The 140,332-nt window shown below is 47.0% G+C and overlaps 1 protein-coding gene, 1 long non-coding RNA gene and 1 pseudogene across 2 annotated transcripts; 2 read left to right on the top strand and 1 right to left on the bottom strand.

Annotated features, from left to right (window-relative positions):
- The first annotated feature begins 20,772 nt into the window (after positions 1-20,772).
- Positions 20,773-86,700, top strand: CDHR3 (cadherin related family member 3). Its single transcript, XM_019451199.2, has 19 exons — positions 20,773-20,908; positions 30,226-30,428; positions 36,168-36,333; positions 39,382-39,479; positions 51,641-51,735; positions 52,535-52,639; positions 57,729-57,877; positions 60,104-60,293; positions 66,590-66,761; positions 68,286-68,388; positions 69,284-69,382; positions 71,304-71,530; positions 73,471-73,642; positions 75,181-75,431; positions 77,585-77,766; positions 80,494-80,507; positions 82,145-82,176; positions 84,538-84,586; positions 86,033-86,700. The coding sequence occupies exons 1-19, from the start codon at positions 20,863-20,865 to the stop codon at positions 86,332-86,334; spliced, it is 2,655 nt and encodes an 884-aa protein (XP_019306744.2). The 5' UTR covers positions 20,773-20,862; the 3' UTR covers positions 86,335-86,700.
- On the top strand, positions 41,960-44,303 carry LOC109268091 (cathepsin Z-like; annotated as a pseudogene).
- On the bottom strand, positions 73,595-78,519 carry LOC109268092 (uncharacterized). Its single transcript, XR_002080464.2, has 4 exons — positions 78,405-78,519; positions 77,979-78,091; positions 77,562-77,825; positions 73,595-73,684 (listed from the first exon to the last, which is right to left on the bottom strand). It is a non-coding gene; the product is annotated as an uncharacterized LOC109268092 (long non-coding RNA).
- Positions 86,701-140,332: the final 53,632 nt, after the last annotated feature.

The raw sequence follows: 140,332 nt of genomic DNA, 5'->3' as shown, positions 1-140,332 counted from the left end.
TACTGCAGAAAGCCAAGAGGATGAACTTGAGAGAATAGACTGGGGCTTTAGGGGGGCAAGGATGGGAAGGTTTAGAGCTTGGTGGGCCCAAAGGGATATGAGGGATTCAGAAAGGAGGTGATCCAGAGTGCAAGAGAACTCCATGCGAAGACTCCCTTCCTGTAGTTCACTGTAGTGTCTAGAACTCTCGATGTCTTTTCCCCATTCCTCACTGAGTTTAATATGCTATGCGCAATAAGTGTTGACTCGTGACTACATCTTAATTCTATTACTGTTCTTTCTCTATCTAGCTCTTTCTCTTTATGCATTTTGTAAAGAGAAAAGGGATTAAAAAAATTTCTGGAGACATTTCCACGGTTCCTACTGTAGGTAAGGGGGCAGTGCTCACCAGTACTGGCCTGTGATGTGTCTGACCTCTGGTCTAGGAGAGGAGCAGCCAAGCGGGGGGAGTGGGGCATGGGGGGAGGCTGGTTTCTCATCTGAAAGAGTGAAGGCTCCTGTGGGGCACTAGATGGCAACATTTCTCCAAATCTAAGCTCAGCAAAGGCAAGGACCTGTTGACAGAAGGTCAACCCTGCACAACTGCCAGTCCCAATGCGTTCTGTGAAACCTGAACTTCTGGAGATGAGAGGTCTGAAGCCAGATCTGGTGGAAGGGGGGTCCCCAACAGCGCATCTCTCAGGCACGGTCCATACAGGGGTTCAGAGGTGCTAGCTATTATTTCTCCTACCGTTTTGCACCCACCATCTCCTCCACCATCACCACCACTACTTAGTCACACAAGCTGCTATTAAATCTGTAGGTGCTGAAAATTAAAACTTCACGTCAACCGATTCTAGGAGAGATCTACCGAGAGATGCATTTCTTTTCGTTTCCTTTTTTGCGTCTACATGCTACAAGTATATTAACAAACTGGTACCCGGCTTAGAAACGTAGGAGAGTTGCTTTAACGAAGAACAATTTGTATTTGACATACTAGTTTTTTGGTAGATAAGTAGTTGCTTCTTATCTACTTAACCGATTTTGAAAACAGGGCGTCCTTCTATGTGGACTTAAGGTACCCTCTGGAGTTTCATTTGCTGTATCAGTTTCTTTAGCACACTCTTTCTGCTTAGCGGCCCTGCCCCCACTCCCTAGGTCTTGTCCTGGCAACCTGTCACTGTATTTCAGTGTTTGTGTTGATAAACACCAGCTGACCCATGAAGAGTCAAAACAGACCACCCGACATAGAACAACATTTACTAAAGTTCTCATGCAATGGGCTGGTCAGATGAACCGTTCCTTGGGGACCGGAAATTGAACCTAGGTGAGCTTATGTGGAAGACCGGGAATCAAGGTGTTCAAGAGGATGAGGATGGCAAGGGGAAAGGGTGGCAATCCAGAGTTACAGAACCAAAAGTTGACGGTGGACCACTTGGTTTAAAGCACATCTTTTGTGCCGTCAAGCCCCAGTGCATCATAGCTACAACCTGACAGGTGCAGATTTTCCGCATAGGTCCGTTCATGGGTTCAATCAATACGTAACGATTAACTTCTAACATATGCCCAGTCTGGTTCCATGTTCCAGGGAGAGAGTTATGAGCAGGGCATGTGCCTTAAGGACACTCACACACTGGCAGAGGAGAAAAACAAAACAAATAAATTGCTAAATATAGTTCAGGTTTGATAAGTGCCGATTTCTTTTTGGCAAGTTCAGGAAGAAGGAAGCAAGATTTGCACAGAGTGACAGATAATGGCATATGTGTGTACAGCTGTGTGCACATGTCCAATGGCTATTGTAGTTAGATTCATCAAGGAAGGCTGCTCAGAAAGGGTGACATGTGAACAGTAAGACCTGAAAGAAATGAGAAGGTAAGTCATGTGAGAGTCTCTGAGCTAACGTGAAGCTACACATTATTGTCATTATGAGCTATTATTATGAGCTCACTTTATTGTTATTGTAAGTCAGTTTGGTCACGATGCTCTTAGGTTCCTGGTGGTGATGATAGCTATTGAAAGAGATTGACGTAAATAAGGGTGAACTGCTACCCTACAACTTTGCTCCCAGTTTGTTTTTTGTTTTATTTTTAATATTTTATTTATTTATTTTGAGAGAGAGAGAGAGAGAGAGAGAGAGCGCAGGGGACAGGCAGAGAAAGAGAGAGAGAATACTAAGCAGGCTCCACACCAGCAGCGCTGAGGCTGACACAGGGCTTGAACTCATGAACTGTGAAATCATGACCTGAGTTGAAACCAAGAGTCAGACACTTAACGGACTAAGCTACCCAGGCACCCCTCACTTTGCTCCCAATTTGTAAAGAGACCAATCTTCTACCAGATTTGGTAATGTATTACAGAAATTTATTAATAGGTGTTTGTTTGTTTTTTATTAATGGGTTCAAATAGTTTACATGAACTTTTGGTAAGCTCAATGGAGACTCAGATTTCTATTCTTTCAGGAGCTCTTACTACTGCCTTGCATGAGAGGGTCACTTGAAGTGGGGCAACAGCACCCCAGAGGCAGGATTCTGTTATACTGGGACTCAGCAACAGGTGGCCAGAGCTCCCCCTAACTAATGCACAGACACTGGACTGTACAGGACCAAGCCTCAGGGGCCATCCCTAAGCGTGCATATTTGTAATGGTTAATTTTGTGTCCACTTGGCTAGGCTATGGTGCCCAGCTGCTTGGGCAAACACCAGTCTAGATGTTACTGTGAAGGCATGTTTGAGATGTGACTAACACTTAGATTAGTAAACTCTGAGTAAAGTAGATTACCCTCCATAATGTAGGTGGGCCTCGTCCAATCAGTTGAAGGACCTAACAGCGAAGACTGAGATACCCCAAAGAGGAAGAAATTCTGACTCCAGATGGCAAATAGAGATTCTGTCTGAGTTTCCAGCCTTCAGACTCATCAGTTGACTCCAGAGTTACAACAATAACTCATTTCAATCGCCAGTCTCCCAGCCTGCCCTTTGAATTTTAGATTTACTACTCTCCACAATCATGAGAGCCAGTTTCTTAAAATAAATCTCAATCTACCTATATCTATATCTTCATCTCGTATTGGTTCTATTTCTTTGGAGAACACTGACTAATACAGATTCTGGTATTGGGGAAGTGGAATGCAGGTGTGACAGATGCCTTAAAATGTGAAAGTAGGGCACCTGGGTGGCTCAGTCAGTTGAGCATTCGACTCTTGATTTTGGCTCAGGTCATGATCCCAGGATCGTGGATCATGCCCTTTATTGGGCTCCATGCTGAGCGTGGAGCCTGCTTAATATTTTCTCTCTCTCTCTCTCTCTCTCTCTCTCTCTCTCTGCCCTCTCCCCCGCTCATATGAGCACTCTCCCTCTCTCAAATAAAAAATAATACATAAATAAATAAATAAAATGTGAAAGTGGCTTTAGAATGGGTAAGGGTAGGGGGTGGACAAATTTAAAGCACAGGACAGAAAAAGCCTAGATCGCCTTGAGGAGGTTGTTGGTGGCGATGCGAATGTTAAAGGGGTTCTGGTGGGAGCTCAGGAAGAAAAGGGCCAGAGAGCCAGTTTCTATCATCCTAGAGAACACGCATATCATTGTGAGCAGAATGCTGCTAGAAATAGGATTGTTAATGGTGCTTCTGCTGAGATCTCAGACAGAATTTTGGACACAGACGCAGACACGCATAGAGGGAAGATGTCATGGAGACATGGAGAGGAGACAGCCATCGACAAGCCAAGGAGAGAGGCCGGGGACAGATGCTTTCCCTGCAGTCCTTAGAAGGAAACTACTCTGCCAACATGTTGATTTGGTATGAACCGAATGACAGTGAATATGTGCACACTAATACAGGGCTGTAAGCCTCAGGGGCTCCCTATGCCATTTGTCACCAGTCTGGGTCTCTGGGAACAGGTGCTGAGACAGAGGTGGGGGTGGAAAATGTTTGTCATGGACCAAACCCTGTAAAAGCAGGGGAGGGAGCCAGCATCAGAAACAAACGCAAATGACATGAAACCAGTGAACAAATATGGCCAGTTAGTTCTGCTTCTTAAAAAAAGCTCAAAATCAAATATCAAAGAGTATAGATGATCTTTAAACATCATTTATACTTACTGTTTTAATGTTTATTTATATCTGAGAGAGAGTGCACGCACACACGCAAGTGGGGGAGGGGCAAGAGGGGGGGAAAAAGCAGGTTCTGCGCTGACAGCAGAGAGCCCAATGTGGGGCTTGAACCCACAGACTGTGACACCAGGACCTGAGCTGAAGTTGGATGCTCAACTGACTGAGCCACCCAGGCACCCCTTCATTTATACTTATTATACTTGTTTCCCCTTACTAGTTTATCAAGAGTATGATGTCATTTGGTGTTTATCTACGTTCATATTAATGGAGCTCTATAGTCCACAAATTGAAGAGAATTATTAATGCTAATAACTTCATGTATTATTATGAATGCTAATTATTATGCTAATAATTCATAAATTATTATGAATGCTAATCAAATAATAGTTATTATTAACTAATTAATAATAACTGCTTTATTTGAATCTTCTTCAGTTAGAAGGATTTCAATTCAGTACAATTTAAGGTAAATTCTTTAGAAAGGTGGGGGGAAGGAATCGAGACTGGGCAGAGGGAAAATATGCATGATGATGTATATCCAAGGAGGCATCAGGCATCCCAATGTTGAGCGCTGGACTGAATGCTGCCTTCAGGGTTGTCTTGCATTGTGTCTAAATGGCTGGGACTTTATCCCTACTGGGCTCAGTCACTGGGTAAGGGCTGCTCCCAGTAGAGTGGCCGTGGGCAAGGAGTTTCTCTACAGCTGAAGTTGACCCTGGAGGAGTGGGCGGCTGGAGATGCCCTCTGACCACACTCCTTACAGTGAGCCCTTCCTGGAAGGGGGACCTGGGCTACACATCTCCATGTCTCTACCATGCCGCTCATGGAACAGTGAAGGATGGTACAAGACCCAAATGTTATAGACAATCCACAGGTATCTTGAATACCTTTAATTTCACCAACAAGAATCCATTTCTTTTTTGTTTTTAAGTTTATTTACTTATTTTGAGAGAGAGAGAGCGTGCACCTACAAGCACAAGTGGGGGAGGGGTAGAGAGAGAGGGGAGAGAAAGAATCCCAACCAGGCTCTGTCTGCACTATCAATGCAGAGTCCCATGCAGGGCTTGAACTCACAAACCGTGGGGTCATGACCTGAACCGAAATCAACAGTCGGACGCTTAACTGAGCCACCCTGGTGCCCAGAGAGTCCACTTCTAATATTCATTGTACCTCTTACCAATGCACTAATTTAAACAATAAAGTTCCATTTCTGACATTCACTATGCTAATTAACAAAGCCTCAGGTATTCAGTGAGACATCGATCACAAAAGCACTTGAGGTGACTATTTCTGGAGTGTGACTTTTCTGATAAAATATTAGCTGACTGCCCTAGAGTGGAATTTTCCATTAGAGCAACTGACGGCCCTTAGAGTAAAAGCTCAAACTTAAATGAACCGGCACACACATCACATGACCGACTCTACCCTGTCAAAATCACAGACATCCTAACAATTCCCCCTTTCAATACGCTTGTCTTCGTGGTCTTGGACACCGACCCATTTTGTCCAATCATACTGCTTTAGGGATTACTTTCTTACAAGAAACAGAAACACCTCAAACTGGTTTGAGTATAATGGGGGTTAAAGGATTGGACACTGAGATTCGCAGGGAAGTCTCTTTGGGTCACTCCGAGCGGAACTGGGGTGTTGGGATCTCAAGCTTTCCCTGCCTCTCTCATGGGTGCACAGACTCTTCTCTCTGCTTTCATCTGAGTGTCTGCCTCTGTCTCCTGCTTCTCTTTCCCTTTCTACTTACTGATCAGCACACTTCCCCAATCCTTTTTAAAAAAGATTTTTATTTTTAAGGAATCTCTACACCCAACGTGGGGCTCGAACTTACAACCTTGAGATCAAGAGTCGCGTGCTCTACCGACAGAGTCAGCCAGGTGCCTCACACTTCCCCCATCTTGATTCTATGTAACCACCATCACCTGACCATCTCCACGTCTCTTAGGTCAATGCCTTGAAAGGAAAGAGAAAATATAACTGGCACAGTCCTGTCTATGGCCTGGGGGCCTGTTCCAGACATCTGTGGCCAGGGGTGCTACGAGAGGGGGAAATGAAACTTCTCCTTCCAGGGATCCTGGGAGGATGAATTCCTCCAAGAAGAGGATGAAGGTGCAAAGGCTCTGACCTTGGGGTGTCTCTGCCAAGCCCACCAACTGGTAGTGCAGTATCTTGCCAAAAAATCCCCTTATCTGCATGCTGTGTGTACACACGCACATGTGCACATGTACGCACACAGGTACGTGCATGCATACCACATACATACACGTAATTGACTAAGCCAATCCACCAGTTACTGCCAAAGGCCATACATTCAAATGGTAATATTCGAACGCACACAGAATATGTCTCCATGATTAGGTCAATGAAGCAATGTCTTGTTCTCACTCTCTAAAACCTCACCTGCTGCAAATACCACCTTCTCCGTTGTAATCCACATTCTGAGTCGAAACTTCCTCAGTCATGGCCACTTCCACCACCTCTGGGCACCGCCCTGTCTGGAATGGTGGTGTCTCTCCCTCCTCACAGACCACCCATTGTCAAGGCTGTGAGTCATAGAACCCCGTTCTAGGTGGACTCTCCAGGGACACGTTGGCCTCCATCCCGGCTGTAACAATTAAACGTCAGCATAAGCTATCAACCCAGGGATTTGATTCATGAAAGCAGAGCTGTCCTTCAGCCTGAGTACATAGAAACCTCAGACTGTTCTCAGTGTTTCCTTTCGTGCTTGTTTGCATCGCCTGGGGTTTCCCAGGGACACTGGTGTGTCAACCAACGTTATCAGCCAGGCACTCTTAAGCAGGCACAGTGATGAGGCGAAGAGAGTCCTGTGTCCAGCCTCCCGGAGCTGCTTACTTCTGCCGAGGGCAGAGATGGGCAGCCCCTGCCCAGGCCCGACAGACGCTCTCATTCCCCATGCCCTTTCCCCCTCTCCCTGTACCCCTTTAACAGGGGTAGAGAAAATGCAGAAAAAAGTGGAGACATCTCAGGCAGAAAGGACCTTGCCAAATCGAAGACCTCAGAAACGCCAAAGAGAAAAGGCCTATTGTTCCTTCACAGACTCTCCCTTGTCAGGGTAGGAAGAGGGGAGATCTGAGTGAAAACCTATATTTACCTGACACTCTCCTCCCCACCTCCCCTCTCAAGTTCACATGCCTAGAGAACTTATAGACTGCCATGAATAATTAGTTAAGTGTTTGCTAGAATATTCTCTCATGAAAGCCTGTTGGAGAGTGTCCCTAATGGAGGACACTGAATAAAAAATTTCTTCTTTTCAGTTTTGCCTCAATCCACCTGCTCTGGTGAATACCATGAAGTGCCAAGGGGTCCAGGCCTCTGTGATTAGGCTGGTAAGACTGCCCTTCCCACACAGCCAGGAGCCCTCCACCTATGGTAGGGCAGGGCCAGAGGGCTCTCTGGCTGCTGCCCTTTGCTGTCCCCAGGTGTCTGTCTAGGTTTCTGGGTGATTCCACTGCCAACTTGGCCATAGAGCCCACACCCTTAAGAAGGGGCCCCGTGGCCCTCAGATCAGCCATTGCCCTTTAAGGGTCCCCTCGCTCGCTGCAGTGGCACCGGTCTGGCTGACCCCACGTCTGCTTTCACAGCCCCCTTTCTGAGCCTTTGTCCTGGGAACCACCAGGGCTTGGGGCTCTTCTAATGTCCCCAGACAAAACCCACAGCAAGCATTCATTTATCTTGCCTCTTTTCCCCAGGGTCAAGCTGGTAAGTGCCAGGTGGTCCATTCAGGAGATCCTTGAGCTTAAGACACTAAGCAGCCTGTCTCCTCACCCTTTGAGTCAGGAGCACCCAGACCCCAGAAACCTCTTCCATGCATTCCTTCTTGGTGATGGAACCCCAGCTGCTCAGTGATTGGCAGGGGGACTTCCTGTCAGAGCAGCAAACAACAAACAGAAAAAAAACAAACCAAACAAAACCAGATTTAATATCCATTCTCTTCCCCTACACCCCTCCCCACCACAAACACTGTTTGCAGTCACTTTTCTTTCCAGTGAATCTAGCGGGGAGGGTTGTGGGAGAGGTGGTAGGAGAGGGAGACACTGTTTTATCTGAGAGGCCCCATGTGTTATTTACGTATGTGGTTTATCCTTGGAGTTCAATACTTAGGAGACACGGGCTGTTCGTGCAGTGATTTGAAACCCAGGCTGTAAGCCCAAACTGCTCCCGTTTGAATCCTGGCTCCATCACTTTCTAGATTTGTATCCTTGGACTAGTTCCTGAACTTCCCCGCGGCCTGCTTTTCCCCAACTAGCAAAGTACGACAGCATAGCATTCGTACGACAGTCTTATAGTGTTGATGTGAGGACTAAGTGACTTAATATATATTAAGCACGTAGGACAGGGTCTGGTACACAGAAGACACTGTATAAATGCTTGCTTTTCTTATTATAGATCACGTGATATAATATTTCTGTTTCCATCACTATGAACTCGGTTATCACGGCTTATGAGTGTGGAGCAAATTTAACATATAACTTATTTATAATAAATACCTAACTACTTCCAGAAAAGATTTAAAGTGTCTGAACAGGGGCGCCTGGGTGGCTCAGTCGGTTAAGTGTCCGACTTCAGCTCAGGTCACGATCTCGCGGTCCGCGGGTTCGAGCCCCGTGTTGGGCTCTGGGCTGATGGCTCAGAGCCTGGAGCCTGCTTCCGATTCTGTGCCTCCCTCTCTCTCTGCCCCTCCCCTGTTCATGCTCTGTCTCTCTCTGTCTCAAAAATAAATAAACGTTAAAAAAAAATTAAAAAAAATAAAGTGTCTGAACAATGACAGTAACTAGAAAATCCATCCATGAGGGTCTTGTTTGTAGTTCTTTTGTAAAGGTTAAATAATTTTTTTAAGTTTATTTATTTTGAGAGAGAGAGAGAGCATGTGCACATGCATGACCACAAATAGGAGAGGGGCAGAGAATGAGGGAGAGCGAGAATCCCAAGCACGCTGTCAGTGCAGAGCCCAATGCGGGGCGCGAACTCATGAACTGTGAGATCATGACCTGAGCCCAAACCAAGAGCCAGACACTTAACTGACTGATCCACCCAGGTGCCCCAAGGTTAAATAATTTTTCATCTGAGGGGGAAAGTGCCTTCTTTTTTGTTTATTTATGATTGCGGGGTGTGTGACGAAAAGCATCCCAACCCATGAAGCAGGAGATCTTAAGAAAGCTAATGGGAGCCGGGTGGTGCTCTGTGACTCGCTGTGGAAGACAGGAATACCCTTTCTAAGTGGCTACGACTGCCAGGACTAGTCCCTTTCCATGGATGGTTCCTTTGATTCTCACACTCAGCTCTGCAAAGGGGAAGGCACTGTTGCCCCCACTGTGCAGACGAGGAAGCAGGGTCAGGGGGGCTTAAGTCACCTGCCCAATCACACAGCAAGTAAGTGGGGGAGCAGGGTTCAAAGCCAGTTCCAATGCCAAAGCCGCTGGGCTGCCGGCTCTGCCCCCACCTACTTTGTGATTGAACAAGACACAGCTTCTTCAGGTTCTACTGAGGGAAAATGAGAGGAACTGTTACTGCCTGTCCCTTCACATCCGGTGAGGAAGGTAGGCCCCTTGCCTGGGCATCGAGCAGTTTAAGCTTGTGGAATTCATATCAACTTTTGACGTGCAATAGAGGCTGTAAACAGAGAACCTGACTTTAATTCAAACATTCATTAAGTGATTATTAACATTAAATTTAACAAATAAATGTAAACAGGGCTTTAATTGATTCCTGTGCTTATAATTGGTGGTTCATTTAGAACTGTCTTCTGCGTGAGAACCTCTGTCTGGGATCTAGGGATGACAGGTTTACACAGTCTCACCCCTGGTTTGAGCTCAGGTCCATCGTTTCTCTGCAGACACTCTCATTTGGTTAAGAAGTTAATGGTGCCGTGACACACACTGGCTCCAGTCGTGAACCAAGCAGATGTGGGCCCTGCTTCATGGCACTTGTGGTCTAATGGGCTGTCAGCAAATGACATCATGAAGAAATACACAGTGAAGTGTAGTAAGAACCATCAGTATAAGGACTCAAGGTGCTTGGAGGGAGGGTGACTAAGGAAGCTCTCTCTGAAGAGAGGCACTTAATTGGAGATCTGTAATTTTAAAGTGGACAGAAAAGTTCCAAACAGAGGAAACAGCATATGCAAAGGCCCTGGGCCAGGAAGTGCTTGGTATTCTTGAAGAGATACAAAGCCAGTGTGGCTGGAGGGAATAGAGGGAGGGGTTGTGTTGCTTGAGATGGGGGAGATAACAGGAAATATAGGGATGATGGAAATATTTGAAACAATACATGTGAATATAATCATTAAAATAGAGACTGAGGGAATACCGACAGGAAAAAAAACGGTCTAGTTTGGCAAATAACAAATAATTTCCAAGGGAAAAAATGGTAGAAGGGCACCTATGGATTAAGAGAGTTAAAAGACATACCAAGGATATGGAGAAACTGAACACTCACACATTGCTGGTGGGACTGGAAAATGGTGCTGTTGACAGTGACAGCATTCCTGGAGGGTGGGACATGCATGGCATTAGGGAAATGCTTGCCCCCATTCTCACACACATCATTCACTTGCACCCTGAATGGTTTCTGTTATGGGTTGAATTTCCCCAAAATACATATTGAAGTCCTAACCTCCCATACTTTAGAATACAATTACATTAGTAGTAGTCAGGGTTCTTTAGAGAAACGGAACCAACAGAATATCTTTCTATCGGTACCTCTCTCTCTTTCTCTATGAAATTGATTGATTTTGAAGAATTGGCTCAGGTCATTGTGCAGGTGTGGCAAGTCCAAAATCTGCAAAGAAGGCTGGCAAGCTGGGGACCCAAGGAGGAGTTGCAGTTTGAGTCCAAAGGCAGGGTGCTGCTCTAATTTCTTCTTGCCTGGGGGAGGTCAGCCTTCTTTTTTTTTAATTAAAAAAAATTTTTTTTAATGTTTATTTTTGAGAGAGAGGTAGACAGACAGAGTGTGAGCTGCGGAAGGGCAGAGAGAGAGGGTGGCAGAATCCAAAGCAGGCTCCAGGCTCCGAGCTGTCAGCACAGAGCCCGGTGCGGGGCTCGAACCCACAAACCGTGAGATGATGACCTAAGCTAAAGTAGGACGCTCAACTGACTGAGCCACCCAGGCACCCTAGGAGGTCAGTCTTCTGTGAAGGCTTTCAAATGATTGGATTTACCCCCTACACACATTATGGAGAGGAGTCTGCCTTACTCAAAGCCTACTGATTTAAATATTAATCTCAAGTAAAAAATACCTTCAGAGAAACATCTAGACTAATGTTTGACCAAATATTTGGATGCCATGGTCTAGTTCAGTCGGCACATAAAATTAACTATCACGGTGACCTTATCTGCAGATGTAATTAAGCTAAAGAGCAGTCTAGCATAGGCCCTGATCCAATATGATTGGTGTCCTTATAAGAGGGGAAATCTGGACACAAGGACAGACATGCACACAGGGTGAATGCGATGTGAGGATGAAGGCACCAATGGGGGTGATGCCAGTAAACCCCCAGAAGCTAGGAGGGAAGCACAGAACAGATTTTTCCTCACTGCCTTCAAGAGGACCCAATCCAGCTGATAACCTTGATCTCAGACTTCCAGCCTCCAGAACGGTAGGATAATAAATTTCTGTTGTTGAAGCCCCCTAGTCTGTGGTTCGTGGTGGCATCAGCCTTAGCTTCCCATAAAGTATTCTTTGACCATAGGCAGAAGAATCTGAAAGAAGATGTGAGCAAGCAGCACCCATTTTTCCCTGTCTTATCTCCACCCACACACCCCCCTACTTCTGGGCTAACAGATGAAACCCTTACCCTGAGTGGAGAGAGGAGAGCTGAAGGGGAAATGAGGCTATTGGATGCAGTGTGGAAGCTGTGCCTCTTACCAGTGCCTCCACACTAGCCACTTCAGAGATGTGGGTGTCTGTTGGAGGCACACAGGAGCTCCTGTTGAGTTTGGAGATCTGAGAATGGAGAGGACCTGTTCCCCGGATGAAGTCCAGGGAGACCATAAGGGGCTTCATTGTTGTGTAGCAACAGTAGGGTAGAAACGGCAGCATGACATACAGGTCTAGAAGCTAGCCTGAGCTTCCTGTATGTCTGACAGGGTGTGGATGGCCATCTGAATACACCCAGGGCTCCTGAGTGAGACACAAAAAATATCTAGAAAGGAGCAAGCCCATGGGGCCTTGAGCCCAGAAGGAGGGAACACTATGTCAGAAGGCTACAGCCCATGGACAGGAGTGCAGGAAACCTGGGAAGAGGTCTCGGAGACCAGGCAGGATGGGGGTACATCTGAAGCAGCAGGGCAGCAAAGCACCAAGAAGTAGGTGCCCAGCCACCACCCTGATCCCAAGCCTTCGCCGCCATGTTGGCAAATGTGAAAGGAGCTGGATATAAGTGTTAGTCTCAGGGATAAAGAGAAAGAGAAGGGACAAGGAGACAGAGGGGGAATAAAATGTTGATTGTGACTTAGCTATGAAATCAGAATGGCTAGGAAGTCACTGAAGCTGGTTAGGTTTAACTGAAAATAGTTGGGTGAGGTTTTCTATATCAGTTCAAATGAGAATTCAAGATGAAAAGTCTCATTTCATGGCGACACCTCCACACGTGCAGATTCATGCATATATACATTTGAAGGGCCCTTTAAGCACATATTGGCAGAACTTTCTCTTCCTTCTTGACCACTACCTTCTCAGTCAGAGCTCCCCAAAGCTGGAGACCTCAGGTGTGCTGGCCCCAGCAAATTCTGTGATGACAGTGATAATCATGTCCAAATAGCCAGTGACTGACCATCCATTCCTGCTCTTCAGGCCCTTCCTCAGAACCGTGTCCAGCCACGGTTCTTTGCTTATTAGGCAGCCACTGTTCTGCAAGCCCGACTTCTGTGGCAGAATGTCTATATTCTCACATTATATGTTGAGGGAGAGAGGCAGCAGCTTGGAACACTTAACTGGCACGTTCTAAGCATTGGTCAATGAAGTAGTCACAGCAGAAGGCATTATCTGCGCATGAAAGTGTTTTCTATGAAGTAACACACACATCAGTCACTTACTGCTGCTGGTGTTCTCTTCCTACTATTATTAACAACATTTTTAGAGTGGGAGAAAGGCAGCAGGACTCAGAACGCAGAGGCTTGGCATCCGTCCATTCCTGGTCCTCTGCTAACAGCTCATGAGCTAGGGCAAACCATTTGAACTGTTTTCTTACCTAGAAAATGCAAGGCTTGTATAGTACTCAACTAGAAGATCTCTGTGGCTCTTTCAGCCTCTAAAATTCTATAGTTCTAACACAGTTTTTACATTTTCTAGTTGTTTGAGGCAAATATTGGAAAAAGATGTTCAACCTCACTCATGAGACGGGAAATGCAAATTGAAATAGCACACTGTTTTTTTTACTTAACAGAACGGCAAAAAATAAAATGTCTGATAACACTGTGCAGGCAAGGGTTTGGGGGAACTCTCCCACATGCTCCCATGTTATTAATAGGAGCACAAAATGAAACAGCCCTTTTGAGGAATATTTTGGTAATATCCATCAAGAGGTTAAAATCACATTTCCTTCAATTCAGCAATTCCATTTTTTGGAATTTAATCTACCGACATACCTTCACAGGTGTGATGTTAGGTATGTTCAAGGATATTTATTGCAGCATTATTTGTAGTAGAAAAGGATCGGAAACAAAGCAAACAACCATCAAAAGGGACATCCAGGGGCGCCTGGGTGGCTCAGTCGGCTAAGCGTCCGACTTCGGCTCAGGTCACGATCTCACTGTCCGTGGGTTCGAGCCCCGCGTCGGGCTCTGTGCTGACGGCTCAGAGCCTGGAGCCTGTTTCAGATTCTGTGTCTCCCTCTCTCTTACCCTCCCCCATTCATGCTCTGTCTCTCTCTGTCGCAAAAATAAATAAAAGTTAAAAAAAAAATTAAAAAAAAAAAGGGACATCCATATAACAGACAAGTATGCGGTTATTAAAAAGAATGAGGCTGCTCTACATGTACTGATATGTTAGAATTTCCACGATGTAGGGGCGCCTGGGTGCCTCAGTCAGTTAAGTGTCCAACTTCAGCTCAGGTCATGATCTTGTGGTTCACGAGTTCAAGCCCCGCGTCAGGCTCTGTGCTGACAGCTCAGAGCCTGGAACCTGCTTTGGATTCTGTGTCTCCCTCTCTCTCTGCCTCTCCCCAACTCATCCTCTGTCTCTCTCTCTCAAAAATAAATAAACATTTAAAAAAATGTTAGAATTTCCACAATACAGTAAGATAAAAAAAACTAGGCCAAGTCCAGAGTATGTCATATGCTTTAATTTGTACTAAAGCATAGAGTACATAGATGAGTATATGTTTGCATATGCACAGACTGCCTCTAGAAAGATCACAAGATTCTGACAATAATGATTGCCTCTGAGGAGAGAAACAGTTTCTGGGGAACAGGAGTGGTCAGGAAGATTTACTTTTCATTAATTACTTTTACTTTTTTGAGCACTTGGAGTAACTAAGTAAGAGGAGGACTATAGCTTGGGAAAGGGACTCTAAGAAGGCCAACAAAGGACAGTGGAGAAGGAGCTGGCTTCAAGGCAAAATTAGCTATTTGTCCACAAGAATGATCTGGCAGGCCAAGATGGCCGCTAGATGCACAGCCTTCTTCAAGAATGTCTGGGCCAAGAGCCAGCGTGGGTCATGTCCTTCACCATCAGGGGCCTTGCTATAATTCTTCCCCGTTTCAGCTCCCACAATAATCACACCATCATGATCAACCAAGCCACCTAGTGCTCCTCTGAAATGATGGGCATGAACCCCATGTGCCAGACATCCCAGGATCCCCTGGGTCCAAGCTTAGAGTGGCTGAAGAAACTGTTGAGTGTCTCTGTTGCTAGGGAAGAGGCCCCCTTACCTGGGGCCCCCAGTAAAAACTGGTTGGTTTTTTCCCAACCACAGGAGAAAAAAAAAGAGAAAGATCTGGCAGAGTTACCATATGACCCACCAATGATATACTCCTGGGTATTTATCTAAGAGCAATGAAAACATATGTCCCTGCAAAAATTTATACGAGTGTTCATAACAGCATTATTCATAATAGCCAAAAAGTAGAAAAAAACCCAAATGTCCACCACTGATGAATGGACAAAGTAAATGTGGGATGTCCATACCATGGAATATTATTCAGCAATAAGACAAAATGAAGTAAAGGATTCATGCTACAGTAGGGATGAATCTTGAAAACATTTTGCAAGGTGAAAGAAGCCTGTCAAAAAGGCCACATAGCATGTGATTCCATTCATATGAAATGTCCAGAATAGGAAAGTCTAGAGGCAGAGTCTATAGAGGTCACTGGAGCTGTGGGAGGGAGCTGGTGGGTCATGGGGAGTGGGTGCTACGGGGGTTGGGGTGATGGAAACGCTCTCAAGTTTATTATGGTGATAGCCACGCAACTCTGTGAATATACTTAAAAACCACTAAATTGTACATTTTATTTTATTTTTAAAGTTTATTTATTTTGAAAGAGAAAGAGCACACGTGTGTTCATGCACACGCACAAGCCAGTAAGGGGCAGAGAGAGGGAGAGAGAGAGAATCCCAAGCAGGCTCCCCACTGTTAGCACAGAGCCAGATGTGGGGCTCAATCCCATGAACCATGAGGTCATGACCTGAGCTGAGATCAAGAGTTGGACACTTAACTGACTGAGCCACCCAGGTGCCCCTGAATTGTACATTTGTAATGAGTTCACTGTGTGGTATATGAATTGTATCTCAGTAAAGCTATTATAGAAAATAAGAATGATCTGGAGTTTCCTGGAAGTGAGAGCCGAGCCCAGGCCCATGGTGACCAGAGTTCTGTTCCCTAGAGTCAGCTGGGCTAAGCTAAGGGAAGTCATGCTCATTCACTCCTCTACCCCAGGGCCAGGGCAGAGGCCCCACCAGTGGGCCCTGAGGGCTTCAGGGTGGCAGAATATGTCACCCCAACATATGACTGTAGGATTTCAGGACACACCATCCCTGGAAATGCAGCTTCGGCATATTGATCATTTTGATCTGAGGGCACTTTGAAAAACAACAAATGCAGGGCAAGGATTTCTTTGAATTCTCCTCATCTGTCTAAAGACAGATCCTCTAAAGCATCCCAAATGTCATAAATCACCTCCATGGGAGTCCCATCAACTCCATCAAGTTCGACTCTTATCACAGGGGAGGAGACTAGAAGTCAACACTATACCACACAAAGTCGGTCACCAACTATCATACCTCTCATTCATTCTTCTAAGGAAGGGCCCATTCATCTTTCTGAAAAATCTATTTCTCTTCCCTACGATCACGTACATCCCCCTTCCTCTTTCCTTATTAAGATGGTATTTAATCCTGAATTCTAAGCACCCTTGGGGACTTACCCATTTCCGCCTGGTTATCTCCCATGTATCCAGGAGGTATATACATTAATAAACTTCTGTTTGTTTTTCTCTTGTCAATCTTTTATTACAGGGGTCTCAGCCAACGGCTCACAAGGGTCGAGGGAAATTATTCTTCCTTTTCTGCAGGGCCTCGGCCTCAGATGAGCCCCTCCCATGCTGTTCAGGGCCGGGAGGGAGTGTTCCGGGGCTTCTGGAATGAGGAGGGCTGTGGCACTTCTTTGTTGCCTCCTCCGAAGGCTGAGGGGCTCTCACGCGTCTGGGGTGGGGGAGTGAAGGGCACAGCGCAAGGGAATAGAAAGCAAATCCAGTAATTTCACCATTTCTGAGCACATCTGGCACAGTGCTACATGCAAAGCAGTTGGGAAGCAATGAGACTGAAGACCTTCTCTGGCCCCGGAAAGCTTGCCAGGGCCGACTGGACAGCGATGGTGAGAGCACTGGGGAGCGTGGTGTAAAAGAGAGGTGCCCGTCGCCATGGTGGCCCCGCACGGAAGACACGGGAGGGCTGGTGTCCACACCTACAAGGAGCCGCAGGCCATCGGCATGGCCACCGTCGCTGCAAATGTGTACTCGGCCTCGAAGGCTCTCTTCCTAAGGGGGACCTGCCATTCAGGGGTGCTTCAGTGGGGGAGCCTGGGTGCCATGTCCCTGAACCTGGCTCCCAGAAGCCAACAGTTCCAGTCCTGGATGAACATGAGTCATGGACAGAAACCCCCCCTCCAGTGATAGAAAGGTGACCAGTGGTCACTGGCTGCCTCCCGCCCCGCCCCGTGCCCATGGAACTGCTGAGGGAGCTCATCTGTTAAAAATGCCTCTCTGCCTCACCTCGTCTATGTTTCAATGGCTGATGTAAGGGTTTCTGGGCTGTGAACAATTAATCTGTGGGAAAGCATGCTCCAAATTCTAAGTCAACAAATCTTTGGAACACAACTTCCTTGCCGGCAAATTAGACTCTCGCAGTAACTGGGTCCCAGAAGAGTTGCTTTAAATACCTGAAGGGCCCAAACCACTGCTAGGCCAGACACAACGTGGGAGAAGGCTCTGAAGGTCTTTCATGCAGGGGAGCCTGCCCCAAGTGTTCCAGACCCGTCCAGGAACTTCTTTCACATCACCTGACTCAGACCCTGGTGGGACAGGCACAGGAGAGCAAGGGGACTCGGGGTCCTGCCTCCAGGGGATTCTAGCCCAGCTGCGTCCCTGGGACCAGACCTCGTGCTTCCAGAAGAAGACATGAGCTTACAAACAGATCACAGAACACCCTAGTGGCAGAAACAACCTCAGGACTGAAAACAGAAGCTGTGATCACAGAACAAACCCACAACAAGTTCCAAAATCCGAGGGGTGCCTGGGTGACTCAGACAGTTAGGTGTCCAACTCTTGATCTCGGCTCAGGTCACCATCTCATGGTTTGTGAGCTCGAGCTCTGTGCCGGGCTCTGTGCTGAAAGGCCTGCTTGGGATTCTTCCCCTCCTACCCACCCCCCCGCCCCTCCCCTGCGCTCTCTCTCTCTCTCTCTCTCTCTTAAAATAAATAAATAAACTTAAATTTTTTTTCCCCAAAACCTGACCCTTATGATCCCTGGACCAGGAAGGAAGTGGAGATTCTCCATATCCTGGTGAGAACGGCAACATGAGGAACGCTGTGCAGTCAGGCTGAAAATTAAACAGATGTGAGTTTCTTTAATTCAAAGGCTTAATTATTCTGACGTTTTCCATAACTTCATCTGAGCCATCACTTCAGCTTTAATTATGCATAATGAAATGGATTATTTACAGTAACTAATATGACAGGAAAAACTGAGAGGTGAGAATTGGTAACTTGGCAACTACTAACTCATATGTTTTCCACCCGTGTTTATTGAGTACCTACTATGTTTTAGCCTTTGCCGCTGTCCTGGAGATGTCCTATTAGGAAAAAAATAGTATAGCTGGAGCACATCCACGGGCCAGTGTCTTTCCCTTCATTATCTCACGTGTGGCTTGCAAGAATGCTGCACGGCAGGGATTATTCTCCCTGATTTATACGGGTGCAACTGAGATTCTGGAAGGAAGGTAATTTGCCTAAGGTCACACAGAAAAACCTATGGTGTTATTTTGTTTTTTGCCATCTACCTATTTCAGACGGGAACTTACATGCTGACATTCTGAATCTTACTGCCTTGTACAGGAAAAGTCAACTTTTCCTAAGGGAAAAGTTACTTGTTGTGTTAAGCAGGACAGCGGGAGCAGGGGTACTTCTGGGAAATTAACCTGACAGTTTCCTATAGGACGCACTGGCTGCTATTGAGATGGTCCAGGTCAGAGGCCAGGACCTTAAACCAAAGCAGTGGCAGCAAAATTGGGAAAAGAGTCTGCAGGCGGCACTGTGGGGGCTGGAAGGGGCTTGACGAAGGCTTGCATATGGTGGAAAGGAAGGATGCCAGCCTCGCTGCCCTGGGTTTGGGAAGCAGGAGAGGCGAATGCCAGCCTGACCACTGACTGGCAGCTTGACCAGGGGCAGGTCACTTAGCCTTATGAGTCCTCGTCTCCTTGTGCCCAGAAGAGGCTGCAAGCAGTTCATAGAGCAACCTCAGTTCAGAGGCGTATGAACTAACACGTCTACCGGCCTCCATTAAATCTCCCTTTAAGGTCTTGCTTCCAGGTCACTTCTAATTATTCCCAGTCCATCATAGATTTTACTTCCATCTCAAACTTGACTTAAGTTTCTTTTTTTTTTTTAAATGTCTATTTATTTGACAGAGAGAAAGAGGGAGACAATGTGAGTGGGGGAGGGGCAAAGAGAGCGAGGGAAACACAGACTCCGAAGCTGGCTCCAGGCTCTGAGTTGTCAGCACAGAGCCCCATGTGGGGCTCAAACCCATGAGCTGAGATCCTGACCTGAGCTGAAGTCGGACGCTTAACTGACTGAGCGCCCCAGGAGCCCCAACTTGACTCAAGTTTCATTTCAAGGTTGTTGAAGCCGGAGCTGGGATTCTGAGAGTTTGGGGCCTGGACGTGAGGTGTGGTCAGGCCTCCTCCCTTTGTGCTGGGGCAGGATTCCGAGGAGGTGGAGGGAAAGGGATGTGTGAGTCCCCCTAGCTGGTCTCGTTCTGTCTCTCTCGATTGGTTGTGGCCTTCCTCGGGCTCATACTGACTAAATGGCCAGGGGTGACCTCCGAGTAGCCAGATGCTGGTTCACTTGTAGGGAATGCCCCCCCTACTGGGGCCACCAACCTTGGGCTGCTGGGCCCCCTCCTGCCACAGGCAGTTCTCGGGTGTGAGTAGCAGGAGAGAGGGTCTAAGTCTGGCTTCCTTTTACTATGTCAACTACTGTTCTCACTGCACCACACCGAGAGGTCGGGCCGCGCCAGCCCTACCCTTGTCCTGCCACTGCTCCTTCTCTGAACTTCTCTGGACTCCAGCCCGACTGTGCTTCGCTCACCACACCGTGGAGCCTAGCATGGGGCCACATGGGGCATGAAAGCACCATATAGGGCAGCACCTGGCCCCAAGGGATGGGCCACATCACTCCCAGTGGGCAGAAGTCTGCCTCACTACTCCAGTAATCTTCGTCCACAAACCACATTGAGGGCTAGAGGGACGGTGGTTATGGATGCAGTCAAAGGGCCAGGTCTGTTGCAGCCAGTCTGCCTTGAGAAGGGTCTGGTCCCAACTCAGAGCCCTACTCATCAATTCAGGGCAGCAGAAAAAGTCCCACTTCACTACCCTGCCTCCAAGGATGACAAGATGCCTGGGGAGCCTGGGTGGCTCAATTAAGTGTCTGACTTTGGCTCAGGTCGTGATCTCGTGGTTTGTGAATTTGATGAGTTGGAGCCCCATGTCGGGCTCTGCACTGACAGCAAGGAGCCTGTTTGGGATTCTCTCTTCCTCTCTCTCTCTGTCCCTCCCCTGCTTGCCCTCTCTCTCAAAATAAAAAGAAAAATTTAAAAATTTTTTAAATTAAAAAAGAAAAAGAATAAGACATCTGGTTATAGGGCGGCTGAGACTATCATGGATGTCTATGCTTATGCCCAGCTTTTAGCATCATCTCTACGTCTCTGCTTTCTTTGCTCTTTCCACTTCTCTTTTGGGCTCTCTGTCAAGACACACGGTGGGTGTAGAATTTTAAGAGGGACTCTGAGCTCACCAGGGCCGGCTGGTTGGCCTCTTAGGTAACCATGCGGTCACAGAAGCAGGTAATCAAAGAACAAACAGTCCTGTGGTGTTTAGTCTCCCCAAGCTACCACCAAAGCCTGTTTGCTTTCTCACATGGCAACAAAGCCAGGAAGGGAAGATGAGTGGCATTTGGAATAAATGTTGGGTCTCGGGCGGGATTCAGCTACTGGGTAATATCCTGGAAGTGCATACAGAAGTGAACTATCCAGTATGCAGGGGGCAGTTTTTCTCCTGGTTCTCCTGGATGCCATGTCAGGTAGGAACTCCATTTTGTCCCTTGTTTGGGCTGCTCTCTGTTTGCATGATACCACTGAGTGATAACGTCCCTGAGGAGGAAATTGCATCTGGGAGGTCTTGCTCAATGGTGGGCTCATTGGCACTGGCGAACGAGATAATGCAATGACGGGGAGCCCGAGGAGGCTGGGCAGGTGCTCTGGGAAGGGGGCGCACCAAAAGAAGCTACAGTCTAGTCTCCAGTCTAAAGTCTAGTCTCTGTGCAGACTTCATTTTCTCCCCTTGGTAACTGGCCTGTGCCTGTCCTTCCAGGGTGTAAGGTTGGAAGAATGGTTTTCACTACAGAGCTTTGTGCGTATGTCAAGTCAGTCTTTGTGGAGACTCTGGCCTTTCTCTGGAGTCTTGTGGGGGCAACTTGAAGTTGGCAGATCATCCTATGGGAAAACTGAGGTATCAAGGGGCCATTGTCTTAGTCTTGAGCAAAGACAATGTCTTCGGATGAAGCACAAAGGATTGAACCTACTGCTTCTTGTAGTCCCTCTTCCTTATTCAAGAGCTTCAAGAATCCCGGGTGATCTCTTTAATGTTGTCAGCTTGGATTATGGAAATTGAGCTTTTTAAATTAAATCTTATTTTTGAATAGGTAGTATATGCAGAATGTGTGGAATTCAATCATGTGAAATTTGCAGATTAATTTAGGGATAATTTACATATTTGATGAGTCATGCAGGAACACACTGAGAGGAGTGGCAAATGCTTAGTAAATGGTAGTGCTTATTACATATGACGTGAGCCTTCCTGTTCAACTGTTCTAGACACTTGTTTAAGTCTTTGTTTTCCTCCAGATTATTTTAAGATTTCCTTCACAGGGATCTTGCACATTCTGATTATGATTATGTTTCCTTCTAGTTCTTCTTTTCCTTCTCCTTTTTCTGTATTTGTGGAAGGAATCTTATCTTCCCTTGTATGTTTTAACTGATTGTTGTACAATGGATCGAACCCTACTAATGACGTATCTCATTATTTGTAATGGTTTTCCAGGTGACTCTCACGCATTTTCTAGGTGTTGAAAATAATCAACAGTTATATTCTTCCTTGCCTATTTTTCTATTTTGTATTTATTTCTCTTATCTAATTACCAGGCCTGTACCTTCAGGCTGTTGTTAAACAATGATAAGTGGCGTGCTTGGGTGGTTCAGTCAGTTAAGTGTCTGACTCTTGATTTCAGCTCAGGTCATGATCTCTTGACACTGGACACCACATCAGGCTCTGCACCGACAGCTCGGGGCCTACTTGGGATTCTCTCTCTCTCTCTCTCTCTCTCTCTCTCTCTCTCCCTCTTTCTCTGCCCTTCCCTGCTTGTGCTCTCTCTCTATCTCAAAATAAATAAACTTAAAAAAAAAGAGTGTACATTCTTGTCTTATTCCCCATTAAGGATGATGTTAACTTTCGGCGTGAAACAGAAATGTTTTACATGTTAAGGAGATAACTTTTATTCTTTTTTCAGGTATTTATTTCTAAATCAAAATAGTTTTTAAATCAAATGCTTTTTCCAGATTTATGGAAATGACCATTTACCTTTCCTTTTTGGTCTTTTAATAACATAAATAAATGACTGGGTTTCCTCTAATTGAACCCTCTTGAATCTTGGGCTTTTCTACTTGGTAGAGGGACTGCGAGACTGGGTCTTGAGCAGCTCAGACTCTCACTTGAAGTAAACATTTGAGATTTTCCCAGAAATATAGGCTTCTAGGACCACAATCATTTGAGTTAAGAGGTGACATTGCCATTGAGGAAAGAGTGAATTTAGTAAGAACCCAATGTCTCATAGTGGATATGATCATTTGGAACCTTATTATTGGACGTGTGAAAGGGACAGATCACAAAGGTTTGCAATAAATACTTGAAATTTCTTATCAAAACCACACTCAACCCCCACCCCACCCCCATCTCCAAAAGACCATGCACTGTATCACGCTTTTGCTTCCAAAGGGAAAATCATGGTTTTTGGAAGGTCTGCTGTGATGCAGACTATTTCCCTCTCACCTTCTTTTGTGAGTCTGAGAACCCGATTCTTATCCTCCCTCTCAAACACTAGAGTCACATGGGGGGGGGGGGCAGCCACACTGGCACCTGCTTTCAGGGTGTTGGAAGCAGGCATCACCATAATAATCTCAAACAATATCCTCTTTCCTCTCATTTGGTCTAACTTCTCTGCATCCTCTAACACCCAAGTCAAGCTCCACCTCCTCCAGAGAGCCCACCTGGATTACCCCGACTCCTGGTGGGTACTCTTCCCACTGTACCGTGGAGCTCCTCTTGCCCACACGTGGGATGTATGCCAAGGTTTGAACACAGTGCCCCACACGAAATGAGTGCTTAACAAAAGGTAGTATGAGTTATTCTAGAATTCATCCGTTATGTTTCTGTCGTGTTTCCTCAAGGGGAATGTCAGCCCTGCAATAACAGGTTTTGTATCTTACTGCTCTGTGGTCCCCGCATGTCACATACATATATAAGGGATCCAATAAATATTTGTTGTTTTCATGGATCATCATCTCTTTCTGGGTCTTCCCCCCCCCCCCACCCCACACACACATTTACTGATACCTTCCCCTACAACACAGAAATTTAGATCAGATGCCTGCTTGTACTGTCATTTAAATTAGCTTCTGTCCTTCCCACCCCCTGTTAAGATGAGAGAAATCAAACAGTTTCTCTTCAGGATGCTACAGATGTTACAGTGTCACACTCCCGCAATGGCTTACAGAGGAAAGCCCCACGAGAACATAAAGCAGACAAACCTCCCAAGCACGCCGGTGGAAAAGAGTTGAGATGAAACCGTCTTCGGGTTCTATCGGTACCAAAGGACCACACGCCATTCCTGAAGCTGGAGGACTTAGCAAGGGTTCCTCTGTGTATTCAAATCCACTGCCTGCTGAAAGTTGTCTACATTTGAGAAAGTTCTTCAAGGGAAGTAATATTTGTATTACTCTCTTGGGGATTAAAAATTCCAGGGTGTTTAATGAAAGAAGGGTTCCTTGGTAGCTGGAAGATCCACATGAACATGAAAAAGGTAACAGTGCCATTGACTTGATTCTTCTCTGCAGAGCACCAGGCATGAGGCTAGCTCATGTCTCTCTAGGAAGACCCCCCAGGCTGGCCATTGCTCCTGATCTTGTGCTAGGCAGTGCTGGGAAGTCAAAAAGAGGACCAAGGCTCACTGTCTCAGGATCCTTGAGGAACTGGGTGCAACCTTTCGTTATTAATGCTCTCATCATTTCAAAAGGCAGGAACATGGAGCCCATCCCCTGAAAGTCTTTCTGTTGGCTGATCAATCTGATATATGGGAACCAACAAACATTGTAAAAGGCTTCTACTTCTTCTGTAACATCACTTTCCTGTGTAGAGTCAACCTCAGAGGAACAAAAGGTGTTCCTCCTCTCGGCACTCCCCCTACCTCCTTCCCATGGCAATCTGGTTGTCTTCATCTCTCAAGTTCAAGAACTTAGTCTCTGGAATCCATCTGTATTTCCACCCCCATGGAATTGGAAGAGGTTTGCCAGAAACCAGCCCTTCTCGGGCCAGCACCAGAGGGTTGCTCTGAGACACACACATCTTTCTCCTGCTACTTATGGCCCAGTGTAATTTCCAGAATCGCGAGTAGAGTCACCATCTTTTCTTCTGTGTCTTATTCAGGGCTCCCTGCTATTATTAGCCTTGCTTGGCATGGATCAGCTCCCCAAAGAAGACAGGTGAGAATCCCACCTAGGGAGGTATACATCTTGGAAATTAAAGGCACAGGAAGACATTGCATATACTGAAAGAATATTCTATAATGCTTGATGGTTTGGCGAGTATATGCATTTTCAGTGTATGATATCTTTGCTGTGAGAGTGAAATCTAGTAGGCCTGGAATTATCCTGAGTTGCTTCACTGAAGTTCCTGCACAAAACTGACCTCTGCTCAAGGCAAGAAGCACACTGATTAATGGTGCCGCTCCCACAGGTCCTGGGAGTTTCCGAATTATTTGTATGGGCCTGCAAGCATTGTTTATTGACAACAGTAAGATTGATGATTTGCACCTGGCTTGGAAGGCCCTGTTGTGGAAGCTGGTTATATAACAAGATGGTGCCTACATGACCAACAGAATAGAAAAATGTCCAGTGGAGACTCTATTTGGGGTTCCCAGGTTGTGAGGTATCATTAGATACGTCAGTGGTCTCTGATCTGAGCAAGTGCATTCTGTTATGACCCTTAGGGAAAACAGGATGAAAAAAACTGGTGCCTGGCCTCTCTGATCCTCAAGACATGAGGCCACCTTTAGTCCTGGTGCAGATATTCACTTAATGTTGTTGCTATACTGCCTCTTTTTTCTGTAATCAACTGTAGATTTGCAAGTGTTCTCTCTCGGGTTCTATGAGTCTTGTTTAGCAATTGAACTCTGTTTAATGGCTACCATTAGTGCAGCACCATAGCCCTGAGAGATAGAAGCGGACAGAGGGCCCCAGAGAAGTTAAGGGACCAGCCCAAGGTCACACGTTAAGTAGTGGCAAAGCTCAAACTTGAAGCAAGAGCTCCGATTCCAAATCTCATTCTTTTTTCACAACATTCCTTGATCTCTCTCCCTACCATTTTGATTAGCTAGTGGAGAGAAAGAAAAGGTACTTACTGAGTGACGGTCTCAGGCAAGGACTGCCCTGTATTGAAATCACACTGTGAGAGCAGCTGCGTTCCTGGAGGGAGAAGATGGCATCACCCATGCTTCCTGAACCACACGGTTACTTTGGTGTCGGAGGCCCAGGGTGGCCAGCTTCTTCCCCCACAACTGAGGCTGCAGAGGCCTTAATTATTCCAACACGGCTTCCAGGAGGAGGCCTTGTTGGTCCATATCTGGCAAGGCAGCGCTTTCGCTCATTTCGAAACAAGTGAGCACATCATCCATCCAGATCCCAACCCCAAGCAAGATGTTTCAGTGGGCTCGGTGACTGATAATAAATCTTCTGCGTGTTCTTTCTTTTTCAAAGTGTACGCTTCAAGCAATTCTAATTTGATCCTTAATTAAGATGCATGTGTAAGTCAAATTCCATTAAAGCCTCTTTCTTGCTCAGACCGCCAGAGAAAGTTTGGAAGACCAGTTTCAGAAGGCAAGCGCGTGGTGTCTTAGGGAGAGCCTTTCCTTGGCTTCTAACCTTCCCTCTGTCCTTCCCCCTTCAAAATATCTCCCTCACTACCTTGTAAAATATGACCATTCACGGAGGAGTATGAAAGCTCTACAAATAGGAGGGGGCAGTGTGCGGCTGTGCAAAGAGCCTTGTGCTTGGAGTCAGGTGCCTGGGATTAGAAGGCTGGTTCTTTCATGGAATTAGTTTCCAGAACCCAGGGCTTATCAAAGTTAAAATGAACACAACAAGATCAGTGGAAACACTCTCTGCAAAGCAAACTAAATGATATCAGTGGGAGATATTTGAAGAGCACGGCTTGACCGGCCTTCTCAGTTCATCAAAGGAGTCGCGCCAAGGTTGGTGGCCATGGTAAGCTGCCTGTTCAGGGCAAGGCTGTGGAAAGCCCTGAGTGGCACCTAGCAAGCCTCTCACACCCTGAGCCCATGTCAAGCTAATACCCCAGCACGATTCCTTATGCTGTTCCCCCAAACAGCCTCTTACAGATTGCATCGCCACATCTAACATATGGGTGGAGGGGCCAATTTCTTACCAGGCCCCAGCACCATCATGATGCATGGTGCCTTATGTGCATGGTCACCCGATGGGCACGTGACAGACGGTCTGTAGTTGGTATGTACCATCTGTCATCTAGAAGATCCAGAGGCAGTGATCCAGGCCTGCCACAGCCCCTTACTGAGTGCGATCACAGATGTGCAGAATGGTGATGGTAATACCTACATGGCAGGATTGTGTTTAGAACAGCTGAGATCAGGCAGGAAAGCCTACACAATGCCTGATGAGTAGGAGCTTAGAAAAAGCAAGTGGTTACTTGTTTTCAGTCTATTCATTTGGGCACACCCTAACTGCAGGCTGCTCTGGAGAAAAACCGAGGGAGTTCTAGCTTTGCTTAAATACGAGCAGAAGCTTCCTTCCTCTTGACTGGAGAGGCCCAGGTTACTGGGGTGAGTGGGAAGGAGCAGGCGAAGGTGGGGGGTGGGGTCCCTTGAAATTGGCAACCTTTCATTTTACTTATTAGGACTACCCTTGTCTTGCTGAACAGAGGAAACACTGGTGAACAGCTGGGGATGGGGAGTGGGGCCCTGGTGATTTTCCACTGTGGGAAAAGAGAGCAAGAGGGAATTATGCCTAAAATAACTTAAGCACCAAAGCAATTGATTAATTTGCTCATTTAAAAAAACTATTTTTGGGGGCGCCTGGGTGGCTCAGTCGGTTAAGCGTCCGACTTCAGCTCAGGTCATGATCTCGCGGTTCATGAGTTCAAGCCCCGCATCAGGCATCTGTGCTGATGGCTCAGAGCCTGGAGCCTGTTTCAGATTCTGTGTCTCCCCCTCTCTCTCTGACCCTCCCCCGTTCATACTCTGTCTCTCTCTGTCTCAAAAATAAATAAACGTTAAAAAAAAATTTTTTTTTAAATAAAAAAACTATTTTTGGGAACTCTTTGCCTCTAAATATTCCAAGCTTACTATTTTGCTCTCCATTTTTAAGAGGAGGGGAGGGGCAGAGAGAGAGAGAGAGAGAGAGAGAATCTCAAGCAGGCTCCATGACCTGACCCTGACCCCTGACCCCTGGGGTCATGACCTGAGCCTAAATCAAGAGTTGGGAAGCTCAAAGAACTGAGCCATTTAGGTACTCCTTGCTCCGAATTTTTATTACAAGAATGCTATAATATTAAAGTCATTTTGACAGATTTTAAAAAAATCTATCCATAACCATGTTACCCTAAACCTCAGCTGTTTTTTCTGAGCCTTTGCACAGTCCTTGTCCATAAAACTGGCTAATCCTGCAATCAAAAATAACTTGTGTACAATGTATTTTAGTCTCTAAACTAAGATGATTTTAGATTTATTTTTTAATTTTTTTAATGTTTATTTATTTTTGAGAGAGAGAGAGAGAGAGAGAGAGAGAGAGAGAGAGAGAATCTCAAGCAGGCTCCATGACCTGACCCTGAGCCCTGACCCCTGGGGTCATGACCTGAGCCTAAATCAAGAGTTGGGAAGCTCAAGGAACTGAGCCATTTAGGTACTCCTTGCTCCGAATTTTTATTACAAGAATGCTATAATATTAAAGTCATTTTGACAGATTTTAAAAAAATCTATCCATAACCATGTTACCCTAAACCTCAGCTGTTTTTTCTGAGCCTTTGCACAGTCCTTGTCCATAAAACTGGCTAATCCTGCAATCAAAAATAACTTGTGTACAATGTATTTTAGTCTCTAAACTAAGATGATTTTAGATTTATTTTTTAATTTTTTTAATGTTTATTTATTTTTGAGGGAGAGAGAGAGAGAGAGAGAGAGAAAGAGAGAGAGAGACAGTGTGAGTGGGGAAGAAAGAGAGAGGGAGACACAGAATCCAAAGCAGGCTCCAGGCTCTGAGCTGTCAGCACAGAGTCTGACACGGGGCTCGAACTCACAAACCGTGAGATCATGACCTGAGCCAAAGTCGGACACTTAACCGACTGAGCCACCCAGGCACCCCAATGATTTTAGATTTATGAAAGCTTGTATCAGTATGTTTATATTTCCATTTTTCCTACATTTGCATCTACTTCTCTGAAGCCCAGCCCCCAATTTTGAAATTAAAACATTCTCTTACAAAAGCCAGCATTTTTGATGGCTGGTTTGTTTCTAGAACTTGTACACCTTTTGGTAGGACTGATCCTCTTACTGCCCCCTGTACTTCTTCCCAGAATTCCAGGTGGTTCGTCTCCCAGGGCTAAAGGTGGCCACGATCAGGAAGCTGGCTAACAAGTAGGGCTTCAGCATAAAGTTTGGTTCTGTTACTTGTTATTATTCAGCTCAGTTTCCTCATCTGTAAAATGGTGACATTAATGCCTATGCGAGAGGATTGTTTCGAGGAGTAAATGAGAGAAAGGATTTTACCTTATGCACTTATTTGGCAACTGGAGAAGTGTACTGAGTTCCTAGAGCTGTCACAGTAAACTACCACACAGTGGATGGCTTAGAACAACAGGAACTGAAATGCCGATGGTTCAGGAGGTCAGAGGTCTGAGGTCAAGGTGGGGACAGGGTTGGTTCCTTCTAGAAACTCTGAAGAAGATCTGTTCCATGTGTGCTTCCTAGCTTTTGGTGCTTGCTTGCTTCTCCTTGGCTTGTAGATGCATTAGTTCAATTCCTGCCTCTAGCATAACATGCTTTTCTTCCTCCTGTGTCTCTGTGTTCTGTCCTCTTCTTATAAGGACATCATTTGGTGGGTCAGGGCCCTCCCTAATCTGGAATGATCTCCTCTTAACCAGTTAATCTGCAAAGACTCTATTTCCAAATCAGGTACATCCTGAGGTTCTGAGTGAACGTGGGTTTTTTTGGGGCAGGACAATTTTCACCTCCCCCCCCCCCCCCCCCACCTCACACACACACCCTGAGTAAGCATCACCATGGAAGCATGAAAGAGCAGGAGCTGCTGGTCTCCTCTATATTGGCAAGATCTTGCAGAGTATCGAGGAGACCTAAGAATGTCCCAGGATTTTCCTGGAAGAAGCATACTTTCTCTTAAATTGTCAAAGTCCCTGTCTGACGTGCAGTCCAAGGCAATGCACGCGCCTTCACTGAGTCTCATGTTTTCTTGTCTGTGAAATGGGAGTTAATGTATCAATCAAGATGTACTCATTGACCCTCTCTGCATGATGCCCCCAGCATCCAACAATAACAAACAATTGTCCTGGAGATTACTTACAGATGTAAGGAGATCTAACATGATTTTGGGGCTTGCCAATCATGATCGCCCCATTTTTGATGACCTCTGAATCAAACACTGACACAGACGAGGCAAATAAACTCTTATAAACTACCTGAGTCATGATGGGACTAGGTCCTTCAAGTGAATGTCCGTCTCCAAAGGCATCATGTTTCTGTTTCTCTAGCCCTTCACAAAGAAAAGAGAAGGGGTGTGGGGAGACAAGAGAAATGCGGCAGCTTTATTTACAGAATGACAAAAGCAGATTTCATGGTTGTTTTGTGGTGGTTTTCTTGGCTCCCAGAAGATCTCACATTTCCATTTCCAGTCCTGGCAAGAGTGACCAGGTTCCATCGTTGCCCCGAGCTACGAGTTGAAACCATAGAGCTAGCTGTTAAGTCCTTTTTCCCAGCACAAGGCTTTATGTTCATGTTGTTTTGCATCCTTCTTAAACCCACAGGGAGGGAAGCACTACGCCTAATCCATTTGCCTGCTACAAGCAACGTGGCTGAGAATTCTCCACCTGAGACTTCAGTACACAAGTTTTCTGTGAATTTATCAGCATCGCTGGCACCTGTGACCCCAGGGTTTCCCCTGATCATCAACTCAAGCCCCCTCACTGATGCCTTCAAAGTGAACTGGCTGTCAGGCACCGACTTTGAGGCAAGCACATCTCACTCCCAGGGGGAGTTGTCCACAAAGAGGGGTCCTGAAGCTGAGAGTGGATGGGATTCCAGATCAGTGATCATTTCCTCCTCTTTCCCTGGTTCAATCTCTCCTCTAGTAAGATCCACAAGGGCTGTTTGGGGCACCGTAAAGCCCTCTGTGCTAGATGCCCCAGAGCACTTGGGACCTTCTTTCTTCACTCAATCCAGTGCAGTGACCAAATGCCCAATTTATTACAAATAAAAGTCTTGTTTCTTATTGCCAACCGCCCTTACTTGATATCAGGTGTTAGAAGTGTACTGACAGTAACTAAATTCTTTGGGTGGCATAGTTTGGGTATTCGTCTCCTCAAAAGCCAGGCGTTGATGAACTTGTGTCCGGTGATGCTGCTTTTCTCGAATTCTGTGATTTTTCAGAAGGAAATCTATGAGGAGACTTATTTAATATGGAAGAACACACCCTTCATAGAAATCCAAGTCTAAATGGGCAGCTGTGCTATGTGACTGTTTCCTTGTGGATAATTTAGACTCAGTAATTCACATTCAAGAGCCATGACTTGAGGGCCAGAGTGCAGGAATACGGTATTCTCAGCACCCCATTCAGGAAGTTTTCACCTCAGTATCCAGTATACATTCCCGGGCCCCAGATGCTGGTTCTGTGACTCACCTGCCCTGTCTACCTGGCCCTTGACATCTGGTTCATCTTCCACAGCTGCTGTTCATCTGTTCCTATAAGCCCTGCCAATTGCTTGCACTTACACAGCATGCGGTATTGGCTGGACACTGTGGAACCTGTTCTACATGTGTTTACTCTTGTAATCTTCCAACAACCCAATGATTTTATTTATATTACTAGCCCTTTTTACAGATGCAGGAAACCGAAGCAAAATTTAACAGAGATATGAGATACCTTGCCCTGGGTTGCACAGCTTTCAGGTAGCTGAGCCAAAGCTAGAACCCAGGTAGCCTGACTTCATATCTCTGACTAGTCTTATAAACAGCTTCATTGAGATATAATGTGTACATCATAGAAGTCACCCATTTAAAATGTACAATTCAGGGGGTACCTGGGTGGCTCAGTGAGTTAAGTGTCTGACTTCGGCTCAGGTTATGATTTCATGGTTCGTGAGATCGAGCCCCACATTAGGCTCTGTGCTGACAGCTCGGAGCCTGGAGCCTGCTTTGGATTCTGTGTCTCCCTCTCTCTCTGCCCCTCCCCCGCTCTGTCTGTCTCTCAAAAATAAATGTTTAAAAAAATAAAAATAAAAAATAAAATGTACAATTCGGTGGTTTTTAGCATTTCACAGACCACCACCACAATCTAATTTCAGAACATCCCATCACGCCCAATTGAACCCCTAGTCTATCGGCAGTCACTCCCCTTTTCCTATTTCCCCCAGTCGCTGGCACCCACTAATCCCTTTCTGTCTTAACGGATTTGCCTATTCTGCACATTGTCTCTGAATAGATTTGCATTGTACGTGGTCTTTAATGACCAGCCAGTTTCCCTGAAGCAAAAAAGTTTCATGGGTCACCCATGTTGTATCGTGTGTCAGTACTTCATTCCTTTTCATGACTGAATCATATTCTACCATCTGGACAGACCACATTTTGCCCATCTGTTCATCAACTGACAGACATCTGGGTTGTTCCCACTAAGAGCTCCCTCCCTTAGCCTCGATAGTCTATTGCCTTTAATGATGATGGTGACTGTGCTGCTTCAGATATGCATCCTGATCTCTTGATGTTACTACTCACACTGATATTATCACTGTTTAAAGTGCTTTATTGCTGGGGCACTTGGGTGACTCAGTTGGTTGAACATCAAACTCTTAATTTCAGCTCAGGACATGATCTGAGGGTGGTGGGATCGAGCCCTGCATTGGGCTCTCTGCTGAGTGTGGAGCCTTAAATCCCCCCTGCTTGCATTCTCTCTTTAAAAAAAAAAAATCAAACAAATAAAAGTAAAATGTTTTATTCCAGTTCAGAACTAAGATCATAAAGAGACGGCAAGTTTAACTGAATTGTCTGAGATGACATAGCCATTAAAGATGAAATAAGCACTTAACTCAGGTCACCTGACCACCAATCTTAGGCTTTTTTTCTTACATTGCCATGCACATTGTTGCTGTTTTGGCAAGCCCCCAAATCAGGTGGAAATACCTACCTTTTCCATGTTTGATGGGATTCACACAGGGCTACCAGTCAAGGAAGAATTCCATCCTATTCCTGAACTCTAGAAATGGCAATTTTATTAGCACCTCAACTGATGTGGGCTCCAGTGTTCAGGGGACTGCCCCAGCACTGGTGCCCTCCTGGACTCTGTGCCAGCACTAGGACCGGCCACGCATTCATAAGTCCTGAAGCTATTCTTAAGAATTGGTTGCTTCTCCCCAGAAACCACCCAATGGCATCAACTATCCCCTCCAAAAAGATCTTATTCTCGGGGTGCCTGGGTGGCTCCGTCAGTTAAGTGTCTGACTCTTGACTTTGACTCAGGTCATGATCTCACGGCTCATGAGATCCAGCCCTGTGTCGGGCTCTGTGCTGACAGTATGGAGCCTGCTTGGGATTCTTTTCCTCCCCATCTCTCTGCCTTTCCCCCATGCATGCTCTCTTTCTCTCAAAATAAATAAACATTAAAAAAAATCCTTTTCTCCTACCCCAAATGTTCATAAGAGCTACCACCACAGTAGAACCTGACTCCTCCTTGGGCTGACTGGACAGTCTGCAGGAGAAGTCCAATGGTGAGGTTTTTGGGTCTCTGGTCCAGAGGTCTGGTTACCGTTGGCCTTGGGACTTCATTGTACAGGGCTTTCGGAGGGTGACCTCTGAATCACACCAGAGCTCAGGCCTCTCTACTTTCAAACACAGCTGCTGAGACTTCTGGGGACAGGGGACAGGCAAGGAGGATTTGTGACAATGATCTAATGATAACAACTCATGTGTATGGTGCATTTATCATATACCAGGAATCCCCCTAAATTTTTTGTGAATTCATTGCTGTAATACTCACAATAGGACCATAAGTGCTGTACTACCATTATTTGCATGTTAGAGGTGGGGCACGGAGGCATGGAGAGGCCAAGCAGTGTGCCCAGGTTCACTTAGCTAGTTGGTGGCCAACTTGAGACTTGGGATCTGGCAAGCTGGCCCAAGAACCCTAGCTCGCAGTCCCTACTCTGCGCTGGCCCACTATTGCCCAGCAAGAGAGATGTCAGAGCCCCATTTGGCCACATGTGGCCAATTGTTAGTCATGGAGTTTTCTCCCATAACAGCAGCAAGAAGGATAACTCTGAGAGGCGCCTGGGTGGCTCAGTTAGTTAAGAGTCCGACTTCGGCTCAAGTCATCATCTCACGGTTCATGAGTTCGAGCTCCACGTTGGGGTCTGTGCTGATGGCTCAGAGCCTGGAGCCTGCTTTGGATTCTGTGTCTCCCTCTCTTTCTACTCTTTCCCCACTTGTTCTCTCTCTCTGTCTCTCTCTCACCTCTCTCTCAAAAATAAATAAACATTAAAAAGAAGAAGAAGAAGGATAGTTCTGAGAAGCCGGGCAGGCATGCAAGCATTGTTCTGAGGTCGTGTGGAGGCCTGCACCTGCCCCTCTTTCTCTCTCAGCCAGACTCTCCTATTTCCTCACCCACTGTCACCAGCAAATTTGTTGAGCTTTGACCAGAATGACCTCAGACTTAACATACCTGAGACCAAACATTGTCTTTCATCCTAACTCGGCAGCCAGATTGTCTGCAACCAAATGGAGGCTCCACTGCTCCCAGCAATGACCTTTGGAGCACCTTCCCCTCCCTGGCCTAGTCTCCTTACCCGTGAAACACGGGGAACCTTCACCAACCTGCGGTTGTTGCCACGACTTAATAAGATACTCGGCAAAATGGCTTGGCAAGAGCCCGGCATGTAAACACTTAATAAATGCTGGTAGCAACAGCAAAAACAACTCCCCTATTTGTGTTGGTAGCAACCCAGTTCCTCTGACTCCAAAATGTAGTATTTTGGACTCTTTCTTTGACTGTATTGTTTCCTTCCTCTGGGGAATCAGAGCTAGTTCCCAAGGACACGGAGCTGTCAGTAGGTAATATTGTGGTAAAGGATCTGCTCAAGCTTGGGGTTCAGGAGAGGCCTCCGGGCTTAGCAGGAAGCTCGGGTCTAAATCAAGGAAACAGAATGGGTCATGACAGAGGGAGCTGCTCTGGGGGACAAATGCTCACTGCACGGTTTCTGGCTCTCATTTGCTGGGTGCTTGCTCAGTGTTAAACAGTGATCTAAGTGTTCCGTGGCTTCACTCATTTCATCCTTACAACAACCCTCTAAAGTAGATGCTCTTAATGTCCCCATTTTACAGATCGGGAAATGGAGGCACAGATGGGTTAAGGAATGGGAAGACTGGGCTTTAAAGCCAGTCAGCCTGGCTCCAGAGTCTATGCTCTGGACGCCTCGCTTATGCTGCCTCTCTCCTTACAGGCATCAGATGCAGAGACAGGTCATCTCTACATACGTGGGCACCAGGCTGACCCCTGCTCACAGTAGTGACAAGACTACATCTTTGTCTCTCTCAGCCCTCCTCCACACTTTCTCCCTCCACTGCATGTACTCATTCCCATCTGTGGCTGTCTTCACTCAACCAGCCCAGATCTGCAGCCCAGATCTTGCAAAGTCAAACATGAAACCCATAGCCGCCTTCATGAAGCCTTCCCTGGCTAAACACGGCTCACAATGAACTCTGCCCCCTATTCTTTGTTATAATATCCTGTCTTATACCTCACCTGTTTAACTAGGGTGAGGATTATTTACCTACTTATAATCATGTGGAAGCAAAATCAGGGAAAGGTACAGGACTTCCCCAAGGTCACACCAAAGTTCAGCCATGAAAGCGAGATTGGAACTAAGTGCTCTCCTCACGACAGGATACTGAATGCCTGCCTGGCCCCATTCGTATTAACAACCAAAAGGTTCCATTAGGATAATTAAGACATTTATGAAATGTCCGAAAGGACTCTGGGCACTCCGTGGTCTGAGCTGGTGGCAGGAGTGTGCATGTAGACATGAGAGGTCACCAGCTGGCCTCCAGTTAGCCTCAGCAGAACCCTCCCATCATGGACTTCCCGGGTTCCTGCTGATGATTCTGGTGATGTCTCTCTATCCCTGGTTCTTGGTATCCCTCCCACATTTCCAAAACATAATTCAGAGGACAAGTTTCCAATAGTGGAAAGATGTGTGGAAATGTACAAAAACACTAACAGGGTGTTGATATAAGTATATATTGTTCCTTATTTCTGCAGATGTATCCTTCCCTTGTTTACTCTTGGACATGGCCTTGGGAAAGTTAGCATGGCATGCTACGCCAAGATGCAACTTAACAGCAATCACAGGAAAGTACAGTGTCAGAAAACCTAACTACATTCAGAGTAGACTTGTCTAGGCGCCAACCCCAAGTAGTGACAGGCAGGGTTTTAACTCCTGGCTTTCCATCTCCAGTGGATGGAACCAGGATGTCACCTAAATATTTTTCTTTCCCAGGAAAAGTGGCATCACATGCAGGAGCCCCTTTAGTGAAGTGTCATGGGGCTTCTGTTGGACGGACTAAGGAAAAACAACCCCTTCCTTTGACAGTGAGGGAAAGGATGCTGGTTGTTTCCTTCCTAGTAACATCCCTTTGCAAAATGCATGCATACCAAACATATCTTCTTCCACAGGGTTACTAAGAATTCTGCATTTGCTTTTAGGTTGTCACCAGTGGGAAGGAAAAACTAGACTTTGAAATGGAACCAAACATATTTGAGTTGCAGATTTATGTTAAGGATGACGTTGGTGTCACTGACCTACAGATCCTGACCGTCCAGGTAACAGATGTGAACGAGCCGCCTGAGTTTCAAGGCAACTTGGCAAAAGGTAAGATACACTGGGGTGTGCGGTACGGCCAGACGGTGGCACAGGGGAGGACCCTGGGGGGGCTGAGCAAAGCAGACAAGTAAGTAAACAAGCAGCTGTTTCCCTGGAAAAGGCATCTGCTTAATGAGCAGGGAATAAATGAAATGTCCTCCAGCACAGGACTCCCAATAATGATGCCCAACGATTTACAAAGCCCCTCACCTCTGTTGCTTCTCTTGGGAATCTCTCAGACCTGGGGAGGAAACTGATACTCTGGGACCTCAAGTGGATCATTCTGGAGGAAGCTGGTTCGAGCCCATCAGAGACTCATCACCGTGTGCTGCGGTCATTGACTCGCTTGTTAATTCTCCCCATGGAGGCCTGGAGGGCAGTGTGTGACTGTCTGCTACAGAGCAGGGACAATATAAAGGACTGGAGCATAGGGTAACTTCCTGCATAATCTTGCCCATGCTCATGCCTTTGAATGCCATCCATACTGACAACCTCCATTTTAGTCCAGTCTTCTCCTCTGAACCCCTGACTCAAACATCTAGCCATCTTACCTGATATCTCCATCTGCCATGTCTAGTAGGCATCTGGGATACTGTGAGGTGACTTTTGGAATGTCCCCAGGTCACCCAAACCTAAGTAGGTTGGCCAGTGGAGCCAACCATGTGATTAGAAGGTTGCAACTCTGACTCCCATCCTCCACTTTGTCCCCACCTCTGTGGAGGGAAGGGGGGTGGAGACTGAGCTCAATCACCAATGGCCAATGATGTAATCAGCCATGCCTTTGTAATCAAGCCTCCATAAAACCACAAAAGGGTGGGGTTGGCAAAGCTTCCAGGTTGGTGAACAAACTCTCTCTTCCTGGAGAGTGGTGTACCCAGAGAGCATAGACGCTCTGTGCCCTTTTCCACATATCATACCCTATGCATCTCCTATATCTATCTGTTCTTGAGTTATAGCCTTTTGCAATAAGCCAGTAATCTAGTAAGTAAAATATTTCCGAGTCATGTGATCCCCTCTAGCAAATTCACCAAACCCCAAGAGGGGATGGTGGGAAACTCAGACTTACAGCTTGTGGGTCAGAAGAACAGATGACAACCTGAACTGGAAATTGACATATGAAGTGGCGGGGGTGGGGTGGGGGTGGTGGTGGACATGTCTCGTGGGACTGAGTTCTTGGCCTGTGGAATCTGAATGCTGTCTCTGGGTAGATAGTATCAGAATTGAGTCGAATTGTAGAACTGCCAGCTAGTGTCAGAGGATTGCTTGGTGGTATACAAAATCTGCCCCACATTGGAATCGGTGTCATAACGTGACATTTCCAACTTGACATGCCCCCAAACCAAACCCTCAGCTCCCACTCCACTCCTGACCCCCCCCACCCCCCACCCCCCAAGATCTGCTTCTCCTGTCTTTCCCCTCTTAGCTAATGGCACCTCCAGCATTCCAGTTGCTTGGACCAAAACTTCAAAGTCAGCCATGACTCCTCTCTCCTTCATACCCAACATCAAAACCATTGGGAAATCTTGCCACTTCCAAGTCCATGCAGTCTGACCGCTGCCTGGCATCCTGTCACTACCACCATGGCACAAGGCACCGGTCAAGTGTCACCATACATGACTGCATGGCTTATTGCAGTGGCCGGCTAACTGGTCTCCCTGCTCTGCCCTAGCCCCTGCCAATCTGTTCTCCACATAGCAGCCAGAAGGATCTTGGGAAATATCAGTTAAATCAAGGCACCCCTCTGCTTAAAAACCTACAGGAACTTCTCATCTCCCTTAAAACGAGAGCCAGAGACTCCTTAAGGCAATCCAAACTGGCAAGACTGCTCCAGCCTCCACCATGTCCTCTCCCACACATTTCCTGCTACTCCTCCGCTATGGCAGTCCCGGCCTCCTCACCGGACTGTCAGTGCCCCAGGCACCACCTGTCAGAGTCAGCGTCTGCATTTACTCTCTGCCCCTCCCCCATATTTATGGCAGCACCTCATTTCTTTAAGAATCTTGACTCAAGTGTCCATGAACCTTCCACAACCACTCCATTTCACGTTGGAACCCAACCCACAACACGCCATTCCCTGATTTTCCCCGTGACGTCTCTCCGTAACATTCACATATTTTGCTCATTTCCTTTGTCTGGATCTTTCCACTATAATGGAAGCCTGGTGAGAGCAGGGCTTTGGGTTTGGGGAACTGCTGCCTTCCCAATGCATAGATGGATCTGTGTCTGTTGCAGTAGTGAGAACTCAGTAAATACTGACTTGAAGGGAAGCACGAGCAGTGATGAAGGTGAATGGGAGCTGGAGCTCCGATGGAAGGTGGACTGGGTTTGAATTTTTATGCCCTCACCTCCTTCCTAGCTGAGACAGCCCCATCACTTCCCGGAGCCCGTTCCCTCATTTGTAAAGTAGAGATAATTACAATACCTCCTTACAGAGTGTTATGAAGATAAGGGAGAAAACATAAGTCCTCACCACGATACCTCCAAAGAGTGAGTGGATGTGCGCGTTCTCAGCCCTTTCTCAGAAGGACGGGTTCTGAGAGAGAGAGATACCCCTAGGCAAGGCTGGCGGGGCCAAGGGGTTGGTTCCCCCTGGCTGCGAAAACTCTGAAGTACATGAAACCAATTTCTGGTCCCCTCCCTGAGCTTCCGCAGCCCTCTCCCTCCCTTATTCCTTCTGCACATCATTCATTTCAGCTGACATGCTAAGTTCACTTCAGGAGGTGACCTTGGTTAGGTTTCAGAGGAATTTGCACGTGAGAGTGGATCAGGAACCAGCCTCTTGCAGGAGGCTCCTCCCCAAGGTCACCTCTCAGCAAAGGAAAGGTGGGGAGAGGTGCTGCCAGCTTGGCCACCAAGCACGTTATAAATTCCCATAAGCGGTCCGCTCGTGCCCGCCGGCCGGTGGGCTTACTCACCGCCTCCGTCACCGCGTCCGCCTTTCCCACGATGCAGGTGCACTCGGTTCCCTTCGGCCATGTACGGCTGTCCCGGTTTCGTAATTCCTCATTTGCTTTGTCTAATACAATGTGTCTTCTTCCACTCTGGACGCCAATATAGGTCTAGACCTGTACATAGTGGAAGGAGCAAATCCTGGATTCGTTTATCAGGTGGAGGCCTTCGATCCAGAAGACACAAACCGAAGCATACCCCTCAGTGTAAGTCTCCTTGTTAAACAAGAAGGGCTTCTCCAAGCTGCCTTTGACCCAGGAGCCTGGAGCCTCGGCCTCCGGTGGGGGGCCGTTGGGGCAGTGATATGGGAGGACTGTGCTGTTCATAGCATAGAGTACAGGGGGTGTTGGAATGGATGAGGGAGCTCTGGATACCCCGGATAAGATTCATGGCCCTGTGTGATCTTAGACGAGTTCTTAACCTCTCTGAGCTTCCATTTCTTCCTCTATAAAAATGGAAGAACAATAGCACCTTCCACAGCTGGGGGACTGTAAGTATTAAATCATGCACATAAAGCCACTTAGCACAAGTGCCTGGCATATTAAAACTGCTCAGTATTTTTAAATTCTAAGTTAATACAAATCCAGCCATATTCTTTAAACATTTTTTTAATGTTTATTTATTTTTGAGGGAGACAGAGTGTGAGGGGCAGAGACAGAGAGGGAGACACAGAATCTGAAGCAGGCTCCAGGCTCTGAGCTGTCAGCACAGAGCCCGATGCGGGGCTTGAACCCACGAACGGTGAGATCATGACATGAGCCAAAGTCGAATGCCCAACTGACTGAGCCACCCAGGCACTCCCCCCACACCCCCAGCTATATTCTTTTAAAAGTAAGTGGAAAATGTGTATCCCAAAGGTCGGCATTAACACTTGTTTTCAAGAGATGAGGTCAAGCTGTTTGGAGCCAAGTTAAAAAAAAAAAAAGAAAAAAGAGTCCCAGAAATTCCAAAGAACAGGAGGAATCCCACAGAGAAAAACCAGAGTCTAGGCCCTGGAACCTTCCCTCACGGTTCAGTCTGAGATCTTGCTTCTCTCCCTTTTAAATCCACTCCCTTAAAGACAGCTGCCGGTGGAGCTCTTGTAAATGCTAACCTTTGGGCGAAGGAGCTTCTCAGCGTGTCCCCAGGACAGGGATGCTGTGGCTTCCAGCTCTGTCCCCTGAAGTGGCTTGTGCGCCCTGCAGCTGGGCAGCCCAGGTCGGAAAGAAAAGAACCAGAGCCAGCCAGCCAGCCAGCTAACCTTGGAGCAGGCATTGCTCTGGCAAATCCCACCTTACAGAGAAGCGAGCGCTTGAAATATGACACTCGGGGAACTGGTAACACCGGGAGGCTGTTTCGGCTGTTTGCTACGTGATTTGCAGCCTCAACAGGGCTACTTTTTCTAACACGAGGAAGCGAGGAAGCGAGCCTTGGGGATAACCTCAAGCACTAATATGATACAGTCGGCAGGGTCTGAAACAAAGCTGTTTTAAGATTAGTGGGCACATCTTAAGTTACAGAATAGACTGTTATTATCAGAAGATGACCCTTCTGTCCCCCCAAAATAATTTATTCAAGATTCTATTTGCATGAATACCTGGAATATGCAAACACTTAATGGATCCCTACTATGTGCTAAGAGCCACACTAGGTGCTTTAAATGCATACTTATGAGTAACATACTTGCTATGTAAGTTATAAATGTGTTGGTCTGAAAACAACAGAAAACTTAATCACAGTGGTGGATGTGGGATTTTGTTTTTCCTCCCATAAGAAGCCCAGAGGCAGGCAGGCAGTCCAGGGCTGGCTCATCTACTGCCATCAGAAACCTGGGCTCTTTCTATCTTTCTATCTTTCTGTTCTTTCACCCAGAGTATGTTGGTTTTGTCCTCTTTCTATTTGCCTCATGATTACAAGATGGCTGCTGTACCTCCAGGCTTTACCTTTAAGTTCCAGGCAGGAAGAAGAAAAAAAAAGCAGGAAGGGGTACAGGGTGAAGGGAGCAGGCCATCCCAGCCTGTACCTTTTTTGGTAGGAAAACAAAGACGCTTCTGGAGCCCCTAACCAGAGGACTTCTGTTTACTCCTCACTGGCCAGAGCTGTGTCCTACGGGCACTGTGGCTTGATGGTGACCAAGGGAAAAAGGATTTCAGATGGGTCGGCAACCCAAATTATAGTACCTCATTTATACATTTAATTCATTTCAACATTTACCAAGAATCCACTATGTGCCCGGCTTTCTATTAGATACTATGGACTCAAAGATGAGTAACACACATCTTTGTACCTCAAGAAGTTTAGAGTCTGGGTGGGAGACATTCGTGCACACACCAAATCATTATAATTCAACAAGATAATTGCTATAAAGATGCAGTGGGGGCAAAGTGGAAGGACTCTCCGACTGCCAAGAAAAGGGTTTATTTTTAAATCCCCATCTTTAATAGATCTTTCCAAATTATACAGAGGGAATAAGGCCATAGCAGTCCCTTTAAAAACACCTCCTGGGGCACCTGGGTAGGCTCATTTCAGCTCAGGTCATGATCTCACAGTTTGTGGGTTCGAGCCCCACGTCAGGCTCTGTGCTGACCACTTGGAGCCTGGAGCCTGCTTCAGATTCTGTGTCTCCCTCTCTCTCTGCCCCTCCCCTGCTTATGCTCTGTCTCTGTCTCTGTCTCTCTCTCTCAAAATAAATAAATAAACATTAAAAAAATAAAGTAAAAACCCCTCCTGGATCAGGTTGTTATGCTTTCAGAGCAAGGGAAGCAGCCAGGTGGGTAACAAATGCAGCAGGCGTTGCTCCCTTAAAAGAATATGTAGTGCCATCCAAAGAGGTCTGAGCTCAGCCGCAGGGGCTGGGGGCCTGGAACTAGCTGCACCCATAGCTTCCACAGTGTGCTTAGGAGTTATTTGCGGGAGGGGGCCCTTCAAGTGCAGCAGAAAGTGTTAATGAAGTATTTAACACCTGCACTAGAACTAACAGCTGCGCAGAATGTTCCAGCCTGCAGAAGCAGTGAGCATGATGTAGAAAGAACCCTTTCTCAGATTGGAAAGGAATAGCAGTTCAAGAAGTGACACAGCACGGCCTTTGTACTTAGACTTTTTATTCTGGACGCTCTGGAGGTACTAAACGACATATTTGCTCTATATAAGGAGAAAGGAGATGGGTTAATTTACTATTCACCGAACCTGTGCCTCTTAACTTTGGCTGTAAATTAAAACCAGAAGAGGAACCTAAAAAAACAACAGATATCTGGGTCCCACTCTGCCGAGAGTCGGATGTGACTGTCCTGGGGTGTGATCCAGGCATCAGGCTTTGCAAGCCCCCAGGTGAATCTCTTGAACAGCCAGGGCTGAAAACCATGGGCATGTTTTCCCAAATTTCCCAAGTATCTCTCCAAGTTTCCCATCCTGTGGGTCTGGGATGGGCCTGGGAATCTGCAACTTTGCCAAATACCCCAGGGGGAGTCTTCTGGTTAGAGAGGCTGGGATGGTTTCTCAGAAGGCGTTCCGGTCCCTGCGTGAGAATGTTTGCAGGCTGCTTTTAAAAAACCATGGACTGGGGCGCCTGGGTGGCTCAGTCGGTTGAGCGTCCGACTTCAGCTCAGGTCACGATCTCGCGGTCAGTGAGTTCGAGCCCCGCGTCGGGCTCTGGGCTGATGGCTCAGAGCCTGGAGCCTGTTTCTGATTCTGTGTCTCCCTCTCTCTCTGCCCCTCCCCCGTTCATGCGCTGTCTCTCTCTGTCCCAAAAATAAATAAATGTTAAAAAAAAAAAAAAAAAAACAAAAACCATGGACTCCTGGAATACAAACCGCTCAGGTGATTCTGACATTGTACTCTTTGAGGACCACAGAACTGAAGAAGCAAGCACGGGCTTTAATGGAACACCAAAGTAGAGCCGGGAGCTCTGGCACTGTCTGGGCTGCGGCTGTGACTGCTGCTGCCCATGCTGCCAGGAGGGGGGGGGGGTGACATCGGGGGGCGGGAGGCACGCTGGCCTGGCCCCACTTCAGTTGGTCGGGAGCTGCCACCAACCCCCACAGAGGGACCAGCTGTCCAAGCCGGGGCGCAGGACACAGCCTTGGCCTCATGAGCACCTGTCCTTGTCAGATCTACCCAAGAGCTGGGACTGGAGCAACGTGGATAGGGTCAACTATGCCAGTGTCCCCAGGGGGCCGGACCGTCCCCCCATACTGTGGTGCCTGCCGGGTGCATGGCAGCACCACAGCCAGGATGGCGGGTAGGATCCACAGCAAGAGGAAGGGGGCGTGCTCCCTGCACCACCCCCCACCGTCCCCATGCTGGCAGCACAGCCTGTAAAGGACCCTTGCAAGGACGCTTGCAACCTGGGCTCCTACGCAGGGGTGACGACCTGCAGGTGTGGGGGTACGCCCACCGGCAAGGCATCCCTGACGAGGCCTGCAACAGCTACCAGGCCAAGGACTGGGAGTATGACAATGACCTGGAGCTTAACCAATGTGGAACCTGCACGGAACTCAAAGACAGCCATGCCGTCCAGAACTACACCCTCAAGTAGGTTGGCGACTATGGCTCCCTCTCCAGAAGAGAGATGTTGGCAGAAATCTACACCAAAGGCCAATCGGCTGCGGTACAAGGGCGACAGAGAAGACGGCTAACTACATAGGCAGCATCTATGTCGAGAACCCAGACAGGGCCTACGTAAACTGTGTCATTTTCTTGGCCGGCTGGGATGTCAACCATGACACTGAGTACTGGACGGTCCAGCGTTCATGGGGAGAACCATGCAGTGGGCAAGACTGGATGGATAGTGACCGGCACCTATAAAGATGGGAAGGGTGCCAATTACAACCTTGCTGTCCAGGAGTCCTGTGCATTTGGGGACCCATCCTAAAACAGGTCTCCAGAAGGGCATGTTTTAAGAAACGGTATCATGTAGAGCCTGGGTGGCTTAAGCATCTGACCCTTGATTTCGGCTCAGGTCAATCTCACAGTTCCTGGGATGGAGCCCTGCGTGGGCTCTGTACTTACAGCTTGGAGCCTGCTTCCTCTGCCCCCCTTCATTGCCCCTCTCCTGCTCGTGCCCTCTCTCTCTCTCAAAAGAAATAAATTAAGAAAAAAAAGAAAGAAATGGTATCATGAACCATAATCAGAGGGGATCCTGTTGTTAGGGGCACTGGGTCGGTACTGCAATGGTCTGAACGAACTAGGGGTTGATATTTCAAAGTACCTGATGGCTGGTCATTGCACTGAGCACCTAGAAGATGTGCCTGTCACGTGCAGACTGCTGTGGTGCTGGCTGGAAGGGCACTTCAGAGGGAAGAGTCTAAAAGGGGATGGCTGAGACCCCTCCGCCCCCCTGCCCCCAAACTGGCCACTCCCCTGCCATCATCACGCAGCAAACCATCTACCTGGCGAAGATGTGATCCGCAAGACAATTATGTGACCTCCACTCCCTTCAATACATGATGTGGTATTTTCTGTTTGGTGACAGTGGTCTATAATGTGATCAAAAGGTAAAAGAGGTCAGACTTATCAATGGTGAATAATCAATGGTAGGGGCTCAGGGAGAAGGGGGCCATTTCAGATTGCCCGAGTGATGACTAAAATACACGACTTCCCACAAGAAACAAAACAAAAACAAAAACAAGATACCCAAGCATGTGCATGAAGCCACCCTGGGTTGGTTTGTGCCTATCATCTTACCTGATGGGTTCCAAGGAGTTGCCTTGCTGGTGGGAACTCCTGAGGAGGAAGAACGGATTAAAAAATAGCTCTAGGACAGCTCCGGAACCCCAACTCCCTTAAAATGACAAATCCTGCAACCTCTATGCAGCTTAATGAACTGAAAGTGTATCACAGGTAACATACAAGTGCGGGCTAGTGCAGAGACCTCTGGCATTTGCTCCTGCCTTTTTAAGGAAATTTTAATAGCATGTTGTACATTGTTTGGGCCAGCACCGCCCAATACAGCTGGCATGTGGGCCAGAAATGACTGTGGTGTGTGTCATTTTAAATGTTCTAGTAGCCACATTGAAAAGGTAGAACAAAATAGGTGAAATTAATTTTAATATACTTCTTACATTTTAAATACTCATACACAAACTACTATCGTTTCTAACCCATAATCAACATAAAAACGATTCATGAGATATCTTTTAATGTTTTTGTAATTTATTTTTGAGACAGAGAGAGACAGAGCATGAGCAGGGGAGGGGCAGAGAGAGAGGGAGACACAGAACCCGAAGCAGGCTCCAGGCTCTGAGCTATCAGCACAGAGCCCGACGTGGGGCTCGAACTCACGGACCGTGAGATCGTGACCTGAGCCGAAGTCGGACGCCTAACCAACTGAGCCACCCAGGCGCCCCAATTCATGAGATATTTTACATCCTTTGCTTATAGTGTGTCTTTGGACTCATTGTGTCCTTTATACTTACAGCTCACCTCCTTTCAGACCAGCCACATTGAAAATGCTCAATAGTCGCAGGTGCCCGTGGCTGGTGGCTTGTGTTGTTTGGCACAGGCCTGGATCCAGCTTCAGCTCCCCCTCCCCACGCACCTTCTGTGTCGTGATGGGGTACAGGTGGAGCACACTCAGAGGCACGCGTTAATACTGGGCTCAGAGTGGTGTGTATGTGAATAACTCCATTTCCTGGCATTTCTCCTCTGGGCTCCCTCCCCCTGCCCTGTCTCTACTTCTTGAAGGAGGTTCAATGAGATCCAACCCCCTCCCACCCAACTCCCACGCTCCACCTCCCCCTCTGCTCGGAAATGGCCACCGTGACTGCAGCAAAGCCTCCTCGGAGACTCTGAGGACGTTAATCAGTTTCGCAGCTGGAGGCAAAGTGATGTAGAGCAGCAATTCCTCCATTAAGGAGCTTTCTCTTGGCCTTTCCATTAGGGAAGGACTTTTGCATAAAGTGAAATGTGCTTTGTCTTCACCAGGGCAGACAAAGGATTAAATTAAAAGAGCAATAACCTTGCTACTGGCTGGGCCACCAGGAGGGCAACAGGGGAAGTAATTCTCTCCCCGCCTCCATCTTGCACATGGCTCTGAGAAGTGGCAGCAAGCTGTGTCTTTCCATCTTCCTGGGAATAAAGTGGTCGTTTATGCCGGGGCCGGCTGGCTGGGACTTTTCAGGTGCTTCGAGCGGCCCCTTGTTTCTGGACGAGCTGAGACCTTTGCCTGGGCCCCGTAACTCTAGTGAGAACTGAGATCTCCCGGCCCAACTCCTGCCCATTCCCTTCTATATCGTTCTGGCAAATTCTGCCCTTGATGTCCTGTCCCTTGATGTCCCGAGTGACAGTGCCCTTCCTGCTTCCCACATGTCTCCACTCCTACCACACAGACACACACACACACACACACACACACACACACACACACACACAGATACACACACAGACACACACACACCGCTTGCTCAGTGCCCCCCTGGCAACTGCCTGCTAACTCAGGAGTCACTGCCAGAAGTCTTTGCAAAATGAGTTGTACTCCAGGTTCTTGTTAAAATGCTCCAGAAAGGAAAAAAACAAACAAACAGTGGTATTGGACTATTCCCCTTCCAAATACATCACCACTGGTGACTGTTCATATGTTGAGAGAGACACTTCCTTGAGCGGACGGGGACTGTTGTCCTTAAGATCAGTGAAGCCTGAACCAGAGAGTACGACCCAGGCTGATTACGGAAAAAGAAAGACGGAATATGAGAGGATAGATCGCTGGCAGCTTTACCAGTAAAGGATTACACATCTATAGCATTCTGAATTTGTAAATATGGCTCTTCTTAAGAACATTCCAATATTTGCCTATAACCCACTTAGCTCACCCTCCTAACAATACCACACAAGCCAAGACATGTTAAAGGCTTGCAGTAGGATTTTTATGGTGTTTTTTTCCCCCTCCTAGGTACCCTTCCCTCCCACTCCTGCCCCCCACCTCCCACCTCTGAGCTGGGATGGGGGGGAACAGGGATCAAGCCTTTTTATACGATATTCATCTTACACTGAAAAATACCACAGGCGCGCAGCATCACATTTATAACTCGCCACAGCCCACTTGGAAGATGGTGTCACACGCCCTTGGTCCTCCGGGTGGGTCTGGGGGCGTGTGGCTTGCTGAGCTACTGGACTTGGGAGGGATAGGGCTCCTTCCTTCCCTCTGGAGACTTGGCCCCTGGAGGTTGACTGCTCTGTTCTTGGGAGACTAGAGGCTGAATGCTCGCCCACTTGATTCCACTGCAGGCCTGAAAGCAACTGAGGGCCGCAAACCAGCACAGGTTGGATCCCGATCTGCCTCCGGCTCCAGCTGTAGCGAGGGAGCCCAGGCGGAGGTGGTGAGCTCTCCCTAGGGAGCCTGACATTTCAGGAAACTGGGCCAGCTTCCTCCCGCCCTCCTTTCTCCTGATGCTAGTGGCACAATAAAGGAGGAATGGGGCAGGAAGCTCGGGCTCTGTTGTCTTCCACACTGAAGCCTTTGTGTCCCAGAGCAAACGGTAGCTGCCAAGGGGCTGCAAATAGAGAAGCCTGGGGTGGTGGTAAAGGAATATTCCCAGCGGGGACACTGAAGCGCTTGTCTGACAAGCATTTGTTAACCGAATTGATCTGATTACTCAGGACTTTTCTTAGCCAGTAGTGGAGCAGAGAGGGGGTGCAATCGGTCCTCATTCTATTTAATTTCTGTTTTCCAAGAATGAATATCAAGGGAGCAGCTTTGATTAAACAAGCCTTTAAAAAGGGGAGAGAATGCCAGGTTTTACAGAAAGCTTTGCTGAGTTGCTGGCAAATGGCCACATGACACAATATTTTTAGTCTATGGATATTATCTCCCTTCTAAGTACAAGCCTGCTATTCCCATTAACACAAGCTCGTAGGTTCAAGGATAAAGGAAATTAGCCTGGTGCTAAAAGAAAAAAAAAATCAGGATTCCAGGAAATCAAACTCTTAATAAAAATGAAAAAGTAATTCCCTACGTTCCTGATCCTACAGTCGTCACCACTTTCTGTCTGCTGCTGGGTTTTTCCTGCTCGCCCAGACATCGGCAGGACTGGGGAAGATTTCATACTCCAGCCTAGCATTACCCAAGTAAAACAGATTTTTTTTTTTTGAAGTTTGGCAAGATTTTTGTCATTGTTGTCACCTGCTTTAAAAATTTTTTAGGGTGGGAATGCTGGTCTTAGATGGGAAATAAGAAAGAGGAAAACCCCAATATTTAACATTTAACAAATATTTATTTTTATTTTTTAAAGTTTATTTATTTATTTTGAGAGAGAGACACCCAGAGAGAGAGAGACAGCATGAGGGGAGGAGGGGCAGAGAGAGAAAGAGAGAGCAAATCCCAAGTAGGCTCTGTGCTGTCAGCACAGAGCCTGATGTGGGGCTTGATCCCATGAACTGTGAGATCATGACCTGAGCTGAAATCAAGGATTGGATGCTTAACCGACTGAGCCACCCAGGCACCCCTTAACAAATATTTATTGATTGAAAAAAATTTATTGAGTATCTATTATGTGTCAGACACTAGAGATAGTAATGAATAAAATGAAGCCCTTCCCCTCATGGACCTTACATTCTTTTTTTTTTTTTTAATTTTTTAACGTTTATTTATTTTTGAGACAGAGAGAGACAGAGCATGAATGGGGGAGGGGCAGAGAGAGAGGGAGACACAGAATCTGAAACAGGCTCCAGGCTCTGAGCTGTCAGCACAGAGCCCGACGCGGGGCTCGAACTCACGGACTACGAGATCATGACCTGAGCCGAAGTCAGACGCCCAACCAACTGAGCCACCCAGGCGCCCCCATGGACCTTACATTCTAACCAACAGTAGTAGTTTACCTATATTGGGCGCTTACCATGTATCAGGCACTGTTCTAGAACTTTACATGATAGCCTGTTGGACATGCCCTATTATTATTACTCTCTGTTGCATAAGCTCTTGCAGCTGGAAAGTAGTAGAACCAGGAATCCAACTCAGCAGTCTGGCTCCAGAGCCACCGCACTTGACTCTTATGTTCTAAATGGGTCTGGGTCCCCCTTGTCTGTTCCCATATCGTATCCTATATTTATCTCCCTGTGAGCATGTCTCTCACATCTTCTTTTATGTTCCCCCCCATTGACCATCGGCTTTTGGAGAGTAGGATGAGTGTATCATCTCTGTATCCTGAGAATTTCTGCTATTGGAGACTCACCAGAATGGGAGACCTATCTTCCAGAGCATTAAACACATTGGAAAGGCATTTTGAATCAGGTGCACATAGTAAACACCCCCCATGGCTCTATAAATCCTGCCATCCCGTCACGTACAGCTTGAGCCTCTGATCTATGGGTATGTGAGGATTCTCTGCAGGGAAGTCTCTGCTCAAAGACACAGAACTGCTCTGTGTGTACAGACAGCTGCAGGCCTAGGCAACTGCTGCCCAGGCTATGAGCTGGAGAGACGGTGGGGGCATGGGATTTAAACATCATACCTTTGAGTGCTGCCAAGCTGCTTATACAATTTTGGGGACTGGAAGAAGGGCGTTCCTCAGTGCTGCCCAAATATTTCCCCTTAAAGATGGGTAAGAACCAGCAAGAAAGCCTTAGTAAAATAAGCCCTACAGTAGAATGCTGTGCCATCATTAACCAATCAGGCTGTAAGATAAGATTTAAGAATATGGGGAAGTGCTCAAGACACAAATGAAAAGAACAAGAGAATGTAATTTTGACTAGAGCATCATCTCAATGTTCTGGAGGGTATAAGTTTGCATAAAAAAAGAATTGGGCCACCTGGGTGGCTCAATTTGTTAGGCGTCTGACTCTTGATCTCAGCTCAGGTCTTGATCTCACAGTCATGAGTTCAAGCCCTGTGCTGGCCCCTGTGCTGGGTTCCATTCTGGGCATGGAGCCTACTTACAAAACAAAACAAAACAAAACAAAACAAAACAAAACAACCCAGAAGGCTATTTGTGAAAATGATGGGACTTTACAGGTGACTAATATTGGGTATTTTTTAAATACTTTTCTTTCTTTCCTAATTTGTGTGTAAAAAATATGTTTTATTGCAGTCAGGGAAGTGGTTAAAAACCTTCTATTGGCCCCTGATGAGACCTTTAATCTGTTTTCTGTGCATTCTCTCTCCTACGGGGAGCTTAGCTGTGATCACACGACACAGCAAATCGCCAGGTTGGAAACCTTGGCTGTGTTTCCTTTGATTCTAGACTTCAGGGGCTGTGGCTCTGATTGCAAAATCTCCACTGATTATTTGATCCAGAGACCTAAGGCCTTTAGGATAGATCATGTCTCATCCTACTAGGAAATAATGAAAGCTTCAGACCTTAAAGCCCTTTGGAACAAATGGCTATAAACACGTAAGCCTCGAGTGTTGCTGTGGATCTTCACATTTTCAAGTGTTCATTCTGATTTAACCCTCACAATAACATGGAGGAGCACTTGGTGGTCTTCTCCATATATTATAGGCAAGGAACGGACTTGTCCCAGATCCTGTGGTGAGGACCAGAACTTGGACTCAGCTCTTCTGATCCAGGTCCTTTGTCTGCTTTGTTGACTCCATGATGGGAGCATAGAAGCAGTCTTGATGAGCACCCATGGGTAGCACGGAGGTGGTCCTCCCATGGGCTGGCCCTTAATGGGCTGTGTAGTTAGTCCTGCAGATGGTTCCCATATAGAAAGAGTGGTGGTAGGCAGGGAGTCACCAAGAGAGCTGGGCTGGGCACTGGGAGCCATAAAAGATGAGACTCTTAACTCCCCAAGATGTGCAAGGACTTGACCAGTGGCCATAAACCTGAGATCAGATTCTAAAATAGCGCTTCTATAGCTCCAAACCACCTTTCAGTTAGGACTTGAGGCCCTGTTAACTTTCTTTTTTCTCTCCCACCTGTCCCTTCCCTTTTCCCTTCCATCATTTCAGTGAACAAGGTTTGTGAGCATTTTTGCACCCCACTATATCATAATTTCTTTTAAGGGTAGAGACCAGATCTTGTTTACTTCAGTCTTGTCCTATTACCTAATGCATGGTAGCTGTGTTTAAACAGTGTTGGCTAAAGCCAAGACCTAGACTGAAAGCCAGACATCATCCTGAGAAGCAAACATGAGAACATGGCAACAGGGATAGGGAGACTAGACTCAGAAGCAGAGGGCATAGACAGGACACCCTTACACTCGTCTGTAATTGAGGCAGGACCTGGGGACCAGCTCCTCAGGGTGTGGTTTCTCAGGTCAGAGGCTCAGACCAGCAGATCCAGAGCTTTCTTGAGTCAGGAACCAGTAAGTCCAAGAACTATACATTGGGCCGCCTCCCGATGCATCAGGAATGTTCCGTGGGCCAAGAATATAAAATGAGATTTGAACAAACTAGTCTCCAGGGGAAAGATGAATAGGTACTCTTAGTTACATTCTTTGCTTCCTTGTTTTTCAGTATTTCCTGATATCCCCCTCAGTGAACTTCAGACTGTCTGCTAGTGGGACCCTCTTCTCCACAACAGAATTTGACTTTGAAGCAGGACACAGAAGGTAGCCTTTGCCAATGACCTTGCTTGAAGGACTATTTATCTGAGGGTCCAGGAGCACGCATCGTGCAGCTTGAGGGCAGTGAGGGAGGCCCTGAGCGGTTTGCTGCTTTCCTGCTGAGTTCAGAGGGTAGTGAGCCCCCAAAAGAAAGAAGGAATAAAATTCTCTGGAAAGCCTCCTCCCCGCTCCCAAATCTTCATCTCCAGATAACAAGAATGGAGGTGTGGGAGATGTGTCTCCAAGAATCTGGAGGCTTGCCTCAGGTGCCTTTCTGGCTTGGGAGAGGTTGCCATCAGAGCTGTTTTCTGACATCACAGCAGCAGGGTGGAGGCAAGCAGGCAGCTGAAGAAAGAGGTGAGGAGAGACCAGGGTTTGAGGATGCAAACACACAGGGTGACACGGGTCCAACCCAGGTTTGGCTCTTGGCTCCTTGCCTGGTCTGAGAACCAGGCCAGTTACTTAATCCATGGGAACTTCGGTTTCCGCACATGGACATGATACCTGTTTGCAGGGATATTGTGAGGAACAGCAGAGATCCAGTGTGCAACATGGCAGACGTGAGCAGCCCCCAGGGAATAAGGACTATGGGGTGAGAGAAAAGTGGAGGCGTGGGTTTTAGAGGCGAGGAAAGAAGGGTGGGCGTGGCATTTCGGACTCTGTGTGAGCATGTGAAGGAAGGTGGCCAGAAAGAAGCAGACTTCTTTCCCCCTCCTTCCCTCCCCATTCCCCCCCCCCCCCCCACTCCGTTTTAAGGTAATGTCAGCAAAGCTTGATTCGCTGACACGCAATGTTTCCCTGCCAGTTTCTACCTCACTGCTGGAGTGAGAGATAGCCAAGGGCTCCAAGCTTCCACGACGCTCCACGTGAATATTGTGAACATCAACGATGAAGTCCCTCGCTTTACCAGGTAGGCCTGAGGGCGTGCAGGGCTCCGTGGGCCACAGCCATCATCTCTCCCAGGCGGCCCAGCTCTCTCAGACGCATTTCATACAAGACAGAGGGATAGTTCCCCGATAGGAAGCCTCCCGGGCCTCCCCGGCCCGGAGGAGACACAAGAGACCTGAGAGCTTCAGTGTCCTCTCTCCCTGAGCCTCTGGACTGACATCTTCCACCTTGGCTCCCCTTTCCTCCGCACCGGGGATTGTGGGTGTGCTGGGGAGGGAGGAGGGGCTGGACACGGTGCTGCTGGAGTGCAGCTGGCCACTGGGCACGTGTAAAAGGTACTTTTATAATCGACTGTTCAGCATGAATAATAGCAAAATCCTAGGGCACGCGTCACCAGTCAAGACTCTATAAAGACCACTGGTAGAACGTTATCCTCTCTGACCGAGGAGAGGTCTCTTTCGATGATACTTAGGAGGCCTGCCCACTGTGGGGTGCTCTAAGTGTCTTCCGCCACGGGCCGGGGGGATCCAGAAAAGAGATGTGGCTGTATCTGGCAACTCCTACACCCGGCAGAGGTGAGGTGAGTCTGGTGCGGGGAGCCTGTGGGAATGGGCCTGCACCAGCCCAGGCATAAAGGGGAGCCCCAAGCCTGTCATAGGTAGGGGTTTAGGAGGGGAAGGTGGCATTCTGAGCTAGCATACGACCCTGCAAACAGCTTGGCTTGCTGGTTACCAGACTCTTCCTGCCCCGGTTGCTGAGGCGGGTTCCGGAGCCAGCCACGAGGAAACTGACAGAACCACCGGCCTGCTAAGTGCTAATAACTGATTTAATGGCTGTGAATAAATTCAGCTCAGGAGACTCCACCAACGGAAAGCCACTGGGCCCCAGAACTACACGGAATGCTTACAGAAGTGTTCTGAGACTGGGAGGTATTAAGGCCACCCCATTCGCAGGCCAACCTGCTACCATTTGGCAAAACACACCACAGTTGTGAAACTTCTGGATGCTAACCGTCTGCAGCCCTGTTGCCGGATGTCAACGTGGAGGGAGCGACAGCAGATACACTCCCACATAACGCTTCCCATCAACGTCCGTTGCCAGGTTAAGCTCAGAAGGATGATGCAATGCATTTCTGCTGACGGGTTCCTCCAGGAGCACAGTACAGGCAGTTTATAAATAGCTGTGACATCCCAGCCTGGATTCAGACTCAAGTATTAGCCAACACAGCAATGCGGATTTATCAGGAACCCCCAGAGGCAGGTGACGGCCGCAGGGCCAGAGCCAATGTTGCCCTGTCGTTCTGCAATGTTGCCCCACCTTCCCATCTGTGAGGTGGGGGAGCAGGCTAAGGGAATCGCAATGGGGAAAACGAGAAGTTCTCCCAAGGCGCAGAACTATCTGGTTTGGACTGTGTCTTCCAAAATAAAGCAAGTGGCCTCAGCAGAAAGAGAACATGACCTTGGCTGGTTACAGGGACCCCCAGAAATAGGTCTGGAACTCTGGTTCTCATTTTTGGAAATGCACCTGGTAGGCCCCATTCCAGACAGATAGCGTGATCTTTGTGACCATTTAAGCATTTTGTAACAAATCATTTCACTCCGTTTCAAACGGCGATCCATGGGTGTGGGTAGGGATGGGTCTGTGAGAGCCTGTCCCTGGAAGCACGGGGGCAGAGTGGCTGTCCTGACTCTGGTTCCCGTGAGCCATGACCCTTCTTTCCCCCCAAAACCAGTGCTAGGACCACCCATTAAGTTACTTAATTCGGAATTAACGCAATTCAATCCTCGAACTGACTCAAGTACACGGAATTGGAATGTGACGTAGGACTGTGGAATGTGGAAACAAGTCTTCTATCTTTACCCTTTGGTGAGGTCCTACAATCAATACAGCCAAAGCAGGTACTGTTTGTGTTGCTGAAAGCGGCTCACCATTGTCTCCCTGGGTGGTGACAAACATCTGAATGCTTTGTGGACTCCAGATGTGTACTCTAGGATTCTGCTATTATTATAGTCGAGCACATTATTATAAAAGTCCTTGACTTCTATTTACTCTCTACATAGCAAGCACAATGCTTGTTGTTTTTTGCAGAGCACTTTACCTTAGACTTGGGCAGTCTGTCCCCTGCTGCCCATTTCTTTTGTATTTACCCACTGTCCTTTTCAACCTAGGGTCTCGCGGTGCACACACACTCTATGCACTTACCGCAAAGTCATTTGTAACGATGAAGCCGTCTGAGGCCATCCAGGATTCATGCCCTTCCCTGTGAGTGTGGCCATTGGCCCTTGTCTCCCCCTCGTCCAGGTCCTGGTGATCTGGTGTTATGGCAGAGGAGGGTGCGGGAATGTAAGTGATATCAGAGCTTAACCCTGTCAGTGGCTGCGGGACACCTGGCTTTGCTGCTCTTGAATAGATCTCAGCTGTGGGCTAAGGGTAACACCTCCATGTTCAATGATATTTTATACCTACTTGGGTCATGGGTGCCCAGACCAAATAAACCAAAGATTTTGCCTTCTGCCAGCCTCAATATCAGGTCAGCAAAGGAGAGAATGGTGTGCCTGAGGAGCTCTGCACTCACCAATAGCCTGACTGGTCCCCTTCACAGGGACCGGATTTCCTGGAGTGCCCAGCATGGACCAGATGGGGCTGCAGAACAGGGTGTCTTAAACAACTGCGCTCTTGACATTTTGAGCTGGATGCTTCCTGGGGGGCTGTCCTGTGTGCTGTGGTATTCAGCAGCGTCGCTGGCCTCTACTCCCTAGATGCCAATAGCAACCCCTCCCCCTAGTTGTGACAACCAATGTAATCACCCGCAGCTGAGATCCACTGTCTTGGAAGAAGGGAGGGTAGGAGGAAGAAGATTCTCCTCCCAAGGTGTCCTCTGTCCTACGACAGATTGGCTATCTGTGGTTGTCACCTCTGCTGTTTCCTTACGACAATTCTTTCTCAAACTTTAAAAAAAAAATTTTTTTTAACGTTTATTTATTTTTGAGACAGAGACAGAGCACGAACGGGGGAGGGTCAGAGAGAGGGAGACACAGAATCTGAAACAGGCTCCAGGCTCTGAGCTGTCAGCACAGAGCCCGACGCGGGGCTCGAACTCACGGACCGCGAGATCATGACCTGAGCTGAAGTCGGCCGCTTAACCGACTGAGCCACCCCGGGGGCCCCAGAATTCTTTCTCAAACTTTAAAGTGCATACAAATCCCTGGGCATCTTGTGAAAATGCAGATCTCGATTCAGTGGTCTGCAGCTGGCCTGAGTTCTGCATTCAGATCCAGAATCCCCAGGGAGCCTGTGGACCATGCAGTGACCACACGTGGAGAAGCAGAGGCAAGGTACACGGAGGTCCTCGCAATCTCTTTGTTGGAAGTTAACGGAACCCACTCAGAGTAACCAAAGAAAAAAACAGAACACCTTAGAAACAGGGACTCTCACATAACGGATGTAGGGGCTTTGGGAGCTGGGGCTACCTCCTTCTCCCCTCTGGCTCCGGTTTTGTTTCCTGCCCCTTGCCCCTCACACCCCACTTAGCTATTCCTGACCCATCAGTAGGCCACCCCCAGATTCACTGAGAAGGGGGTCAGGCAAGTAAATGGATCAATGGGCAGCCTCCATGAGGCATTGGGAGGGGAGAGGTGGAGAGCACTGGGGTGGCCTCTTGGCCTAAACAAGATTACTGTCCCCCCAACAATGGGGAGCACCAACAGGAGGTCACCTTGGGAATGTTGGGGGGGCAGGCTCAGGACTCAGGCAGAAGCCCCGGTGAGGGAGAGCCTGGTTGCAGCCTCTCTCTGCCTGCCTCTGATGCTGGCTGAAGGATCCCTCTCCTTCCTCTTCCCTCTGGTCCCATCTACCCTACAGAGAGGATGAGACAGAACCGAAGAAAAATTCTGAGCTCATGAAATGAATGCGATCATTTAAACCTGAGATATAGAGTTCCCCTCTAAAGGAAGATCCCACGTGGGAAAATCCTAACTTACAAAACTGGTAAATCAGAGGTGATTATTTGCCCCACTGAAATGATTTCCCTTGGCAAAAAGATTTCCTGCAGGGTTATTCCAAACAATAAACCTTCCTTGGTGCATTCAAAATTACTCAATGTACCCAAGTTGTGTAGTTAAAACCTTGAACCTCTCTGTCTTATTATCAGCCTTTTCCAAAGGCAGTGGAGGTCTGAGGAAGATGGGTGGGTTGGTGGGTTGGTGGTTTGGTGGTATCTTGTAAGAAGTCATCCATGGAGGACAAGTGCACTGACCTTGGCTTCTGCCAGAGGGGGGCTCATTCCTGCATTCAGAGACCTGACCTTAAGATAAATACAACTCAGAAAGGTGCACAAGTTCTGTGTGTAAATTCTGCCTCCTCAGGCAAAAAAAGGTGGGGTGGGGGGGCGCCTGGGTGGCTCAGTAGGTTAAGTGTCCGACTTCGGCTCAGGTCATGATCTCACAGTTCATGAGTTGGAGCCACGTGTAGGGCTCTGTGCTGACCGCTCGGAGCCTGGAGCCTGCTTCGGATTCTGTGTCTCCCTCTCTCTCTGCCCCTCCCCTGCTTTCACTCTGTCTCTCTCCCTCTCTCAAAAATAAACACTAAAAAAAAATTATTTAAAAAAATAACCAAAAAGACAAAGAAAAAATAAAAAACGTTTGCAGTTTATTATCACAGCTTCCTGTGCCAGCCATAGGGTGGGAGTCAGGAATCTGTTAGCTGTGGACATTGTGTCCAGATGGATTTCGTAAAATAATTCAGGGAGCTTTTGCACAAGAATTGCAGAAGGAGAGAAGATGGCTGGATAGGCCAACTATCCTTATTGCAAAAGATGTTAATGCCCCGGCTGATCTGAAAAGGCATCAAGCGTGTGCGGAGTCAGAGGCCGAGGCCACTGTAAATGGTTGCAGTAACAGCGTGGCACTTTCTTCGCATCCACAGGGACGCGAGCTCTGGAAATACAAAAGCCGGCCACCCCTCCTTTCAGCTGCTGAGTTCTCTTTCTGAGCGAGCAGATGCAAGTTCAAAAGCTCAGTGCTATATTTAGCACTAACCAAAATACCCACCTCCCAGACTCCTCCCTCCCGTGCCCCTGAAAATTAGCTGTGTCTGCTGTACTTCTGCTCCAGCCCAGCACGAGTGTACTCGATTCCCGAGGAGCTGGATGCGGGCACCATTGTGGCCAATATCACAGCTGAGGACCCTGATGATAAAGGTTCTACCGGCTTCCTTCTCTACAGCATCACCACTGCTAACAGCTATTTCGTGATCAACCAGTGTAAGTCACACACACACACACACACTCATTCACCTTTCTGTGCATCTTTAATCTAGCCATTTGGATTGTTTTACAAATATTTTATCTGTCTTTTGGTCTGGGGCATGCCTTTCTGTCTGGAGTATTATAACTTACCAGGGTAATAGGTGTATTAAAAGCAGCTGGCAGAGGGGTCGGGGACTCTGAATGGGGGCCCCAGGGTGGCCGGCTATATCACATCACTACTTCACCGTTGAAGCAGGTGGGTATCTAACAATGGATGAGTGCACTCTCCTGAGGGTACCTTGAAGTCTTCTGAAAAGAGAATCCACACCAGCAATGTCCAAAATAAATAGAGTGGAAGCCCACGTATGTAATTTTTTTAATGTTTATCTTTTGAGAGAGAGAGAGAGACAGAGTGCAAGCAAGGGAGGGGCAGAGAGAGGGGGGACAGAGAGAGGATCCCAAGCAGGCTCCGAGTCATCAGTACAGAGCTTGATGCAGGGCTCGCACTCATGAACTGTGACATCATAACCTGAGCCAAAACCAGGAGTTGGATGCTTAACTGACTGAGCCACCCAGGTGCCCCTGCCCACATATGTAATTTTAAAGTTCAGTAGCCACATGTTTAAAAAGCAAAAATAAACAGGCGAAACGAACTTTCATAAGGCATTTTATGGAACCCAACACATCCAAAATATTGTCATTAACATGTAACTAATATTTTAGAGTTACTTGTGGCATATTTAACATGATCATTTGTTGTACCGAGTCTTTAAAGCATTTTGTACTTACCACACATTGCTATTTGGACTAGCCACATTTCAAGTGCTAAAGAGCCACATGTGGCTAGTGGTTACCATGTTGGACTGCATCAATCTAGATCAATCTCCTGGGTTGCTGGGAGTTACTTTCCCATCTAAACATGTCAGTGTGGAGAAGGAGAGTTTCCCCCTCCTGTGTTAGCCATCTTTTATTGGGATCTTAGCATACACCAGGTGCTATATACTAGGTGATGTACATGTATTCCATCTTAAGAACTCAACACAGCAAGCCAATACGCTATCATAATCCACACTTCGTAGATGAGGAAAATAAAGCTTAGAGAGAGATTTGGACAGGGTAAGTGACTTGTCCAAGGCCTCACAGCTTGTGGGTTGTGAAGCAGAGATACAGACAGACCAAAGGCTGTGGCTCCAGAGCCCCCTTCCTAGGCTACACTACCTCTTAAGCTTCTATCACATCCTTCCAAAGGACTTCACTTTACATGATTTTGTGGAGTCCAGCATCAGACAATCCCAGAAACACAATGTGCTATTTGCCACATAGGCTTTACAGCAAAGGATGTCTGGTCCTAGGAGAGGCAGGCCAAGGCAATAATTGTGCCCTATCTCTGAAAACTTTCTAGTGTCCTGTCATCAAGGACCTCACTTGTCTGATGGTATAGCGATGAACAACCATGGCTTAGAATTCTATTCACTCTAGTATTGCAAATGCAATGTTTAACAAACACAGTGGGTTTTTGGAGTGTATTTATTAAGACTCTGAAAAAAAAAATTAAAAAAAAAAAAAAGTCCGTGAGTTCGAGCCCCGCATCAGGCTCTGTGCTGATGGCTCAGAGCCTGGAGCCTGTTTCAGATTCTGTGTCTCCCTCTCTCTGACCCTCCCCCCATTCATGCTGTGTCTCTCTCTGTCTCAAAAATAAACGTTAAAAAAAAAAGTAAAAAAAAAAAAAGACTCTGGTCGCAAGTAACAGAAATGAAAGCAAGCCAAACCAAGCTCGAGGAAAAAAAAAAAAAAAAAAAGGTAGGGGACACATATCAGCAGGACCCTGGATAGCTCATGAAGCACAGGAAAGGTGTGAACCGACTCTGCCCCGACCACCCTCGCAGCTAGAGTTCTGGTCTCTGACCTGTAACTCCCCTGTTAGCCTGACTTATGTCTCTCTGTTACACATTCCCCAGTAAGAGAACTAGTGGGTCAAACTGGAGTCAGCTGTCTACCAGTCTGGTCAACTATAGGTAAGGAACAGCTGCCAGGGGCCCAACCCTGAAGTTAGAGGTGAAAAGTTCTAGAAGGGTCAGGCTAAGCACCCCGATCAATGTCTAATCCAGGAACTTACATGAGTTTGTAAACACGTGTTTGTACAAAGGGTATTCTCCATGCAAGCCAGTCCTCCTATCACAATGATCATTCCAATCGCCTTCAAGTCTCCAAAGAGTGATGTCCTTGCATTTGCCTCCTTAGTGACCGGTACGATCCAAGTGGCCCACAGGCTAGACCGAGATGCAGGTCAATTAAGACAAAATCCCACCATTTCTCTGGAAGTTCTGGTGAAGGACAGACCCTCGGGGGGTCAAGAGAATCGCATGCAGATAACCTTCATTGTGGAAGACATTAATGACAACGCTCCTACGTGCACCAAGTTCACCTTCAGGTAGTCCCATGCGGGGCGGCTCCCCTCTTTGGTGGTCCTCAAACTTGTGGCTTCTCTGACAGGAATCAAAGAATCATGGGCACCTGGGACAGGTCTCAAGAACGTAAGCCAACATACTTGAGGTGTCTGATTTAGTTGATAGGTTTTTCTTTCTTGATCCTTTTTTTCTTCCTTCTCTTTATTTTCTTTCTTTTTCATTGATTCCTTCTTCCACATTTGTACTCTGGCCAAAAAAAAAAAAAAAAATTCTTGCTCTCTTCTATAGCGTGTTCACCTTCTTTGGTGAAAAGTACCACGGGGATTTGTGAGACCCTCTCTGGAGTGTGCCTTTTCTTTATTTATTGCCTCCAGTGGCAAGACGGTGCTGTTAGCAGTTATAATAGATACTTGACGCTTAGGATCAGTAGCCGGGAGCTCCCAGAGAAACACACCACCAGGAATAGGAATAAATCAAACCAAGTATTTACTTAAAACAAAACAAAGCATCTAATTCACCTTACACAACTTATTGCCCATACACAAAAGGCAACCAAAAGGGGGGAAATGCAGAAACAAGTGATTTTGCACATTTTGACCTATTCTTTGTGTCACAATCTATTCAGTGTTAGTTAAAAATAAGGTCCCTTGGGGCTCCTGGGTGGCTCCGTCGGTTGAGTGTCCGACTTCAGCTCAGGTCATGATCTCACAGTTTGTGAGTTCGAGCCCCACACCGGGCTCCGTGAGGATAGCTCAGAGCCTGGAGCCTGCTTTGGATTCTGTGTGTCTCTCTCTCTGCTCCTCCCCCACTTGCGCTCTGTCTCTCTCAAAAGTAAATAAACATTAAACAAAATTTTTTAAATAAAAATAAGGTCCCTTGTGTCTGGTTCAATAAGCCTTTTTGAAAATGGCACTATCTCCCTACTAAGTATTTTGTCTAAATGCCATATCAGTATTCCCGGGGTTACTTGCTTCTCTGTGGCTTCTTACTTGCTAGTCTCCAGTCTTTTGGAACGATGAAGGTGGCTCCTTATGGGGGTGGGAGGGCACCTCCACAGTGACACTGGTATCTGGAGAGTGCCCTACATCTGGAGCAAGGTTCAATCACGTCCAAGCAGGTCCCCTTTTCAGAGGTCCCCACGGTGATAGTCCTCCTCTGAGTTCATTTTGACAGGTTTTGCAAGGTCACTTTTTAAGCTCCAGGTGACTTTGGACACAGATCCAATCTATAGTATGGCCATGCAAAGGACAAAGGACCCTAGGACAAAGGACAAAGATTGTCGAGGGTTAGCAATAGAAATATAAATAAATTCCTTTATTATGGGTATGAACATCTCCCTGTTTTCTCTGTTGGCATGCCCAGCATGATGCTAAAATTCAGTGTGGCCTAGAGTCTGGTATCAGAACAATTAAACCCAGTTTTGGACACATCCTACTTGCCTCTTCAGATCCAGCCTCCATACTACACCACCCTGCTCTGTGGGGGGCTGATCCATGTGGTTAGCGCTTGGCCCCTGTCCTGCAGCTTCTGGTTGGCCAATGGGAAGCCCTGGAATAAGGGGCAGAGTAAAGTCGGGGTATTTACCCATCTGGCTCCATGCCTGTTAGCTGGAGATGTCCCCCCACCTCCTGAAATCTCCATATCCTGTAGGCCAATCCTCTGCACAGCCATCTGTCTCTTTCCAGCTTCAGGAACTGCTCCCTCCACAGGCTCCTCTGGGCCAAGAGGTGGTAAAGGAGCTCCACTCTTACCAGCCCTGAGAGTCCTGCTCTTCCCTTGGGATTTCCATAAACCCAGTGTGTGCACCTTTGTAATAGTCCCTTTACCAAACCCTCCTAGAATTATCCTAATTTGCCATCTGCTGCCTGCTGAGGCCCCCATCAAGTCAATAATAGCCTTGACCAGGTGATAGGTTTCTATCCCAACCCTAACCTTAGAGTCTGTTTGATGGGTGGGAATGGTTGCCTTGGGTAGTTAGGGTTGTGACTTCCACACTCTCACATGCAGAAATGGAACCCACCTCTGGTAACTGAGTCTGGGCCTGGGAGATGGAGCAGAGATGACATGTGGGGTCACACTTTCTTTGAAAATTGAAATCTAGGGGCGCCTGGGTGGCTCAGTCGGTTAAGAGTTCGACTTCGGCTCAGGTCACGATCTCGCGGTCCGTGAGTTCAAGCCCCGCGTCGGGCTCTGGGCTGATGGCTCAGAGCCTGGAGCCTGCTTCCGATTCTGTGTCTCCCTCTCTCTCATGCCCCTCCCCCGTTCATGCTCTGTCTCTCTCTGTCTCAAAAATAAATAAAAAACATTAAAAAAAAAATTAAAAAAAAAAAAAAAAAAAGAAAATTGAAATCTATGCTAGCACTCTTGGGTGGCTCTGTGCACCCGGGGACGGGAGGATTTCCTGTCCTAATGCCCTGCCCCTGCTGGGTCCTCCCTGCTCTTCTTTGCTCCGCTACCCTGAGAAGTGGAGGGTGTGGGTTGAGGCGTCAGAACTCTGAGAAGCAATGACTGCAGAGGACCACGCTGTCTCCAACCTTCCTTGTGCACTTCCTCCCCTCCTGGTGCACTTCTGCAAGCGCGTCCTGTGGCTTCCTGCAATCCAGACTCCCCGGGCATGTGGAATGACGGTTTGCAGACTGCATTCCATAGCAGCTGGCAAAACCACAATGTGAATATTCTCGACTGTCCGGGCAAGCCCATGAAGAGCTCTGTTCTTGATAATCTTCTCTCCAAATTAGCCCTGAAGGTCAATGCCAGGGAGTAACCGGACTAATGGTATTGATGACTGAAGTAGCTGTAAGCAATGTCGCTCCTCAGGGCTTGTCCAACCTGCAGGTAGCCTGTGAAAGCCGAGATGTGAGGAGGGGCCACAAAAGGGCTCTTTCTGCAGTCCCGGAGGTGGAAGTCTTTATTCCAAAAACCTGGCCCCATTTGCAAACTCCAGGGGCATCACCCACCACCTACCCTTACCACCTTCTCCACTCCCACCATGCCAGAGCACCCGGGCGGGTCAAAACCACACAGAACAGGACGGTGCAGCCACCAGCTCTGACAACACACATCCCTGAAGATTTATTCCTTCTTCAGGGCTCTTGGCATGGTCCCGGCAGGGGAGTCTGGGAGAGCAGGTAGAAGAGAGTGGGAGGGCGCCAGCATGCAGTGGGTCCGAGGTAGGTGGCTGTGTGCCCAGCCCCCGGCCGCCCCCCTGGGTCACAGGGTCCCTGCAGGCTCTCTGGGAGGCCTAGAGATGGAGATAGCCCTTAGCGCTGAGGCCCCTGTGGCTTTCCCAGGCTGGTGATGAATGAGCCCTGGGCCGGGAGGAGGCATCAAAGGCGCCGTGACAGCCCCCCTCTCTGGTTGTAAATTGTCCTGCGCTTGGCTGAAGGCGCTTCGCAAGCGGTTTGTGAGCCAGAGGAGGAGAAGGTCAGCACACTCTGACTGCCGCTGGGCCAGTCACCTTTGCGTGGGGAGGGAACGTGGTCAGATGGCTGGGAGCGAGGGCAGCCGGCCTTTGAGGCAGGGCTTGATGAATGAGGGGGAAGCAGCTTTCCAAGTCACGCGTTTTGGGGAAAAATTCCGTCAGGGAAGAATGAAAACACGCTAGGCAGCCCTGAGAGGCGGAGAGCGTGACAGGTCTGGCTTCGGGATCCTGGATTCCTTGGATGATGCATCACCTTGGCTTCCAGAGAGTTGGAGTCGAGGTCCAGATCCCCAAACTGTCTGTGGGCCTGGAGATTCACTGATGGGCTTTAAATAGAATTTACTAACACAGACAATAGAGAAGCATGCCTGCCTGGACCAGCTTTGTTGGACAGGTCTTGAAACCACTCTGAACCACTCTTTCTCCACCTGTAAAATGGAGAGAAGAATCCAAAGCCCTTAAAGATAAGAGAATTAGAGATAGTGTTTTTTTGTTTGTTTTTTCAGTTTTGGTTTTTGGGTTTTTTAAAAAAACCTTTTTTTAATGTTTATTTGTTTTGAGAGAGAGAGAGACAGAGAGAGAGAGACAGAGAAAGAGACAGAGAGAGAGAGAGAGAGACAGAGAGAGAGAGACAGAGAGAGAGAGAAAGAGCATGAGCAGGGGAGGGGCAGAGAGAGAGGGAGACAGAATTCCAAGCAGCACAGAGCCTTATGTGGGGCTCGAGCTCACGAACTGCAAGATCATGACTTGAGCCGAAACCAAGAGTTGAACACTTAACCAACTGAGCCACCCAAGGTGCCCCTTGAGTTTTTTGTTCGTTTGTTTGTTTGTTTTGAGAGAGAAAAAGAGAAAGAGAGAATCTTAAGCAGGCTCTGCACCCAGCATGGAGCTCCACACAGGGCTAGATCTCACCACTCTGAGATCATGACCTGAGCTGAAATCAAGAGTCCAATGCTTAACTGACTGAGCCCTTCAGGCATCCCTAGAGATTCTGTTTTTAAATTGCTTGTTATGATACAGTATATAGTTGGTGTTTAATAAGTGATACCTATTCTAAGCACTTATGAATAAAACTATGACTTTGTACAGTCAAGACAGGAATGAAAATATTTGGACCCCGATTCTGCTCTGCAAAGAGGTTGTCTTTGCCAGAGATGCACCTGTCAGAAAAAATGCTTTCCAGGAAATAAGCACAGTTATCCTCAACAGCCCCAAACCATCCTTGCTGTCAGATGTTTCTCTTCAGATGTCTGTTGAGCCCAGATCCCACATTAGATGCCATTAAGAGATGATGTGGGGGAGCCTGGGTGGCTCAGTTGGTTGAGCATCCGGCCTCGGCTCAGGTCATGATCTCTCAGTTTGTGAATTTGAGCCCCATGTTGGGCTCTGTGCTGACAGCTCAGAGCCGGAATCTGTTTCAGATTCTGTGTCTCCCTCTCTCTCTGTCCCTCCCCACTCATTCTCTCTCTCTCAAATAAATAAATAAAAACTTCAATTAAAAAACACCCCTAGGGGTCTGGGTGGCTCAGTCGGTTAAGCACCTGACTTTGGCTCAGGTCATGATCTCACCACTCATGAGTTCGAGCCCCGTGTTGGGCTCTGTGCTGAAAGCTCAGAGCCTGGAGCCTCTCCCACTCATGCTCTGTCTCTTTCTCTCAAAAATAAATGAACGTTAAAAAAAAAAATTAAAAAAAAAAAAAAGAACACTTCTAGGGGCACCTGGGTGCCTCAGTCAGTTAAGTGTCTGACTTCCGCTCAGGTCATGATCTTGCGGTCTGTGAGTTCGAGCCCCGTGTCAGGCTCTGTGCTGATAGCTCAGAGGCTGGAGCCTGCTTTGGATTCTGTGTCTCATCTCTCTCTGTCCCCACCCCTGATCATGCTCTGTCTCTCTCTCTCTCAAAAATAACTAAACATTAAAAAAAAAAAAACACACTTCTATTGGGTGAATGATACTAAGGTGTTAGGAGATGCTTTTATGACATCAGAGGTATTAGAACACAGGTGGCAGAATACCCAATTTTCAAATCGTGGGAAGTGAGGCGTGCAGGGGCCCAGGATTCTCCCTAACCAGGTCATAAACCCCTGGCAGGCAGGACAGAATTTCTATTTCCCTCTTATTCTTCTTCACAGCTGCGCTAGTCTCCTGGGTCAACATTCATTCATCCAACAAACATTAGTGAGCATGCCAAGAACAAAGCAGACAGAGGTCCCTGTCCTCATGGAGCTTACTTTCCAGGAGGGGAAATAGGAGATAAACAGGATAAATAAATAACCATGTAGTGTATTGGAAAACGGTCACGCTAAGGACGAAAAATGAAGGAGGGGAACAGGAGAGGGAGCAAGGGGCGGGAGAGGCTGACATTTCAGAGAGGGTCGCGCCAGGGTGGCCTCCTGAGAAGGTGACACTGATTGGAGACTAAAGGAAGTGCACGTGTGAGCCATTTGGACATGTGGGAAGGGCATTGTGAAGCTAGTGGGATGGCCTGAGGCCAGAGCCTGGGGAGAGTTCGAGGAGTACCAGGAGGCCCAAGGTGGGAGCAGACAAGGAGCCTTTGAGCAGATGAGCTCAGACAGGTAAGGCAAGGCAGGGGCGCACATCGGGAAGAGCCCCCTAGATCAAAGTGAGGACTTGGAGTGAAATGAGAAGCCGTGTGGGATTTAGGAGCAGAGGAGTGGGATGACCTGACATTTTAACAGGATCCCTCCAGCTGCTGTGTTAAGAATAGTCTGAAAGGAGGGAAGGGCAGAGCAGGGAACCCATTAGGCAGTAACCGCAATGACTGCAGACTGGCTGTGAACAGAAATTAAAGCAGAGGTGTCTAGCCCAGGGCCCCTGTCAGGAGCAACACTCAATCACCATTTGTTGGGGGAAAATATTGAATCGTGTCTTTTCGCCAGCATTATGGTGCCTGAAAGAGCAGCCAAGGGGACGTCGCTCCTGGACCTGAACAAGTTCTGCTCTGACGATGACAGCAAAGCACCAAACAACCGATTCAACTTCAGCTCGCCATCTGGAGTGGGGGTTAGCGGCAGATTTTCACAGGATCCAGCTGGCTCTGGGAAAATCGTGGTCAGTTCATGGTCGTTGCCTCATTGAAAGGGCATCGGGGGAGCTGGTGTGACATGCCTAGTGCTTTTGCTGCCCCGTAGAGAGCAATTTCCAAGGTAACTCCCTCTCGAAGCGACGGTAACCGGTAACCGACAAACTTAATAGTGACTCTGGTTTCCCCATTCGCTCTTTATTTTACCCAAGTTCCGGGAATCATTTGTTATGCATAGTTGTGCCTGGGGTGCTAAGGACTGGATTCTTTCCTGAGATTGCAATTTGGCATGTCTGTTCAGTGCGGTGCTTGCAGTCACATTAGAGCCCTCTGGGCTCGTGCACTTTTGTTTCCTTGAGTGCCCGTCTCTGGCCCAGAGAGGTGTGAGGGGACAGAAAGCCAGCCCAAGGCCCTGAGTGTATCTTGCCAAATTCAGCATCGTGCAACCACTGGACATCCAACAGAGAATGAGGAAATGGGGGTGCGTAGGTGCCCCACTCCACAGCGTCTCCACAGGGGCAGAAGCAGAATTGGAAGACAGACGGCCGGCCGTAAAAAGCGGGTCTCAATGAGCTGTGCACCTTTCCCTACAGGGCTCCTGCCAGAGGGTGACGGGGAAGGAGAGGAAAGTGGAAGGCAGAAGAAGGTGGGGGCGTGGTCTGGGAGTAGGGGGAGGTCTTTGCCTCAGAGATAGAGCCTCAGGGAGGAGAACAGGCAGCTCCCAGGCATCCTGTCTCCACCTCTCATCCCAAGCCCTTATTCCACCCCCAAGAAAGTCTTACCAATTTAATGCACACGTGTCAGCTGAAAGATAATTTCTACTTTTTTCTGTTTAGGAAATTAATACATCTTCACTGTAGAATGTAGAAAACACAAATGGCATTACCATTCAGTGATAGCCACTACTAACATTTTGATATATTACCCTCTTGTCTTCTCCGTGCATAGATTTTATGTATATTCCATAAACATTTCATTTCATTTATTTATTTGTTTAGTTTATTTATTTACTTTGAGAGAGAAAGAGCACACACACACGCAGAAAAGGGGCAGAGAGAGAGAGAGAGAGAGAGAACGAGAGACTCCCAAGCAGGCTCCACACTGTCAGCACAGAGCCCGATGTGGGGCTCAAACCCGCGAACCATGAGATCATGACCTGAGCTGAAATCAAGAGTCGGACGCTTAACCTGCTGAAGCCACCCAGGCGCCCCAGCTGCATAAATATTTCAAATGATGGAAACATCCCTGCATATGGGATTCTATATTGTGTTTCTCTTCAACTAAGCTGAGACATTGAGCCCCCCTACTGTTGGACAGTAGTGCTTGATGAATGTCTTGAAACATAGATCCTCTCCTGGTAAATTCTTCTGAATCAATTCCCCAGCAGTGAGCAAAGCTATGGATGTAACTCATTAAAGCTCCTCTAATAGGCAACCTGCTTTCCAGAAAGGTTTTACATATCCAGTAACAGCGTATGAAAATGTCTTCTCTGTCGGTTGAATTAAAAGGATTGTTTTTACTCTGTGCAATGTGCTATCTCTGTTTTAATCTAGCTGACTGGTGACCTAGATTATGAAAATACAAGCAATCTAGCAGCTGACAATACGTATGCTGTGATAATCCAGGTTCAGGATGTTGCCCCTCCTTACCACAAAAGCAAGTATCATTTTTATCGACTTCATGAAGCTTTATTTCAGGTAGCAACAACTAAACTGTGCTAGGCAGTACTCGGTATTGGGGTAGGCATTTGTGTTCAAAAGGAGACCTCAGAAACCCAAACACTTGGGAATCAGCCCAGCCTCCTCCTGTCCTTTGCCAGGCACGTGTAACCGGTCTCCAGGTCCTTTCTCCTGCCCTGCCCCCATCTGCTAGCAGTGCTAGAATGCAGAACCTCTTCTTTCTTGGCTCAGTTATGACACTAAGAGTCTTTGAAGGATCTTTCTGTCTGGCTTTTGTCTTGCCCTTTTCCGGGGCACACTCCGCATTCTGACAGTGATTTTCAGGAAATGCAAATACCATCATATCACTTCTTCGCTGAAAGCCCTCCAAGTGTCTCCCGGTAGCTGTCAAGTTCAAATTCAAAGTCTCTGGCTTGGCACACAAGGACCTTCATCTCTGGCCCCTGCCTGACTCTCTGGTTTCAGCTCTGGTTGCCCAGCCCTAAGCTCCCCCTTTTTCCAACGAGGCCACCAGCTTGCAGTTTTCCTGCAAGAGTCGTGCAGTTCTATACTTCGGTATCCACACGCATGCCCAGAACCACCCCCCCCCACTTACCCCCACTCCACCCTGGCCCCATTTGTGTAACTCTGAATATCCCCGTGAGCCAGCCTGCCCTTCCTCTGGTGTCCACAGTGACCTGTACATGTATTTAGTAAAGGGCCACTGCCCTATGCATCGTGAAGGCAGGACCCACCAGGTCTCATTCACCTTGCACCCCCTTTATTTTGCTCAGAGCCTGGTACACAGCAGGTGCTTTAAACATGGTGAATAAACATATGAGTGAGAATGGGGTATTACAATTAAATTTTTTTTTTTCTATCTCTGCTTTTAGATAACATCTACATTTACATCCTCACGGAGCCAGAAAATGAGTTTCCTCTTGTCTTTGATAGCCCGTCCTACGTATTTGATGTGTCAGAATTAAGGCCAGGTAAGTAGCAGACAAGACCCAGACCCCAGTGCTCTTGATAGACTCCTCCTTCCAGACACGCCCTCAGCAGAGGGGAAGTTCCCTCCAGCACAAGGGCCCCGCGTGGTGTTGTGCACAGCAACTCACAGCTCATCCGTGTTTATTGCACCTCTTATTCCTTTTTAAATTGTCCTTACTGCTGAGGAGCCCTTCAGGTGAAACCTAGATTTTGAAAACTATTGTTTAAACTGCATTTCTCCAAACCCCTGATTGCTTCCTTGTCTGCGTGCCTGATTCTTCCTTGTCTGCGTGCTAATCTTCCCTTTTTTGTAGCCTAAGTTTTCCCTTGGTCTCCACTGTGATTTTTATCCAGCTCGCTCAGAGAATAGAAATTTAAAAATAGAGAAAAGATTTCCCACTTGTAGGTTTCCTTCATTTAAAAACAAAATAAAGACATTTTATCTCCCATAATAGGATTCCCTGTTTTTGCCCTTTGTTGACACCTTGATTTCTCTCTTTTTTTTAAAGAAAATTTACTTTTTAAAAAGTTTATTTGTTTTGTTTTTAATTTTTTAAATGTTTTTATTTATTTATTTATTTATTTATTTATTTATTTTTGAGACAGAGAGAGACAGAGCATGAACAGGGGAGGGGCAGAGAGAGAGGGAGACACAGAATCCGAAGCAGGCTCCAGGCTGCGAGCCGTCAGCACAGAGCCCGACACGGGGCTCGAACTCATGGACCATGAGATCATGACCTGCGCCGAAGTCGGATGCTCAACCGACTGAGCAACCCAGGAGCCCCTAAAAGTTTATTTATGTGTTTTGAGAGACAGAATCCCGAATCCCTGCGGAGCCCGTCTTGAGGTTAGAACTCATGAACCGTGAGATCCTGACCTGAGGTGAAACCAAGAGTCAGACTCTCAACCGACTGAGCCACCCGGGCGCCCCTCCTGACATTAAGTTTTAAACAAAGCATAAAAAGAGGGTCTGAAGAAAACCTTTTAATTCCTTATACCTTATCCAGTGACCAACAAATGCAGTGGTAATAGTCTTCTTATAAATTCACAGATCTTATTACAATTATGGATTACCTCCTTTGGGTCAAGCACTTAGTGCTGGGGCCATATAGTTAAATAAGGGGTGTCAGCCCTTGAGGAGTGCAATATATGAGAAAAATCTTCTACAAAACAAGCAAGCCAGAACTCCAGCAGCCCCACCAACAAGCTTTGTAAAATAAGCAAAATGGAACAGTATTTAAAATTCTCTACTCCAATCATCATCAATTGTTAAACCCTTCTAAAAATTGTTTCTTTTCCGGGGTGCCCGGGTGGCTTGATTGAGCATCAGACTTCGGCTTAGGTCATGATCTCGTGGTTTGTGAGTTCGAGCCCCACATCGGGCTCTGTGCTGACAGCTCAGAGCCTGGAGCCTGCTTCGGATTCTGTGTCTCCCTCACTCTCTGCCCCTGCCCCGCTCACACTCTGTGTGTGTCTCTCTCTCTCTCAGAAATAAATAAACATTAAAAAATAAAAATTGTTTATTTTTTATCTTGTTTATTATAAGAGCAATTCATGCTCAACACAGAAAATTTGAAAGATGCAGAAGACATTTAGACAACAGGGAGGCAAAGTGAGTACCTATGAAAATGGTCTTTGCTGTGTTGCTTATGATCACATCATAACTGGCAGACTTGGAGTCTATATAAAGGCATGGATTGTCTTTTACACCTTACTCTACTGCTTGGATCTTAGGGCCAGTTACCCAGTGGGTGTTCATTAGCGTGATTTAGTTTTAATAGAATAGAAGACATAAAACATACAGAGTTTGAACAGCAAAGAGACCTCCAAAAGTCTTTCTGCCCATGGCAGTGAGAATGTGTGCTCATGGAGCCTCCCCTCACCCCCAAAGCAGTACTAATCTCAGGTGCTTTATTCTTCCAGCTCGAACCCGGGTTGGACAAGTGCACGCCACTGATAAAGACCTCCCCCCCAGCCCTGTCGTGTACTCCATCTCCGCCGGAGGGGCCAGCTTCCAGTCCCCAAACATATTTTGGATCAATCCCCGGACAGGAGAACTCCAGCTGGTGACTAAAGCTGACTACGAAACAACCCCCGTCTATATTCTCAGAATCCAGGCCACCAGCAGTGAGGACACAAGCTCAGTCACGGTGAGTGGGGCTGTTGGTGTGTTCATAGCAGCCCGACTGGCTAACGTGGGCTCTCTCTGGCACCTTCCGTGGCTGTAGCAATGAGGAATCTTAATGGAGCCCATCCTGCAGGTGTAACAGGACATGTCTAGTGGTTTCCAGGACGGCACACATGGACACACCTAGCAGAGCCCGGGAAATAAAGATTGGCATCCGTAGACCCAAGGTTGTAACATCCGTAGACCTCTTGGGAGGTCACCAAGATTGATTAGCGCTGTGTAGGGCAAGCTTCCGTCTGCGGATCTCTCTTCGCTTTTGCAGTGGGCATAGGCTAGCAGTGGGATGCATACACCCAGAAGTGGGATGTGGTACTGTAGCCCTGTGTTTCCCCCCCTCCTCTGTAGTTTTGTCATGTTCCTACCCCACCTGCATTGCATCAGATAGGGTAGACCTTAAAATGATGCGTCTTGCCCAGGGCCATGCTGGTTCTCAACTTTTGGTGTTGAGCATCTGGTTAAATGCAGATTCTGAGTCCGCAGGTCTGAGTAGGCCTCAGAATCTGCATTTCTAACACGCTTCACGTGATGCTGATGTAGTCGGTCCGTGGCTGCCCTTTGAGTAGCTAGGGTTGAAGAGGTCTGTGCTGTCTGTGGTTCGGATTATCCGAAGGTAATATGACGGCCACGAAGATGCAACTATTTCTTGGTCTTTCCCATCAGTAAAGTGAGGAAACATAAGGCAACATAGACTCGTAGCTAGCGGCAGGCAGCCCCGTGTGACACAGGGAACAACTGCTTCAGTCAGGAGACGGAGTTCATTTCTCAACTTTGATCCCAAGTTTCCAAGGGGGTCTGAACAACGCTTATCTTTGTGTCCCAATTTCTCTCTCTCTTAAATGGAGAGCCACCTGATAACCCATCGCCTGAATAGTCCAGTCCCTCTGATGAGTGGCTTTGAATTAACGGGACACGTTTTTAATGATGTGTGAGGCTCGGCATTGCTAGCTGAGCAAAAGACGGGCCAAGTTGAAGATAATTGTAGTGTTTGTTAGGCTGGGTTTTTGAGAAAAAATGAATGGACTCCACTTTGGGAGCTAACTAGAGTGAACATTTCAATTTATTCCCGGGCTCAGAAATAGCTGAAATCCCCAAATTTCAAAGGTAGAATGAACACGATTCAAAATTCATAAGCCTTTAAAAAGGGTGATGATCACATACGTCCCTTTCAGGGCTGACGTCCTGTGATTCTGTGCTGGCAGGCGTCCCAGGCCGTATTCCAATTCACCAAGCATAAAAGGCGACGATGAAGGAGAATAGGCTGGCTCCTGCTTGTGACAGGTTAGGGCCACCAGCTTCGCGCGGTGCTAATAGCCCAGGTTACATATGAGATCCTGGCTTAGCCCGGTTGACTCCTTCTATCCCAGTGGTCCTCAATCCCGGCTGCATATTAGAATCAGCTGGAGAACATTTAAAAAAGTGCCTGGGCCCCACCCTCCAGAGAGTCCAGTTCGTTTGGTCTGGAGAGGTCCCATGAAAGTGGAGCCAGGGCCAAGAACTATTGCTCTATGATCCAAAGTTAAAGACAGAACCTCCCATTCACAAGGGTGATGGGCAAGGAAGTATAGAGCATCACCGTAAATTTACAATCATTACTGGGAAAACCACTCAGCATCATCTGGGGATGAGCCCATGAGTCTGGATGCATTTGTTGGGGGCGGGGGACAGACCTGAGTTCAAATTGCCTGAACTGCGCCACTCACCAAACTGAATGGTCTGAAGTTCCCCTCCTTAATCTCTCTAAGCCTCAGTTTCCTCATCTGTAGAATGGGAATAACCATATTTTTTATCTCAGGCGAGGTTCAATGAGCTGGCTCACCAAAAGTGCATAGCCCAGTGCCTGGCACACAGAAAGCTCTCAGTAAATTTTAGCTGTTAACCACGGCTGCCTTCTTGCTGCTCTAGGTAACTGTGAACATCCTTGAAGAAAATGATGAAAAGCCAATTTGTACCCCAAACTCTTATTTCCTGGCCATCCCAGTGGGTTTGAGAGTTGGCACAAACATTCAGAATTTCAAGCTGACGTGTACTGACCTTGATTCCAGTCCCAGGTCTTTTCGTTACTCCATTGGCTCAGGTATGCTGTTTCCAAGGGTCCTGGTGTTGGAGGCCTCAGCAGCTGTTGAGGGAGAAGGGGGTCTGTGCTCACACACGGATTTGGGCACAGTGTGTGTGGGTGGGGGTGTTTTAAATGAGACAAGCAGGGATGAGGGGCGTCATGGTCGTGTGCCTCATAACTCCTTACTCAGGCTTCCCTGTCTCACCTACCTCTTCCCAGGCTCCCATCCGTGGTTGCCCAAAGGCCAGAGGAAGAGTGAACCCCATTGATGGCACCCCCATCCTCTACAATTCCCAGCCCATCATGATTCATGACTCATATTAATGTAGTTTTAAAAAAATTGTGTTTTTGGTCCATCTCCTCAACCACTTCTTTTCCTGCAAGCTAGTAGTGGGGGCAGGGAATCCCAGTCCTCTCTCTGGATAATAATAGATTAAATAGATTAAATGCATTTTGAAACGTGTCCTCAGGAATTCTCTTCTACTCCATTCATTTTCTCTCTTTAAAAATATACCACTGTTGGGGGAAAAAAAAAAAGAGCACCCCTCAATGGAAATTAGACAAAAATAGCTCATCTAATGAAATGCTGGGGCCAGAGACTTAAACCCAAACAGGCAGAGCAATTCCAGGTGAGAGAGTAAAAATCCATCTCGGCTGCTGGCTGAGCCCTGGCAGAGCAGAAACTCCAACAGCAAGAAGCCTCTCGAGCAGGCTGTGTCACAAAACCCAGGGGCAGAGACTGCCTGGAGACTGCCGTTGCCGAAGATGGAAATAATCCATACTGAGAACCCTCAGGCCTTGATGGAGCTCTTCACTGCTAAGGGAGTAAAAATTGCATCATCTCCTGCTCCATTTACTGGTTTTCAGTCGGTAATGAGTCTGGAGCCACCAGAGGAATGAGCAAGGACTGCTCGGTGGCAGCCTTTCCGCCCTGGGCACTCAAAGCTGTGAGCCTTGAGCCCCAGCCGAGCTGTGGGGGAGGCGGGTATGGGGTAGATTCAGGAGGACCCGGGACTGCAACCCTTGCCAAGCTGGGAGGTACCTTCCTTTGGGGGATCCGTGGACATCTGCCACCAGTGTGGCTAGCCAGGTTCCACGAAAGGCCACGGAGTGAACTTGGCTCATGGCTGGAGACATGGCCCCCTCTAGCCTCTTCCTGCCCACCCAATGGTCTGAGTGTGAGTTACACAGCGTTACCAAATAAAGGCTGACAGCAAGAACTGGCTAGAGAGGCTGCCCCAGGATTATTAAATCTCCGCCTGGTGTGCAGGAAGATGGCGGCCATTCTCCTGGAACAGGTGTGGTGCTGTTCTTTTCTTCTTCGTTCCTGTCACAGCCACACTGTTTGTGAGCAAGAGTTTCCCTGTACCCGTGAGGTCTCTGGTGTGGTTAAAGTCCATGTCCTATCACTGACCTGACTCTGGTGCATCAGAAACACCAGTCTACACCTGAGGTGTGCGTGTTTGAGGAAACGATAGAATGCGGTGTTCTTCTAAGCCCTTGTTTTTCTCCCTTTTCTTCCTTTCCCCCCAATCCTTGTCTCACATCTCATTTAGGCAATGTCAACAGTCACTTCACCTTCTCTCCCAGCGCTGGGTCCAACGTGACAAGCCTGCTCCTTGCGACACGCTTTGACTATGCCAGTGGGCTTGACAAAATCTGGGACTACAAACTACTCGTCCACATAACTGATGGCAACTTGCTGTCTGGCAGGAGGAAGGCTAAGGCTCGTGTTGAAACAGGGACAGTGACGCTGAGTATTAGCATCATTCCTGACCCAACCACAATTGCCACCACAACCTCCAGGGTAAGGGCTTTGGAACCTGGACTCCCCACATACATCCCTTGTGATTTACATAGATGGAGCCCCGGGACCCAGAAGAAATATGGGAGGGGCCAAAAAGAGTTGAGGTGTTAGGATGTTGCCAGGAATGCCAACCATGGGAGAGAGAGAGAGAGAGAGAGAGAGAGAGAGAGAGAGAGAGGTAGAGATGGGCTGGATTGGAGTCATCACTGGGTGGTAAACAAAAGATCTGAGTGGGGCACCTGGGTGACTCAGTCAGTTGAGCGTCTGACTTTGGCTCAGGTCATGATCTCACGGTTCGTGAGTTCCAGCCCCACATCGGGCTCTGTGCTGACAGCTTAGAGCCTGGAGCCCGCTTCAAATTCTGTGTCTCCCTCTCTCTCTGCTCCTCCCCCGCTCATGCTGTCTCTCTCTCCTTCAAAAATAAAAAAATAAAAAATAAAACATTTAAGATCTGAGTGAGACCTTGGACTTGTAGAACCTATGTTGGGAAAGAAGGATGTGCATTTATGCACTGATTTATGATAGGTCAGGTATTGACCACCTATGGTGCTTGTGGCACAGGAGCCAACTTTCATGGGCCTGCAGCCAGCAGCTCCCTTTACAACCCCTTCTGTGCTTGCTCTTAAGAGCCATTGCAAGTCAGTGTCCATAAAGGCAGGTAACTGCCAGGTATATTCTTCTCCACTTATTTTGAAGAGTCCCTGTGTGCCAATCTGTACCCTACTCCCCACCTCTATTCTAAAAGAAGTCATTGGTTCGATCTACAAATATTGACTGAATACTTATAATATGCCAAGCGCTTTGATGAACAAGCCGAAAATGATCTCTGCTGTCATGGAGCTTATAATATAGGTCAGTGGTCCCCAGACCATCAGCAACAGCATCACCTGGAAACCTGTTAGAAATGCCAATGCTTAGGCCTGCCCCAGAATATTGAAGAGGAGTTACACCTCGCCCAATGTGATCATCACCATGACCTCCAGGGAAAGATGTTGGGCGCTGGAGTCCCCAACCACATCCCCAGAACTACTGGATCAGAAGCTCTGGGAGTGGAGCCCAGTGATCTGTGTTTTTAATAAGCCTCCAAGGGGATTTGATGTGCACTAAAGTTTGAGAGCCACCGATCTTGAGAGGGAGACAGATTACGAGCAGGTATTGAAATGAGCACATTAAGTACAGATTGCAGTAGATGGTAACAAGAAACAAGCAGGCACCATAATCAGACCAGGGTGTGAAGGAAAGGAGAGGCTTGGAATCTGACAATAGGATTATTTCCCCCTGCTCCTGGGAGGGACTGGCTTATATTTATGCTGACTCTTTTGTCCCCTTTCCTCCTGCTCCTAGTGAAGTTGTGCCCCTTAGTCAGCGGCCCCACACTTGCAGTATCCTAGAAGACAAGTAATCAGAACCTTAGACAGCTACCTGTGACAGGCGGTCAAATTCTGCTTGTCCGAGCCCCACCAGGAGCTGGTCAGTGCCAATTTCCCATGTGCCGGAGTCAATCTTACCCCAACGGATGGAGGCATAAGAAAGTCTTAAGGGCTTTCTGGTGTGGTAGGAGCCAGTGACTCCCCTGAGTAAGGAGTTTCCACCTTTTGGGGACTTACAACCTGACCCAACTGTGACATCTCCAGCCCCGAAATCTCCATAATTTATTTGTTATCTATCTCCCTCTCTAGGAAGCCAATGCCAAACTTGGGGTTTCACTGTGATGTCGGCCCCCTCATCTGGCAGTGTAGCTTGTAGTGAGTGAGCACTGAAAAGCCTACAAAGTGTTAAAAAGAACAGCTTTTGTGGCACATGCCTTCCCAGTGAGAGACAATGGCTGTATCAGTCCTGGGGTGAGGCCATGATTTGGCAGGAAAAAAAGCCAATGGGATCTTTAGTGTTTGGGAAGAGGGGAAAGAGAATAAAAATAGGCTTGGAGTTGCTTTTCAGTTTCCTAAATTTTCTGGGTTTTGATCTCATGGGTGCTTGGAAAGACTATAAATAAGGTGATGGGTTGGTTGCAGCAAGAAGTCTGAGCACACAGATGCCTGGTGTAGACAGCAGGAACAAATAGCAGAATCAACACTCAGCATGAGACAGTGCTGATGTCAAAAATGTCTCCCGAAACCACACTCCACTCACTGTCCCCCACTCTGTCATTCAAGCCACAGATCATCCGCCAGGTCCTGAGAAAAAACGTTTATTCTTCATCAGCATGGTATGTGCCTTTCGTCATCACTTTGGGCTCCATGTTGCTTCTGGGCCTCCTGGTGTTCCTGTTCGTCCAGTTGGCCAAAGCCATCCACAGACACTGTCCCTGTAAGGCTGGGAAGCACCAGAAAACTCTGTAAGTTGCCAGCGGGCTGGGCCCTTTCCACCACTTCCTTTAGGACATTGTTTCTGGGGCTGTGGGGAGAGGGAAAGGTGAGAATTAGGCTTTCTCCATGGGACAGAGAGGGGCAGAGAGGGCAGCTGGCATGAAGGAAGGAAAAGTGGATGGGGGGAGGGGATCTCAGCCCCCCCCCCCCCCCGCCTCAGTCCTGGTACCCTCTTCATCACCTGTGGGGCCAGGAAACACCTGCTTTGGTTTTCCTGGGCACTTGCTCTGTCCTTGATGTGTTCTCAATGAAATTGGGGCTTCAACCCCTCGGTGACCTTGCCCTGGATAAAAGCTTCAGGAAAAAAAAAACAAAACAAAAACCTGGTTGTGAGTAGTGAAGGAATATGCTGTGTTGTTATTTGTAGAATATTTAAAGGATGGGATGGAATTAGAGGAAGCGCAGAAAACTGATAAGGGAATTAAGCTCTTGGCTCCAGTGACTCACTGGGCTTTTGTGTGACTAAATAATCATTGTTCTTTCGCATGTGACCCCAATCTCTCACTCTCAAGGGCTGTCAGTGGAGGCCTGTTTCCCCTCCCTCCTGTTCACTCCTGTTCCCTCCTGCTCCCTCCTGCTCCCTTCTGCTCACTAACCCGCCTCTTACCCTGTACTCCGTGGAGTGTCTCTTACTGGCTGAAGTGAGACATCAGAGAGAGCACTCAGTTGTCCCACGCTTCTCCAGACCCAGTTTCTTGAGTCTCAGAGGCTCCTGCAATGACAGCATGATGGTTCTGAGCCCGGGATTTGGAGAGAGACACGGCCTGGTTTGGATCTGGGCTTTAGACAAGTGACAACCTCTGTGAATTTCAATTCCTTATTTGAGGACTAAACAATGAAATGAGCAAAATCAAAGAAAGCACTTAGCACCGTTCCTATACTTAATATAGTATTTTTTAAAAAGTCTTGTTGCATCATTTTTTTGTGGCTGAGTCCCAGTGAGCTCAGGATTCCAGATTCCAAGTTCAGCTCCATGTTCAACTACCTCAGGGGGTCAGAATCTGAGTTTTGGCAAAATGGGGGGATGATAAGATCTCACATGCCTTTTAAAGGTATTTTGAAGATTCACTAGTACTGTCAAATCGTGTAAAACCTACGGATGAAAAGACTGTACCAAAGTATAAGGCATTAGCATAAAGATGTGCACTGCATCTTGCCATATTTATCGGGGAAGTTTGTTGCTATTGGCAACCTTGACTTCAAGGTAAGAAATCCTTGAGCAACTGCTGAAATTAAAAGAGGCATTTTTGTTTGGGCTCTACTCACAAATTGATTTGGAAGAAGAAAATAACTCCAAAAGAGTGACACTTAAGCTTGTGAGGATGGTGGTATTCCGTAATGGGATTTGGGCGGAAGTTCTTAAAGGGAGTCATCCAGTAGACACTGCAACTCTCAAGCAATTTATGGTTAAGTGTACCTGGAACCTGGTTGCCCTCACTTACATTCTAAATGGGAATTGTTTTCAACATGGTTGACTCAAAAAGGAAAAACTAGCTCGTAACACAGACCCAGGCCTGGCCTCTCTGGAAATTCGTTGCACCCTGTGGCTGCCAACGTTTATCCAACAGCAAAGAACAAAATTAGAGTCACAGACCCAGCAATAGCACTACTAGGAATTTATCCAAGGGATACAGGAGTGCTGATGCATAGGGGCACATGCACCCCACTGTTTATAGCAGCGCTTTCAACAATAGCCAAATCATGGAAAGAGCCCAAATGTCCATCAACTGATGAATGGATAAAGAATATGTGGTTTATATATACAATGGAATACTACTTGGCAATGAGAAAGAATGAAATCCTGCCATTTGTAGCAACGTGGATGGAACTGGAGGGTATTATGCTGAGTGAAATAAGTCAGTCAGAGAAGGACAGATATCATATGTTTTCACTCATTTGTGGAACTTGAGAAGCTTAACAGAAGACCATGGGAGAGGGAAGGGGAAAAATAGTTATAAATAGAGAGGGAGGGAGGCAAACCATAAGAGACTCTTAAATACAGAGAACAAACTGAGGGTTGATGGGGGGGGGGGGCGTGCAGGGAGAGGGGAAATGGGTGATGGGCACTGAGGAGGGCACTTGCTGGGATGAGCACTGGGTGTTGTATGTAAGCGATGAATCGTGGGAATCCACCCCCAAAACCGAGAGCACACTGTAGACACTGTATGTTAGCCAACTTGACAATAAATTATATTAAAAAAAACTAGAGTCACAGAATCATGGAACCCAAGGTTATCATGGGAAGGGGCTCAGCATCCACCCCCATGTCTTCATGTTATAGGAAAACAGGGTTTAACTGCCAGCCCTTGAAGCTTCCTGCTGTGAGCCAAGCCTTCTGCTCCAGCTGGCTGCTGGGGAGAGACAGGAGGCAGGAGAATTGCCAGGCAGGCTGGTCATGCCCTCACCTGTGCTGTCAGAGAAAATGTATCCCCTGATGTTCTATAAAGCAATAGTTTTCAAACTTTGATTGAACTCCCAGAACCTCTTTAGTACCAAACCAACGGCAACGGAACTGCTCTGTTTGGAGCAGGGGTAGGAGCCCAGTCTTCATTTTAGTGCCCATGGCTGGCCCCTCTTTTAATCAGTCCCTGAATCCCAAGGAATACAGTTGCCCAGAGGCCCCAGGTTATCACATGTGTGCCAGTGCAGGTTACTCTTAGGTTAATTCTTGTCCATCCCTTTTCTTCCCTCTGCAGGGTGAAGAAAGGAGGTATGTACCAGGCCTATTCTCTTTGTTTGTGTCTCTCGCTATTGTTGATTTTTGCTTGCTCTGTTGTCCTAAATAAAAGGGTTCCAACGTGGCAGAGAATCAGGGTGCAGTTCTGTCTTGGTGAGTTTTCAGCCACATCATCTGTGGGTGAAAGAAACAGAGGTCAGAAGTAGCTGCAGAAAGGGAAGGGCGGGGTGCATGGTGCCATCAGTGTGTCAGATCTCTCCTGTCATTTTATTTTTTATTTTTTAAATTTTTATGTATTTTGAGAGAGAGAGAGAGCACACAAGCAGGGGAGGGGCAGAGAGAGAGAGGGAGAGAGAGAATCCGAAGCAGGTTCTGTGCTGTCAGCTCAGAGTCCAACAAGGGGTTCCATCTCGTGAACCGTAAGATCATGACCTGAGCCAAGACTAAGAGTCAGATGCTTAACCGACCAAGACACCCAGGCGTCCCTCATATCTCTCATTTTAGTCCTGCCTGTTCCCTACCCAGAGTTGCCTCCACTCAGCTGAACTTCAGCACCTAAAGGTCTGTTCCCCTCCAGCGGGACAGGAGTGAAGAATTGTCTGTGAGTTAAACACAGCGTCTACTGTGCTGCTGCACGTGGATGCGTGTGGCTCCTCTTAAGGACAGCCGATGCTCTGTATTGGACAGATGCCTCTTTTTCAAGAACAAATGACACTTTATGCTCAGACTGTAATGGATTTGGTCATTTCCACAAGTTATTTGGATCAGGCTTGTCAGAAAGGGGGGCTGGGTGCAGTCGGATGGGCAGGAAGAGCTGGGACTTTGGATGAGTTGAGCGAGGTCCATCTGGATAACTCCAAGCCTGAGGGGATGTCCGCACCCAGCCCCGAAAGTTGCTGCCTCAAGGGGAATCCAGGCTATGGGAAGAGACAGGACAGAGAACTGGAAAGTGTGTATGTTGTTGTTGTTGTTGTTGTTGTTTTAGAGAAAGAGGGAAAGGGGGAGAGAGAAAGACTCTGAAGCAGGCTCAACGCAGGGCTCGATCCCACAACCCTGAGATCATGACCTGAGCTGAAATCAAGAGTCAGATGCTTAACCAACTGAGCCACCCAGGCACCCCAGGAAAGTGGATTTTTAAAAAAAGATTGCTTTAATCACTCACCCCATAGGCAGGTGCCTCTGACAAGCACAAGGCACGTCTAAGCAGTGTTAGAAATCTGATTATAATGTTTATTGATCATATCAAATGAAATGATTTTAATGAGATCTTCACAAACTGTCACCCACCACCCTAGCTACTTTTTTTTTAAAGGGCATAGAGAATGGATGCAAAGAATCCCCACATTATGAACAAATGTATCAACCAGATCTTTCTGATCTTTCATTAAAAGGCTAATTTCCCAGGTCCAGGAATAGCAGTAAGTAGGAAAAGAGTAAAATCGTTTTTAAAATTCTGTGTATTATTATTGTTGTGTGTGTGTGTGTGTGTGTGTGTGTTTCTGAGAAGGTAGAAAGCTGTCAATAAACATGTCTACAGAGAACTAGCTCCTTGTCATGTCTGCAATACTAAGTTCAAAGCCTGTTTAAGAGAAATCCCATTGTGGAGGTAGAATTTTAAGGTCAATTTAGTGTCCAAGAAGCTTCACTCCTGTCTGTTCTATTCCCTGCAGAAATGAAGAATACAAAGAGAGGGGTTTTGGTGGTAAGTGTGCTGGCCATGGGGCAACAGGCTTGGGTGATGTGTGGTGGGGCACTCCCGTCCCCTCTCAGGCAGACCCTGCCACAGCCCCACGGGGGTGGGGTGGGGGGAGGTGGTATTTATCATTCAGAGAGACGCTTGTATTTGGCCACTGGAACAGATTGCTGTGTGACGAGCTCCTGATAGAATTTGTTCCCTCCACTGAACATGTCTGCTGATATATTTGCAGAAGAACTGGATTTCATAAATATGGAATAGTGGTGTTTATTATCTACACCAGCTCTCTGGGAGACTGAGCTGGGGGAGAAGAGCTGAAGACCACAACTGGAACTTCAGCCTTCAGTGGGATTTATTTTTTCCTTGCTGTTCCACAACCTTGAGGAAAAGTGATGGAGACAGAACATTGCTTGGGCCAGGGGTCGGCTCTGCACACTTGTCTGTATGATCTTGCAGACTCCCTTGGCCTCTTTAAGCTTTAAATTCCTCATCTGTAAAATGGGAGCAACACCTGCCCTGAGCTTGCAGGTGGGGAAATATTTTGAAAGTTGTTAGAGTCACATAAATGCAAAGTGATACAAGATAGTTGGAGAGTCTCCCCCCACCCTTACCTCCTTGTTTTTCTTTCTTTTTCTTTCTTTCTTTCTTTCTTTCTTTCTTTCTTTCTTTCTTTCTTTCTTTCTTTTCTTTCTTTCTTTCTTTCTTTTCTTTCTCTTTCTTTCTCCTTTTCTTTCTTTCTTTCCTTTTCTTTCTTTCTTTCTTTCTTTCTTTCTTTATTACTAAAATTTTTTAAATTTATTTTTAATTAAAAAGATTTTTAATGTTTATTTATTTTTGAGAGAGAGAGAGAGCGTGAACAGGGGAAGGGCAGAGAGAGAGGGAGACATGGAATCCGAAGCAGGCTCCAGGGTCTGAGCTGTCAGCACAGAGCCCGATGTAGGGCTTGAACCCATGAACTGCAAGATCGTAACCTGAGCTGAAGTTGGATGCTTAACCGACTGAGCCACACAGGCACTCCTATTTTTTTTTTTTAAGATTTTTAATTTATTTTGAGAGAGAGAGAGAGAGAGAGAGAATATTCCAAGCAGGCTCCACACCAGCAGTGCTGAACCCAGTGTGGGGCTCCAGCCCACAAACTGCAAGATCATGACCTGAGCTGAAATCGAGAGTCGGATGCTTAACTGACTGAGCCACCCAGGTGCCCCCCTCCTTGTTTTTCTTTACTGAACCTGATCTGCCCACTGAGAAGTGACAGAACTTGAAGGTGACTCCCCAAATCTCCCTCAGCCCCTGATAATAAGATTTTGTTGTGATCCCGGACCCATACATTTGGGGAATGACATGCACAACGAAGAAGACAGTCCAGGGCACCAAAATCTTTGCCTCAGGTCCATCACCTAAGTGTTTACATGTATGGGCCTGTCTACGAGCGTGAGAAAGAGCTGATCTCTTATCTCCTTAGCCTCATTGTCTAAGGCAATATCCCTGGTGATGCCACTCAGAGAGCACCTTAGAAATATGTAACATTAAATCAATCAATTAAATAAGTAGTCCCCATGGCCATAGAAGTGCAGCTGCTGAATTGTTTGAATGGATAAAACCCAGATGGTCTCCACTTCCTCTGTTTTTGGAGTGGAGTAGCCATGGGCCAGCGTGCAGATGATGGCCTGTGTGATGCAAACTGGTGCTGGAAAGGCCACAAGACTCTGAACACAGTCCTCATCAGCGTGCTAAAGAAGGGCATCACTGGAGGGCACCTTGGGAGGGAAGGGGGTGTTTCCGTGCTGACAGAGGTCAGGTCCTGGAGGGAGGCACAGAGAACAGGGGAAGAAAGAGATAAGGAGCACAAGGTCTCGGTAAGGGGGGCACGCCCAGCGGTAACATTGTATCAGCCGAGGAAAGGGGTCGCAGCCATAGCCCAACGCTGGGAGCATGTGAGTGCTCTCCTGTGCCCACCTTGCCCATCTGCCTGACAGATCCCGCTCAGGCAAAGTAGATCTCAGCCAGGGTTGTATGGCATCTCTGCTCCACTTTCCGTGAAGCTGTAGCCTATCATTCACTCAGGGCAGGATGAATGTCCTCCCGCCCTCCCGGGCCCCCAGGGTGTGCCATATTCCTGCTCATGACCTTATCACTCTATATCGTCCACCTGTTGTCAATGGCGCCCACTGATTGCAAGCGTTGTGCAGGCAGTAACCACACCCGTCGTGTTCACTGCTGCGTCCTCGGCCTTTAGCACAGCGCCTATCAAATAGGCTAGTGTCAAGAAGGCCCTGGGTAAGGTACACGGGCTGTGAATATGAGTGGCCTGGCCCCGGGGGGAGGAGTGTAGGGTTGTGCTTGAAGCTGTCTCTTTCTTCTCCATAGGAAACGATCCAGATGAACTCTGTCTTTGATGGAGAAGCCATCGACCCAGGTAATTAACTGGCAATGCCATCCGAAAGGTGTTTTTCACATTCCAGGTTGGTGGAGTCATGGAGGACCCCATCCAATCTCCTGCCCTCAACTCAGTTGGTCCATCATTCGGTTATGTCGCCTGACCTTTCCCGCTGCAACACAGCATGAGATCACCTCTGAGCAGAGCTGGCTGGCACATGCTCCAGCACATGACCATGTGTGAGGCCTCAGAGGATTTCCACCTGACGCCTCCTGCCCTCTCTCGCCTCCCTTCCCAAATCACAAACCAATTCAGCGGACTGGTGAATTCTGCCTGCTCTTTGGAGCTCAACCTCCTCCCCCGGTCCTTTCTGAATGCTCCTCACACCATCCTATTGGTAGTGAGAGATAGGGAGAAATGGCAGGCTTGGCTCCTTTTCCCCCTAGATCAGGGCCAAGAATTTCTTCTTGGTCGGCAAGATGAACATAAGGTAAAGCTGGCCTCCAGAGCTCCCGTCACCCCCATGAAATCAGCTCCAAATTTAGCTCCTTTACACACATCCCTCCACTTACAAAGGCTCAATTATAGATGTGAATAAAGGGAAGGAAACCAAACTCGGGAGGCAAGCGTGCTGGCTCCCTGCCACCCTCACATGCTAGCGGCTCGGTCCTTCTCGGAAGGATGGCTCCTCTCCAGGAGAGGCTGCTGCTGCTGCTGGAATTAAATTTCCCTCTATTATTAGGTACTTGTTACCATAATGTGCCCACATTAGCATAAGTGCTGGTGGGATCCCCTGCCGAGAGGCCACTCTTGCCGCAGGGAAATGGCAAGAGCCGGGGATCGCCTGAAACTCCAGCTTCTGGGGCAAAAGCCGGGGAGGGCCAAGGCTGCTACCTACATTTGTGGGTTGACAGAAGGAAAAAAAAAAGGCGGGGGCGGGGGGGGGGGATGAGCAAATTGAACTAATGTGAATAAACACACCAATTAGTGTCTGCCACGCTGACACAATAAAAATGGCTCCCTTGCACCATCTCAACAGAGGCCAGACTCAGTGTCCGTGTCTACCAATCTCTGCTAACCTAACATAAAAAAGCCCTTTCCTCCTTATGTGGTGACTTCCTTTCTCTATCTGGGATTCCGGGGGCTCTCAAAACAAACCCTTCAGAACATGATGGGTAACCCCATTAAAAACGGAACTGAATTTATCCAGAACTGACACGGAATTCAAGATTTATGTGGCTTTCTAATCTCGCAGCCGAGAGCCTGTCCTGAGCCTCCTCACCCAGGGAGGCATGATATTTGCTATCTGTGGGGTTGGAGCCCTGTAGCTCGCGAAAAGGGCGGGCTGGCAAAGTTTGTGCCATGATTGTGCCTAGTGCCTTTCAGCTTTCCCTCGGGGTAAGAACTGAGCGGGCTGGAGATGGAGGAAGAGAGCATCCTGAATTCCCTCGTTTATATGGTGGTTGCGTATTTTTTTCCCTCTAGTTACTGGGGCAGTATATGAATTCAACTCAAAAACTGGAGCCAGAAAGTGGAAAGATCCCTCAACCCAAATGCCAAGATGGCAAGAGCCCAGCCCCCACGGAGCTGCTCCAAGTAGACCTGTCGCAGGGGAAGGGGCCGGGCCACCCGGGAGCACCGGCGAGCAAGATGGGCTGAGCGGCAAAGCACAGGTTGAGGATGCAAACCCCAGTTCCAGAAACCAGGATGGCAAGCTCGGCACCCCCAAGAGCAGAAACACAGCCCTCACGAGCAGGGCTTCCCCCAAACTGCACCCAGGAAAGTAATGGGTACCTGGTTGTGGGGCCCACAGTGCAGCACAGCGGAGGGACCTTGATGGCCCTGGGATGCTGCTTCTCCCTAAATTCCATGAGGGCAGGTGTGGGAGTGCCTTAGGGGTGAAAACATGGTCTGAAGGGACTGGGAGATGCAGGGTCCCAAATGGAATGTTTAAAACAGACAGGGGTGGGGCGCCCGGGTGGCTCAGTCGGTTAAGCACCTGACTTCGGCTCAGGTCATGGTCTCACAGTTCATGGGTTTGAGCCCCACGTCGAGCTCTGTGCTGACAGCTCAGAGCCTGGAGCCTGCTTCTGATTCTGTGTCTCCTTCTCTCTCTGCCCACCCCCAGTCACACTCCATCTGTCTCAAAAATAAATAAACATTAAAAAAAATTTAAACAGACAGGGGCTTGATTATCTAGTTGCCTTTTTCTGAGACAGCACAGGTGAAATTTCTCTCGGGTCTCTGTCCTCTGATCAGATGAACCGTTAGCTATTGGAGGAGGAACCGTGTTTCTTCTTCGTGGTGACTACTGGGAAGCTTCATTCGGTTCACCCCCTAGGAAGTGCTTAGGACTTCCAACATGAATGCTGAGGGCTCCCCTCACACCTGGTTTCATCTCGATTACCTGCCCTTTGTGTAGTATCACTCAGATTGCCTCCCTGATAAATACACTCAAAGCCACACGCCTTTGTAGTCACCTCCGATCTTTTTTGAAAGAAGCAGGCCAGAGGGAAAAAAAAATGGATGAATATATAATGAGTTATTCATCCAGGAAGAAGAACACACAACGCACACCTTTTTTTATTCTTCTTTTTTTATGGAGGTGTAACTTATATTCAATAAAGTGCACAGATCTAAGGTATTCCACTCATAATAGGCTCCCCTCAGAGATAACCACTATTCTGATCTTTATCATCATAGATTAGTATCGCCTTTTCGGAATTTCGCAGGAATGCAATCACACGAAACATGCGCTTTTGTGCCCTGCTTGTTGTACCCAGCATCACGTCTGTGAGATTCATCCGTGCTGCGCTGCGGATTAGTAATCCAGTTCTCCTCCACTGTGCGTCCTCCTCATTTGCAGGAGTATGCCTCAGTTTCTTTATCCATTCTGCACTTGGGCGGCCGCTTCCAGTATTTTACTATGATAAATCCCATCACTATGAACTTTCTTGTGCAGGTGTTTTGGTGAGCATAAACACTCGTGTCTTCTGAGCATGTGCCCACGAGGGGAATTGTTAGAGCCACTGCTGGGATCTGCGAAGAATTCCAAAGTTGGTGGCTCGGATTTACACTTCCACCAGCAACGCCCAAGAGTTCCAATCGCTTTGGAATTGGTGTTGTCGGCCCTTTTAATCTTAGCCATAGGGTTAAAATTTCTCCGGAAACGCAATCACTCTTTCTCAAAGCTGAAACAACACCCCCACCCCCACCCCCAGCTGTTGTGTTCCCAGTCCAACCACAAGAAAGGACCAGGCGAGAGTCTATTAGAGCAGCACCCCTCTCCCCTCTCCCAGTTGGGGAGCCAGATGAGAACTCCCAATTCTGCAAATGCAGAACTTCGAGGGAGCAGCTGTGTATTTACTGTGTGCCTCTGCACCCGTGTGACTTCTCAAGAGAAAGAAACATTAAAAAAAAAAAAAAAAATGTCCCGTCCTGGCCTAGAGCAGGCGTGATTTATTAATAAGGGTTGGTTGCCGGGGAACTCCCTTGAATAGATTTAAATTTTGCAAAAGGAGGCAGAGCTGTTCATTTGTGGAGGTTAAAGTGGGTGAAGTGGCTGATTACCCATTTAAGACTCCACAAGTCTGTGCAGCCCTGAGTAAAATGCCTTCCTCAGAAGCTCTCAGCCTCAATGCAAGTAAAATGAGGCTCAGAGAAGGCTGAAGGGGGACCTAATAACTGTTTATGAGCCCATTAAGGATGATTAAAAGGAGAGCAGCAAGCATCTGTTCCCCCTTCTCCAGCGATGACAGGCCAAGAGGGAATCAGGCTTCTCGGCCAGAAGAAGGGATTTAAGTCGGGCACAGGGAGGGACCTCCTGAAGGCTGGTGTCTGTTTGAGGAGCTCAGAGTCTCCCCTGGTGATGGGCGGGAAGGGCCGTTTGTCTTCCAAAGCCCAAGATGTGAGCCCCAAGGAAGCCAAGACACAGGGTCAGCAGAGGCACTGGGCAAAATGTTCTTCGGCCAAGAGAAAATCTGCTCTTTCCCTTTGCATATTTGACTACCAGATTAAGAAAATCAGAAGTCTGAGGCCCAGGACTGAGGCCATTTGTTTTCTAACATTTACCAGGTTTGACGGGGCAAAAAAAAAAAAAAAAAAATTATCTGAATAAAAGCCGGGGAGTCCTATGAATCTTGTGCAGATTTTCTCACATTTCCCTTTCGAGGGGCTTAAACACATATGGACTTATTGTAGCTAATGTTGAGTTGCCCCAGATTCTGAGTCATAAAATGGAGACAGAGATGTTCAGGGATTAGACCGCAAAGGGACCCATAACTGTTGAGGGATCTGAAACCACGTGGCGAATGACGGAGTTCCAGTGGGGGGCACGGTGTTACAAGCACGCATGGCTCACGAAGAGAAACTGGGCAATGACACTTTTGCTCCTCAGAGCCCTCTTTCACATCGATACTTCTGTCACTTGCCTTTTAATGCAGTGTGCTTTGTGATGGCTCAGGAGACTGAAGCAACGAGATGAGTGAACATTGAAAATGGTCTCTATTGAAACTTGGCATTTCTCATTCCAAACTTAATGTGCATGTTTATAACTCCCATTTGTCCAATAAATATTTATGGGGCATCTACTGTGAGTCAGGTGTTGATTCATTAGTAAACAGCTGCCCTGAATCCCTGCCCGTAAGAAGCTTGCATTCTGTCTGCCACGACTGACCTTGGCCTCTGCTGATAAGCCATCCCCAGAAGTTCTGTTCCCAATCCCATCCTGGCCTGTTTGTTTTTTGGTTCCTTGAGTGTTCTAGCCGAAAGATAGATGAACCCAAACTTTCCTGGAAGAACATATAACTCAGAACCATTTAAATATTTTTTTGTAAAAGACTTCACGCAGAGCCCTTTGTCAGAAAAGAGTTGAGGGGTGCCTGGGTGGCTCAGGTGGTTAAGCATCCGACTTTGGCTCAGGTCGTGATCTCACAGTTCATGAGTTCAAGCTCTATGTCAGGCTCTGTGCTGACAGCTCAGGGCCTGGAACCTGCTTCAGATTCATATCTTCCTCTCTCTCTGCCCCTCCCCCACTCATGCTCTGTCTCCTGCTCTCTCAAAAATAAACATAAAAAAAAAAAAAGAAAACAGTTGAGATACCTGAGTAGGGGGCCCCCAGCCTGGCATACATCTCCAAATGGCAGCACCGAGCCAGCTGGAACTTCCGTGTGTAGAGAATAGATGTATCCTGAGGCCAGTGAGACATCTGATGTGGGAACTCAGGGAAAAGGTCAAACATAGGAGGGATGGGGAGAGACTCAGACCCCCGAGACCTTCTTGTGTGTCACCTGCATTGGGGGCGAGATGTGGCTCCTGCCCTAAAAGGGCAAAATCCAACCAAAAAGATAACCACCTCATGGAGAAGACAGCCAGCTACCACACAGGTGCTTTGCGACGACTAAAGGAGCTGCCGAGGTCCTAAGTGCTGGAGAGAGCAGGTGTGGGCCACCGCAGCCTCTGAGTATAATGGGAGACCTGGAGCCTGAGGGGCTTAAAGGTAGAGATGAGTTCCAGGTGGGAGAAAAGAAAAATTTTGAGCAAAGGCCAAAGCATTCGGAGTCTCAGACTTCAATCAATTTTCTACCGGTGTTTGTCCTGTGTAACCTGAGTGAATAACCCCATAGATAGCCCACTGGATACCAGCAAGCACTCAACAAACATTTGTAGAGTTGGATTGAATCATGCAAGCTTGCCTTTAGTTTTCTACCCAGGTCACGTGACAGAGTCACAGCATTTCTCACTAGATCTGGACAAACATGATAATCAACAGCAAACAGTCGCTGAGTGCCTACTAGGTACCAGACACTATTTCAGGCTCTGGGGAGATAGCAGTAAATAAAACAATGTTCTCACCGGTCCATATCCTGGCAAAGGATGAGAGACTGACGATGCAAATGAACAGTCGCCAGACCATATATAAAAACAGAACTCTGACCCACAACCTGCGGGAAACTGCCCCCCCCCCCCATCTACAACAAGGGCACAGGAAGCCAGCCTTTTGTAAGTCAGACTTGCAGGAAGCCACATTGTGAGCTCTAGTAACAATCTAGGAAGGTAAATGATAACTTCTGTAACAATCTGCCCACAATGGCCAGGACTTGATTAATAACTGACACCTTCCCTCATTTTTATATCCACTTCCAATTTAGGACCAACCACAGAAAGCCAAATATCCACTCCTCACCAATCACCCTTCCAGTTAGCTCACCTGCGGCCTCCCCATGCCAACAGCCTCCAATCAGGGCACCTTTGGTCCAGTATTAAGCTTCCCTGCCTTAGTGACTCTGCTAAAATTCAAGTGATGGAGATGAATCCCTTGCTACAGTGAGCTATGAATAAGTAGTAGCCTTTGCTTTTCTCATATGGTTGGTCTTCATTTATTTCCACAGGAATGATAGACAAGTGGATTATATATACACTATATATAATATATATAGATATTGTACATTATATACACTATATAATATGTGTGTATATATATATGGTGTGGGTATATACATATACATATATGTATATGTGTGTGTATGTGTGTGTGTGTGTATATATATATATATATATATATATATATATATACACACCTCCATCCACAGTGTTAATGGTGGTAAATGCCATTGAAAAAAATGAATGGGGTCAGGGTTATGGAGGGTGGGGATAGCCACTCTAATGAGGGTGCTCAAGGAACGCCCCCATGATAAGATGAGAATCTATTGCTGGAAGTGGGGAAAGAGCCATGCAGGTAACTGGGAAGAGGCTCCAGGCTGGAAATACAAAGGCAAGGGCAAGCCAAGGATCAGTAGGAGGAACAGAGTGATGAGCATGAGGCCCAGAAGTGACTTCAGAGGGAGGCTTGTGGGGAAGTGGGCAATACATCTGTGGGGAAAGATTGGGAATGTGTCACCTGTGGGGCGTGTATGGTGAGGGGGTGGGGAATTGTGTGATCATCACGTAGGACTTTGTGGGCCCTTGTAAGGAATTTGGCTTTTACTCCAAGTATGATGGGAGCCTTTGCAGGGTTTTGAGGAGCAATAGAATTTATGGTTTTTTTAAGTTTATTTACTTGTTTTGAGAGAGAGAGAGAGAAAGCAGGTGAGGGACAGGGAAAAAGAAAGATAAAGAATCCCCAGCAGTCTTCGTACTACGTGCTGAGCCCAATGGGGAGCTCAGTCTCACAAACTGTCAGATCATGACCTGAGCCAAAATCAAGAGTTGGATGTTTAACCTACTGAGCCACCCAGGTGCCCCGATGTAATTTATTTTTTCATTATTTATTTATTTATTTTAAAAAAATTTAATGTTTATTTATTTATTTTTTTTCAACGTGTTTTTTTTTTTTTTTTTTTTTTTGCGACAGAGAGAGACAGAGCATGAACGGGGGAGGGGCAGAGAGAGAGGGAGACATAGAATCTGAAACAGGCTCCAGGCTCCGAGCCATCAGCCCAGAGCCTGACGCGGGGCTCGAACTCACGGACCGCGAGATCGTGACCTGGCTGAAGTCGGACGCTTAACCGACTGCGCCACCCAGGCGCCCCATAATGTTTATTTATTTTTGAGAGTGAGAGAGACAGAGAGAGAAGGAGACATAGAATCTGAAGACAGGCTCCAGGCTCTGAGCTGTCAGCACAAAGTCCGACACAGGGCTCGAACTCACAAACCATGAGATCATGACCTGAGCCGGAGACGGATGCTTAACCGACCAAGCCACCCAGGCGCCTCATTATTTATTTTTTTTAAAGCATCTTTCTGATTGCTGACTTGAGAATAGACTTCTGGGAGGCAGGGAACAGGGCTGGAAGTAGAGAGACCAATTAAGTGGCTATTGGATTAATCCAGATATGAATGTCGGTGGGTTGGTCCAGGATGGCAGAGATGGAGGTGGTGGGTATGTGGAAATTTTACAGAACGTTTTTGAAGGAGTGTCTCATAAGTGAAAAAGTCCCGAGTTCTCTCAGGCCCTATTCCGTATTAGATAAAGGTGCCCCAGGAGGCTTTAGCCACTCCCTCAATGGAAGCTACCAGATACAGTTATTTCAGATAACACTGAACAGTTCCTCCTGAATGTGACTGTCCCCATGCCTACTCTGAGATCTGTTGCTTTCCGAGGATGGTGGTCATGTGTATGTTGGGCAAGAAAAGAGGACCCTTCAGTGTGTCTGTTGCACTGAACTCCCTGTCAACATTCCAAACGGGCTTCGATGAAACAGAGGAAACAGGCATAGACTTTCTAGGTCTGGAGTCTGTGCCCTGCCTTGGGAAACGTTGCAGGCACCTCATTCAACCTGAGCACTGCATGACATTTGTTCTCAGTCTGAAAAGGACAGTCATCCCCCTTACCCATGGGGAATATGTTCCAGTCCCACCCATGGATGCCTGAAATGGCGGATAGTGCCTAACACTGTATGTAATACTTTTTCCAATACATACATAAAGTTTCTGATAAAGTTTAATTTATAGAATAGGCATAGTAAGAGACTAATAACAATAACTAATAGTAAAATACAACAATTATATCAATATACACACATCAATAAAAGTTATGTGAATATGGTCTCTCTTTCTCTCTCTCTCTCTCAAAATATTTTATTCTCCTATAAAAAAAAATCTTACTGTCCTGTCCTCCTTCTTGTGATGACATGAGATGAAGTCACGTGAATGTGGGCATTGTGACACTGGGCTACCACCAAAACTTCTGACGATAAACCAGAAGGAGAATCATTGCTTCTGGACCACAGTCCACCACAGGTAACCAAAATCTCAAAAAACAAAGTCGCAGACAAGGGCTGACTATTGTACAGTTCTTCTTCTTCTTCTTCTTTTTAAATGTTTATTTATTTTTGGAGAGAGAGAGCACGAGTGGGGCAGGGACAGAGAGAGAGGAGGGCAGAGGATCCGAAGCAGGCTCTGTGCTGACAGCAGCAAGCCCGATGCGGGGCTCGAACTCATGAACTGTGAGATCATGACCTGAGCCGAAATCGAAGGCTCAACCAACTGAGCTACCCAGGCGCCCCATGATCAAATACCTTTCACCTGGAGACCTGGGCTGTAGGAAAAAATTGATCCCTGTGACTCCCCAGAGCGTCTAAGTTCTTAGGAAACTTGTCTGCTTAGAGGGAAAAAGGGAGATGAGTATGTCTGGCAAAAACTGGAGCTTTACTTGTGATTAGATTTTTAGAGACAGTTCTAACTTCACATGGTATATCCTACTATCCTCATGAGCACAAACCATAATTATCAGCCCTGATTTTTGGTTTGGGAAACATGATCCCTGTAAACCTTAAGACCAAGGCAAAGCATGCTTGTGAACTTTGCATCTGAGGCTGGCCCGGTGCCGGAGGCGAACATTCAGGCTGAGCCCCAGCGTCCTCAGCAGCCCTTTGATTTCCGTGGCACCGAGAAAACTCTGCAGCTGCCGTAGCCCCTTCAGAACCAGGCACAGCTGAGGGAGGGAAGCTGGTTAAGATGATTTATAGGCGAGGCTCACGAGAGCTCCACTCCCGCACTGCCCATCTCGTTTATCCGTCCGCGGTCAAAGCATACTCCAGCTGGCATGCTAAGCGGTCCTTTTTTGTGCGTGTGACAATTTCATTATTCATATTGTGATTTAATTCACGTACCATAAAACTTAGTGGTTTTCAGTGTCTTCACAAAGTTGTGCAACCATTACCACTATCTAATTCTAAAATATTTTCATCTCCCTCCAAATAAACCCAATCCCATAAATAGTCATTCCCCAGTTCCAGGCCCTGGTACCTCCTAATTCATCGCTATGGATTTGTCTACTCTGGACATTTTGCATAAATAGAATCATAGAATATTTGTCCTTTTGTGTCTTGGCTTATTTCACTTAGCATAATGTTATCAAGATCCATTTCTGTTGCAGCAGACAGCCGTAGTTCGTTCCCTATAGTGGCTGAGTGATGTTCTACTGGATAAGCATACCACATCCAGTCAGCAGTTGGTGGATATTTGAGTTGTTTCTACCTCTCAGCTGTTACGAATAATGTTGCAATGAACGTTCATGTACAAGTTCTTACGCAGACACATGTTCTGATTGCACAAATTAAAAAATTTTTTTTAACGTTTGTTTGTTTTCAAGGCAGAGGGAGACAGTGCATGAGCAGGGAAGGGGCAGAGAGAGAGGGAGACACAGAATCTGAAGCAGACTCCAGGCTCTGACCTGTCAGCACAGAGCCCGATGCGGGGCTCAAACTCGTCAACTGTGAGATCTTGACCTGAGCTGAAGTCAGATGCTCAACCGACTGAGCCACCCAGGCGCCCCTGATTGCACAAATTTTTAAAGAAAGTGAGACAGCCCTCGCCCCATCCAGGTTGTGGTATGGGGCATTCAGCCCTTCCCAGATCCTATCTACTGTGGCATGAGGAGTCTGGGGGAGGTCTGGAGTGTGGGTTGACCTCACTGAGCTTCTTGATGGCAGCTTCCTCTGCACGTGAGTGGTCTGCAGACTATGTGTCCACCAACCTCAGGATGGCAGGTATGTGTCTAACATGTGTTGGGCACGCTGCCTACACGAACTCCAATCCTCCCAGCATTCCGTTGAGGATGGTCCCATCACCTGCATTTTACAGATGAGAAAGCTGAGGGCTGGAGCGATGAGGAAACTTGCCCAGAGGTCAAGGAGCCAGGATACTAGCTTCTAAGTGGGAAGGGTTCAGCGATTTGCCTGCCGGTGGGGAAAGGTGTCAGATGACTCAACATGAAGGTGGATCCACGGAGCGACTCTCTTCCCTTGAAGTCCAAGCCTTCTCTGGGCTGCAGAAATCAATACCAGTGCACGGGTGCAGTGTCAATACCAGCTTTTGGACCAGCAGGTGTGATCCAAGAGTGTCATCTCCCACCTGGCTTGGGTTGGCCTGGCTTGGGATGGGATCTGAAATGGCCCCTGGCCTCCGAGAGTCCTGCCAAGCCCAGAGCATGAGCCTTTGGGCTGCTAAAAGGCAGTCTATTCTTTCCTCTGTTCTGTACACATTCCCTACCTGTCTGCTGCTCAACAAAAGCAGTCTCGTCTTGGCTATGAGTATTCTAGTGCCTTCCAAAGACAGTAAATCAAGATCTGGGTCACTCAGCAACAGTCCCCTTCTTCCAAAGGCAGATGGGACTGCAGTTACTAATCTGGACCAGCAGGGGCTCTTTTTACCATTTAGCTTCTTCCCACAGAGTGGTCTAGAAATGCCTCTGGTAACAGACCGGATCTGCCTTCTTTCCACCTTTCCCCAAGCTTTCCAGGGTATGTGGCCTCAGGGCCTGCACAGCAGCCGCAGGGTACCCACAGTCAGGATTCTGCCCTGTGGTCACCCACGAAAACCCACAGTAGCAGTGTGGTAGCTGGAAACCAGGGAGTGGTGTACCAAACCTTCTCGAGGGGGGAGTGAGTCTCCACCCACAAGTGGCCTTTTCCCAGAAGGCCCCAGGACAGCTATCAGGGCATTTTGCCAAGCAAGCTATTGCTATTGACCAAGACAGCTCCCAGCTGGGCTCAGAACAACTTCATCACTGTTGACGTGAGTAGAGAGGGTTAGAATCAGCGGTAGTGGCTGGCATCTCGGACTAAATGCCCTCAGATTTTGTTTCCTTAAGACACCATCTTGCCATGGATTCAGGAGATGAGGGCCTAAGTTCTATACCTTTGGCTGAGTGTGTGGGGTTTTTTTGTTTTTTGTCTTAATTTTATTGATAATTTATTATTTATTTATTTATTTATTTATTTATTTTGAGAGAGAGAGAGAACAGGGAGACACAGACAGAGAGAGGGAGACAGAGAACCCCAAGCAGGCTCTGCACTGTCCGATACAGGACTTGAATTCATGAACTGTGAGATCACGACCAGAGCCGAAATCAACAGTCAGACCCTTAACTGACGGAGACACCCAGGCGTCCCTGGCTGAGTGTGTGTTAATGTGTCTGTGTAAGTGTCCATGTAATAATAATTAAAATCACTTTGCATTTATAGAATGCTTGCAATGTGCAAGGTCCCTTGGGGTCCTTTGTACTCATGGTTTTATTTAATATATGCATCTGGAGGTACTATCAAATTTACTTATGAAGAACTGAGGCTCAGAAAGCTCTCACAGCGAAGTAAGGCCAAAGGTCTCAGAGCCAGTAAGTAGCAGAGGGAGGTGGGGTCTGAAAACAGGTGCAGCTTCTAACCCCTTTATGCCGGAACTAGGGTCAGGAATTCCTGGGAAGATAGCTTAGCCTCTTGTTGCTCCCTCTGCAACACCGCCTTAATTTCGTGACTGCTTTGGAAGGAGGGGGCAAGGTCAGGGCTCGAATCAGAAGGGGAAGGGGGAGGTGTAAGGTGAGGATGGCATCTGCAAGCTAGTTTATGTGGGAGCTGGTTTGGGTGCCTTGAAATTCACCAGGACAAGGCTTCTAGGATAGTACCCTCTCTGCACAGAGCCCCCGAGGGCTCATTAGTGTCACCAGGCGCTGGGAGAGAAAGATAAAAAGGGGGATGAAGAGGCAAAAAGGGAGGGGGAGAGCAAGACAGAGGCCAGGGTTGCTCCCAGGAGGAAAGAAAGAGGTGGCATTGTAGCTGGCGGTCCAGAGAGACCCCTTCCCTTGGAACCTCCTGCCTGGGGGCTGGTAGAGCAAGCGCGGTCTTCATTCTCTCAAGCAGGGCCAACAAAGGACAGCTGAATCACAGGATTTCTCAAGAAATAAAAATTCCTAGCACACCCCTGGGGCCTCGGGGAGGAAAACTGACAACGTGTTGATTGAAAACAGACCGGGCTGATGTGGCCCGCAGCGCGGGGCCAGGCTCTCGCGGGTTCACAGCGACACCTAGTGGTTTTCCTGAGCACCTGCCACCGCGTGGAAACGGCCAGACCTGTGGTAGGTCGCGAGAGAATATTTGGGGTCTAGACCAGACATTTCCTCTTTTCCCTTGCTGTCAAATCCCATAGTTTTCTTTGTGGAACATTTCCGTACTCTGAGGAGAATTCCACACATCCCCAACGTGGAAGGCCAGTTACGTACATCCAACTGACTGCCCTGGCTGGATTTTCTGAGGTGGTCATTATTTCCTCCGAGTTTATCATTTTCATTTGTTAAATATAATTAAACATATATAATGGTGATACCTTTAAAAGACTTTTACACAGATGAGTGATCTGATCAGAGACCTTTCTTTACCAGACTACATGTTTGGAAAATATAATGACTATACTCCTGTATTAAGTCAAAGACCTCAGCTTCCAAAGTGACCCTGATCAGTAAGCCTGTAAAAAATGAAAACTATGCATCTCTTTCTGGATAATGGTGCTTGGACATTTTCATTCCTGTCCTTGCATCATGTTGCTGCAGTTAATCTTTGGCTAATATACTTGTCTGAAGGCTCCCTGGGGCAGAGTATGTCCAGTGTTAGTACAATAGTACAATGCATGGGACATAGTTGATACTCAAAATCTATTTCTTTTGTTTGGTTTTGGTTTTGTTTGTTTGTTTGTTTGTTTGTTTTCAGAGAGTGCACATATGCGAATGGTGGAGAGGGGCAGAGAGAGAATCCCAAACAGGCTCCACACTGTCAGCACAGAGCCTGACGTGGGGCTCAATCCCATACATCATAAAGTCATACCTGAGCAAGATCAAGAGTCAGATGCTCAACCGACTAAGCCCCTCAGGCACCCCTCTTTTTTTTTTAAGTTCATTTATTTAAGTAATCTCCACGCCCAACATGGGGCTTGAACTTACAACCCTGAGATCAAGAGTCCCATGTTCCCCCAACTGACCCAGCCAGGTGCCCCTCAAAATCTATTTCTTAACTGAATAACTTGAGCTCCGGAAAGCAGTGGGGAGCCACAGGAGGGAAGTCTCCTGGAAAGTGCTGCTTTAGGATTCCAAACTCTGAAGGAAATTTATCACATGGGGAAGCTTCTTGTCAATGGCTGGGGATGGTCTGTGGTTAAACAGTAGCCGGATGTGGCATTTGTAAAGCCTGTAAAAAGGCCCGTTAAATGTCTGTGGGTTGGCAGTCCTAGGAGGGCTCCGTGTGACCATGCTTTATGGGCACCTTCAAAATCCTCCCTGAAGACTTTCCTTCTGAAGAAGAAATCTCAAGCTTCTGTGATCCAATCTGGCTGGGAAGGAAACACTACCCCACACTGCATTTTATCCAGACTGTTATGGCCAAATTACTTGTGTTAACTGCCTTCCATTGGTTGCAAAAATCAGAGTCGCACCGATTTTACTGGCAGGACGCATGTGGCAGTAAAGAGTCTTGGCCCCATGGCTTGATTTCTCTGGAACCCAGAAGACACAGAAGACCTGACTGTCTGAAGTGTGGTGTAGTGGATGTGGCTCATACTGGTGCCAGCCCAGCATTGCTTGAATAGCCTTTCTAAGTTAGGAAAGTAGGCCATGTTTCAGGCATTACTTCACCAGGGTGGAGATCAGAACTCAGTTTCCCAGACTAACTCTGCAGCTGCAACAGAGGCATGTGTCCCAGGCTCTGCCAATTGGAAGTAACAACACGAACCTTCAATACGGAAGAATGAAAAGCAAGGAAGCAGCTGCTGCATGGGGTTGCATCTTGATGGGGGGTGGAGCACGGCAGGGGACATGGAGACCCCTGGAGGCAGCAGGGGCAGAGGTGCTCCCCGTAGGAAGAGGCCAGGGCAGCGGGCTCAAGCCTGTCCCTGGACAGACTGGGTGGGGACCAGGGTATTATTCATGGCTGCAGAGTCTCACACCTCATTCTCTGATTCTGCCAGAGATTCCAGGAGCTACTAATATCCTTTAAGACATTCTTTTTCTGTTGAGACTAGAGTGCATTTTATTGTTTGTAGATAAAAACTCTCATTAATAAACCCGTTACTGGGGCGCCTGGGTGGCTCAGTCGGTTAAGCGTTCGACTTCGGCTCAGGTCATGATCTCATGATTCATGGGTTCGAGCCCTACATCTGGCTCTGTGCAGACAGCTCAGAGCCTGGAGCCTGCTTGGGATTTCGTGTCTCCCTCTCTCTCTGCCCCTACCCCGCTCATGCTCTGTCTCTCTCTCTCTCTCAAAAATAAATAAACATTAAAATAAATAAATAACCCATTATTAATAAACCAAAAATATAGTTAGTCCTCTCTCATGGAGCTGGGATCAGAAAATTATTCAACATTAGCTATAGGAGGTTAACGTCAGGAGTTCAAGGATCACTACTCCAGAGAGATTGTACTCAGATGTTTTGTTTGGGGCTAAGGTGGATATCTGTTGTTAGTGCCTGTTCAACATCCCTCCAGTAACAGCCATTTTCTATATTAGGCTCTGTGTCCTGGTGGGGCTGACATCATGCTGAACACATGATCCAGGCCAGGCCAATCAGATTGCAACTTCTCCCTGGTCCCAGTGATTGGTTCAGAAGTTGATACATGTCCCATGGCAGACCAATGACAGCTGTCCCTGGGACTTGTGCAATACTTCTAGGAATTACTCTTTGCCTGCTGAGGCTGCTAAGCCATAAGGAGGGAAGCGTGAAGCATGAAGCCGATGCTGACCACCTTGTCAAGTGTGGGAAGAGCCTGCCAACCAAAGCATAAAGCCACCTGGAGGAAAGCAGAGTAAGAGAGAAGGGCTAACTCCTAATGCTATTGTACATTTGGATGCAGCCATGACTAAAGTCAGTTCTGTGAGCCATTATGTGAGCCATCTAGTTCCTTCATAAGTTCCTTTGAGTTGAGTTTCTGTCACTTGAAACCAAGAGGGTCCTAATACAGTGGTGCACATTCATATCCTAGAATTTGGGGCAAGTCTTTAAAGGGATTAAATGACATCCCTGCTTGTCATCCCATTCACTTGGTTACTCTTCAAGCCCTCAAATATCCCTTATTTTAGGATAAGTGCTATGGCCCCAACTGCTGTCTTCTATACTCACGGGACCAAACTTGCACACATTCTATGAAACCTGGGGCTCCTTTGCACACTTTGTCATTATGCTCTAGCTCTCCCCTCCCATGTGGCCACTTGGGATTCTCCCATTCTGCCTGAGGCACTCCTTTCAACATTCTGTCTGACAAACACTGTTTAGCAATACACATCTTCGGTTGCAAAAAAAGGTACATCCTCCATCCTGTGCACAATGTGGTACCCACCTGTGAGGGTACATTGCCAACCCACGTGCAGGGATACTTGCTCTGGCATCAGTGTGACTTAGTGACTGCACTCCTCATGCACCTCTTCTAAGGGTTCTTGTCCTGCTACCAGCTGGCTCATTTTCTCTTTATTTCCAAAATCAATTCCCTAAGAGGGAAAGATATAATTTGACTGATCTACTTGCTGATTCTAATTCTCATTTGGGCAGGGCTGGTTGACCTGGGCTTCATCAGACAGTACCAGCCAGTCTGTGGGTAGCACATCCTGGGCGAGACATCACTCTTGTCCAATCACACGTGGCCAAGAGAGGGTCACGTGGCAAAAGCACTCAAACACTGGATGAGAAACAGCTGGAAGCACTTCCCTCCTTGGGGGCTGTGACTGGGGCAGTTTTTCTTAGCTAGGAATCATGGGTATGATAGCTTCCATGATCCACGTGTCTGGTACCTTCTCCTATCCTAAAATTATGATGGCAAAAGGAGTGGGGACATTCATAATCATTGTAAAGGGTTGGCTTCACCTTCAACACCTCTGTTCTTTCTGCATCACACATTTTATTTTCCTATAAGCCAAAGGCTGCCCAGGTTTATGCTCTCTGGAGGACTCTGGGGAGAGAGGGGTTGCTGAGCATCATTTTAATACTCCTTTTCCCTGACACAGAGCACCCAGCTGCCACCTGGTTTACTCTGTAGTGTTCCATCAACCCTCTAAAGGCCAACTCCAGAGGCTCCAGCTTCAAGCCAAAGTGCTTTCAAAATCACCAGGAGGGGGCATGTGGCTGGCTCAGTCAGTGAAGCGTACAACTCTTGATCTCGTGGCTGTAAGTTTGAGCCCCATGTTGGGTAAAGATTACTTAACGTCTTTTAAAAAATAACAACAACGAAACACACACACACACACACACACACACACACACACACACACAAAACCACAAAAAAACCCAGGAGGTTCATACCTTGAAGGCCTATCTCAGGCCATATCAACTTGGAGTTTCCCTTGGCCTGGCACTGTCCCTGGTTGGGCTGGAGTGTTATACTGGGAAAGCGGCTTCTCTGCCCAGACCTCTCTGCCTGCACTGACTTCTGTCCAGGCCTAGAATGCTGTCCCAATAGTCTAATTCCACCTTGTATTTGAAGGCTCCTAGAATCCTAGAGACATGACTTCTCAAACCTCAATAGCTCATTTCTCTAACACTTCCAGATCTTTGTTCAAACTTTATTTATTTAATCCACCAAATTCTGATGACTCTTTTCAGTTTGCTGCCAAACACTGTCTCAAGAGAAAAAAATGGTCTCTAGTCAATGTGAATGCCACCAAACTGACCTGTCCCCACTGTGGAGAAGACATAGCTTAGTGATAAAGAATGTCGGCTCTGATACTAGATAGACTTGGTGTCACAATGAGATACCACCTCACACCTGTCAGAATGGCTAACATTAACAACTCAGGCAACAACAGATGTTGGCAAGGATGCAGAGAAAGAAGAACCCTTTTGCACTGCTGGTGGGAATGCAAACTGGTGCAGCCACTCTGGAAAACAGTATGGGAGGTTCCTCAAAAAATTAAAAATGAAGGGTACTATGGGTACTATGACCCAGGAATTGCACTACTGGGTATTTATCCAAGGGATACAGGTGTGCTGTTTCTAAGGGGCACATGCACCCCAGTGTTTATAGCAGCACTGTCAACAATAGCCAAAGTATGGAAGGAGCCCAAATGTCCATCGATGGATGAATGGATAAAGAAGATGTGGTATATATATATATATATATGTATATATATATATATATATATATAATGGAATATTACTCAGCGATCAGAAAGAATGATATCTTGCCATTTGCAACAACATGGGTGGAACTAGAGTGTATTATGCTAAGTGAAATAAGTCAGTAAGAGAAAGACAGATATCACATGATTTCACTCATATGTGGAATTTAAGAAACAAAACAGATGAACACAGGGGAAGGGAAGCAAAAATAAGAAAAAAACAGACAGGGAGGCAAACCATAAGAGACTCTTAAATACAGAGGACAAACTGAGGGTTGCTGGTGGGGGGCAAGGGCTAGATGGGTGACGGGCATTAAGGAGGGCACTTGTTGGGATGAGCACTGGGTGTTACACATAAGAATCACTAAATTCCGGGGCGCCTGGGTGGCTCAGTCGGTTAAGCGTCCGACTTCGGCTCAGGTCAGGATCTCGCGGTCCGTGAGTTCGAGCCCCGCGTCGGGCTCTGGGTTGATGGCTCAGAGACTGGAGCCTGCTTCCGATTCTGTGTCTCCCTCTCTCTCTGCCCCTCCCCCGTTCATGCTCTGTCTCTCTCTGTCTCAAAAATAAATAAACGTTTAAAAAAAAAAAATTTAAGAATCACTAAATTCCATTCCTGAAATCAAATCATTATTACACTATATGTTAACTAACTTGGATTTAAATATTAAATAAATAAATAAGTGAATGAATAAATAAATAAATAAAACTTCCTCTAAGTAAAAAAAAAAAAGATACAGTTGTGGTCAAATATTGGCTCTTTGTGACCTTGAGTAAGTTATTTAACACCTTTGTGCTTCCATTTTGATGATGATGATGATGGTGATGACGACGATGGCAAAAGTCTGCCCCCTACTGGTGTGTGTATATTAAATGAGATCATGTACACAATAAGCAGTAAAAATTCACTGTTTTTTCTAGTTAGGTGGGATTTCCCTGGGTAGCATCATCCCTTTTTCCTAGAGACCTGCTGGGACTTGCACACTTTGGGGCCCTTCCAGTGAAGGTGACAGAAACTTCACAGCCGGTGCTATGGGATCCTCCTCTGGACTCTATTCTTCCTGCCTTTCCAGGGGCCTCAGGCCAAACGTCACTGGTTCCAGAGAAGAAGGCCAAGACAATGGCCAACTTGGAACATGCAAATCTGGACTTGGACATTCACCCACTTGAAAGTGTGCACTGAGTGACCCACCACTATTCACTTTGGGGTTTTCTTTTAGTGCATATTGATTGCTGCTTGATGTCACTGGGCACAGGACTTTCAGTACAGGGATGGACGTCGGGGAGGAGCCCCCACTGCTTCTGTCCACCCTGGTCTGTGAATGTTTCCTGGCTGTGCAAAAGTGGTTCAACAGAACAAGCCCCAAGTCCACTCTCCAAAAAACCTAATCTGGGCTCAGCCAGGCTTTTGTTAAATCTCAGATCTAAGGAGCTGGCAAATCCATTAAGAACAGTATCTGCGAGGTGATGGCCCAGGCGATCCTGGGCTCACGGACCTGTCATCATTAGAAGTGCTGACGTGCACCGTGCTTTTTGGCTTGTCTGGGGCTTTCACACACCTCATGACAATCTCAGAACAATACCATGCATTGGGCAGAGTTCAGAGACAGAAAACTGTCCATGGAGTTTTAAATCTGCAAAAAGTTTTGAGGTCCTCTACGTGAGCCCCTTTGTTATGCAAATAGAGGGAGGAAATCCCAGAGACCACAAGGTGACCCAGCCCATTAGGAGCAGTGCTAGGCTCAGCCCTGGAACCTCTGTCCTTCTACCACTTTGCTCTGTACCTGATGCAGGGGAGATCTGTGCTTGGTGAGAAGACAAGTGCCCGAAAAGCCCATAGGAACATTTGGGCCACACCCTTGTCCTTGCAGGGGGAATATGGGGGCTGAGGATAAAGCCAGTTTGCTCCAGCTTTCAGCTGCCCTAAGAAATCCCTTTGGGTCTATGCAAATTCCAAACTGGGAATGTCAGACCTCAGGCAAAAATTCTTCAACCCTGAGGATGAGTCAGTCCAGACTGTGTGAGCATTCCTTGGCCTGTCCTGCTTTTCCCAGAATTCCCTAAAAGTGCTGGAACTTCATGTGGATGGAACTTAAAAGATTTATCCCTTGTTTTAATCCATCAAAATTGTTGAGCACAGGCTGTTTTCCCAACCCTGGACTGGCACGTGCCACTCGAGGTCAGGGGCTGTCCTTAGCACCTTGAGGAAGGGAGGGAGATGGGGGGCATTCGCACATTCAGTTCCCTAGGAGAGCCTCCTCTGGGGCACCTTCCAAGGTTGGCTGTGCCTGTGGTTTGTCTTGGGGGCCCAATGGGCGGCAGGGCACTGCCTGGATGTGCCTTTCGGGTGATGCTGCCTGTATAAGCACGTCTCCTCAGACACACATCTGCTCCACCACATAAAACAGCATCTTTGCTGACTTACTTAGCGTCCATTAAGTTCATATTCAAATGAACACACCAGATAGGATGGGGGGAGGGGTCACAACACCCACAGGAGGTAGGAGAGGTGTTTAAAATGAAGACCTGTGCACCAGAAGCTTGTTTCACGTAATGAAAATAAAATAATAAAACAAGACAGAACAAAATACTGCATCCGAACACTGGCTCTAAAAGCAGGAAGGGGGGGCGCCTGGGTGGCTCAGTCGGTTGGGCGTCCAACTTCAGCTCAGGTCACGATCTTGCGGTCCGTGAGTTCGAGCCCCGTGTCGGGCTCTGGGCTGATGGCTCAGAGCCTGGAGCCTGCTTCCGATTCTGTGTCTCCTTCTCTCTCTGCCCCTCCCCCGTTCATGCTCTGTCTCTCTCTGTCTCAAAAATAAATAAACGTTAAAAAAAATTAAAAAAAAAAATTAAAGCAGGAAGGGAAAATTTGGGTCTCCACATCTTGCCTCCTCAGGGTCCACTGCAAGTGTACGTTGGGGGGCCACCAGCCTGGTGGCCTCTAGACAGTCATGAGTCCCATTAATTTGTGTGACATGATTGTGGCTGAGGCCATCAGCACACACACAACAGCCTCTCCAAACTCCTGAAGGACTCAGGAGGCCCTGGCAAATGGAGGGTCTCAATGGACAGGCTGTCTGGGCAGGAGGCAACTCAGATGCCAAGGAGCACGGTTTCCTGGGACCTTGGGGAACGGGGGCGGGGAAGGAACAGAGCAAAAGGCAAGGGCATCAGAGGGAGCCTCTGGGAGATCTTTCTGCATGCTTGGGTGGGAGCTAGCTGGGACCAGTTTCCCTCACCCAGCCAAAGTGGCTGGGTGAGGGCTCCCCCAACGAGGATGCTTCCTGTCTGCCCATCAAGGTGCCCAGGGAGCAGTGGGGACCCTGAGACAATGCCAGTACCTCCCTCTGCCTGAAGCCAGGTAGCCTGTGTACTGGCCCAGACGCCCCTGGGTGAATGGCCCTCCGCTCGGACCCAGGATGCAGACCCAGCCTGTAGCCCCAGCTCACCCTCCCCGCCGACCCCCAGGAAGGATGGCACAATGGCGGGTATGTGCCTGCTTGTTCCTGCTTCCTCTCCTTTGGCCTTGTGATTTCCCCTCTCCCTTCCCAAAGCCTATTCCCTCCTCTCTGCTGTGTGATGTGATGGAATTGTCCCAAACCTGGTGCCTGAAGGGAGGAAACCCAGATAGTGGCAGTCACTCTCTGGGGCCGCCTGCAGTCCCTGCACTTACAAGTGACTGTGAACAGCACCTTCAAGGCTGTCACCAGGCCTGGAGGCACAAAGCCAGAGGAAGGTAGGGATCTGGAAGGGGCTCAGGAAGAGGACTTCTGCAAGCTGTAAGGGCAAGAGCTGTGGCTGCTTCTGCCAGTGCTTCTGGAACAGTCTTCCTCAGTCTCCTGCCCCGCCAAGCTCACCCCTGCCTGTGCCCATCACGGCCTGCCTTACACCTCTCAAACTCTCCGGGAAACAGAGAATTCTGCTGGGTTGCTGGGATACACTTCTACATCTTTCTGAGCCTTTGTGATAGCTGGCATTTCTCACTGAGGGATGCAGATGGCCCTCTCCTCGTGCCAAGGTGAGCTTTTCCAAACGTTTGCATGGACCTCATGTTCCTTGGAAAAGAAGCGTTGCTCCCTGTCAAAGGAGAGGAGGAGTGCACTCTGCCTCAGACCCCACTGAGCCCTAATGAGCTGTCCGTGTAAGCTCAGGCGGTGGGGTACCTGGGAAGACAGCTCCTAAGGTCTCTCACAGTGAGTTTCTTTGGGTTCCACGATTGCACTGTGCTCGCGTAAGCCGCAGAGCCTTTGCGCCCGTAACACTGCTGTCTGGGATGCATCCAACACACATCTGCCAAGCTTCCCTTAAGCACCAGGCACTCTGTCTCCAAGGTGCTGAGCGAACAACACTCAGTGTGGCGGTGCAGTGTAGAGAATGGCAGTGAGGTGTGGCCTGTGCCTTTGTCTCTGGTACCCCCTGTGCCAGAGCATCATGGTGAGGACATCTGACCAGTGGTTCTCAGGGTTGATCAGCGAAGAAACGCACAGGGATGCAGGGGGAGAGAGAGAGAAATGTCAGACTCGGAGAGCTGGAAATTGAACCTGTCTCTTTCCCAGTATTCATCAGAGCACTGGCTTTGACCATGATCCGCTATCAGAAATATGTCTGACACTACAATCTGGCTCACACGTAGGCATCTAAGTGTATATATGCGAATGTACACACGGCTGGCAACATTTTGTAAGATACAAGCTTTGCTACGTGTGATGGACTCTGATATATTTTTTGTTCTATCCTATGTTTTCCAAAATGCTGTTCATGAATTTTGCATCCCACTAATGGATGGCAAATGTCGGTTTGAGAAACATCAAGGTACGGAAAGGAAGAAGGGTAACCAACACTGTGTGTGGCAGGAAGAAGTTGCCATCGAATCTTATTTTAAGTGCATTCAAGACATCCTCTGCTTAGATTCTTCTAGAAATCTTATCAACCTCCTCTTAATTTGCATTGATGAAGACCCAACCTTCTGCTTTGGGGTTTGCTCAAAGCAAAGTACGGCCTCTCAGCCAAATCCAGCCCTCTGCCTGTTTTTCGTAGGCCTGTGAGCTAAGAATGATTTTAAATGGGGGGAGAAAATAAAAATAAGAATATAATTTCGCAACATTTGAGAAGTATATGCAATTCAAATCTCCCTGTCTCTAATGATTGGCTCACGGCCACACTCGTTTGTCTGCGTGCTGTCCGTGGCCTGCTTTTACACTGCAATGCAGACCCGGGCACGGCCTGCAAAGCCTAAAGTACTTGCTGTGGGGCCCTTTCCAGCGAGGGTTTGTCGGCCTTGGGCTTAAAGCATGGCATTTCTTATGCTAGGGATGGGGTGACTCCCCAAAGAAATGGTTTTGCTGCCGTAGGACCTTTTGAAGACCAGCTAATTCGAACATCTGGTTCTGCCATGGTCTCCTCTGAGCCCCCCGTTAGGCCAGCAGGAGCATCAGGCTGGTGTGGTGGAGGAACCGGAACCACATGACAGCCTGGGCAGCTGCTCAGAGACTCCTGACTCTCAGGCACTGCGTGGTCTGGCCTGGAGGCTGGGGCTGGACTGGGGCTCAGAGAGAGCGGCCTTTGAAAAATTAGCCAGCACTGGACTCTGATTTCTCCACTTGACCTTTCTCTTCCCTCTCATCTTTAAAAAAAATTTATTTTTGATGTTTTTATTTATTCTTGAGACAGAGGCAGAGCGTGAACAGGGGAGGGGCAGAGAGAGAGGGAGACACAGAATCCGAAACAGGCTCCAGGCTCTGAGCTGTCAGCACAGAGACTGACGCGGGGCTCGAACCCATGAACTGTGAGATCATGACCTGAGCCGAAGTCAGACGCCCAACTGACTGAGCCACCCAGGCACCCCTCTCTTCCCTCTCATCTTGCTGGCAACTCTTTTCTCTAGTCTTGTTCTATTTGACTTTGAGCTTGTAAGGCCTCTAGGTCACAACTTCCTAACAAAGTATGGTGCGGAATCGTTTGAAATATTCATAAATGCCTTTTATTTTTTGGAAAACCCCTCCCACTCCTCAAACTCAAGGCCAAAGCCTCCGGGAGACAGCCCCACCCTGGTCCCCCACGGCCAGGCTGTTCTGTGTTCCTGTCTCAAGAGAATTGGGGGTTGAGGGGACAGGGACCCTCTCTGGCTTTAGCCTCAAGGATGGGGAAGCATTGAAAACTCTCAGCAAAAACTGTTTCGGGGAGCAGTACAGGAAGGAGCAAGGCTCCCTCACCTCCATTCCCTGGGCTTAAGAGGGTGGGAACTAGAAAGGGATCCTCTGTGCAGAGAAATCAGTAGGCTGAGGGAGGGAGACACAGCCCCTGACGACACAGGGTCCAGCACTGGGGACTTGGAATGGAAGTCCACCTTGACCTTCAGCCTGCACATAAGCAAGCACCACTCAGGACCACTGGAGGGCCTTTGTTCATGGGAACATCTTGTGCAGCTGGCACATCCCTATGGTGTATGACACCATCCTGGCCTCCACTGTGGCTGTCTCCATCTGACCTGCCCTAAGGAGTCACTGCCTGGATTTATTTACTACCAGACACAGAGAGAGGGGCCTGGACATTTGGTGGGCCAGGTCCTGTCTGACCTGGGAAAATCTGGGTGTGCTGAGGGGATTGCACATCCTCGGGTTCCATGGCACCCATTGCCAGATTTGGGACTGGGTGTGTGTGTGTGTGTGTGTGTGTGTGTGTGTGTGTGAGGGTTCCTGTGCGTGCACATACGTTTGTGCGTCTATGAGGGCATGTGGTGGAATTTGGCATGGGTGAGGATGAGAATGAATGGATGGAGAGACAAGCAGCCAGACACGTGTCAGGGAGGCCTAGAAGTGACGTCCGCTCTCCATACAGGCGTCCAGTCTGCTGGGCCTGGACGTGCTGGGCCCAAAGCCCATCACCCCGGCTTCAGGACAGAGTCCCTACTTTTTTCTACTCCATTCCTAATTTTGGTTCTTCCCAAAGAAGAAGTTGAATTTCCTCAGGTTACCACTTCTCTGGCCCCACCTGAGGTAACTTTTTCTAATTTCAGAAGCAGAGAGGTTCCTCCAGCCCCCTCCCCACTAACGGACAACAGGCAAGCTTCCTTCCTCATCCGCCAGGGTTTAAACGCTTGGCCCACATTTCACAGAAGTCTCCTTGAGTTCAATTACAGTAGATCGCCCCATCTCCTAGATTTTTCTCCCTTATACTTGAAGTGAGGACAGCTTTAATTTGAAATGGAAATTTATGCAAATACTATGTAAATTAGGTCATTCCCAGATTAACTGGGGGAAAAAATCTGGTCGCCTTAGCAGGCACCATCTGTTTCCTCCTCATTCTTTCCATATCTGTACCCCACCCCCCTTTCCCAATCCACTTTGAAACTTGTTTTCCCGTGGCTGAGCAAAGAGATCTTTCAAGGGAAGGAGAAACAAATCACTCCATGCTTTTCTAGCTCTAATGCCCATTCATTCCCCGTGGGAGGAGGCTCAGGTGAAGGCTAGGCAGAGGTTTAGGGGTAACCGCAGGCTGCTGGCACTTGCTTTAAGAAGAGAGCTTCTGGGGGTCTCTGTGCTGGCCCCACTTGTTCTGAGCTGAAGAAGCCTGGATTCTCAGAGTGCACGTGTGCTATGACCCCCTCTTTCCCTTTCTTCCTGGCCTCTGTTTCCCTTACCATTCTTCCTGCCCTTCCTCCTCTTTGCCTTTGCCCAAAACCTTCTAATCACATCCAGGAGCCATCTTTGGGCAGTTGAGGCAGAAAGGCTCCCCTCCCCGATGGCCACAGCCCACTCCTGCTTTGGGGCAGTGACCGTTTCAGTCTTGCTGTGTAGGACAGAGCCTAGTATCCTGATAGCTGGAGGAAGTTTCTAACCCACAACCCTTCGGACTTCCTTTCCTCTTAAAGGTCATTAATGGGAAGGAAGTGGGGGCTCCTTGGCTCCTTTGTTCAGTGTCACTCTCTCCTTGAAGGGAGTAAATGAGAAACTGAGCAGCAGCTCATTAGCCCCTCATCCTGCAATGAAGAAGTGTCTGGAGCAGAGCCACAGCTGATTCACGATGAATAAATAACTTGGGGGTAAAAACTTTTGTTGTTGTTAGCCGCTGAGATTGTGAAGTTGTTCGTTATTGCAGCAAAACGTGATGAGAGCTGACTAATATACTCTCTATTATCTTCACTAACTTTATCTTAAAGCTGCCTCAAATGTCAAAAAATTCTTTAAAAAAAATTTTTTTAGTGTTTATTTATTTTTGTGAGAGAGACAGAGAGTGAGTGGGGGAGGGGCAGAGAGAAAGGCAGACACAGAATCCAAAGCAGGCTCCAGGCTCTGAGCTGTCAGCACAGAGCCTGACGTGGGCTGGAACTCACAAACTGAGATAATGACCTGAGCTGAAGTCGGACACTCAACCGACTGAGCCACCCAGGCGCCCCTCAAAAAATTATTTTATGTACTCATGTGATATTTTCTCAATCTAAGGCCAAATGAAAATAAAAGCATCTTCATAGGGGCGCCTCAGTGGCTCCGTTGGTTAAGTGTCTCACTCTTGATCTCGGGTCAGATCTTGATCCCACGGTGGAGAGTTTAAAACTCACATTGGGATCCACACCAGGTGTGAAGCCTACTTGAAAAAAAAAATCTTCATAAAAATGTGTCCTAATATGACAGTACAAACTGAACTTGCACAAATGGCTTCGAAATCAGACCTCCAGGCAGTGGGACCAGTTACTGCAAAGGCCCTGAGGCAGGAAGGTAAAGAGACCCGTGTGGTTGAATCAGAGCAAGCAAGTGGGAGAGTAGTAAGAAATGAAGTCAGAACAGCAGACAGGGTCGCTCTATGCCCCTCCTCACAGTCACCGTTGTCCCAGCGTGCCAAAAGTAGAGGAGGAGGCAAAGACCAAAGCCACCACTCAAAGCATTCTTCCAGGGAATCAAAGTCCAGCAGGCACTAAGCAAATCATAAACCACAGACTCTTAGAACTGGAACTTCTGAGATCTCTCAATCTAATTGATTGCCACGTGGGGTCCTTAACGTCCACAAGATTCTGGGAATCCCTTGAATTGGAAAATGCACTTTACAGAGAAAATCTCCAAAGTTTCACTCCAGGAAGTCTATGTCCCCTCTCTCCCCCCCTCCAAAAAACAAACAAACAAACAAACAAAGAAAACAAACAAACAAAAAACCAGCAAAGAACTTCCGGTCCAACTGGTTCTCCACCCAAGGCCAGATGGTGGCAGGCAGCCTGGATTGTATTCATAGCCTTGGAGACCTGGGTCTGTATGCCCTGTCCTCTCGGGTGGAGGAGCCCAGGGAGTGCCCTGAACTTCTAGGCCTGGGGACACTGGGGTTCCCTTCAAGAAACTAGAGCTTTTGTGAGCATCTGCAAACTCACAGGCACGCTCCCAGCTGTCCTTAGACCGAACAGACCACAAATCTTGCACGTATTTTACTGCTGCTTTTCAAAGGTGCCCGGATGCTCCTTTGATAAGGAAAATGTTGTTGCGCTTAATGGGGTTACTGAATTCACAGCCCCTTTCATCAGTATATGGTTTCTCACCCATTGGATGCTCTGTATAAGTCTAACATATAATTAGTCTAACATATATTAGATTCCATATAAGTCCATTACAATGCGGTGGGGAAGTGTAGGTCAAATATTTTTGCACTAAACGGGAAACTATATTCAAAATGGTCAGAACCATGGTCTGTGGTCAGAGAGAGGAGGCGTGGAGAAGTCTGATACATGTGGGTCGTGCAGGGGATGGCCCCAGGGCAGCAGCCCCTGTGGGCAGCAGCAAAGCGAGAAGGCAGAAGTGAGACCAGGCCCGGGACTGCTCAGGTGGGGCCATAGACGGAGACAAGACTCCCTTCCTCGCTCCTTGGACAGGAAAGATGCAAATTTTCAATTCTGCATCTTTCAAAAAAAAAAAAAAAAACCAAACAAACAACCCTGCGACTACTCTATTTGCTATTGGTGTTTTAAAAATACCAATTAAATACCCCATTAACCAGTGTCACCTCTGGAAGCCTGACTTCCCCGTCCTGCCCTGAGAGCAGGGGCTCAGAGAACCCCAGCACCAACCTCAGGTGGTCAGACCTGCAGGTGGGTGGTTCCCCCAGGAGGCTTTCAAATCAAACCATGAGCAGAAAGGAGAGGTTGAGGGCTGGCGTTCCTTTCCGGGCCTCTGCTCAGCTTCTCCTCACTTCACTGCCTAAGCATGTCCTCCAGGAGAGGGCCCGGGGTCGAAGACACTGAATATTTAAAGGGCTTCCTGCTGGACGTGGGAAACTCAGAACAGGAAAGTCAGGCCCAGGCGGGTGTCTGTGGAGTCTGCCTGGGTGCTGAGCAGACTTTCAAGACACAGGTCACCCCATTTACGCTGGGGAATCATGCTCTGCCTGCCACCCCGCTCGGGAGGCGTGGGTGGACCTGGCCTCTGCTGGCGAGCTTGCTTCTGGTTGCCATTCTCCACACTGACTGGCGTTGCCAGCGCTGACCCGACTGTGGCTCCATTGTCCACCGTGGCCTGGGCTGACCAGCCCCGCCTGGAGCCCTGCCCTGGGAGGACGCAGGCTACCACGGCCATCACAAAGCGCTGCTTTGTGGCCCTGACAGGAGGGCTTGTCATTAGCTGTGAGATGGTCCCTGGCAGATCCTGGCATGTGGTGAGCAGACAGCTCTGTGCTGGCCACAGTATTTCGAGTACCCCCATTTGGATGCTGGATCCAAACCATCCAGGATGCGTTGCCGCTTCCTCCCCATGGATCCCTATGGACTCAAATTCACTGGCGCCTTTGTGCTGACCCAGAACAGGAGTAGGTATGGCACAGGGGCAGAAGTCTGTGCCCAGTGCCCATCGTTGTGCAGGCTGATGGCCGTGGCGCCATTAAAGTTGTGCGGGACCCTTATATGGTGGTGTTCCTGGTGTCAAGGCAGTTGAGAGCCTACCCATCCCCCGCTTGGGGCACGGGGACGGGTCCCTATACGGCAGCAGCTTCCTGAGGGGATATCCGACCAGAAAAAAAATGGAACGACACACACACACACGAAATCACAAGCCATAAGGATTCATGATTTCAACTACACTGAGAACCTCAGTTTATCACAGGTGCTTTAAAGAATTTCGGAAGAAAAGCCACAAACTGGGGAAAGACCTGTATAACATCTAAGTGACAAAGGATTAGACTCAAGAATAGATCAAGTGTCTGGGGACAACAGGCGGGGATGGAGGGAGTAGGAAAGAGACCAGCAGTTCAATAGAAAAATGGGCAAAAATGACACGCAGGTATTTCACAGAAGTCAAAATACGGAGGGCTAAGGACACATATGGAAATGTCAGCCATGGCAGTGTCCGGGAAATGCGATCCCAGACCACGATGAGATGCGTTTTTCTAGTGCAGGCATCCTTTTCAGTGACCCTGGGACTTTCCCTGGGAGGCCTGGCCTGCTGGGCTCTGCAGGGCCTCTGCTAAATCATCCCCCGAAGCACCCTCTCCCCCAGAGCCTGAGTGGGACCCCTGCCCTTTCCCTTCCTCTCACCGTGTTGGGGGGTGGGCAGCAGATCCTTCCCCCACCCCCACTCTCAGTACCTTCTGGTGGCTCTTCTCTCAGGTTTCAGCCTGGCCAATGGGGCCGTAAGGACATCTTTTCAAACAGAAACTCAGTCTGCTTCACCCCGCAAGCCCATGGGGAACTCAGGGCAGACTATGACAAAGTAAATCTGCTGACAGCACTTTCCAGATCAAGTCCAGGTGAAAGAGGGACTCCCCCCAGCTGACCCCAAGCTCCCCCTCCTCCCCTGGGGCAGTGGCGACGTACCACTGGCTGCTGTGGATGCCCCGTGTGACAAGGAGCACGTGCAGACCGCGGCGGCACTGAGGGGCCCCCCTCCCACAGACTGCCCCCTTGGTCTGCCCGCTCAGAATCTGGCTTGCACTTTTCCTGTGGGACTCACCTGGTTCACAGCCTTGAAGAACTAAACAGGCAGCTAAAAGAATATTCTGAAATGACTGACCCCACACTTGGAACGAGAACTAGATGCAGCTTGGCCTGTAGGGAATGTCTGCATAATTAGGTGTCCAACAAATAAACACTAAGCAGTGGGGTCTGGACACCGCTTCCAAACTCGCTGCCCTTAGGAGGTGGTGAGACTGAGGGGGCGCCATGGTCGCTGTCGGCTTCCCTTGCTGCTCCGCTCTCAGGAACCTGGATCATGGCTCCTTTTTCCATCCCCCTCATCTCCCACCACATGTGGATTCCGAGCCAGCTCAGGCCAGCACGGTTGCCATGGTCTCTATAAATATAAACAGCAGGCAGGGGAGTCTTGGGGATGGTGAATGCATAGAGATACGGAGATTCGGGGGGAGAGACACACCTGGAAGGTATGGAAGAGGGGGGGTACCCTCTCTCTGTACCTTGTCCTTCCCTCTGGCATCTCCTGAGTGCATCTCTTCCCTCTGGCCCCTCCTGAGTTTTATCCTCTTATAATAACTCGGTGATCCAGGAGGCAGCTAAAAGAACACCAGCTATAGTTCAGCAGCAGGAACACAGCACTAATGACCGCGCACTTTGGCCTGGCTCTGATGGCCGAGGCAAGCCTCTTACAGAATGACACCACAGAACACCTCTTACAGAAGATGTCATATTGACAGTGACAGAGTCAACATCCAGGAGTGAAGAGGAAGTGATAGGACCTTCAGCCTCAAGCAGAAAGAGCAAAAAATCTAGAACCTGACAACTTCATCCAATGGAAGTTTTTCTGTTTGTTTTTTACCAGCTCATCTCAACGGAGCCACAGGCAGCAGATCACCTCCTGATTCTTATTCCAGCTGCAAATGTTTCTCAATACATCATGAGTTCTAATAATCATGATTTTTTTTAAAGCCAAATTAAAAAAGAAAAAACAGAAACAAAACAAACAGAAAACAAAAGCAGCAGGCAGGGTAGCTCTTTGGTCTGCAGTGGCTCCATGGACCATTCTTGTCAACTGCATTCCAAAGAGATTTTACTTCTTTCTTTCGCAGGATCTCTCTCTTTTCTCTGGTCTTTCTTTCAGCCAACAAATCAAGCTTTCACCTTGCACCAGATGGTCTTCTAGGCACTGAGGACACATCTGTGGACAGTCACAAACCCTGCCCTCATGGAAATGCTATTCCAGCTGGGGAGACTAGACATAAACAAAATAACAGGTGAAACCTATGACATAGAATGTGATGAGCAGCTCTGAGGACAGCTTCTACCTGCCTGGCAGGGAGCAGTGAAAAGAGATAACTTCACTGACCATTGAGTGACAATGAACGTGGACGGAGCAATCAGCATAAGCAGGCATTGCGTCCAGTGACTTAGGCGTGTTATCTCATCTGAATCACCTAAAATCCCATGTGGTAGGTGCTATTATGACTCCCCAGGTTCCAAATACGGAAACTGCCAAAGAGGGAGATTCTATGACTTCCCAAGATTGACCCACTGCTAAGAAAGGGGGTCAGGATTTGAATCTGAAACCAGGGGACTCTGATGTCTTTGTTTTTATGTCCCTTGACTCCGCCCTGACCCTCCTCCACAGTCACTCCGCAGCCCCTGGGCTGTACCACACCGCAGTGAGCGGGTGTGTAGCCCCTGAACATATGGGTGACGAGAGGAGTTCAGTGGGTCTGAAATGACCACTATCCCCCTTTTGTGCAGACGGCCTCACCTGCCCTGCACACCACAGCCTGGCACTGGCAGTGGCTGCCTGGTGGCGTCTTTCAGCCCCTACCCTGGGCGTGGCTTGGCCCCTGGCAGGCACCAGCCTGAGATAGAGCACCTGTGGCTCCACTGCCCAGGTGAGACCCCAGCTCTGTGGGGACAGCCTGAACGTGCCTGGGGCAAGATTCAAGGCAGTCTCAGGTTCTAGAGAAGCCACCGCTGCCGCAGCCCCTGTGTACTGTTTTCCCAAAGTGTGGTGTGCAGTATGGGGGAGGGTACTCTCCATGTCCCTTCCCTGCCCATAGTGACAGGAAGCCGAACCTGGGAAGAAACAGAGCATGTGTATGTCCATGTGTGTGTGTTTGCAAAATGTCTTATCAGTGCTCAGGGCACGAGGCTGAACAAAGACGCTCCCGCCTCCCTGCCTGTAGTGGGTCAACTCTGCACAGGGGAATGCCTTCCAGTCCTTCCAGCAGTAAGCCATGTGACCTCTCTGGGACTCAATGCCTTAGTCTGTAAAAAGGGGAGAACTCTTTTCCTGCCTGCCCCCCTGGTTTATAGAGAGGATCACAGGAATGGTGTACTGAGTGTGCTTTGTAATCTTTAAAGTGACATGCACATCCATCAACCCTGCAGGGACTGCCACATGGAGTCCCACCAGCAGGAATCACCAGGAGGCTTGTTTAGACAGGACAATCAGGGGTGAAAATTCCCTCTCCCTGAAAGGACACATGTATTGAAAATCCTCCACTCTGTTCCAAAAAAAATTATATAAGATCTGTCCCGGGGCGCCTGGGTGGCTCAGTCGGTTAAGTGTCCGATTTTGGCTCAGGTCATGATCTCACAGTTTGTGAGTTTGAGCCCCACGTCGGAATCTGTGCTGACAACTCAGAGCCTGGAGCCTGTTTCGGATTCTGTGTCTTCCTCTCTCTCTGCCCCTCCCCAGCTGACACTCTGTCTCTTTCTCTCTTAAAAATAAATAAACATAAAAAAAAAAAAAAGATATTCAAAAGACCTATCCCTCTCCTCCCCCCACTCCCACCAACAGATGAGAAGTTCAGAGAAGGCACATGTCTTCAGGATTGGGGTGCAGGAGGCCCTTCCACAGGGTAGGGGCTCACACTGTGCTGTGTTTACACAGGGCCTGGTGACACACGCCTCCCCAGCGGGGAAACAGCCTCAGCACCAGTCCCCTCTCCGAGCTAAGCGGGCACCAGGCAGATGGGCCATGGGCTCCCCAGACTGACAGATGTGACCCTAAAACCAGTGAGGGCTTTCCCCTCACGGGCTCAACTGGCTTCTCACCCTCTTTTTAGGAGGATTCCAGTTGCCTGGAAAATGAACTCTCATTTATTTATCGGGTCCCCTCCTGCTCGCCATAGGTTAGTTACTTGGTTTAACCCACCCATCAGCTCCATGAAGTATTAGCCGCATTTTATGTCCAAGGAAGCCTGAGCCTGAGAGAGGAGGAGGCTTTTAACTCAGCTTCTCAGCTCCAACTGGAACCCGGATGCGCTGGGCCTCAAATCATGGGCTCTGACAGGGCTCATTATTAACCAGGCAGTAAATACCTCCATGTACCTGTGGGTCTGGGAAGCGCTGGGGGTATGAACTTTGCAGGAGGCCCTCACAGGGGTGGGGTGGGGAGGGCAAGCCGACCGCCGGGCCGAACCACACAGAGGACCAGAGGGTCCTCCGGGGACCTAAGCTCCCAGCCCAGGGCTGTGAGCCGTGTCTTGAAGACGTGGGGTGGGCGTGGTGGCGGCAAGTGAGGGACAGGGGCCAGCCACCAGAGCCTGGGCTCCGCCTCTGGCTCTGGCGGCAGTGCTGACCTGCGCTGGCCAAGCCCACTGGCCCGGGTGAGCAGCTGTTTCCACTCTGGCAGCAGCCTGGGTTCTGGGAGCCAGGCCAGCGTTCACAGCCTTTCCCCTCCTTTTCCTTCTCTAAAAGGGAAAACTGCTCAGGGCCGCCAGAGCCAGCGGCTTGCTCCCAGGTACACTGCCCACCACTCGGCTGGACTGGAGGGTGAGGCCTCTTGGGACACTTCTTCTCTCTGGGTCTGGCCATTCTGGGGCCCTTCCCCTCCTACAGCAGCTGGAATTCACTTTGTTGTAGCCCCTCTTCCTCACAGGGGCTCCCTCTTCCCAGTCCCAACCCGCGTCCTTTGTCTCTTAGAGCAAGCAGGCCGACACCTCCAGTGGACAGGGGGCCTCCTGGTAGACTGTCCCCAGACAGGGCCCTGCCGCCCATGGTGACGTGAGTGACTTTGCCTAAGATACTCTCAAGTACGTCTGAGGTCCAAGTCTGAAGCACCCTCTTCCTCTCTCTCCAGGGCTCACTGTTCCTATTTGAACTCCAGGGTCCTGGGGTTCCTACCTAGAATGATCTGGGGCGTGTTTGTTCCCTCCTCTGGAAGGCCTCTCACAACCTTAGCGTGCCCCGTGCAGACTACTCGTGTTTACAAGTCTCTTGTTTTCTTAAGTGATTTTCTATGACTTTCCCTGGAGGCTTTAATCTACGTAAGCTCTTCTTCTAGGCAAACAGGAGGGGAAATGGATTCACTACCCTCAGAAAGGAGGAAGCATGAAATTATATGACAGCTTTGCTACTGAAGGACAATGCGCAGGGCTCCTGGGAGCAGGGCGGCCCTGATCACAGCCCTGTGGGGCTGTCAGCAGTCAGTGGGGTCAGGCCCGAGCTGGGCTGTGCCCTTCCGCACCGTCCTGGCAGCTGGGAAGATGACCGGAAGCTGCCCCCACCCACCTGGAGGATGCAGTTTTCCCTTGTGGTGAAGGGGCACTAAGTCTTGTTCCCAGGCCTCTCTGAGGGGGACGTAGTGTGAGAGAAAGGCCACAGAAGCCAGCTCTGGAGATGTCTATGCTTTGAGTAGAATCTTCTACGCTTTGAGAGAGTTCCCCCAAAGGGAATCCCCTTTGACCTGCAGATTTGTAGAAGTCCCCATCACACCCTGGTGTCACATTAAGCTTTTTAACATTGGGCCCACATGTGATTCATGTGGCATTGGGCCACATGTGATCCTGGGTTCTCAAGACCTATGATTATTTTCATGTTATAAAGTTATAAAAGAACAGTAGAATTCCACATAGTCATTTGAGAGAACAGCACTTTTTTTTGGAGGGGGGACCCAGAGATAGTATGAGTCAGGCTAGGGGGTCTGGCCAGACACACACAGTCTCTAAGGGGCGTGTGTTGGACAAGAAAGAGTCCAATGTATCTGAGCTCAATCCTGGCTCTGGTGTGTGACTTTGGACAAGTTAATTAACCTCTCAGCACTTGTGTTTCCTCATCTGTCAAAGGGGAAAGATAACGCTCCATCTCACTATGTTGCTGTGAAAATTAAATAAGAAAAGCAATATAAACTCCCTCACACAATTCCTGGCACATAGCCAGGGCTTAATCAAGGAGAATTCCCTTTCTCTTCTAAAATCTGGGCTGCCAGGGGCGCCTGGGTAGCTCGGTCGAGTAAGCGTCTGACCCTTGATTTTGGCTCAGCTCACGATCTCATGGCTTGAGAGTTCGAGCCCTGTATCGGGCTCTGCATTGACAGCACAAAACCTGCTCGGGATTCTCTCTCTCTCTCTCTCTTTCCTTCTCTCCTCCCCCACCCCCCGCTGGCTTGCTCTTTTTCTCTCTCTCTCTCAAAATAAATTAATAAACTTTAAAAAAAATCTGCAATGCCTGAGAAGGAACCTAGCATTAGGAATCTCTCCGCATTTACTGGTGGACTTGTCTGAGAGATCAGAAGTGTTTGGGAAGGGGCTTACAAGGGAAATGGAGTCTATGAGAATGTCATGTTGTTACCAGGAATCAGGGGTGTGAGAAGTCCTTTAACATAAATGAGGAGATTACCTCTTTCAGCTGAAGCCTTGTCATGGGTCCACTGTGAGTGTGATTCCACAAAAGTGAAAATATTTTCTATATACAGGAAAACCATCTCCTCGACTTAGGGCCACAGGCTGTGGGTAGCTCGGTGACACTCTCTGGGTCCATAGGGCCCATCCTATAACCTGGTTTCATCTCCTTTCCCCACTCTGGTCCTTGGGAAGTATGTACAAGTTTCCTAAGTGCATGAAAATAGTTGCTCGAGATCACTAGTGTGTTTTGCCCAAATCCTCTTGATCTTTGATAAAACAGAAACAATTAAGATGACATTAGCCTTGGTCATGAAGAACTGAGTTCCTGTCCAGTGCTCCTTGGACCCTAAGGCTACTACCTCAGGCAGAGACCCACAGCAAGTGCAAGGCCTTGTCAGGAAGGGTTTCCTTTAATAACCCCCATTCATACACGGGAAACACAGGCATCCCTGAAACTGTCAAATGAGAACGGACACAAAAGACTTGAACAAGAAAAGTTCTTGTAGCTTTATTCCAAATAACCCAAATGCCTACCAACAGGAGAATGGAAAATAAATCGTGGTATATTTCTATAATGGAATATGACACAGCTATAAAAAGAGCAAATTTCTGAAACATGTAATAACATGAACCTCACAGTCATACTGACAGAAAGAAGCTATACACAAGGAAGTAAATACCATCTGATTCTATTTACTTGAGGTTCCAGTGTCATCAAAAATAATCTAAGATAATAGAAAACAGAACAGTGGTGACCTCGGGGTCACCTTGGGGCACAGAGAACTTTCTGGGGAGATGGGATGTTCTGCATCTTGGTCTGAGTGGTGGCTCTATGAGTGTATGAATAGCTAACAATTCATACAGGTGTGTACTCGAGAACCCATTCTACGGCATGTGAACAAAAGTTGAACATTTTTATTATGTCAATAACAGTATCGAAAAAGAAAAGAGAAATCGAAGGTGTGAAAAGGTCAAGCTAAATGGGGACTGTCCAACCTGGTGCTGGCCCGAGGCCTCAGAAAGCCCCGTAACCTGCTTCTCCTTGGCGTCTTCCCTGCTGAGCCATATTCTGACTCTGGCATCAGCAACAAACCACTTGCCATTGGATTTATGTCAAGCAATGTTTCCAGGCTTTCCCCACAGTTTTGCAGATAATATTAAGCAAAAATTCTGCCATTTTGAGGGGCGCCTGGGTGGCTCAGTCGGTTAAGCGGCCGACTTTGGCTCAGGTCATGATCTCGTGGTCCGTGAGTTCGAGCCCCGCGTTGGACTCTGTGCTGACAGCTCAGAGCCTGGAGCCTGTTTCAGATTCTGTGTCTCCCTCTCTCTGACCCTCCCCTGTTCATGCTCTGTCTCTCTGTGTCTCAAAAATAAATAAAACGTTAAAAAAAATTTTTTTTTAAATTCTGCCATTTTGAAACTCTCCCCTGAAGCGTGGCCCTTCCTCCCCACACCCCACCTCCAGTTAATCACCCAGTCCTGTCAATTTGACATCCTTAACAGCTTTAACACTCATCCATTTCTCTCCACTTCTAACATCCTAAATCCAGACCAGCATCCTCCTCCTAGATTATGCAACAATCTCCTTCCTGGTTTTCCAGCCTCCCATGGTCTTACTCTCTTTCAGTGAATTCCTCGCACTGCGAAAGGGATCATTGCCCTGAAAGGTACACACAAAATACTTTAAAGGCTCTCTATAGCTCCCAGATGAACAGGATGGCCATAGGATAGTCAAGAAAGATCACCTCTAATGAGGTGATATTTGAGCAGAAGCTTGAAGGAAGAAATTCCTTGCCCCAAGTGTATGCCATAGTCATTCTGATCTGGCAATTCCTAGAACAGACTGTGCTCCCTCCGGCCTCAGGGGCTTTGCTTCTTCTACCTGCAATGCCCAGTGCTGTCAAGAACTGTGAAGGGGGGCGCCTGGGTGGCTCAGTCGGTTAAGCGTCCGACTTCGGCTCAGGTCACGATCTTACGGTCCGTGAGTTCGAGCCCCGCCATCAGCCCAGAGCCTGGAGCCTGCTTCCGATTCTGTGTCTCCCTCTCTCTGCCCCTCCCCCGTTCATGCTCTGTCTCCCTCTGTCTCAAAAATAAATAAGTGTTAAAAAAAAAAAATTTAAAGAACTGTGAAGGGCCTGGGATTCTGCCTTACTTCTAGGCCAATAAATTAGCCTGCCACAATTTCATGGGTGTTGGTGGAAGAAATGAGACTCTGGGGCCAGAGAAAGACAGTTTGTTACTCCTAGAAACAGTAGTAGCCAGAGCCTCAGCATTTTTCTCCTGACTTTCTCACTCCAGATGACCCAACACCACCGTTATCATTAATAAGACAGATGAGGTCTAAATAAGTAAAGTACACTGCTGTGGAAGGAACTGAGACCATAAAAAGTAATATGAGACTAGTTGAGAACAGAGTGCTTGGAATTGATTGCAACATTCCCAGTACTTGGGTATTGGTAGAGGCCTCGGTATTAGCTGATAGATGCCCTGCACTGAACCCTTGAGAACCTGCTCAGGGCCTGGTAGGGAGAAACATCCACAGACAAACCGCAAGGCGGTGCTCTTAAGCTCAGTGGAGATGTGTACATGGGATTAGGGAAGCCCACGTGTTGGACAGGAGGAGGCCACTGAGGCTAAATCTTGACAGAGGGGCAGGAATTCCTTAGGAAGTAAATATAGGCCTTGAAAATGGCCTGGAGGAGACAGACAGGTGCACTTCTGAAGCAGGAGCCCCTCAAGTTTCACCTTTACACAAAATGGTGTGTGTGCTTTGGTGGGGGAGGGGATGTGACATTTCCTACAGATGTGCCCACCCCTAGCTGCCCAGATGAGGTGAAATTCCTCTCAGGTACTGCCTAGCAAGGAATGGGAAGAGAGGGCTGAGGGGCTGGGGGGCGGTGGGCGCATGCTCTCTAGGGTGGGGTTGGCTGGGGAACAAATCTTCAGCACCTTTGCCACAGAGAATCCACTCTGGTTTTTCTGGCGAGAACATGCCCTGAATTCCACCAGGCCTGCTCATCAGCCGGGTTGGCAGGATTTCAGAATCAATGCTGCCAACAGACTTCCTCCCCCACCCCCCAAGGCAGTTTGGGACCCCCTGGGGCCAGCATGGCTGTTTTTGCTTCCTAGAGAGTCAGGACAGAGCCCAGCTCATCTCACCTCTACCACATACCACCTGGACTGCCCCGGGGCTGGGCTCTGTCTTCTGAGAGCCAACAGCCTTGCAGAGGTGCAGGTGAAAGGAGCCACAGATCAAGCCAGCAAAGGCTTAGAGTCCAGAGATCCCCAGAGCCTCTACCTCCTTAACCCCGCAGGTGAAGAAATAGAGGCCCGGGGAACAGCAGGGGGCCTGACCAGGGTAGCCTAACTGCTTAGTAGCGAGCTCTCTCCTGACCTGACCCTGTGCTCTGCCTCCTCTTTCTAGCTCTCCCTGAGGTCCCTGACCCCCTGAAGATCCTGTCAGAGCCCCAGCCTTTCACACTGAAGGACGCTGTGATCTTGTCTCCTCCTAGCTACACTTGGAGCTCTCTGAGTGGAGAATGGCACCTTCCCCACCTGGCACACAGTGGGAGCTCCGTGAGAATGGGTGTTTAGCCAGCTGCATGCCACAAGATGGGGCACGAATGGCCAGCTCCGTTATTGGGTCACTGCTTCTTCTTCTTCTTCTTCTTCTTCTTCTTCTTCTTCTTCTTCTTCTTCTTCTTTTTAAGTTTATTTATTTTGAGAGAAAGAACGGGCCTGGGAGGGGCAGAGAGGGAGGGAGAGAGACAGAATCCCAAGCAGGCTCCTCACTATCAGCAAGGAACCCGATGTGGGGCTCAAACCCATGAGATCATGACCTGAGCAGAAATCAAGAGTCCCGTGCTTAACCGACTGAGCCACCCAGGCACCTCTGGGTCATTGACTCTTAAATACAAATGATGGGGGACTTAGCTGGACCCACAATCAGAAAAAAAAAAAGTGTCATTAAAAAGCAACATTACAGGTTTAAAAACTCAATCTTCCCCCTTTCTGAATCTTTGAGTAGACCTGAGATCATGCCATTTCATCCTTCCAACCCCAATATGATAGGAAAAGATAGGACAAAATAGGCAGAGAGGGAAAAGTTAGGACCTGAGGTGCTGGAAATGTCTGACTACAGCAAACCCCCTCGGGCGTAAGGTCCCTCTTAAGAATGTAATAGACACGGGCTGCCTGGGTGGCTCAGTTGGTTAGGCATCCAACTTCGGCTCAGTTCATGATCCATGGTTTGTGGGTTCAAGCCCCATGTTGGGCTCTGTGCTGACGGCTTGGAGCCTGGAGCCTGCCTCAGATTCTGTGTTTCCTCCTCTCTCTGCCCCTCCCCTGCTCATGCTCTGTCTCTCTCTCAAAAATAAATCAACGTTGGGGCGCCTGGGTGGCTCAGTCGGTTGAGTGTCCGACTTCGGCTCAGGTCATGATCTCGCAGTCCGTGAGTTCGAGCCCCGCGTCGGGCTCTGTGCTGATGGCTCAGAGCCTGGAGCCTGTTTCAGATTCTGTGTCTCCCTCTCTTTGACCCTCCCCCATTCATGCTCTGTCTCAAAAATAAATAAAGGTTAAAAAAAATTAAAAAAAAATAAATTAACGTTAAAAAAACATATTAAAAAAAAATAATGTAACAGACACCACCTACTCCCCCTCAGGTATCCCTCTGGAATTTGACAATCAAAATACCTAGTTAAACCATAATACCTAGCTAAATCATGGGACAGTATGACCAGTCTGACTCTTCACACAGTGGAGTGGAGCCAATCAGTAATGGACAACCCGGGGGTGCCTGGGTGACTCAGTCCGTTAAGTGTCCACTCTTGATCTCAGCTCAGGTCATGATCTCGTGGTTTCGTGAGTTCCAGCCCCACATCGGGCTCTGTGCTGACAGCGTAGAGCCTGCCTGGGATTCTCTCTCTCTCCTCTTTCTCTGCCCCTACCCCACTCGCACTCTCTCGCTCTCTCTCAAAATTAAAAAAAATTAATATATACATATATAAAAAGGAATGACAATCCAGTACCTGGAGTGATCCAGCCAGCAAAGGTAGAATCTGAGAATGAACGAGGGGGAAGGGATGAGGGTGCTGACCAGAACCTTATATAACAAGGACCTTGCCTATAGCCTTGAGCATTCACTCTCGAATGTCCCCTCTTGGTAAAGAGGGCTTTCTTACTATTCCTCCTTTCTGATCTTATACTCTAATAAACTTTTGCCTGCTGCTCATTTCGTGTCCACCTCTTCATTCTTTGAAGCAGCGAGACAACGAACTCTGGGTATTAGGTAAAAAAGTCCTCCAGCCCCACAGTCTGTCCTCTCAGATACTCAGTAGCCCAGCTTGAGAAGCAGGGTCTGGGGGAGCTGGGCTGAGCAGGTGACCTATTCATTCTGTCTTTCTTTCAAAGGGCCTGTCGGTCAGAGCCTCTCTCTCTCTCTCTTTCAGTTCTCTGCCAGGGTGGTCCACTTGGTCTTCAAGGGCAGGAGTAAGAAGCTCAGGGCCTGGGTGGGGAACAGGAGGCAGGGAACCCCACCCTTGGCTGGTCTGCGAAAGGAGAACTTGCCTTGAGCAGTTCTCCAAGGATCTAGGAGCCCCCTGCCTTTCCACCCCAGCTTTCCAGGGGAGGGAGGGAGGGTGACGAGAAGAGGGAGGGGTCAAGCCCCTGCCGTGTGGTCAATACTATCTCTTGTTCACGCCTCCAACCCTCTACTCCTAGCTGACACCTTCCTCACTGCTGTGGTTAAGTTCTAGAGGAAACAGGAAACATGGTTTAGCAGACATCCCCTCAAGACCCGGCTGTAGCCCTGAGCTGGATGGCTCCAATTAGCTACAGGCTAGAATGAGGTTTTGCATAATGAATGAATGCCAGATTCCACCCGAGAGTTCTTGCCCCAGAGACTCTGTGGTTGGCAGCCACTGGTACCTTGTAGGTGTATATACATTCTTCTGACCCCTTAGGAAATGACCTTTGCGGGCATTAAAAAAGCAGGAGTGCTTCAAGTTCTCTTTCTGAGCCTCTTAGCACGAGAAACTAAATACCAACCCCAGGAACGGGTGCTGGTTTGGTTTCACCCCACAAAATGTGGGCCCTGCTACACTGGCCCACCTGCAGGACATGAAGAAAAGGGTCCCCTCTGAGCAGCTCTAGGCCTGCGGCAGGCATGGTGTTCATGTTCAAGCACAAAGGTAAACGGAGCATAGCAGTGGGTTAAAGGGATCGTTTATCTTCCTGCCGATGACAGACATGAGCTTTGGCCTGGGGCCCAAACTTCTTATCCTTGAAAAACACATTTTACAGATTGCTGGCAAAAACAGCCAACCCAGATTAAGCTGCCAGACCTAACTATTTTCGATCTTCCTCCTACTCCTCTTGAAAAAACAAGAGATAAAGATTTTCTAGGATGCTTCTTCCCTCGTCTTTCCTGAAAGACAATGAGGGCCACTGAAAGAAAGCCCTGGGCTCCACGAGGGGGTTGCTGCCCAGGAAAGCCCCGGAAAGCCCCGTGGAAAACTTGAGGCCAGTTCAATAACAAGGAAGGTATTTGCATTTCAGAAGGATTCTTCAGTTTCTAATAGGATTCCTTCAAATGGCAGCTTCCTGAGGATATTTAAGGATTTATTTACTGATCGTTAACTTGCTTGTCAGAGGAACTGGCTGAAGGGCAGAGAGATTTTGAACTGACATTTCAGGAGTACCATCCTCAAAGGGTGATCAAGCGGAAAGGAAGATGAAGTGCTTTTGAAATGATAATGTGAAGTAATGGGGACAAGTATTTGTTTCTTCCCATCCTACCATCTACTGTATAAAGTGAAGCCCAGATGTGTTGCTCTACATTGACTATGTAATTAATATTTCCTTGATAGGCAATCCTTGGTTGTTGCCATAACATTTTTCTAGAAGCCACCACGTAAACTGGATATCATAAAACAGGTTTCTGCAAAGTGGATTTTATATATATATATATATATATATATATATATATATACACACATATATATATATGTGTGTGTGTATACATACATATATATACACATATACATATATATACATATATATGTATATATGTATGTGTATATGTAAAAAATATATATGTATATATGTACGTATATATGTATATGTATATATATGTGTATATATATATATATATATATATATATATTTTTTTTTTTTTTTTTTTTTTTTATACCATGGGACCAAGGTTATAAACTTGGAGTTACATTCCTGATTAGGGACCGGGCCTCAAACACATTAGATATGATTTGATTACTTCTATCTGAAATGCAAAAATAGGGGCACATGTGTGGCTCAGTTGGTTAAGTGTCCGACTTTGGGTCAGGTCATGATCTCACGGTTTGTGAATTCAAGCCCCACATTGGGCTCTCTGCTGTCAGTGCAGAGCCTGCTTTGGATCCTCTGTCTCCCTCTGCCTCCCCCCACCCACCCGCGCTCGCATGTGCTCTCTTTCAAAACTAAATAAACATTAAAAAATAAATACATAAAAAGAAATGCAAAAATAAATGCACTTTGAACTCCATGGTCATTATCCATAGTAAAATCATGCTCCTATAAAGTGGGTGTAAAGGGACTGTGTGCATCCCAGGGGGTCTCCTTTTACTCCTCCTGACCTGATGTGTCTGTCTTGACTACTGACTGTTGACATGTATTATGTCATCAGCCTAACTGTGAGGTAGGGAAGGCAGGTGTTGGTCTCTGAGTTCAACAGATGGGGAAATAGGTTTCTAAATGCATAGCTGGTTGGAACCACAGCAGGGATGTATGGTATGGGTTTCCTTTCTCTTCCTAAGTCCATTCACTTTGAACCATAGCATAGTGTTCCCACAAGATGGTGGACATCATGGTTTTGCTTCTCTGGCCTCTTGGGTGGGAGGGGGTGCTGCTTTAAATGCACATATATTCCCTGCTCCCCCCAAACTCCTTTTTTGGTTGCTACTTCTAATTTTTTTTAAGTGAGCTCTATTCCCAATGTGGGGCTCGAACTCATGACCCTGAGATCAAGAGCTGCATACTTTACCGACTGAAACAGCCAGGTGTTCCTGGTTGCTACCTTTTTTTTTAAAGTTTATTTTTATTTATTTATTTTTATTTTATTAATCCTAAGCAGAATCCGCACTGCCGGCGCAGAGCCTGATGCAGAACTCGAACTCATGAACTGTGAGATCATGACCTGGGCTGAAGTCAAGAATCTGACGCTTAACTGATTGAGCCACCCAGGCGCCCCAACCTGGTTGCTACTTCTAAATCAAAATGCCTTTCTGTGTTTTTATGGGGAAACTGAGGGCTATACAAAGTTTTAAAGAAAATGTTAATAATGAATCACAGAGAAGAAAAGTGCAAGGCATGGTACAACATAAATGTGACCTAAAACTCTGATATTTAAAATAAACATTTACTTTGCAATACTCCTATTTTTTTTTTCTAGAATTTAAATGAGACTTTTGGAACCAGATTTTTAAAAATAAACTGCAAACTGTCCCTAGGGAGACCTAGCTGACACCTTTTTTGTTTCTTTCCTAAAGTTCCCAGCCAAGGTTTTCAAAATCATTCCTCTGACCTTAGAGTTGCTGGAAGTACAGCTTGACAGTTTGTTGACAAGAACAGTGACACTTCACACTTCATTGGAAAGCCATAAAAGCATGTTCCAGGTCATTAACTGTGACTTTTAAGAGGAGCTGCTTGCAGCTTTTGGGTAGTGGGATTAAGGAAAATTTCTTTTACAGCTTTCATAGCCTTAAAAAAAAATTGCTTAAAAAATGGATTTCAAATGCACAGAATGCTATTAAAACTCTTGATTCACGGCACACTCACATTGTTGGGGCATGCACGGCCATATTTTACTTCGTATTGTTTTTCTTTGTAAATCAATGTCTGCTGAAAGCAATGCCCAACCAAGAACTAGCATATCCCCAATGTTTTCTCTTGACCCACCACCTCTGCCCTCTGTGTCCTGCAGTCCTCTCCTAAATTCGGTGTTGGTCATTCCTTTGCCTTTTGAAAGTGAATTTTTCCAAACATGCTTGTACACCTAAATAAAGACAAAATTGGTTGCTTGGTTAATAAAATTAGGACCACACCGTATTTAGTCTTCTGCGCTTTTTTACGCAACATTGATTCTGAGACATCTATGTGGTTAGTAAAACTGTAGTTCGTTAATTTTCACCTCTGTGTTATAGTCCACTGTGTGATTCTACCAAATTTTATTTCTCTTTTCTCCTGCCAATAGATATTTGGTTGTTTCTATTGCTTTTTCTGTTGTTTTTTTAAGTTTTATTTATTTAAGAGAGAGAAAGGGAGAGAGAGAGAGCGTAAACAAGCGTGCAAGCATGAGTGGTGGAGGGGCAGAGAGAGAGGGAGAGACGGAATCCCAAGCAGGCTCGGAGCTGGCGGTGCAGAGTCAGACTCGGGGCTTAAACCCACTCACCATGAGATCACCACCTGGAGTCAAAACCAAGAGTCAAATGCTCAACCCACTGAGCCACTCAGGCACCCCTTTATTTCTTTTTCTAATGCAAACATTTTGGTTATGAACATTATTCCATCTACTTTATAGATCACACAGGTGCCTAATTTGGGGGGAGGGGAACTAGATGTGGAATTACTGGGTCTTTAAAGATTTTATTTTTAAGCAATCTGTACCCAATGTGTGGCTCAAACCCACAACCCTGATATCAAGATTCACACACTCCAGCCACTGAGCCAGCAAGGCACCCCTGGAATTACTGGGTCTTAAAGTCTGAAACAACTTTCAGATGACAAATCATTTTTCAAAGTGGTTATATTAATTTACACCTCTACCAGCAATGTGATCACATTGATTCACACTCCCTTCAAACTTGATGTTGCCAGACTTTGTCACTTTTATTAATAGTTGTACAATGATATCTCTGTGTGGTTTTGATTTACATTTTTCCAATAATGAGGTTGAGCTGTGTTTTATATTAATTAGCTGTATCTATTTCCTCTTCTGTAAAAGACCTGTTTGAATCTTTGGCACAGTTTTCTATTAGGTTACTTTTCTGTTTATTTGTTGGTAGGAATCTTTATGCATTCCGCATGCTAATTCTTTGTGTTGTCATAACTTCTCCCACTTGTAAGTTTTAGTTTCTTTACAGTATGTTGATGACATGTTTTGATGACGCATTTTAATGTCTCTGAATTTGTTAATAACACCTTTTATGATTAGTGTATTTTTGTATCTTGTTTAGAAAACTTCCCGATCTTAAGATCAGAAAGATTTTCACTTAACATTTTTTTCTAAAAGGCTAAGGTTTGCTTTTGACATTTAAGTTTTTAATGCTTCTTGGTATGATGTTTGTATATGATGTGAAGTAAATTCAGATTTCTTTTTTTCAGCCCCGTTGGTTATTCAGTATTTCTTTTCTCCACTTTCTAACTTCCAACATGTCTTAAAAATTCAAATATGCACAGGTCTGATTCTGGGCTCTCTATTTTACCCATTGGTGAGTTTTTTTGTTCCACACCATTACCACACTGCCTTCATTACTATAACTTTATAATAAATCGTTATATCTGCTAGGATAATTCCCCTCATTATTTTTCTTCTTCTTTTTCTTCTTTTTTCTTTAAATTTTAGTTAGTTAACATTCAGTGCAGTATTGGTTTCAGGAGTAGAATTCAGTGATTCATCACTTACATACAACACCCAGTGCTCATCCCAACAAGTGCCCTCCTTAGTACCCATCACCATGTAGCCCATCTCCCATCCACCTCCCTCTGTCAACCTATAGTTTGTTCTCTGTCATTAAGAGTCTCTTGTGGTTTGTTTTCCTCTCCTCTTTTTCCCTTCTGCCCCTATATTCGCCTGTTTTGTTTCTTAAATTCCACATATAAGTGAAATCATATGGTATTTTTCTTTCTCTGACTGACTTATTTCACTCAGCATAATACTTTCTAGCTCCATCCACGTCATTGCAAATGGCAAGATTTCATTCTTTTTGATGGCTGAGTAATATTCCATTGTATATACACTACATCTCCTTTATCCATTCATCAGTTGATGGACATTTGGGCTCTCTCCATAGTTTGGCTATTGTTGATAATGCTGCTTTGAACATTGGGGTGCATGTACCCCTTTGAATCTGTATTTTTGTATCCTTTGGGTAAATATCTAATAGTGTAATTGCTGGATTGTAGGCTAGTTCTATTTTTAATTTTTTTGAGGAACCTCCCTACTGTTCTACAGAGTGGCTGTACCAGTTTGCATTCCCACCAACAGTGCAAGATGGTTCCCTTTTCTCAGAATCCTCACCAACCCCTGTTGTTTCTTGTGTTGATTCTAGGCATACCACCACAAGTGTGAGGTGGTATCTCATTGTGGTTTTGATTTGTATTTCTCTGATGATTCTTTTCATGTTTGTTAGCCATCTGTATGTCTTCTTTGGAAAAGTGTCTATTTATGTCTTCTGCTCACTTCTTTACTGGGTTATTTGTTGTTTTGTTTTGTTTTTATAGATTTTAGATACTAACCCTGTATCAGATATGTCATTTGCAAATATCTTCTCCCATTCCGTAGGCTGCCTTTTAGTTTTGTTGATTGTTTCCTTCACTGTGCAGAAGTCTTCTGTCTTGATGAAGTCCCAATAGTTCATGTTTGCTTTTGTTTTCCTTGCCTTTGGTGATGTGTCTAGTAAGAAGTTGCTCTGGCTAAGGTCAAATAGGCTGCTGCCTGTGTTCTCCTCTAGGATTTTGATGGTTTCCTGTCTTACATTTAGATCTTTCCATATAGTTATGGGTCCATTTCTGGGCTTCTATTCTGTTCCATTGATCTATATGTCTGTTTCTGTGCCAGCACCATACTGTCCTGATGACTACAGCTTTGTAATATAGCTTGAAATCCAGAATCATGATGCCTCCAGTTTTTGTTTTTCTTTTTCAGGATTGCTTTGGCTATTCAGGGTCTTTTGTGGTTCCATACAAATTTTAGGATTGTTCTAGCTCTGTGGAAAATGCTGGCGGTATTTTGGTAGGGATTGTATTATATATATAGATTGCTTTGGGTAGTATGGGCATTTTAATAATGTTTGGTTTTTTAAGAAATTTTTCAAAGTTTTTATTTTATTATTTTATTTTTAAGAGAGAGAGTGTGAGCGAGCAAGGGAGGGGCAGAGAGAGAGGGAGAGGTAGAATCTTAAGCAGGTTCCTTGTGAACCTGGTGAGAGGCTTGAACTCATGAACTGTGAGATCATGACCTGAGCTGAAATCAAGAGTCGGATGCTTAGTGGACTGAGCCACCCAGGCACACTTGTTGGGGGATTTTTCATTACTGATTCAATTTCTTTGGTGGTTATGGGTCTGTTCAAATTTTCTATTTCTTCCCATTTCAGTTTTGGTAGTTTGTGAGTTTCTAGGAATTTTTCCATTTCTTCCAGATTGCCCAGTTTGTGGCATATAATTTTTCATAATATTCTCTTATAATTGCTTGTATTTCTGTGGTGTTGGTTGTGTTATCTCCTCTTTCATTTCTGATTTTACCTATTTGGGTCATTTTTCTTTTCTTTTCGATAAGTCTGGCTAGGGATTTATTAATATTGTTAATTTTTTCAAAGAGCCAGCTCTTAGTTTCATTGCTCTGTTCTACTCGTTTTTTGTTTGCTTGTTTGTTTCTATATTGTTTATTTTTGCTCTAATCTGTATTATTTCCCTTCTTCTGTTGGCTTTAAGCTTTATTTGTTCATATTTTTCTAGCTCCTTTAGGTGTAAGGTTAGGTTGTGTATTTAGGACCTTTCTTGCTTCATGAGATAGACCTGAATTGTAATATACTTTCCTCTTACGACTGCCTTTGCTGCATCCCAAAGGGTTTGGACTCTTGTGTTTTCACCTTCATTTGCTTCCATGTATTTTTTTTAATTTCTTATTTGAATTTACTGGTTAACCTCATTCATTCTTTAGTAGGATGTTCTTTAACCTCCATGTATTTGAGGACTGTCCAAATTTTTTTCTTGTGGCTCACTTCAAGTTTCATAGTGTTGTGATCCAAAAATATGCATGGTATGATCTCAATCTTTTTGTACTTGTTGAGTGCTCATTTGTGACCCAGTATGTGATCTATTCTGAAGAACGTTCCATAGGTACTACAAAAGAATGTGTATTCTTCTGCTTTAGGATGAAATGTTCTGAATATATGTTAAGTCCATCCAGTCCAGTGTGTCATTCAAAGCCATTGTTTCCTTGTTGATTTTCTGCTTAGAGATTCTGTCCATTGTGGTACGTGTGGTGTTAAAGTCCCCTACTATTATTGTATTATTATCAAAGATTTTCTTTATGTTTGTTATTAATTGATTTATATATTTGGGTGTTCCAAGTTGAGGGCATAAATATTTACAATTATTAGATCTTCCTGATGGATATGTCCCTTAATTATGATATAATGCCCTTCTTCATCTCTTGTTACAATCTTTGGTTTAATATCTAATTTGTCTGATATAAGTATGGCTACTCTGGCTTTCTTTTGATATCCATTAGCATGATAGATGGTTCTCCAGCTGCTTACTCTCAATCTGCCTATGTCTTTAGGTCTAAAATGAATCTCTTGTAGGTAGCATACAGATGGATCTTGTTTTTTTTTTTTTTTTAATCCATTCTGATACCCTATGTCTTTTCATAGGAGTGTTTAGTCCATTTACATTCAGAGCAATTGTTGAAAGGCATGAATTTAGTGCCATTGTGTTGCCTGTAGAGTTAATGTTTCTGGTGATGTTCTCTGGCACTTTCTAGTCTTTGTTGATTTTGGTCTTGTTTTTTTTTTCTCCACACAGAGAGTCCCCCTTAAAATTTCTTGCAGGGCTGGTTTAGTGGTCACCAACTCCTTTAGTTTTTATTTGTCTGGGAAACTCTTTATCTTCCTTCTATTCTGAATGACAGCCTTGCTTGCTAGAGTATCCTTGGCTGCATGGTTTTCCCATTCATCATATTGAATATATCCTACCACTCCTTTCTGGCCTGCCAAGTTTGTGTGGACAGATCTGCTGTGAACCCGATCTGTCTTCCCATGTAGGTTAGGGACTTTTCCCCCCCTTGTTGCTTTCATGATTCTTTCCTTTGTGTATTTTGTGAATTTGAATATGATATACCTTGGTGATGGCTGACTTCATTGAATTTAATGGGAGCTCTCTGTACTTCTTGGATTTTGATGTCTGTGTCCTTCCCTAGATTAGGAAAGTTTTCAGCTATAATTTGCTCACATAAATCTTATGCTCCCTTTTCTCTTTCTTCACCTTCTGGGACCCCTATGATATGAATGTTATTAAGTTTTAATAAGTCGCTGAGTTCCCTAAATCTATCATCATGATCCCTGACCTTTGTTTGCCTTTTCTTTTCAGCCTCATTATTTTCCATAATTTTATCTTCTATATCACTAACTCACTCCTGTGCCTCTTCCATCCTCGTTTTTATGGCCTCCATTTGGGTTGTAGCATTTTTAATTTTGGTATGACCAGATGTTAGTTTTTTATCTTTGCAGAAAGGGGTTCTCTGGTGTCTTCTATGCTTTTTTCAAGCCCAGCTAGTATCCTTATAATTGTTATTTTAAATTCTAGTTCAGACATCTTACTTATATCTGCATTGATTAAATCCCAGGCCATCATTTCTTCCTGTTCTTTCTTTTGAGGTAAATTCCTCCATTTTGCCATTTTGGAGGAAGAAAAATAATAATAATATAATGAAATAAAAATTTTTAAAAAATCAGATAAAGGAAGCTAGATCCTAGGTGTGTTTTAGTCTGTTAAGAGAAGCTGTCATGTTCTCTCCCTCAAATTATGCAGATTGTTCTCTTAATCCTCAGACAGATTTCCTAGGTGTTCAAAATGGTTTAATGTTGATCTAGCTGTGTTTGAGGGATGAGACAAGCCCAGCGTCCTCTTACTACTCTGCCATCTTAACTCCTCCCCTATTCTTTTCTTTTATTCAAAAATATCTTGTCTATCTTTGGCCTTTTCCTCCTCCATATATATTAGAATCAACTACTCATGTTCTATGAGAAAACTTGTTGCGATCTTTCACTGTAATTGATTAGATTTTTTACTGTAATTTACTGTAATTGCAGTACATGTGGAGGTCAATATGGAGAGAACTGACATATTTATGATAAAGTCTTCCTATCCATAAAGATAGGATATTTCTCCATTGAGATATTCTTTAATGTTTCTGCTAAAATTTCCTAATTTTCTATGTATAGATTTTACACATCTTTTGTTGATTTCTCCCCTAGAATTTTTATCATTTTATAGTATTATAAATAAATATTAATATTTACAAATAAATTATTTTAAAAATTGTGCCCAGTATATGGAAATGAAATTGAATTTGTTATATTTATCATTATCAAAACCTTCTAATAATTTGTTTTTAGATTCTTGAGGGGATTTCTATCTAGACAATCATATCATCTATAAATAATGACAGTTTTATTTCCTCCTTCTCAATCCTTATGTTTAATTTCCTTTTTGTGACTTATTGTGTTGCACAGGACCTCTATAAAGTGCTGAATAGAAGTGATGAGAGCAGGCACTTTAACTTCATTCCTAATTTTCAAAGGAAAATGTCCAGTGTTTTCTTACTTAGCATGATTTTTTATTTTAAGGGTTTTATTTAAGATTGGATGTTAATGAGATTTTTGAAGTCTCATACAACATTCTGTTTTCATTTCATTGGCCAGACTTTAGCCATCAAGCTACACATGGTGCAAGAGAGGCTGGGAAATAGTCTTTTACTTGGGTGGCAAAGGGCAAATGGAGTTCGGTTAATTTGAGATAGAAAGGAAGAATGGATATTTGGTGTTTACCACATCTTGGGGATGTTATCCAGAAACCAAGATGGGCAGTTAGGCTGGAATCACTGGATAACTTGCAAGACATAAAAATGTCTTTCCATGAAATTATAAAAACAAATAATGACACTAAAAAAAAAAAAAAAAAGATGCAAGGGATTTCTTTAGCCCACAAGTCAACCTTCCTGATCGTAGAGCTCCAATCTGGGGCAAACCCGAGACTCTCCTTTTGTCAGAGAGAGAAGAATAGAAAGCACATCACTGTTCATTTATTTTATTTTATTTTTAAAAGTTTTTATTTATTTATTTTGAGAGAGAGAGAGAGCGAGCGAGCTAGGGAGAGGTAGAGAGAATCTTGAGCAGGCTCTGAACCATCAGTGTGGAGCCCAATATGGGGCTCAAACCCACCAACTGTGAGATCATGACCTGGGCCAAAACCAAGAGTCAGATGCTTGACCAACTGAGCCACCCAGGCACTTCTGTTCACTTGTTTTAAAATGCTCAAAGTGGGGGCACCTGGCTGGCTCAGTTAGTGGAGCATGTGACTCTTGATCTTAGGGTCATGAGTTCAGGCCAATGTTGGGAATAGAACTTACTTAAAAATAAATAAGAAATAAATAAAAATGTTCAAAGTGGAATTACTAGGGCCAAAGGAAAATCTTCATGGTGAAATGAAAACCGGTTTTAAATCCCAGTGCCATTTGTTACCCTACCACCTCTGCTTCCTTGTACCTTTAAGGTGTTCCACCAGCCCAGGAAGCTCAGACACTACACTTGGTGGGTTGTTCCCAGAGAAATGTCGAGGGAACCAAATGAGTTAATGCACAGGTACTATATATTCAAAAAATATTTTTGCAGTCTTTGGTAGAGAAAAGGCTTAATGAGCTTGGGCCCTTTGCGCACACTGAGTCTTGGTCATGACATTAGAAAAAAAAAAAAAAAGAAGACATAGAAAAATAAATAGGAATAAGATTTCCAGGGCTAGGGAAGGGGGGAAAGAGAAAGCCGGATGCTCCTGGGAGTCTCCAAGGGCTGGAGCCCCTGTTGATGCACCTGGTGAGGACACACTGGGTAATAGATGACAGAGCTCCAGACAGTTGTGAGGATCTGAGGTCAGAGAGCACCCGTTTCTGCTGAGTGGGGCAGTGGGATGGAAATGCTGGTAAAGTGTGTGTGGGAAGAGGGGGGCTTGGGATAATTTTCAGCCTATCAGGTTTCTGAGAAGTACAGAAACATCCAGAAAAGTATGATGAGAAAATGAGTGGGAGAAAGCAGACCGACCTGAAGGGGCCTCGAGGGTGAGGTTGAGGAAGACCCAGCTCCCAGGACCAGTTGCTGGCTCCTGGAACATCTCAGGGTATTTGGTACAGGTGGTGGTGGTGGTGGTGGTGGTGGGGTGATGGGGGGGGGGGGTAGGGGTGGCCTCATCCAAGACCAGAGGGGGGACAAGGCCATCAGGGACAGATGGTGCCTTTCAGAGCTATGATAATATGTAAATGTAAGCTCTCCAGAATCTAAATGCCATCTTGGAGAGGAGGAGGGGGAAATTTACAAATTGAATTCACTGAGTTTAACCTGAAGCAAATGAATTACCAGAAATTTATCTAAGATTATATTAATAGAGCCTCAAAAATGGATATGATGAGCTATAGAAGATACACATTGTTACATACCAGTGTAGTGAGAAAACATTTTACCTTTTGCAATTTCAAGACTCCAGGGATGCATTGCAAAATAGCCCAGCACAATACAGGCTCCTCAACTGCAGGAATAGTATATTCATTATATTTGTATCCCCTGTACCTAGCAGAGTGCCTAGCACTTAGCAGATACTTGATCAATAGTTGTTGGATGAAACTGTTTTCCAACAAGGTCATTAGCCATTTGTGTGTCTCCTTTAAATGGTATGCATCTACTTATTTAATCAATCTGAAATTTATTTGGGAGAGTAACATGAGAATCTAACTTGCTTTTCCCCTAAATGTCCAATGTTCTCAGTATCAGTTATTGAATGATGCTTCTATTATCCATTGACTTCTGACATTTCCTTCTATTCTAAGTCATTATTTATATGATGGTATATTTCAGGGCTAGCTATTATACTGCCATCATAATCATCCTTAGGAGAGGGAGAGAGATTTCACAGACACTTAAGGGAAGACAACATGAACACGTAGGCAACAACTGGAGTGATGCGGCCACAAGCTAAGGAAGCTGGCAAGTTACTAGAGGCTGTAAGGTCAGGAATGGACTCTCCCCGAGAGCCTCTGGAGGGGGTGCAGCAGCCCGGCTGACACGTGGATTTCACAGAGGAAAACGGATTTGGGGCTTCTGGCTTCCAGAACTGAGACAGAACAAATTTCTGTTGTGTCAAGTCATCTGCTTTATCGTCATTTGTTATCGCTGCCTCAGGAGACACATACAAATGGTGAATGGGTGAGACCTGCCTGGGAAGAATTGCTAAGGAGACCCAGCAAAATTCTAGACATCTGAAGTAGCATCAATCTGCACAGCCAAATGACCTTTCCAGCAATAATCAGCAGTCTTAATGTAGAACAGGGAAAGCTGACGGAATGATCTGTGGTTGGGATTCTGCTAGCCAAGGAAGTAGAGAATACTGGCATGAGAGGAGTCACCAGGCAGGGAAGAAAAGTGAAACCCGAGGAGAGGGGGAGAAAAGGACACAGTGGGAAAGGTCAGAATGAGGGAATTGAAAAGGTGGCAGGTTTTGGTCAAAAAATCAATAGAAGGGGCAGCTAGGGTAAAAAGGTCTTGGGTGCGGTTAAGGAGGTGAGTGAATCAAGTGGCATGGAGGAGACACGGAAAGGAAAGCACTCTCTGGTTCTTGAGAATGATATTGTCATTAAGGTTCTATACACTCATCTGAGATCTCTGCCTGGGTCACACAGCCACCTTCTCAGTTCGGATCATAAATCACCACATGCTGTAAAAAGACTGAAACTTATGTAAATCAATTTCTCTATTTCTTCAAACAACCTAGCAATGGTCACAATAGTCTTTACATTCCTCATATGCAATGATAGTTTGAGATTCCTTCCAATAAATTAGACAGAAAGCTAGTTTTTCAGGTCTGCACAGAAGTAAAGGTCTGCAATGTTGTTTTTTGTTGTTAGGAAACAATGCTACTCAACTTTAGTATGCATGTAAATCATCAGAGGAACATTAAAGTGCAGATTCAGGTTCAGTAGTGTGAGACTTAAGCCCACCGACCCAATCAAAGGAGGGATGCAAAGACTAGGAGCACGGTGAAGTGAGGCTTTAATCAATGTTCTTGCAAAGCCGGGTGTCTGAAGGACAGGCACACTCAGGGCAGTCACAGCAGACAACTTATTTCCTAGCGTGCAACTCCCTCCCCTGATTCCTCATTGGCTGAGTACGACAGAGGTTACAGCCTTATCCAGATGTCATCTATGCCCATGTAAGGCAGAAAGTAGTCTGACTGGAACAAATGTATATTCCCTGAGGTGACACAGAGACTTTCAGTCACTCTTCCCTTTGTTGTTTGGCGCATGCTCACTGCAAAGTCCGTGAGAATAAGTCCGTGAAACAGAGAGCAGAAGAACCAGGAAGTGAAGTGTCTAAGGGTTTGGGACTCCGTTGTGGGGGGTGGGGTACGTACATATTTCCAATAGTTTGTAAACCTACTGTTAGCACAGCCTTTATTTGGTATTTCTGAAAATGAATCATCTCCCTTACTTCTCATAATAGGTCTGCAGTGGGGCCTAGGATTCTGCATTTCTTCTGGCTCCAAAGTGACCGTGATGGCTGCTAACCAGTGGATGAATCAAATTAAATATTTTCCTTTCTAAAAAAGGGATCCTTAAAAGCATGGCCTATTTGAAAGTGATCTTCCACATCAAGGAAATGACGCTTCAGCAGAACCAATGATGAATTTGTCATTTTGATCTCCTGGGATTATGATGATGAGTAATGGGATTGTAACAGGGAATCAAACCATATTTTTTGATGAGGAAAACAAAGGCAAAACGAATGTAGATAAATTTAAATTTCCTTATAACTTGCAGCCCATTGACAAATACTTGAGACAGGCAGAGTAGGGCATTCTTCTAGTAACTCCTTAACTGCTAGAGGGAAAACCACCTTAACTTGATAACAGCTAGGCCTCCAGGATCCTGAGTCTTTTTTAGAATATGAAAATCCTTTTGGAAACTTTGTATTTACCTCCCCCAAATCCAAAGTATATAACCAATTGCTGTTCACAATCCTAGGACAGCTCTTCCTGTCCACGGGTCCTGTCCCTGTGGTTTAATAAAACCATCTTTCTGCACCAAAAATATCTCAAGAATTCTTTCTTGGCCATTGGCTCCACACCCCAATACTTCAAACCCCATCACCTTGGAATGGAAACATGAGATAGTTCATATCTATTAGTATAAGTGAATTTAGCACGGTTATATAGCATACAAGATTAATATACAAAAATAAGTTCCATTTCTATATAAAAATATGATTACAATGGCATAAAAATATTGACTACTTAAGGATAAATCTGACAAAACATGTACAGACTCTGTACACTGAAAAATACAAAACACTGCTGAGAGAAATTAAAG

The sequence above is a fragment of the Panthera pardus genome, unplaced genomic scaffold, assembly GCF_024362965.1.
Source record: "Panthera pardus isolate Hobbes unplaced genomic scaffold, ASM2436296v1 HiC_scaffold_8, whole genome shotgun sequence".
NCBI lineage: Eukaryota > Metazoa > Chordata > Mammalia > Carnivora > Felidae > Panthera > Panthera pardus.
Note: the sequence above shows the minus strand (reverse complement) of the source record. Positions and strands in the feature narration are given on the sequence as shown.

Bases quoted from the DNA above. Each gene is read 5' to 3' on its own strand.
- CDHR3 (XM_019451199.2), top strand. From the start codon at position 20,863: ATGCAGGGGGCAGTTTTTCTCCTGGTTCTCCTGGATGCCATGTCAG. The intron at 30,429-36,167 runs GCAAGCACATCT...ATTTGCTTTTAG, and splicing joins TGTCAGGCACCGACTTTGAG to GTTGTCACCAGTGGGAAGGA. The intron at 57,878-60,103 runs GTAAGTCACACA...TTGCCTCCTTAG, and splicing joins CTATTTCGTGATCAACCAGT to TGACCGGTACGATCCAAGTG.